Source organism: Oncorhynchus keta, chromosome 13 (assembly GCF_023373465.1).
Source record: "Oncorhynchus keta strain PuntledgeMale-10-30-2019 chromosome 13, Oket_V2, whole genome shotgun sequence".
Lineage (NCBI taxonomy): Eukaryota > Metazoa > Chordata > Actinopteri > Salmoniformes > Salmonidae > Oncorhynchus > Oncorhynchus keta.
Window position 1 is genome coordinate 30,986,632 of NC_068433.1, and position 115,205 is coordinate 31,101,836.

The window sequence follows — 115,205 nt, forward strand, 5'->3', positions numbered from 1 at the left end:
GAGCTTTGTTATTTAACTGTGGGTTTTGACTGACATTCTGCTACGAACCATCATGATATTTCATAGTTCATGCAGACTGATTTTTCCAATATCAGGATATCAATAGCAGGGGTTGAGGACCACAAACAGTGTTTTGGGTTCAGTTGGTTGCCTTCTGCCTTCTGCTCTAGTAGTTTGATCCACACTACCACTGTAGACTTATTATCGTTAAAAACCCTCAAATTAATTTAGGGCAGGCAAAGTGACATTGAATTCTGTTTTTCTGGTCCCAGATCTGTTGAACTGTTTTGCCAACTCTTATGGTCATTGTTACATTTAGCATCACAGTGACCATAGGAGTTGGCAAGACAGAAGAAACAGATCTGGGACCAGGCTAGGAATTCACTTCTCCTTATGGTAAATCATGTGGTTGACAGTGAACTTTAACTATCTTACACCTTGGACCTGAGAGAGCCTGAGAAAGACTCTTTGAAGTCATTGATTAATCTCTGTAGGTCAGTCACACTGTCAGTCAGTCAAAATGTCACCAGACTAGTGATATGGTAGGCTCCAAAATAGCCCTCAGTTAATAAAGAAATAGGAAGTAAAGCAAAATTGAGGATAAAGTATTAGTACTATACTGGTCAGCATATTGACATTATTTCTGAGAGTTTCTAGTTGCTTTTTGTCTCTAACTATGGCAAATCTTAACCTAAACATTTGACCTACCTTTGGATGTTATATAATAGGCTATAATTGTGTGATGATGAAGTTAATTACCTCAGCATGGTGTTTTAAAATGCAATGTTCTTGTTTTATTATTGAGTCACCTGAGTATCTCTGTCACCACTTTCCTACAAAACATTAACTAGAGAAGAATTGCTCATACTCAGCTTGTCATAGACTATAATGGAGATTTAGAGACAGATATTGATTGATGCGAGTGTATTATAACGAATTGTATTTTAAAGTACTCAATGTCCATCGCAAAGGAGCAGATTGACACACACACGCTCACACACACTATGGGTCTTGGTCAACATAGTGCACTATACTGTATAAAGAATAGGGTGCCATTTTAGATGTATCATATTGTTGTAGCGTCGCCCATGCTGCTGGCCATGGTTGAGGGGCCGGACAGGCTTCCTGCCTACATGTTGTTGTATCATATTGTGTTCCTGTCACGTTGTGTTCCAGCTCTACCCATGTTGCTGGCCATCGTGGAGGGGCCCGACAGGCACCCTGCAGACGAGGGGTCTCAGGAAGTGCTGCGGGGGAAACTCTGCCTCCTGGAGGCCGACAGCGCGGAGGTCAACGCTCTCTTTACGGTATGACCCTCTTCGTTCAACCTTTATGTATCCAAGTAAGTCTTGTTGAGGCAATATGTACAGCTAAACCGCATTCGCTATGATACTGTTCTCAGTCACACCCCACTTGGTCAACATGCTTTGTCACAGCTTTTGTGGAATTATCGCAAGTGTGTAAAGATAGATTGAATGGAAGGAATGCCTTATGTATGGTGGTGCCATTTTTGCAGATTTGTTATAACCTGCTTTTCTGCTACATAGACTTCCAGTCATTGTGCTAACACTAGTTAGCATTGGCTTGCAAAACTACCTCTAACGTCCTTCATACTGGACCCAGAGACATAAAAATAGTATCCACGAGTTAATCTGATTCTGGGGAAGTAGATATATTTCCCAAATCCCAAAGTATCCCTTTAGATGGTTTTGTTATCAGTTTGTGATTGTTCACATTGAATACCAATACGTATCTTACTCACAGATGACATTGCTTCATATTGACCAAACAGGTTTAATTGACTCAACATCTCATGTACAACCTCTCCTCTGTTCTCCTCTCCTGTTCTTAAGGAACTCTCTGCCAGGCTGGTCACCATCAACAGTGAAGAAAACGTTATATTCGTCGCATTCAAAACATTCGAAGAGATATGGAAGTTCACCACATATTACACAATGGGTATGTCTTATAAACACACAGATAAGGGAAACTACAGAACAACCTACTCTGTTTGTATGGGATTAGAGGAAACTTGGCCACAGTGCTTCTACATCTGCATTCCTTGCTGTGTGGGGTTTTAGGCTGGGTTTCCGTATAGCACTTTGTGACCTCTGCTGATGAATTTGATTAATTAGATGTTCAAGTCAAATGTGTTATATTTTCTTTGAACATGAAAGTACTAGCTACATAATTTCTTAACAAATACTAAGTAAATACCACCTGGAATAGGACTTTAAATGACAGTTTCCTCACTAATTTGACCTGTTGAACTCTGTTGTCCAGGCTTCCTAGGCCAGTGTATGGAGAACCTGTTGCTGGACCAGGACTTCTGGCTGACCTTTGACCTATTGCGCTCTAACTTCTGACTTCTGTTCCCCAGGCTTTCTGGGTCAGTGCATGGAGAACCTGCTCCTAGACCAGGATTTCTGGTTGAGCTCTATGGACCAGAAGAACGTGGGCATAGAGATCTCTATCCAAGAGGACACTCTCAACCTAATGTACAAAGGCATTCTCATGCAAGAGGGTAACTCTCTAACTCTCAACTCATTCCTAAAATGTTGCTGTTAATTTTAACATGAAGATATCTGACTGACAGCTTTTTTCTATGTTTGCAATGTGCATTGTTGTTGACCAACTCAGTGGCCTTATGGTTAGAGTGTCCGACCTAAGATTGGAAGGTTGGGACTTCAATCCCTCGTCCAATCATGCCAAATCCTCAAAAACAAATCTTCTAGTGTTATAAGATGGTACAGTTATCCCAACTAGCGTATAACGTTCTGAAAACCATATGTTTCTGAGAGCGTGGTTGTCCTATGGTTATTTTCCATACAACCTTCCCACAATGTTCTGGGAATGGTGCAGGATACCCAGCTGAGGACCATATGTTTCTTAGGTGGGAATTTCAGTACTTATGCATAACGTTTTCTACAGGTTTCCTCAAAGTCATGTTCTCAGAACGTTCAGAGGAAGTTAAGAAACAATATTCTTCTGTTGGAATTTCAATACTTCAGCATCATGTTTTCTGAAGGTTTTCCTCGTGTCTCTATTTAAAGTCATGTTCTCAGAATGTTCAGAGAATGTTAAGAAACAACGTTCTTTTGTTGGAATGTCAGTACTTCAGCATAACGTTTTTTTGCAGTTTTCCTCATGGTTCTATTTAAACTCATGTTCTCAGAACATTAAGAAAACTTTCCATAAAAAACACAAGAAAATATTAGTAATGTTCAGAGGACGTTCTAAGAATGTTATTTGAAAACAGATATATTTCATTCCCCGCATCAACAAAACTCGGGGGGGGGGGGTATTGTTTGTGTGTGCGTTGTGGGATAATGTTTGTGTGTGCTTATGTGCGCTACGTATTGCACATTCGTTGATTATTTGTTGTTTTGAAGTTTCACTGTAATAAATATGTGGAACTCTACTCACGCTGCGCCTTGGTCCGATTATTTATATAACGATCGTGACAACCAGTCAGGAAACATATGACTTTGTTCCCAGAACCAATGGGACACCAAAAACGTACATTCCCACAACTTCCATGGAACAAAATTTGCTAGCTGTGATTTTATCAGATATTAGGTACAATGTTATACATTCCTAGAAGCCCTTCAAATAAAATATTACCAAATCTCTTCCCCTCTCTTAGGTTCCTTCTTCGCCAGCTGCAGTTCCACCCAGATGTTTGACAGCTCCACCTCTGGTAGTGACCTCTACCTGGAGCAGGGGGACATAGCCCTGTTCGAGCCCCCGTTCTTGGGGTCGGGGTGGACTGTACTGTCCCTGGGGGATGGGGCCCGGGGGACCAAGCCCAAACCAGCCCTGGAGCCCGTCATACCCTTCCACCAGTCAGTAAAATATATAATTTCACCATATAATTTCACCACTGTTAATATTCTGCAATATAAATATATATACAGTACCAGTCAAAAGTTTAGACACATCTACTCATTCAAAGATTTTTCAATATTTTTACTATTTTATACATTGTAGAATTAATAGTGAAGACATCAAAACTATGAAATAACACATGGAATCATGTAGTAACCAAAACAGCACTAAATAAATCAAGATATATTTTAGATTCTTCAAAGTAGCCACCCCTCTGCCTTGATGACTGTGTAAAATCTAAAATATATTTTAAATGGTTTAACACTTGATTCCATAGGTGTTATTTCATCATTGTTTTGATGTCTTCACTATTATTCTACAATGTAGAACATAGTAAAAACAAAGAAAAACCCTTGAATGAGTAGGTGTGTTCAAACTTTTGACTGGTACAGTATTAATGAATAGTTTATTTCCAAAATGTTATATCCACCAATTCTTCACGTTGTGTTTTTTCATCAGAAATGATTTCTTATGGGTATCTGTGTAAAATATGACTGTTCTCAGATGTCTTAAAATGTGTTTCTTTGCAAAACAATACAGTTGAAGTTGGAAGTTTACATACACTTAGGTTGGAATCATTAAAACTTGCTTTTCAACCACTCCACAAATTTCTTGTTAAAAAACTATAGTTTTGGTAAGTCGGTTAGGACATCTACTTTGTGCATGACACAAGTAATTTTTCCAACAATTGTTTAAGAACATATTATTTCACTTATTATTCACAGTATCACAATTCCAGTGGTCAGAAGTTTACATACACTAAGTTTACTGTGCCTTTAAACAGCTTGGAAAATTCCAGAAAATAATGTCATAGCTTTATATGCTTCTGATAGGCTAATTGACATAATTTGAGTCAATTGGAGGTGTACCTGTATTTCAAGGCCAACCTTCAAACTCAGAAAATCAAAAGAAATCAGCCAAGACCTTTGAAAGAAATGGTAGACCTTCACAAGTCTGGTTCGTCCTTGGGAGCAATTACCAAACTCCCGAAGGTACCACGTTCATCTGTACAAACAATAGTACGCAAGTATAAACACCATGGGACCACGCAGCCGTCATAACGCTCAGGAAGAAAATGCGTTGTTTCCAAGAGATGAACGTACTTTGTGTGAAAAGTGCAAATCAATCCCAGAACAACAGCAAAGGACCTTGTAAAGGTGCTGGAGGAAACATGTACAAAAGTATCTATATCCACAGTAAAACGAGTCCAATATCAACATAACTTGCACACAAGTACACCAAACAGACGGTCACAATAATTAATCCCGCACAAGGAACCATGCGGGCCAGCTGACTAATAAAGCCTTACACTAACTACCTAACTCAAAACAGGTGCACTCAATAAACACATAAGGAGGGGGAGGAAATAATCAGTGGCAGCTAGTAGGCCGGCGACGACGACCGCTGAGCGCCACCCGAACGGGAAGGGGAGTGTCCTTCGGTCGGAGTCGTGACAGTACCCCCCCTTGACGCGTGGCTCCTACAGCGCGCCGACACCGGCCTCGAGTTCGACCCGGAGGATGAGGCGCAGGGCGATCCGGATGGAGGCGATGGAACTCCCTCAACATTGACGGATCCAAAATGTCCCTGGTGGGTACCCAGCACCTCTCCTCCGGACCGTACCCCTCCCAGTCCACGAGGTACAGAAGGCCCCTCACCCGTCTCGAGTCCAGAATGGCCTGTATCGTATACGCCGGGGACCCCTCGATGTCCAGAGGGGGAGGAGGGACCTCCAGCACCTCACCGTCCTGTAGGAGACCAGCTACCACCGGCCTGAGGAGAGACACATGAAACGAGGGGTTAATACGATAATAGGAAGGGAGTTGTAATCGATAACACACCTCGTTTATTCTCCTCAGGACTTTGAACGGTCCGAAACACTGCAGCCCAAGCTTCCGGCAGGGAACGCGGAGGGGCAGGTTTCGGGTCGAGAGCCAGACCCTGTCCCCTGGTACAAACACGGGGGCCTCACTGCGGTGGCGGTCAGCACCACTTTTCTGCCGTCCACTAGCCTGTTGAAGGGATTCCTGGACGGCCCTCCAGATTTCTTTGGAGCGCTGCACCCATTCTTCCACCGCAGGAGCCTCGGCCACGGTGCCAGGACCGGCTGGTACCCCAACACACACTGAAAGGGGGACACATTAGTAGAGGAGTGGCGTAATGAGTTCTGGGCCATTTCAGCCCAGGGGATGTATCACGCCCACTCCCCTGGCCGGTCCTGGCAGTACGACCGCAGAAACCTACCCACCTCCTGGTTTACTCTCTCCACCTGCCCATTACTTTCGGGGTGATAACCGGAGGTCAGGCTGACCGAGACCCCCAGACGCTCCATGAATGCCCTCCATACTCGGGACGTGAACAGGGGGCCCCGATCAGAAACGATGTCCTCCGGCACCCCGTAGTGCCGGAAGGCGTGGGTGAATAATGCCTCCGCAGTCTGTAGGGCTGTTGGGATACCGGGCAACGGGAGTAGACGGCAGGACTTAGAGAACGGATCCACAATCACCAGAACCGTGGTGTTGCCCTGAGACTGGGGAAGGTCGGTCAGGAAATCTACGGATAGATGTGACCATGGCTGTTGTGGAACGGGGAGGGGTTGTAACTTCCCTCTAGGAAGGTGCCTAGGAGCCTTACTCTGGGCGCATACCGAACAGGAGGAGACATAAACCTTAACGTCCCTAGGTAAGGTAGGCCACCAATACCTCCCCCGAAGGCTCCCCACTGTCCTCCTCACCCCAGGGTGACCCGAGGAGGGTAGGACGTGAGCCCACCGAATCAGTTGATCCCGAACACCAAGCGGCACGGACCTCCGCCCCGCCGGACACTGAGGAGGCGCGGGTTCAGCCCGTAATGCCCGCTCGATGTCCGAGTCCACCTCCCATACCACCGGTGCCATCAGCTTTGAGGTCGGAAGGATGGGAGTAGGTTCGGTGGACCTATCCTCTGTGTCGTAAAGGCGGGACAGTGCATCCGCCATCACGTTCTGGGAGCCCGGTCTATATGATAAAGTGAACCGGAATCGAGTGAAAAACATGGCCCACCTTGCCTGCCGCGGGTTCAGTCTCCGAGCTGCCCGAATACACTCCAGATTTTGGTGGTCGATCCAGATGAGAACGGGGTGCTTAGCCCCCTCAAGCCAGTGTCTCCACACCTTCAGAGCCCTGACCACCGCTAACAACTCCCGGTCCCCCACATCATAGTTACGCTCCGCTGGGCTGAGCTTACTCAAGAAGAAAGCGCAGGGGCGGAGTTTTGTTGGCGTTGTGATAGCACGGCACCCACCCCAGCCTCGGACGCGTCCACCTCCACTATGAATGCTAGAGAGGGGTCCGGATGCGCCAACACGGGTGCATCCGTGAACAGCGCCTTCAACTTGTTGAAAGCTCTGTCCGCCTCTGCTGACCACCGCAAACGCACCGGGCCCCCCTTTAGCAGTGAGGTAATTGGAGCCGCTATCTGGCCAAAACCCCGGATAAACCTCCGGTAGTAGTTGGCAAAACCCAAAAACCGCTGCACCTCTTTTACCGTGGTTGGAGTCGGCCAATTACGTGCGGCCTTATTGCGGTCACCCTCCATCTCCACCCCCGAGGTGGAAATGCGATAACCTAGAAAGGAGACGGCTCTTTTGGAGAACACACACTTCTCAGCCTTGAAGTATAGGTCATGCTCCAGCAGTCTACCAAGCACCTTGCATACCAGAGACACATGCGCGGCATGAGTGGCTGAGTAGATCAGAATGTCATCGATATAAACAACCACTCCCTGCCCGTGCAGGTCCCTGAGAATATCGTCTACAAAGGATTGAAAAATGTCTGGAGCATTTTTTAACCCATACGGCATGACGCAGTACTCATAGTGGCCCGATGTGGTATTAAATGCGGTTTTCCACTCGTCTCCCTTCCGAATACGCACCAGGCTATACGTGCTCCTGAGATCCAATTTTGTGAAGAACTGCACTCCCTGAAAGGATTCCACTGCCGTAGCAATGAGAGGTAGTGGGTAGCTGAACCCCACTGTGATGGCATTTATACCTCTATAATCAATACACGGACGCAATCCTCCCTCCTTTTTCTTCACAAAAAAGAAACGGGTGAAATGGAGGACCGAATGTACCCCTGTCCCAGAGACTCCGTGATATATGTCTCCATAGCCAACGTCTCCTCTTGGGACAATGGGTACACGTGACTCTTGGGAAGCGCAGTGTTTACCTGGAGATCTATCGCACAATCCCTTCCCGGAACGATGTGGTGGTAATTTAGTCGCCTTCTTTTTACTAAAAGCGATTGCCAAATCGGCATACTCGGGGGGAATGCACACTGTGGGACCCTGGTCTGGACTTTCCACCGAGGTGGCACTGACGGAAACTCGCCGTTCCGATCCGATGGAGAACGGTGGTGTGATGTAGAACCCTCTCTTCCATCGATGGGAGGGGAGTGGCTGTTGCTCCTGCTGACTCCATTCCAGTGGTGCGGGATTCTGTCACCGTCTGAGTGTAGTGGGTGAGGAGTCAGGCGCAGGAAGCAGAGAGTTCAGGGGAGTGCTATTTTAATGCACAGAGAAACGGCGAACATAAGCCAACCCTCATGAAAACACAGCGTGTAAAGAACAAACAAATGACCCAAACAGGGGGACTTAAACTGTCCAGAAAAAACCCACAAAATGGGAAAACACAAAACCCATAGACGTGCACCCAAGTATACCAAACAGACGGTCACAATAATTAATCCCGCACGAGGAACCATGCTGGCCGGCTGACTAATAAAGCCTTACACTAACTACCTAACTCAAAACAGGTGCACTCAATAAACACATAAGGAGGGCGAGGAAATAATCAGTGGCAGCTAGTAGGCCGGCGACGACGACCGCCGAGCGCCACCCGAACGGGAAGGGGAGTGTCCTTCGGTCGAAGTCCTGACAATATCGACATAACCAGAAAGGCCGCTCAGCAAGGAAGAAGCCACTGCTCCAAAACCGCCATAAAAAAGCCAGACTACGGTTTGTAACTGCACATGGGGACAAAGATTGTACTTTTGGAGAAATGTCCTCTGGTCTGATGAAACAAAAATATAACTGTTTGGCCATAATGACCATTGTTATGTTTGGAGGAAAAAGGGGGAGGCTTGCAAGCCAAAGAACTCCATCCCAACCGTGAAGCACGGGGATGGCAGCATCATGTTGTGGGGGTGCTTTGCTGCAGGAGGGACTGGTGCACTTCACAAAATAGATGGCATCATGAGGGTGGAAATTTATGTGGATATATTGAAGCAACATCTCAAGACATCAGTCAAGAAGTTAAAGCTTGGTCACAAATGGGTCTTCCAAATGGACAATGACCCCAAGCATACTTCCAAAGTTGTGGCAAAATTGCTTAAGAACAACAAAGTCAAGGTATTGGAGTGGCCATCACAAAGCCCTGACCTCAATCCCATAGAAGATTTCTGGGCAGAACTGAAAAACGTGTTCGAGCAAGGAGGCCTACAAACCTGACTCAGTTACTCCAGCTCTGTCAGGAGGATTGGGCCAAAATTCACCCAACTTATTGTGGGAAGCTTGTGGAAGGCTACCCGAAACGTTTGACCCAAGTTAAACAATTTAAAGGCAATGCTACCAAATACTAATTGAGTGTATGCAAACTTCTGTTGGGAATGTGATGATAGAAATAAAAGCTGAAATAAATCATTCTCTCTACTATTATTCGGACATTTCACATTCCTAAAATAAAGTGGTGATCCTAACTGACCTAAGACAGGGAATTTGTACTAGGATTAAATGTCAGGAATTGTGAAAACTGAGTTTAAATGTATTTGGCTAAGGTGTATGTAAACTTCTGACTTCAACTGTATATATCCATTGTATAGCTGGAATAGAATGCTCGTATCCTTTACATTTGACTGTGATATGTGGTTGTCTCACCTAGATATTTTAAGATGAATGCACTAACAATAAGTCACTCTGGTCACTCGAGTGGCGCAGCAGACTAAGGCACTGCATCTCAGTGTTACAGATGTCACTACAGACCCTCGTTCAATTCCAGGCTGTATCACAACCGGCCGTTATTAGGAGTCCCATAGGGTGGCACACAATTGGACCAGCGTTGTCCGGGTTAGGGTCATTGTAAATAAGAATTTTGACTTGCCTACTTAATAGAAGAAATAAGAACACTTGCTAAAGTGTTAAATGTAAATGTTTTAAATACAGATCTCATATTACTTAATTTAATTCAGTGGGGACTGCTGAGGGGAGGATGTCTCATACTAATGGCTGAAACGTAGCCAATGGAATGGCATCAAATACATGGAAACCACGTGTTTGATGTATTTGATACCATTCCACCTATGCCGCTCCGGCGATTACCATGAGCCCATCCTCCCCAATTCAGGTGCCACCAACCTCCTGTAATTTAATTCTTTAAAAAATATATTGCATTTTTTTTTTTGATGTGACATTTGTACAGTTCTTTATAAAATAAAAAGTGAATTGTTACATTTGACTGTGTTAAACCGAGAAGCACTGCTTATTTCTCTAGGAGGGAGGCGGATATGTACTATTTTAAAAATATATTTGTTTATGTCTTTCTGAAATGAAACCATCGTGATTGTTTAAAATCTAATACATGTCTGTCATTGAACAACCTAATGCCATGATTAGATTAGATAGATAGATTAGCTAGGAAAAAAACACACCAATATCGTTCATACATTTATTAAACAATAAAAGCTCATTTACCAACATTTCTGAAAATTGATATATAGCATTTTGGAAATAAACTTGACATTGTTTCCCTCCTTAAAGATGGTTCTTGAAATCCTGTGCGGAGAACATCTTAGTTGGTAGTGGCAAGCCAGCATGTGACTTCCTCTGCCAGTTTGGTAAGCTGTTCATATTCCATCACTGTACAGATTTCTACACAGTAAATCAATGTAATCTAGTTCTGTAGTATTCTTCATTGACTTCCCAGTCTCCCACCTGTAGGATAATTTCCTAGACATACCTTAGTTCTAAGGTCTCCTCCGTCCGGTCTCTTTCCCATAGAATTTGAATTATTAATTCCATCCTTCCCTCTCTGTATCCTCCTCTCCCCATACTAGCCACAGGCTCCTGCATTGCCACTGTGGAGTATGACGCAGGAGGACCAGATGAGCTGAGCCTGGAGCAGGGTGATCACATCCTCATTGTGGGCCTGTTGGTGTCTTGCTTCGATTGGTTCACTGGCAGGCTGGAGAGGACAGGAGAGGTGGGACTGGTGATGACAACACTGGTCAAGCCAGCTGATGATACCCTTTGTGAGTAAGTGTATCTCCCTGAGTTCTATCAATCGATCATTCAATCAATCAGCCGATATCCTTTGTAAGTGTATCCTTCTGATGAGTTATATTTTGATGAACTGCATCATGATGTTTCCCTGCAACTATGCAGCTCTATGATATCGGCCATTCTAGTGTATGCAGTAAATATACATAGACTTTGGACAATGCTTTCAGGGCCATGGTGAATTAGATGTTCAAACACACATAGAAGGTCCTCGCGTTCCTTTTAAAAAGTGTTATTATTCTACCTTTTTTTGCTTCATCAATCCCTTTTTAGGTCGGCGGACATATTCCTAGACCAAGAAGAAAGGTTCTTTTTTAACCTGAAAGAAGAGCAGATCAAAGAAGAAACGATTGCCTTGCTGAAGAAAATCTCCCAGAATGATGTTGGATCCGTCTACAAACTTGGTGAGACAGAAATGGAGAAATGTGCAAGCGCATTTTGTTCGTGATGAACAGCTCTCTACGACTGCCATACTGTGAAAAGACGGTTCGTTTTGATATTGATTCATGAATTATCCCTTTTATTCCAGATCTGATTGATCAACCAGATTCTCCAAAGGAACCAACTCAAAGTAGGTGTATTTATTGTTTGCTTTGTACAATTAGCACAGTTGGGACGGTTGGGTTTGAGTATTATATTGTTTTTCTTCTCAACATAAAACAATATTCAAATAATGAACTTATTCTGGCTCCACCCACATGTCCACCATATCATAAATAGTCATCTTCATCTAATGTCTTACAGATGGTTCCCAAGGAAACATGGACGCTCACCAACAAGCAGAACTGAAGAGGAAGATAGAAGAGATTCTACAAGAAAGGAAGGAGAAAGTGCCTTGTGCGACTGTGATGACAAACGGAACTCTGGAGGACCACAGTGTGTCCTCTAAGACTACATTACCCAGTGGGCCTCACTTCACTGTCCACCCAGTAGAGGAAGGCACCATCACCAACCAAGAGAAACTCCTTCCTCTTCTATCCTTTCTGGGCGGCTCTGACTACAAGCCAGATTTTGGCACCCTCTACGGACATACCCCAGAACTGCTCCTTGCCACTTTCAACGGCCACTCGGATGACATTGACGAATTGGTGGCATACTTAGGCATAGCCAGGGAAACGGCCAGAAAGAAGCGTCTCCATTGGTCGCAGAGCCGCCTCTGTTTGCTTTTGGGGAAACTCTGCGCGGGAAGTTCAAAATTCTCCCAAGCTCGAGTCTACTTCGAGGAGGCCCTCAGCATCCCTCGAGATGGATTCACGGACATGCTAATGCTAGCTAACATCTACGTAAACCTAGCTGTGATCTATCTCATGCAAAAAAACACAGAGAAGTACTTTGCTTTGTCAGAGCGGATTGCTGCATTGCTTATGGGTATCCCTGACTGCGTCTCTACTGTAGAAAAAGACTCTGAAGTTCTCAAGTTCATCCTGAAGAAAGCGGTTCTCGCTCATAACAAGATGGCTGAAGCACGTGCTTGTTTCCTTCTAGCAAAGCTCCACTGGAGGCGAGGCGAGGGGGCGGACGCTGTCCCCTTCTTGGAGAGACTTCTAGTTCTCTCGGCAGAGCCAGCAGGTGTCCGGAGCGTCAGGCCCAGCCACGGCTACCTGAGTCTGGGGAGACTGTACAACCAGCTCTCCCTCCCCCATCTCTGTGTCAGCTCAGCCAGGAGAGCCACAATGCATCCGTCCGCTAGGCTAGCCGATTGTCTGAATGGAATGGGGCTAGTGCTGGAGAACACTGCCAGACTCTATGGGATCCGGAAGCAGGAAGACACCATTCCAGCTCAAGTGGCTCTGTATCTGACCCGGTCGCTCTCTTTCACTGGGGAATTAGCTGGAGTCGGTGGCAATGGTGACAACACTCTAAGCCAGGCACTAACACTCTGTCTATCCCAACTGTTTCAGAAACACGGGAAACTAGGACACGCGGTGCGCTCCATGCACACTCTCATAGACGATCATTGCGGGCCGTCATCATCATCGGGCGCCACTAGCAGCCCTGAACGCATCAGCGCCCTCGTGTGGCTAGCATGGCTGCACATCTGTGACAGCCAACCGGAGGTATCACTAGATGTTCTAGACTCAGTGCTGGCCTCCATGCCAGAACACTGCACTACTCCACAGGAAGGTCTGATCTCGTTGCTGTTTTTCTTACGTTTATATCTGCTGTATGTTTGTACCCTGGCTGTTTGTCAAATTTCCCAATTGAAAAAATTAAGATTGATGAATTTAATCATTAAGGATTGGTCCACAACATGAGGGGTGTGGCCCTTCGATGCACGGGAGACCTGCGGAGGGCGGCTGAAAGCTACCAGGCGGCCATTTATGTGTGTGAGGAGTTTGAGGACAGGTAATGATCATTCTTGTGTGTTTTAAATTTGTACATTGTATCAAATAGATCATCATTCACTGCTATTGATACTATATAATGTTTCCTTATTGTGAAATAAACCCTTCTCTCAGGGCCAACTGGGCGGTCGCGCAGGCTAACCTGGGGTTGCTGAGTCTGAAGGCTGGGGCTAAGGTAGGGTTGTAAAATGTTTTGGTTTTGCAACTTCTTCTTGTCTTTTACATTCGACATGGTTTGTTTTACCATCGGGGAACACTTTGAAAATACACGTTTTAATTGATGTTTTCTGGTGATATCCTCTAGGATCAAATCCACATCTTGCTAGATGTACACATAACAAAAATATAAACACAACATGTAAAGTGTTGGTCCCGTTTCATGAGCTGAAATAAAAGATCCCAGAATTTTTCCTTTTCAAAGATAATCCATCCACCTGACAGGTGTGGCATATTAAGAAGCTTATTAAACAGCATGATTGTTACACAGGTGCACCTTGTGTTGGGGACATAAAAAGTGTACTGTAAAATTTGCATGGATGTTTCAAGTTTTGAGGCAGCGTACAATTAGCATGCTGACAGCAGGAATATCCACCAGAGCTTTTACCAGAAAATTGAATGTAAATTTTTCTGCCATAAGCCAACTTCAACGTTGTTTTAGAGAACCTGGCAGTACCTCCAACCGGCCTCACAACCACAGACCACATTTATGGAGTTGTGTGGGTGAGCGGTTTTCTGATGTCAACGTTGTGAACAGAGTGCCGTGGTTGTGGGGTTATGGTATGGGCAGGCAGGCAGGAAGGCAAAAGCTACAGACAACTAACACAACTGCATTTTATCAATGGCAATTTGAATGCACAGAGATACCATGACGAGATCCTGAGGCCCATTGTCGTCCCATTCATCCACCGCCATCACCTCATGTTTCAGCATGATAATGCATGGCCCCGTGTCACAAGGATCTGTACACGAATCCTGGAAGCTGAAAATGTCCCTGAAAATGTCCCAGTTCTTCCATGGCCTGCATACTCACCAGACATGTCACCCATTGAGCATGTTTGGGATGCTCTGGATTGAGGTTTTACGACAGTGTTCCATTTCTCACCAATATCCAGAGCCATTGAAGAGGAGTGGGACAACATTCCATAGGCCAAAATCAACAGCCTGATCAACTCTATGCAAAGGAGATGTGTTGTGCTGAAGGAGGCAAATGGTGGTCACACCAGATACTGACTGGTATTCTGATCCATGCCCCTACCTTTTTATATAAAGGTATCTGTGACCAACAGATGCATATCTGTATTCCCAGTCATGTTATATATTAGGGCCGAATAAATGTATTTCAATTGATTGAATTCATTATATGAACTGTAACTCAGTAAAATCTTTGAAATTGTGGCATGTTGCGTTCATATTTTTGTTTAGTATACAGTGGGGAGAACAAATATTAGATGCACTGCCGATTTTGCAGGTTTTCCTACTTACAAAGCATGTAGAGGTCTGTAATTTTTATCATAGGTACACTTCAACTGTAAGAGATGGATTCTAAAACAAAAATCCAGAAAATCACATTGTATGATTTTTAGGTAATTAATTAGCATTTTATTGAATGACATAAGTATTTGTGATACATCAGAAAAGCAGAACTTAATATTTGGTACAGAAACCTTTGTTTGCAATTACAGAGATCATACGTTTCCTGTAGTTCTTGACCAGGTTTGCACACACTGCAGCAGGGATTTTGGCCCACTCCTCCATACAGAACTACTACAGATCCTTCAGGTTTCGGGGCTGTCACTGGGCAATACAGACTTTCAGCTCCCTCCAAAGATTTTCTATTGGGGTCAGGTCTGGAGACTGGCTAGACCACTCCAGGACCTTGAGATGCTTCGTACCCAGCCACTCCTTAGTTGGCCTGGCTGTGTGTTTCGGGTCGTTGTCATGCTGGAAGACCCAGCCACGACCCATATTCAATGCTCTTACTGAGAGAAGGAGGTTGTTGGCCAAGATCTCGCGATACATGGCCCCATCCATCCTCCCCTCAGTATGGTGCAGTCGTCCTGTCCCCTTTGCAGAAAAGCATCCCCAAAGACTGATGTTTCCACCTCCATGCTTCAGGGTTGGGATGGTGTTCTTGGGGTTGTACTCATCCTTCTTCTTCCTCCAAACACGGCGAGTAGAGTTTAGACCAAAAATCTCTTTTTTTTTCTCATCAGACCACATGACCTTCTCCCATTCCTCCTCTGGATCATCCAGATGGTCATTGGCAGACTTCAGACGGGCCTGGACATGCGCTGGCTTGAGCAGGGGGACCTTGCATGCGCTGCAGGATTTTAATCCATGACGGCGTAATGTGTTACTAATGGTTTTCTTTGAGACTGTGGTCCCACCTCTCTTCAGGTCATTGACCAGGTCCTGCCGTGTAGTTCTGGGCTGATCCCTCACCTTCCTCATGATCATTGATACCCTACAAGGTGAGATCCTGCATGGATCCCCAGACCGAGGGTGATTGACCGTCATCTTGAACTTCTTCCATTTTCTAATAATTGCGCCAACATTTGTTGCCTTCTCACCAAGCTGCTTGCCTATTGTCCTGTAGCCCATCCCAGCCTTGTGCAGGTCTACAATTTTATCCCTGATGTCCTTACACAGCTCTCTGGTCTTGGCCATTGTGGAGAGGTTGGAGTCTGTTTGATTGAGTGTGTGGACAGGTCTTTTATACAGGTAACGAGTTCAAACAGGTGCAGTTAATACAGGTAATGAGTGGAGAACAGGAGGGTTTCTTAAAGAAAAACTAACAGGTCTGTGAGAGCCGGAATTCGTACTGGTTGGTAGGTGATCAAATACTTATGTCATGCAATAAAATGCAAATTAATTAATTAAAAATAATACAATGTGATTTTCTGGATTTTTGTTTTAGATTCCGTCTCTCACAATTGAAGTGTACCTATGGTCAAAATTACAGACCTCTACATGCTTTGTGAGTAGGAAAACCTGCAAAATCGACAGTGTATCAAATACTTGTTCTCCCCACTGTATATATTATTTCACCCAAAATAAAATTCAAGGGTCTGGCGGAGAGGCATCTCACGGAAGCCGTGGAGCTGTTCTCAGAGCTGAGTGGAGAGGAGCATGAGGTGAACTTTATAACAGTGCTGCTGGAGCTGGGACAACACTGTGTGAACCAGAGATTCCTGGAAAGAGGGAAGATCTACTTTGAGTGGGCTCTGCTGATGGCCATTAAGTCAAACCATTTAGACAGTAAGTGTTTTTACTGCTTACCTCCTTTTCTCAGTGTAAGTGTGTTACGCATAGAAATGGTCAACTTACACACACACACACACACACACGTGAAATTAATTCCACATAGAAGATTCCTGATTCATCATTTCATCCCCAAATATGTTTTGAGTCCGTATCCATTAACCACTCGAGCTTAGCAGGCTAACAGTCCTGTGGCCTGCAGGAGAGGATTGAATCACTTTTGGTCACATATACACTGAGTGTACAAAACATTATGAACACCTGCTCTTTCCATGACATAGACTGACCAGGTGAATCCAAGTGAAAGCTATGATGCCTTATTAAATCCGTGTAGCGGAAGGGGAGGAGACAGGTTAAAGAAGGCAATTGAGACAAGTGTGCCACTCAGAGGGTGAATGGGCAAGACAACATATTTAAGTGCCTTTGAACGGGGTATGGTAGTGTGTGCCAGGCGCTCCGGTTTGTGTCAATAACTGCAACGCTACTGGGTTTTTCAAGGACAACAGTTCCCCTTGTGTATAAAGAATGGTCCACCGCCCAAATGACATCCAGCCAACTTGTCTTTGTCAGGGTATAATGACAAACACTGCAGATCAAAGTCTACGTTGAGACCGAAGGGAGCAAGGGTATTTAAATTAAATGTAAAAACATTTTTAAATCTAACTTTTATTTAACTTTCCCAGCAGAGATCCACACAGCCTCTCTCGTTTTAACAATACATTTTTGAGGTCACCCCCTCTCCTAGGGAGGGTGACATGTTCAATGCCGATATAATGTCGGGACGAAATCGAGTAGTAGTTAGAATGCAAGAATGCTTTTTTGCGAGACTGTCCTTGAAAAAGGTCATGTATCGATGTGTTTTGAATTTCCCAGTGGCAGTATTAATCTGACCATTGCTGTTGAAATCTGATAGTTTTTGGCAAATTCTTTTGTTTCAACAGAATTGGCTGAAGGGGAAACTGTTTTTCTTGGGAAGCGGACAACTATCAGCCCTCAAAAAAACTGTCTCGATCAGTAGGTTTCCTGTAAATATCAGTGTATAGAACGTTATCCCCACACAAAATCGGAAGATCAAGGGAACTGATTTGTGTGTCAGATTGCATAGTAAATCTCAGGTGCCCAGAACAAGAGTTAAGAAAAGCATGGAATGCCTAGGGCTGTTGTGCATCACTCCACCATACAACAAAAATATCATCAATGTACCGTTTCCAAATAATAATGTTGAGCAAGAAAACATTTTTGAGAGGATTGAAAATGTACTGTTTCTCCATGAAACCCACATACAAATTAGCATAGTTAGGGTCACGTTGCAAAAGAAATGTTCCATGGCTTCAATTACCGCCCTCGTGTGGAATATTTGTGTATAACGACTCAAAATCAAAAGAAACAAAGTATTATCGGTGAGAGGGAGAGGATCAATAGGTTCAATAATAGAGATCATACTGCTGGTGTCCTTTACAAAGGAGGTGAGCTGTTCTGCGAGTGGTCTAATAAAATAAAAAAATCAACAAAAGTTGATAAAGGCGCCGTTACTGAGTCCATGTCCTCTACAATAGGGCGCCCTGGAGGTTTTGTAACATTCTTGTGTAATTTCGGCAAATTATAGAAAGTGATTTTAGGGTGTTGAATAAGACAAAAAGTCGTGTTCTTTTTTTGTGATTTGACTAGAACTTAATTATCCAAGCATTGGAGTCAACATGGCCAGCATCCCTGTGGAACACTTTCCACACCTTGTAGAATCCATGCACAAACAAACTGAGGCTGTTCTGAGGGCAAAACGGGATGCAACTCAATAGTAGGAAGGTATTCCTAATGTTTTGTACACTCCGTGTATATACTGTTGCTATGTTGTCCTGACTCTATCCATCCATGTTATGTGTGTCTCAGGTCAGTTAAGTGCGACGCGGCGTCTGTGCCACCTGTACGGAGCTGTATGTTCTGACGAAGCTCAGTGCATAATCTACAACGAACATCAGCTTGCCATACTGGCGACCCGGGGAGACAGGGGACAGGAGGGGGAGGTGCTGGAGACCATCAGCCAGCTATACCTCAGTCTGGGGACAGAGAGGTGTGTGTGGAGTGGGCAGGGGTGTGTGTGTGTGTGAGATGTGTGTATGTCTGTCGGTCTCTAGTTGGCAGCAAATTATAACATTTCTGCCCCTTCCTTTCTATCTTCGTGTCCAGGGCTAGGCGGTCGGCTCTGGACTACACCAAGCGTAGCCTGGGTATCTTCATCGACCTGGGCCGGAAGGAAAAGGAGGCATATGCCTGGCTGCAGGCTGGGAAGATATACCAAATGCTGGGCCAAACCGAACTGGTGGACCTCTATGTACAGGTCAGAACCTATTCTACTGTATTTTATTCTATTATACAGAGCAGACAGCATTGACTCAGAGTTACATTGACTTATTGATTCTTGTATTCCTCGCAGGTGGCCCAAGATGTGGGCCTGAGTACAGGAGACACACACTTTATCCTACAGCTGCTGGAGGCAGCAGGGGATGTCTTCTTCAACCTCAACCAGGAGAGAGAGAAGGCTGTCTGCTTCTATAGGGTACACACACATGCTGCTTATATGGGGTAGGACAGAGGGTGTGTGTGGGTGCATGCATGCATGCATCCATGCATGTGTATGTCTACATGTGTGTGTGTGTGACCTAATGTCTTTGTGTGTGTACATGTACAGAACCAGTCAAAAGTTTGGACACACCTACTCATTCCAGGGTTTTTCTTTATTTTTACTATTTTCTACATTGCAGGATAATAGTGAAGACATCAAAACTATGAAATAATACATGGAATCATATAGTAACCAAGAAACTGTTAAACAAATCCAAATAGATTTTATATTTGAGATTCTTCAAAGTAGCCACCCTTTGCATTAATGACAGCTTTGCACACTCTTGGCATTCTCTCAACCAGCTTCATGAGGAATGCTTTTCCAACATACACATCTCAACATAGTTCTGATGTCTTCACTATTATTCTACAATGTAGAAAATAGTACAAATAAAGAAAACCCTTGAATGAATGGGTGTGTCCAAACTTTTGACTGGTACTGTAGGTGATCTCACCTGTGTGTGTATCCATGTGTGCCTCCAGGACCGTGCCCTGCCCATCGCTGTGAGGACCAGCAGTACAGAGGCCAGACTAAGGCTGTCTAACAAGCTGGTGGAGCTGCTACTGCAACTGAAGCTGTATGGAGAGGCCGTGGAGTACGCCCAGGCCGCCCTGGACATCAGTGTTACATTGGGTAGGACACAACAGAGCCAGTGTATTCTAGCTATGGCCACCAGATGTCAGACTTAGGTTGAATCCCAAATCACCCCTTTCTCCTTCCCCTAGCCCCTCTGCCCTCCATTTGCGAGTTGACGCACGCCGCCACCATATGCACAAGTGTCCCAAAGTTGAGGGTGTGAAAATTATGGAGGATGTAGGGCCTAATTAGTCCTGAAATAGCGCCATGCCTTATGGGATTCCACTATTTTTGAGTTTATCGCAATTTCACACAAAAGAATGGAGAGGCGTGTCTAATTATATACCATGTGTATTTTTGTATGTCTGATTTCGAGACTTGACACATACAAGATGAAAACCTCCCAAATTAAATGTTTAACTGTTACTGAGGTTTATATCTTGTAAAATGACAGGGGGATTTGTTCATTTGAATTTCATGCTTGTTTTATTATTCAAAAAATTGGAACATAAATGGCATCATTCAGGTAATGAGTGTTTCCCAAAGTTGTTGGGTTTATTGTTCCCCCCTTGCCCCTTTCTGGAAGTCAACCTCAGTTTTGTCAACAACACGTGACAACCTTCTGAGCGAGTTGGTAAGGTCGAGGGGGTAGTGTGAGATTCTTACTTGTATTTCCCTAGAGAAATTTGCATTTACAATTAGCAGATCCTCTTATCCACAGCAATCTACATGAATGCATTCAATTAAGTTTGGTAGAATAAAACGGACAAATAGCCATTATCAGCAGGGAAGAAGAAACAAGTGCAAACGCCATAGCCTGGTTATAGCTCATTTATTAAAGAAATACTAATGAAATGATGGTTGTCTATCTTGAAATAGGAAATCGTCTAAATGAGCGAGTGGCCTTCCACCGGCTGGCCACCCTGTACCACTGTCTGGGTCAGTTTGAACTGGCTGAACACTACTACCTGAAGACCCTCTCCCTCTGCCCCACGCCCCTGGAGTTTGATGAGGAAACCCTGTACTACGTACGAGTCTATCAGACGCTAGGGGACATTATCTTCTATGACCTGAAGGTAAAATGATCTGAAAACAATGGAAGTTATACATGGACAGTTTTTTGCATTTTAGGTTTGAAATGCACTATTGAAAAGAAATACAAATGGTTTTGATTTTAAAACTGATGGTTGACAAGAGTACATGAGAGTTGTTGAAGTCAATTCCACCTTAAGTTACAGTCAATACAGGATTTGAATTGCACTCCTTTGGAGTAATTCCATGTCATAATGGAGTTGACCCCAACCCTGAAAAACATAGAGGATCCAAGAAGATGCATGAATTTGCATTTCATTGTGTTCCTATTCTCCCACTCATAAGACTGCTTGACTCACATGGACCCGAAACAGCATTAACGATTCCTCCACTGACCCCATCCAATCTCACCGCTAAACCCTGACCCATAACCTTTCACCTTTGACCTTTAGGACCCCTACGATGCCGCGGGGTACTACCACCTGGCGCTGGCAGCAGCCATGGACCTCGGCAACAAGAAGTCCCAGCTCCAGCTTTGCACACGATTGGCTACGATCTACCACAACTTTCTGGTTGACCGGGAGCTCTCACTCTTCTTCTACCAGAAAGCGCGAGCGTTCGCCTCAGACCTCAATGTACGCCGCATCAACCTCTCGCCCGACCAGAACTTCAGTAGTATGTCACAGTACAAGTCCAATACGGTTAGCACTCAGGAACCAACAATTAAGTAACCACCAAACCACCATCTTGGTTTGGAGTTTGGCAGAAGAATGGAGAGTTTAAGGTATCAGAGGAAATTGTGCCAAGTGGATGTCGTATGGTTTGAAGAAGTATACATACACACATTTTTAAACTGTTGAGATGTGTTGATGTGATTTTGCCAATTAGGGTTCTGTGCCGTACTGAACAATTTCACTTATAGAATCATATAGCAATATCTAGAATTGTCTTCAGTTGAAGGCCTGAAATTAGATGAAGTCATGGTAAAAGTAATGAATCGTGAAAGACATACAGTATCAGTCAAATGTTTGGACACCCTTACTCATTCAAGGGTTTTTCTTTATTTTTACTATATTATACATTGTGGAATAATAGTGAAGACATCAGAACTATGAAATAACACATATGGAATCATGTAGTAACCGAAAAAGCGTTAAACAAATCAAAATATATTTTAGATTCTTCAAAGTAGCCACCATTTGCCTTGATGACAGCTTTACACACTCTCAACCAGCTTCACCAGGAATGATTTTTCTTGAAGGAGTTCCAACATATACTGAGCACTTGTTGGCTGCTTTTCCTTCACTCTGCAGTCCAACTCATCCCAAACTATCTCAATTGGGTTGATGTCGGGTGATTGTGGTGGCCTGGTCATCTGATGCAGCACTCCATCACTCTCCTTGGTCAAATAGCCCTTACACAGCCTGGAGGTGTGTTGTATCATTGTCCTGTTGAAAAAAAAATTATAGTCCCACTAAGTGCAAACCAGATGGGTTGGCGTATTGCTGCAGAATGCTGTGGTAGCCATGCTGGTTAAGTGTGCCTTGAATTCTAAATACATCATGACAGTCACCAGAAAAACATCTCCATACCATCACGCCTTCTCCTCCATGCTTCACGGTGGGAGCCACACATATGGAGAGCATCCGTTTACCTACTCTGCGTCTCACAAAGACACAGCAGTTCGAACCAAAAATGAGACCAAAGGACAGATTTCTACCGGTCTAATGTACATTGCTCGTGTTTCTTGGCCCAAGCAGTATTCTCCTTATTGGTGTGTCCTTTAGTAGTGGTTTCTTTTGCAGCAATTCGACCATGAAGGCCTGATTCACGCAGTCTTCTCTGTACAGTTGATGTTGAGAACTCGGGCTGTTTGGGCTGCAATTTCTGAGGATGATAACTCTAATGAACATATCTTCTGCAGCAGAGGTAACTCAAGGTTTTCCTTTCCTGTGGTGGTCCTCTTGGGAGCCAGTTTCATTATAGCGCTTGATGGTTTTTGTGAATACACTTGAAGAAACTTTCAAAGTACTTGAAATGTTCTATATTGACTGACCTTCATGTCTTAAAGTAATGATGGAGTGTCATAACATGGACTTGGTATTTTACCAAATAGGGCTATATTCTGTATACCACCTCTACCTTGTCACAGCACAATTGATGGGCTCAAACGCATTAAGGAAAGAAATTCCACAAATGAACTTTTTACAAGGCACACCTGCATTCCAGGTGACTACCTCGTGAAGCTGTTTGAGAGAATGCCAAGAGTGTGCAAAGCTGTCATCAAGGCAAAGGGTGGCTACTTTGAAGAATCTCAAATATAAAATATATTTTGATTGGTTTAACACTTTTTTGGTTACTACATGATTCCATATGGGCTATGTCATAGTTTTGATGTCTTCACTATTATTCTGTAATGTAGAAAATAGTAAAAAATGAAGAAAAACCCTTGAATGAGAAGGTGTGTCCAAACTTTTGACTGGTACTGTATATGTAATAAAAGTAATATAAGAGAAGATAACGGGAGTATGGAGGTCCAGTTGTTAAAGGTTATAGTGGCGTGAATGTCTTTGTGAGAGTAAAAACAATATGGACTGCACACCTGGATCCCTATTCACAAATAGTGCTAAATCTTTGAGCAGTGGTGAGGGTGCTTCGGTAAATACAAGCCAGATGGAACGCTTCTCTGGCTTCTCCAGATGGTGTAGAAAATAAGAGAGAAAGACATGGAAATGGAGAGGGGAGAGAAAGAGACCGTAATCTGTCAGTAAACTCACTTCAAAGACACACTTCAAAGACCTCAAATTAACAACATGCTGAATTGGAATTATGTAAACAAAATATGCCTTGAAAACATGACTACTAAAATGTGGTTACAGGCAAAGAGAAAGAACAATGCTGCGTCTTTCTTTTCTGTCGTGAGTGGCATATTCAGTACAGCAATATCACAACTTCTGCAAAATACCATATTTTAATCCTAAAAAGAACACATCTAAAGTATGCTTAGGAATCTTCAAAATATCACCAAGCACTGCTTCCCCTATTCAGGGGCTTCAAACGAATCACCTTTCGGCGAATTGTTTTGAATCCAAAATAGGTGACCTAGCAGCGCGTCCCCTGGCCTGAAAGGGTATCGAAGAGGTAGGTGAGAAGCATACTTCATGAGCAGTAACTGAAAAACAACTGGCATTTGGAAAGTTTGAGGTGAGGGAGAAAGTGTGGTGGAACAAGTATTGTTAGAATTGTTAAGTATCATGCTAGCGTTAGCTGGATCGAATGATCCTTTAGCAAGCCAGAGAAATGTTGAGCAACATTAGCCAATTGAACTGATCAAATAATTGTTTTTATGGTGTGAAAATTAGCTGGCTAATAAAGTCAGACAACGTTACATCAGATGAGCTAACGTTAGTAACCTAACCAATTCGTTATACGACTCCTTGCCGATCCCCAAGTTATCTTCGAGTTAGTTGCTTACTGGACCCTGGCAATCTGTGTGAAATGTTAACTAGATTACAAACTAACTACAATATGTGAACTAATGTTTTCCCTCTACCAACCAGTATGTGGTTAATTTTCAGAATGAGAGAATTGGGTGAAAATGAGGCGTTGCTTGTTAAACAGTTAAATGGGTCTGCAGCTGGGGACTGGCTTAAGATGGATGCCACTATATAGAGGTGAAAGGAACACCACACACACTACCTCGTTCTCACTTGTTCAATGCAGATACAAAGGGGGTATGCCAGGTGTACTCTCTGCCTGAAAGAGATCAATTATGCCAACAAATTGTATCATTCTCTGCTGACCCTCTGCTGGCACATTGCAGAACAGATGTCCTCAGGCAGAAAGTGTACAATGTAATGATATGCAGTGTAGACCAAAGATATTGCTTTTGTTGTGTTGAACTTGACAGTATCACTTGTGAGTGGGTGAGGGGGGATTATTCAATGTTTGACTCGGTGAATGTTATTTTTGCACACCTGTAGCCTTGTGCACTTCAATGATCTATGTCTACTCTCATTCAGAGGGGTTGGGTTAAATGCAGAAGACACATTTCAGTTGAATGCATTGAGTTGTACAACTGACTAGGTATCCCCCTTTCCCTACTATAGTGGCCACTATAATTGAGCAAAAATAGAATGCCTGTTCGTTTCATTCTATTTCTACTTAAGCTAGCTCCCGAATGGTGCAGTGGTCTAAGGCACTGCATCTCAGTGCTAGAGTCACTACAGTCACCCTGGTTCAACTCCAGGCTTTATCACATCCAGCCATGTTTGGGAGTCTCATCGGGTGGCGCACAATTGGCCCAGTGTTGTCCAGGGTTTGGCCGGTGTAGGTCGCCATTGTAAATAAGAATTTGTTCTGAGCACACTTGCCTAGTTAAATAAAAAAATCATGTTTTTTCCCCCAAGTGTAATATTTAGATGTGTGTGGTCACAAGCGTTCTATTATAAAGGCTGTCATGGCTAACTGCAATATTAGTGTATTGTTTTTTCCTCAAGACTTGAGTGTCATTTGCAGTAAAGTCTAGGCAACAAATACCATTGGATTGCTTTCTTTACATTTTTTAGCTGTGAGTCGGGTTCACATTAACCACTTTATTTTACACACCGAGACTGATCATGTAGATCATATTCTTTGTTGTTTAATTATTTAAAACCTGTATTTGATCTTGCAGGGATTTTTTTTGCATGTTTCATTGCAAAACAAAAGTGTCACCTGTTTTGGGACGTCACCAGTTTGCATCCTTGCCCATTAACGGCCAGCACAATGGATATACGTGACTGGAACAAGGGGTCCAGTGTTTCCGAAAAGTGCCAGGAGTGATTGACATTGAGTTTTCAAATTAACATACCCACTATGGGCCGTGGTTTAAAGTAATGCACTATACAGGGGATAGGGTGCTATTTGGGATGCGTCCCATATGACTTGGTGGACACCCTCACTTATCTACCATGACAAACATTTATTAGCTCTAACCATGTTATGCCCATTCCCCTTAGAGAGAGAACAAGAGAACAAGAGAGAGAGGGAGAAAGAAAGAAGTATGTGCTAAAAACAGAACCACATCTACCATTATGCCGGTACTGGCTGGTCATCTTAAATTGTCCTTAAAAGGGGTACTTATAAAAACATGGTACTATACAGTATGTGTCCTAAATGGCACATAGGGCCCATAAGGCTCAAAAGTAGTCTGCTATATAGGGAATAGGGTGCCATTTGGGACGTAACCCATGCACTCATTCACATCCAGACTGAGGAATGGATTACTTAATGTTTTGAAAAGGGAAAAATAGAATGTGTCAGATTAGTCACTAGCTCATTTACATCAATATTTCGACACTTTTTTGGGCCCCCATGTATAATATTGTCCAGGTTGTGTTGCTACTGACAACACCGTTAATTTCCAAGTCATGCATCTCAAGGTATGATGACAACGTTCATGCTAGATATGGTAAAGAGTAGACCGTAGAGTTATGCGTGGTCAAGAGGGTCCAACGCTCCGCCTCCTGGGGTCGCGTTTTTATTGTCAACGACCTCCTACTTTGCGGAGCTACTTTGGCTTAGTTTATTAATTCGACGATTTTAAAAACAAGCACACATAAAACTTGAAAAAGACAAATAAAATAATCGAAGATAACACACAATACAGTCTGGGATTTATTTCCATTGTTGTCCTCTTGTGACATGGTGGTTGGTTAAAATCACTTGCGCTTTGGAGGGGCAGAGCCAGACCAGACGCAACGAATGATATTGGATCTTTAAAAAACTGAAAAAACAAAAGGCACCGCACTGCTGTGCTGAGACTCATTGGGGTTCATTGCAAATATAGCGCCAGCCAGTGCATCGGTTAGACGCACAATAACGGCATATTTGGGATCAGTTTCCACTCCTTTGGGATAATGTTTCCCATTTAATCTGGATCAACCACGGGCGGCTGCATATGAGTTGAAAACTTTTCCGTTTTAAGAAAATCCCGGATGTCTGCCCTGCAAGCGTAATTGTATCTCGACAGTCTTGTGAAAGAGATGCGTAAAAGTGTGGAGTGTTGCTCGTTGTTCAATCTTCCCAAATGACCGGCGACCGTTTTACCACGAACATGACTGTGTAAACTAACATTATTTGTTATTATTTTATAGTTTTTATTTTCTCATATCTCCACTGCACTTGATCGCAAACGATGCAGGTCCTACTGTTTGCTACGGTTCTTTACTATATCGTGAACTTCGTCGGGGCTGAGCCCAACCCAAAATGCTCGGAGCGGTGCGACGTGAGCACTTGCCCCAGCCCTAGCTGCGCGATGGGGTACGTTCCAGACCGATGCAACTGCTGCCTGGTTTGCGCCCAGGGAGAAAGCGATCCATGCGGGCGCAAAGATGACCTACCCTGCGGTGATGGACTCGAATGCAAGCACCCGGCCGGAAAGCGGCTAGCCAAGGGCTTTTGTCAGTGCAAATTGGGTCACAAAGTTTGCGGCAGTGACGGCGTTACCTACGGGAACGTGTGTCAGCTGAAGGCGCAGAGTAGGAAGGCTCTGCAGCAGGGGCTGCCTGCCATCACCTCCGTCCAGAAGGGACCATGCGAAATCAACAATAACAAAGGTAAGTCATTTGTGTCTAAAAAGAAAACAACAATAACAGTTGCAACATACAGGTATACTGTAGCTCAACATTAATCAGTAACAGCATAAATGTATGGGCTGCAAACACTGTTGCACTTCATGCAATAGACATGGATGGATAATGTAATAGATGTTTATATATAGTGCACTACTTTTTTGGGGGGCTCAATGCACTATATAGGGAATAGGGTGCCATTTGAGACATAAATATAGTCTAGGCTAGAGGAATATAATTAGCAACCCCTAAACACCTCCTTTGTCAAAAGGGGAAGACAGCAGACTGTCTGGGTCATTAAAGTTAAACCCTACAACTTTGCCCCTAGACACTGACCTGAGGCCAGGTTTGTGTTTCTCCAAATCATTTAGTTTAAGATTGGGGGAGCGAAACGGATCACCATCATTATTCTCAGCCAGACTCCCTATAGATTACAGTCTCACACGATGAAACTAATGACCAGCCACTGAATGACTGAGTTCACTTGTCAGAATGTAATGTTTGTTTTCCTGTCTATTTTTTTTATCAGGCTTTCCTGTGTTCTTTTTTTCTCCTAATACCCAGCAAAAACAAAAGCGTTTAGTGTGAAAAAACAGAAAAAATAACAAAATTATGATTGTTATCCTATGTGCATTGTAGTGGCCATTAGGTAAAATAAACATGACAGTAAATGGGGACAGTAGACACAAAACATAGTTGGCACATCCTGATGTCCACTACAGAGGACATTTATTGTTGTTATTTAGCTCTTATATAATGCTAGCACATTTGGTTCCTTAGAAGTGGCTTCAATGTAAGTTTTTGGTTTCCCGTTGGTTCTGGTAAAATGTTTTTAAAAATGAATGTTCTGAGAAGTGAAAATGTATCTCGCTCTGGGCATGTTAATTTTAGGTTGTAGGGAGGTTCTGAGAACGTTTTACTATGGTTCCCTGAATGTTTTCCTGGGAGGTTTTATTAACATTCTGAGAACTACAATTATGTTATTTGAATGTAATTACATAACATTCTAAATGTAAAGGTCATTTGGAGGTTTTTGAATAACTTCCTTAAAACTTTCACTGAATGTGTCAATAAGACTTTTAATAAGACTGCTAGCTTAGGTTAACTGTTTTGAACTTCAAGCACAGATATCATGCAAACACATTTATTTTTTACTGTGTCATGGCATCAGTGAGATTCAAACACTATTATATTCTGTTCTCTATCCATGGAATTAGTCTACTGCACCACCAGGATGGAGCTAGTATGCCATGGTTTATTTTAAACTTATACAAAGCTGTTCATTTTAGTCTTTTCAAACAGAACCCATTTCAAAGGAAATGTTAAGATCAGGTGCGGCTAGTTAGTGGGTGCGGCCAACACACCTGAACACACTTAACAAGATAAGAGGTTAGAGAGAATTCTGTTGACGCTGAGAACGGAATGTATATGTTTTTAAATAACATTCTTAGAACGTTTTTTGAATGTTACTAATGTTTTCTTGTGTTTTTTTTGGATGGAAAGTTTTCTTAAAATGTTCAGAGAACACGACTTTAAATATAACATCAAGGAAACCTGCAGAAAACGCTATGCTGAAGTACTGATATTCCCACAGAAGAACGTTGTTTCTTAATGTTCTCTGAATGTTCTGAGAACATTACTTTAAATAGAACCATAAGGAAACCTGTAGGAAACGTTATGCTGAAGTATTGAAATTCACACAGAGAACATAACCAATGTCAAAGCAGTTTTGAAAACGTTCCTAGAACATTACCAAAAAAATTAAATAATGTAACTATTTTTGAACTTTTATGAAGTGTTCCGTTATAAAGTAATAAAATACCAAGAAAATAGCGTTATTTTGTCAAGTTAAGAGACCATTCCCAGAATGACCATTCTGAGAATGTTGGGGGAAGTTTGAATGCAATACAACGATAGGACAACAACGCTCTCACCAAGCCCTAAGAAACACATGGTTGTCAGAACGTTATGTGCTAGCTGGGACTGCTCAGTAACCTCACCAAACTATTCCTGAGATATTTACATATAGAAAAAATCTGAATATCAAACTCACAAATATGATAATTACACAATTATACACACTTACCATAAAATTGCTGGGTCTCAGGAGGTTATAGGCATTTCCTGGCCAAAGGTGGCAGTTGCCTTGGTTTCCATTCAGAACGTTTTCATAATGCCACTTCATAATGCCCAAGAAGCCGGTGTTTTGTAGGATATATTGGCACGGATGTTGCAAACCTTATATGATATGATACACACTACTGTTCAAAAGTTTGGGCTCACTTAGAAATGTCCTTGTTTTTGAAAGAAACTCCGGGATGCTGGCCTTCTAGGCAAAGTTCCTTTGTCCAGTGTCTGTGTTCTTTTGCCCATCTTAGTCTTTTATTTTTATTGGCCAGTCTGAGATATGGCTTTTTCTTTGCAACTCTGCCAAGAAAGCCAGCATTCCGGAGTTGCCTCTTCACTGTTGACGTTGAGACTGGTGTTTTACCCATACTATTTAATGAAGCTGCCAGTTGAGGACTTGTGAGGTGTCTGTTTCTCAAACTAGACACTCTAATGTACTTGTTCTCTTGCTCAGTTGTGCACCGGGGCTTCCCACTCCTCTTTCTATTCTGGTTAGGGCCAGTTTGCGCTATTCTGTGAAGAGAGTAGTACACAGCGTTGCACGAGATCTTCAGTTTCTTGGCCATTTCTCGCATGGAATAGCCTTAATTTCTCAGAACAGGAATAGACTGACAAATTTCAGAAGAAAGGTCTTTGTTTCTAGCCATTTTGAGCCTGTAACCGAACTCACTAATGCTGATGCTCCAGATACTCAACTAGTCTAAGAAAGCCCATTTTTATTTCTTATTTAATCAGAACAATAATTGTCAGGTGTGCTAACATAATTGCAAAAGGGTTTTCTAATGATCAATTAGGCTTTTAAAAGGATAAACTTGGATTAGCTAACACAACGTGCCATTGGAACGTAGAAGTGATAGATGCCGATAATGGGCCTTTTTACGCCTATGTAAATATTCCATAAAAAATCTGCCGTTTCCAGCTACAATAGTCATTTACAACATTAACAATGTCTACACCCTATTTCTGATCAATTTGATGTTATTTTGATGTGCTTTTCTTTCAACAACAAGGACATTTCTAAGTGACCCCAAACTTTGGAACGGTAGTGAATATGTGTATGACATTAGCATATGATGATATGGTATTATTCAGTCGAATACTATACCAACATATGAACCCATTTAACTTACAACGTGTATTTGCACACAAGGCATTGAGTTATTCCAGCTGGAATGCAATTTTAACTCATCAGCATTCAGGATTAGACCCACCCTTTGTTTAAAAGAATGTACCACCATAGAGATTCTATTAAATTACTAGAGGGGATATGTCATCAACTCAAAGTTCCATAATGGGGCAAAAATGGCAGCCATTTCGGTCAGAGAGAAATCCAAAACCAGTTTAAATTAAATTAATGGCAGTATAGGCATACGTAATGCATTCCTTGCTTTTACTTTTGCAGGAAAATAAAAGTTAGGCAGGCATGTGATGTCTTAGAAATTGTGTAATGGAATTATAGTCAACCTAAAATATTGTCATATCATTATAAATAGAGTTTATACAGGTTTTATACCAATTTTCTGTATAAATAGATAATAATAAATAATAAGATATAGTTTCTCGTACACCGAATTCATTGAAAGATAGGCCTTTCAAATTGGGCAATTATTTGACCTGACCCAAATAATACTTTCTCACTAATGAGGGAAACAGAATTGGATTGTAATGTGTGGCATAGACATCACTGTTTACCTAAGGATACTTAGGAAGCACGAAGGCCTATGAAAAATTATGGCATATCCGATTTGATCACAAGAGGGCTTAATGGTGTGAGGTACTTTTAAAGCATGTAGCATACTTGGGTTCAACTACTATTTGAAATCATGTTGACTGTGCAATTGGGCTTGATTGAGTTTACCTGGTGCAATGGAACCAATAGATGTGTTTGAAAAATTGAAAGACCCATGACCCAAGATTGAAAGACCCATGTCTGCTCATATGACTGAGTACATGGAGTTTGTAAGAAGAGGGATAAGGATGACTGACTGATGAGATTTCTGCACCTAATCTGATCTGCTCGTTGGTCGAAATCATCCATGAGCCAATTAGAATGAAGGGCTTTGTAGAGAACTCACACATAAAGATTTGTGATTGGTGGCATTTTATCTGAATTTTTCCAATAATTGGCCAATTACTTAAGTTTCCTTTAACTAAACGGATCATTGCCAGTGCTGCATTACAGTGTGGGATTGTTGAGTTAGGAGTAGAGATATCTATAAGTAGTACTAGGAGAGGAGTACTGTTTCCATGTTGTTTTTACTTCTCAGATCTCACGTACTTTTCACTTGCCTCATGTCTCAGTCTATATGGCTATGTTTAAACAGGCTGGCCAATTCTGATCTTTTTCCACTAATGGATATTTTGATCAGCCATAATAATTGGGCAAAAGAATTACTCACTCTTACTTCAGTCAAATACTATATCATCATATGAACCCATTCAACGTACAACATGTATTCCAACACAAGTCATCCTTGAGTTATTTCAGATAGGCCTACTACCACTTTAGACTAAACCTAAAATGATCTTGTCATTATCATTAGGATGGGCTGGCCTTCAGGCTAATGACATGTTTAGTATCTTCAAACTGTTCTTCGATCAAAAAACACATTTTCCAGAGTCATCTCAAAGCTTTTTGGCCACCACTCAGGATAATAGTAGCCTGTAGTCCCAAACAAAACAGCACAAACAAATCTGGGAGCAGGCTAGAATAATGGCCTAGTTGGGTTTTTCCATGGTTACTGTCAAGATTGTGCCATCCACTGGTTTGGTTTTCTAATGCTTGATTAACCAACTGAAGAGGGCCAATTTGTAGCCGAGTGCTGAAATATGCTCTTCTGAGATTCCCCTTTGCTTGCATGTTTAATTCTACACTCCCTTACCCAACAATTTACAATTGGTTAGGAGGATGACCATAGCCAAATATTTGATTAGCAAATGGATAGGATGTGTTGGGAATAGTTCTAAAATGTAGAGCCAGATGTAGAGCCATGTGGTCTAAAATGTAGAGCCACGTAGAGTCTAAAATGTAGAGCCATGTAGAGTCTAAAATGTAGAGCCAGATGTAGAGCCATGTAGAGTCTAAAATGTAGAGACAGGAGTTTTTCCCTGACCATGTGACCTGACTAAGAAAAACTCTGGACCATAGTTATAGAAAGTTTTTCCCGAGCAGGTCATCTGTGCAGGAAAAACTCCTGGCCCTGCTAACACTGCATGAGATGAATAGGAGTAACTGAATGGACATCATGCTTTTCATATTTAGGTCACTAGTACACTGCCAGCTAGTTCCAGGACAGGGTGTGTTGTTTGTCTGCTCTCTAAAATCAGCTGTGTAACCTGATTGTTTATACGAGCCAAGGCGATCATACGCACGCACACATGCATGCACATACACGCACACACACATAGCCAAGGCAGTCTAGTCACAGGAAACCACGGCCAGCTGAGGAGAACAAACGCCAGCCAGCGGAGCAGACCGCCATGTGCTGGAAATAACCGACCGTAATTAACATTAGTTTACTGCAGCACGCCACACACACAAGCACACACACTCACGCACAGGCCACTAAAGGCTTTTTCATGGCCCTGAAGGAGCACAGCCCGGTGAAACTACCCAGCTGTTTTTATACCAAATTACTGAGGTTTCATGTAGGAAGGGGTGGAGTATAGAAAACAAATATTGAAGGGTATTGCAAAGGAAGTTCACCTAAGAACCTGTACTCGTCAGACTAAAGAAAATATGTGTTATTGCTATTTTAATGTTGTTGCTGTTCTTGTGGCTATTTTTAAAGTCAAGTTTTTACTGACCACTTGATCAAACCTGAAAACACTCCTTGCCCTGGGGGTGGCAGGGTAGCCTAGTGGTTAGAGCATTGGACTAGTAACCAAAAGGTTGCAAGTTCAAATCCCCGAGCTGACAAGGTACAAAATCTGTCGTTCTGCCCCTGAACAGGCAGTTAACCCACTGTTCCTAGGCCGTCATTGAAAATAAGAATTTGTTCTTAACTGACTTGCCTAGTAAAATAAAGGTAAAATAAAAATAAAATACTTTGTGACCACTTTTAAGCAGTGCATTTAATAAAAGCGTTACACAACATTATTAAGGCTCATACATGCTTATAACAAGTTATACATCATTATATGTGGATGGTTTAAGTGAAGCGTTTCCAATATATTATTTTCCTGCACATAAGGTGGCAGGTAACATGTTAAGAAGCGATCGTACTATTGCTGGAGAGGTGAGAGTGTAGAGCAGTGACTGTGTTATATTATTAACATGAGTAATTCTTCCCGCTAGTATAGGTACTTCACACCCCACCAGTCCCAGGTACAAGTTTAACTTCATCGCTGACGTGGTTGAGAAGATTGCGCCGGCTGTTGTCCACATTGAACTTTTCCTCAGGTACGGTGTGTTTGTGTAGGCAGACTCACGCACAATCTTATGTCGTACTACAGTGTGTGTTGTGTCTGTAAAGTATGTGTAATGATGGTTGAACCAAAATAATCATTTTTATCACATATAACTAACAGGTAGTAACTTCACAACAGTGTAGATGTTATGTAATCTCTCATCATAAGCAATAAACACAAAACCCATCACAGTAAACTCTTGTATTGTTGTTGTTCTATCTTGACCTCTTTTGAGCTCTATATTGACCTCTTGACCCCCAGGCACCCTCTGTTCGGCCGGAATGTCCCTCTGTCCAGTGGGTCAGGCTTTGTGATGTCAGACACAGGTTTGATAGTGACCAACGCCCATGTAGTCTCCAGCACCAGGCCTGTGTCGGGCCGTCAGCAGCTCAAGGTCCAGATGCACAACGGTGACGTCTACGAAGCGACCATCAAGGACATCGATAAGAAGTCAGACATCGCCACCATCAAAGTCAACCCACTGGTGAGAGGAATGTGTCTCGGGATTGGGGTCAATTTCGTTTCAATTCCAGTCCATTCAGGAAGTACACTGAAATTCCTAATCCAATTGGACTTGAAAGGTTGTTTACTTTCTGAATTAGATATTGCGTAAGAGTCCGACAAAAGACATGCTGCTTTTTTTTTGTTTTAGGCGTGTTCTTATGCATAGGCCTATTGTCAGATCTCTAGACCTATTGTTCATTGTACTGAGACATATGCGACAACTTCTTGTTGTTTGTGGTCAGAGGAAGACTGACGCTGAATTTTTTCAAATGGAACCGTCCAAATACTATGTTCTGGTTCACATAATAGCTGTATTGTATTCTACAATAAGAAGGTCTTACTGTTAAAAACAGGGGGAATAGGAACAAAGAAACAACAAAGAAAAGAAAAAACCCAGGGCGAATTCCTGTACGTTAATGAGATGAATAGCTATTTGATGGATGTCATGAATGTCTGAGGTCACAAATAGTTATGACTGATGTCATATCCTGTTTGTGATAGGATTAATCAGGCGTGGTGAAACACAGGTCAATTCAATTCACCCCTGGGTTTAAGCTGAAGGTTTTAGGCCCAGGTGCATAGATTATGACACGGACCCTACCACTTTAGGGATAAGTAGGGGGATTTTAAGATGGGCCAGTCAACCATATTACGTAAGTGTTCAATCAACGAAAGCCCCTAAAGTCTCCAAAACAATGGATCTGCCTACCGAGAGAAAGACAGGGAAACGCGTGAGCAGTGAGAAAGACCTCAAAGAATTCCTACACAGCCCGGTCCCTCTCTCTTTAACTCTATTTCTGAATCTCACATCACGATATGAGTCAGAAACATGTATTCTAGTGTCAAAATGTACTGCAAAGTTTAAAAAGGATAATTAATATACAAATATTGAAAGCATTTAATGAGACAACTAAAAGAGGCACCCAAATTACCCCCCTTTAACGCTTCTCTCCATCACCCCTCTCATTCTATCCCCTTCCTCCCTCTCAGAAAAAGCTCCCGGTGCTGTTGCTAGGCCACTCGGCCGACCTTAGACCTGGTGAGTTTGTGGTTGCCATTGGCAGCCCCTTCGCTCTCCAGAACACGGTTACCACAGGGATCGTGAGCACTGCACAGAGAGACGGGAAGGAGCTGGGCATCAGAGACTCTGACATGGACTATATACAGACGGACGCCATCATCAACGTGAGACAATCAATTCTATTCAATTTAGCTTAACTTTATTTAAAGGGCAATTATAGCAGACTTCACTTACAACCAACTCAAAAGGCTGTCTAGCTGTCAGACAACTACATACACATCCCATTGATTGACTGAATAATTGATTGATTTATTGTTTTTGATATTTTCTCAGTATGGAAATTCAGGCGGACCTCTAGTTAACTTGGTAAGTGTTATGTCGGGCCCCCAACACTTTTTCACGATCTTCACTGTGATTGATATTGAGTAGAGGCAGTAGTGAGACAGCCATAGAGCTTTTTTAAATACACCAGTATGAAAGTATCCCAAGATGGCCATCTTTTTGGTCACGTTACCAGGATGTTAATGTCTATTGTAGTGTTCTATTTAATTCAATGGAGCCAGCCCTGTTCTAAAACCCTAATAACCTGTCACCCTGTATTGTCTGCCATCAGGACGGGGAGGTGATCGGTATCAGTTGTGATCCAGTTCCTATTCGTAACACTCTGTTAAGTTGTTTGTCTGACTGCCACCAGGACGGGGAGGTGATTGGCATCAACACTCTGAAAGTGGCTGCTGGGATCTCCTTCGCCATCCCTTCTGATAGGATCACACGCTTCCTCAAGGAATCAATGGACAAGCAGAGCAAAGGTAGGCCCGCACCTCCCCTCTGATAGGACAACACACTTCCTCAACGAATCAATGGACAAGCAGAGCAAAGGTAACTATGTCTGAGATAGCCAGACAGCTATTAGCTACTGGTATGATCACATTATAATTCAACAAAGGCAAATAATGTATTATTATGTATGTTAAAGGCAAATTATTGTTTTTTTCTTTTAAAGAAGTGAGATCATTGAAGAAACGGTTCATTGGAATAAGGATGCTCACCATCAACCCAGCGTAAGTCTTCTGCAAGAATGACACTGTGCAATACTACACTTACCAATAATAGTGTGTTAAACCAAGACAGACGTTTCTAATTCGTCTTGTGTAGGCTGGTTGAGGAGCTGAAGCAGCAGAACCCAGACTTCCCTGATGTCTCTAGTGGGATCTACGTCCATGAAGTGGTGCCTCACTCTCCTGCACAGAAGTAGGTGGCCTCAGTCAAAGCTACCATACACTGTGCAAATAGCATAGTTTCCCTGAGAAGGGTCAATGTGACTTTGTATGGAAATTTAGCATGGACTATTTCATTACATCTCTTGGTTTTCTTAAAGAAGTAATTTATCACTCTCTTTCATACTTTGAATATCTTTACCCACGTGTCTCTCTTTGCACTATAGCCTTCCTCATCTCAAAATAATGTGTTTTTACCCTCATCCTCCTTTCTACACACAGAGGTGGTATCCGAGACGGTGACATCATCGTGAAGCTGAACGGCCGTCCTCTGCTGACCACAGCTGATCTACAAGGGGCGCTCACGGAGGAGACAGCCCTGCTGCTGGAGGTCAGGAGGGGCAACGACGACCTGCTCTTCAACATCCAGCCTGATGTCATTATGCAGTAACTCAGTAAACATGAAGACATTGACCAGGAGTACTGTACTCAAGATATATTTCTATCGGACCATTCTGTAAACGTTAGAACGTCACTCATGAACATGCTCCCAGCTGTTCAACATCGAGCCAGGCGACGTCTTCATGCAGTAATCACAGCAACCGTGGTGTGGAACCCGTGAGACTGAAAAAGTATACTGACCAAACAAAACAAAAACTCTGGTTGAGAGCCCTATACACTGATAAAGCTGCCCCTATAGTCACTGACCTAAGATCAGTTTGTATTTGTTTTGGGAGGGTAAAACTGATCCTAACTCGGTGCCTAAAGGGTGACTTTTAACTACTCCGAGCCATGGGGAGAACGCTCAACAAACAAGTCAAGAAACCGAAAACTGTGTTTGTTGGAACCTTGATCTGGAAACAACAGAGACTGACTGACCCTTGCTTGGTAAATCCAGCCAGAAAAGTCTCTGGGGTCTGGATGCATTTAGGACTGAATGTTGGAACGCCCAGTGAAATGAAACACTTGATTTTTAGTATTGTTGTATTTGTGTTTTGTATCATCTGTCTTTGTCAAAGCATACCAGCTGTTTTTTGAGACTCACTTACTCCCAATGCAACTGATCATTGGTAAGACAAGTTTAGCATGTAGTTTAATTCAAAGATTTGTCCATCGTTTACACTGCTTTTATGGCCTTTTTTAAAAATCTGTTGAACAGAACTTATTTCTGTACATGCGAGTACAGTAGCTATGTGTCCAATGCTTTCCGTTTGAAACCATTCCATAATCAACTGTTAATGTTGTGTTTGGGTCAGTTATACTTTGAAAGAAAGACCAGAATTTGGTCAGGAATGTTCAGTTGGAAGACCACATTTTTTATTCAACTGGTAAAATGTAAGCAAATGTCTGTTTGAATCTCACTGTTACTGGATTCTTGATGTCTTCTACTATAACCGACCCATTGGGAACACTTTACATGAATGTCCTAAGGGTTTATAAAGGGTTTGTAAAGGTGCTATAAGCAGTTTTATAAACACTTTACAACATTGACCTGTGCTTATAGCATGAATAAATCAATTCCCTTTACAGTCAGTTACTTATATCTTAATCATCATGACTTAAGAACAGATTGAATGTTTACAAATCTGGATTCCTTTACCAACAGGCTATGTCAATGGGAGTCATTGTTTTAGTTTTTGCTACTTTTTATAATGTGTATAAAATCAAATAAATTGCTGTGTAGGACGTTCTTGCATTAGATGCAGTGAGACGTGTGTGTGCGTACATGCGTGTGTGGGTGGGATTCCTTTGACAACATTCTGCTGTACTTGGACATGGTTGACGAGGAAGTTAGGAATGTTTACTGCTGCAGGCTGTAAGGAGCTTAGCCTTGTTTAAGTACAATCAGGTTATTGTGGCTGCGCTATATATATATATAGCAGCCAGATATATATATATATAGACAAACAGACAGACAGACAGACAGACAGACAGACAGACAGACAGACAGACAGACAGACAGACAGACAGACAGACAGACAAGGGGGCATACTTTTCCATCCTCCACCAGCACAATCGGTCATCGGGTAAGGTGAAGATGTATTTATGTTAAGTTAAGGGTCCTAAAAATAGTCGTACACTTTTACTTGTCTTGTCACAGGTCATAAATGTATGTCTAATGTCCTAGGAGGATGTCTGAAAGGAAACTGGGAGAGTTTCATACACCATTCACTTCCATGGTAGACTTGACCCATATTCTGGTCGGCCAGAGAGTCTGCGTATTGTTGGCTAATCTCCTTAATGCAGCTACTACTAATTTAGCTCTGTATACAAACGTGACATGTTGCTATGGCAGAAAGAAAATTCAAACAAAGATTTAATTGCAACTCATATCTAAGTGGGTGCTCGTGCTGGCCCCTTTTTTCCCCCATTTCTGATGTGATGGATCGTTCGCTCCAAGGACCCTTTGATTTATTTACTTAAGAGGATGAGTTGAGCATGTTGGAAATCTTGCGACTAGCTCGGAAAGACAGTACCGTGCAGTATCAGAGTCCTCACTGCTGCTCGATCATCCTATTTTACCAACTTAATTGAGGGAAATAAGAACAATCCAAAATGTATTTTTGATACTGTCGCAATGCTAACGAAAAAGCAGCATTCCCCAAGAGAGGATGGCTTTCACTTCAGCAGTAATAAATTCATGAATATCTTTGAGGAAAAGATCATGATCATTAGAAAGCAAATTACGGACTCCTATTTAAATCTGCGTATTCCTCCAAAGCTCAGTTGTCCTCAGTCTGCACAACTCTGCCAGGACCTAGGATCAAGGGAGACACTCAAGTGTTTTAGTACTATATCTCTTAACACGATGATGAAAATAATCATGGCCTCTAAACCTTCAAGCTTCATACCTATCATACCCACCCTATTCCAACTAAACTACTGAAAGAGCTGCTTCCTGTGCTTGGCCCTCCTATGTTGAACATAATGAACGGCTCTCTATCCACTGGATGTGTACCAAACTCACTAAAAGTGGCAGTAATAAAGCCTCTCTTGAAAAAGCCAAACCTTGACCCAGAAAATATAAAAAACTATCGGCCTATATCGAATTTCCCATTCCTCTCAAAAAAAATGTAAAAGCTGTTGCACGGCAACTCACTGCCTTCCTGAAGACAAACAATGTATGCGAAACACTTCAGTCTGGTTTTAGACCCCATCATAGCACTGAGACTGCACTTGTGAAGGTGGTAAATTACCTTTTAATGGCGTCAGACCGAGGCTCTGCATCTGTCCTCGTGCTCCTAGACCTTAGTGCGGCTTTTGATACCATCGATCACATCATTCTTTTGGAGAGATTGGAAACCCAAATTGAAAGAAAGATATCAGTTTGTCCTCTGACAAGTCACTGTAAATGTCGGTGTTCCTCAAGGTTCAGTTTTAGGACCACTATTGTTTTCACTAAATATTTGACTTCTTGGTGATGTCATTCGGAAACACAATGTTAACTTTCACTGCTATGTGGATGACACACAGCTGTACATTTCGATGAAACATGGTGAAGCCCAAAATTGCCCTAACTAGAAGCCTGTGTTTCAGACATAAGGAAGTGGATGGCTGCAAAAGTTCTACTTTTAAACTCAGACAAAACAGAGATGCTTGTTCTAGGTCCCAAGAAACAAAGAGATGTTCTGTTGAATCTGACAATTAATCTTGATGGTTGTTCAGTCGTCTCAAATAAAACGGTGAAGGACCTCTGCATTACTCTGGACCCTGATCTCTCTTTTGACGAACATATCAAGACTGTTTCAAGGACAAAGCTTTTTTCCATCTACGTAACATTGCAAAAATCAGAAACTTTCTGTCCAAAAATGATGCAGAAAAATTAATCCATGCTTTTATCACTTCTAGGTTAGACCACTGCAATGCTCTACTTTCCAGCTACCCGGATAAAGCACTAAATAAACTTCAGTTAGTGCTAAACTTGGCTGCTAGAATCTCGACTAGAACCAAAAAAAAAATGATCATATTACTCCAGTGCTAGCCTCTCTACACTGGCTTCCTGTTAAGGCAAGGGTTGATTTCAAGGTTTTACTGCTAACATACAAAGAATTACATGGGCTTGCTCATGCCTATCTTTCCGATTTGGTCCTGCCACACATACCTACACGTACGCTACGGTCACAAGACGCAGGCCTCCTAACTGTCCCTATAATTTCTAAGCAAACAGCTGGAGGCAGGGCTTTCTCCTATAGAGCTCAATTTTTATGGAATGGTCTGCCTACCCATGTGAGAGACGCAGACTCAGTCTCAACCTTTAAGTCTTTATTGAAGACTCATCTCTTCAGTAGGTCCTATGATTGAGTGTAGTATGGCCCAGGAGTGAGAAGGTGAATGGAAAGGCACTGGAGCAACGAACTGCCCTTGCTGTCTCTGCCTCTAACCCTGCCTCTGACCCTATTACAGGGGCTGAGTCACTGGCTTACTGGTGCTCTTCCATGCCGTCCCTAGGAGGGGTGTGTCACTTGAGTGGGTTGAGTCACTGACGTGATCTTCCTGTCTGGGTTTTGCCCTCCCCCATTGGGTTGTGCCGTGGCGGAGATCTTTGTGGGCTATACTCGGCTTTGTCTCAGGATGGTAAGTTGGTGGATGAAGATATCCCTCTAGTGGTGTGGGGGCTGTGCTTTGGCAAAGTGGGTGGGGTTATATCCTGCCTGTTTGGCCCTGTCCGGGGGTATCGTCGAGATGGGGCCACAGTGTCTCCCAACCCCTCCCGTCTCAGCCTCCAGTATTTATGCTGCAGTAGTTTATGTGTCGGGGGGCTAGGGTCAGTATGTTATATCTGGAGTATTTCTCCTGTCTTATCCAGTGTCCATTGTGAATTTAGGTATTCTCTCTCTCTCTCTCTCTCTCTCTCTCTCTCTCTCTCTCTCTCTCTCTCTCTCTCTCTCTCTCTCTTCTTGCCTTTCTAGGGAGTTTTTCCTAGCCACCGTGCTTCAACACCTGCATTGTTTGCTGTTTGGGGTTTTAGGCTGGGTTTCTGTACAGCACTTTGAGATATCAGCTGATGTAAGAAGGGCTTTATAAATACATTTGATTTTATTCTCTCCCTGTACCCGGTGAATAGGGCTATACTTGTAACTGCAGATCTATTGTTTATGAAGTATAACAACCTTATTGGGTGTGCCTCGACTAATAGTCTTGCCAGTGTGAAATCTCTCTTGGATCACATAAAACAATAACATTCTTTTGGACTGGGTTCAGTTTTCCCCCATCAATATTGACTATATGACTTAGGTCATGGTTTATCCATCTTGCTCAAGCATAACCCTCCCGAAACACTTTATGAATATTATCATCACAATAGGGTGCTGACTTTCACCTCAACTTCACACTTAACCCAATGAGTAACCAATCACCATTTGGAACTTGGAACAGATCCCTCAAGGCGTAAGGAACAGCCAAGGAACACATTTGGTTTAAAGCTTTGTGATTCCAGAAACGATTTCTTGGTAAAAGGTATTAAAAAGAAACTCAATCTATTCTCCATCCTGCTTTAGTTTGAGTCTCTCAAACAAAGAGAAGAAACCAGGGGCCATATGTATCAAGCGTCTCAGAGTAGAATAGCTGATATGGAATCAGGTCCCTCCTGTCCAAATAATCTAATTTATTATAACCTAAAATGCCAAACTGATTCAACATTAGCATTCCTATGGTTTCTCAATACAGGTCCTTATTCCAGAGGTTGAAACATTGAAGAAAGTCCAGATAGAAATACATCATGTTGAACAGATAATATTCTTTGTCAGAGAGCATAATCTATCATGTCTGCTCTATAAATTACATTTCTATCTGCAACACTAACGTTTCAGCCTTGTGAACACATTGGAAGATTTACTCAGACATACAGGAGATTTGTTGGTGGTTAAGACAACGAGATATGGGTGATTCTACAGAAGTGGTGCAAATTACAGTCCCACGCAAAAAAACTATGGAGAAAAAAACAACAGTTATGTCTCCAATCTTAAGACATTTACTTACATCATGACATGTTCTAATTCAATCCAAAGTAATAACAAACATCTTGTTAAATTAATACAGTACGGGGCCTCCCGGGTGGCGCAGTGGGTTCTGGGTTCGCGCCCAGGCTCTGTCGTAACCGGCCGCGACCGGGAGGTCCGTGAGGCGACGCACAATTGGCCTAGCATCGTCCGGGTTAGGGAGGGTTTGGCCGGTAGGGAAATCCTTGTCTCATCACACACCAGCGACTCCTGTGGTGGGCCGGGCGCAGTGCACGCTAACCAAGGTTGCCAGGTGCACAGTGTTTCCTCTGACACATTGGTGCGGCTGGCTTCCGGCGCTGTGATGGCACTGTGTTAAGAAGCAGTGCGGCTTGGTTGGGTTGTGTATCGGAGGACGCATGACTTTCAACCTTCGTCTCTCTCCCGAGCCTGTACGGGAGTTGTAGCGATGAGACAAGATAGTAGCTACTAAAACAATTGGATACCACGAAATTGGGGAGAAAAAGGGGTAAAATAAAAAAAATAAAAAATTCAATTTAAAAAATGAATACAGTACAAAGTCATTGTTTGTACAGTTATTTCTATTGAGAGGTTGCTGTCCCAAACCCTGACTCCTAAACTTCATGTTTGAAAATAAAGCAATTCATGATTTGTCATTTTTTAACACAATTGTAACATCTTGAGTCGTACTATTATTACATTATTATGATTTTTAAAAAATGTAACCTTCATTTAACTCGACAGGTCAATTTACAATGACAGCCTACCGGGGAACAGTGGGTTAATAATTAAAATTCCTCAAACATAGAAGTATTATACACCATTTTAAAGACAAACTTCTTGTAAGTCCAACCACAGTGTCCGATTTTAAAAAGGCTTTACTACGAAAGCACACCAAACGATTATGTTAGGTCAGCGCCTAGTCACAGAAAACCATACAGCCATTTTCCAGCCAAGGAGAGGGCTCACAAAAGTCAGAAATAGCGATTAAATTAATCACTAACCTTTGATGATCTTCATCAGATGGCACTCATAGGACTTCATGTTACACAATACATGTATGTTTTGTTCGATAAAGATCATATTTATATCCAAAAATCTCAGTTTACATTGGCTCGTTATGTTCAGAAATGCATTGTCTTAAACAAACATCCGGTGAAAGTGCAGAGAGCCACATCAAATTACAGAAATACTCATCATAAACATTGATCTAAGATACAAGTGTTTAACATACATTTAAAGATAAACTTCTCCTTAATGCAACTGCTGTGTCAGATTTCAAAAGGCTTTACGGCGAAAGCACACTTTGCGATTATGTTAGGTCAGCACCTAGCCACAGAACACCATACAGCCATTTTCCTTCCAAGGAGAGGTGTTACAAAAGTCAGAAATAGATTTCAAATTAATCACTTACCTTTGATGATCTTCATCTGATGGCACTCTCAGGTCTCCATGTTAGACAACAAATGTTCGTTTTGTTCGATAAAGTCCATCATTTATGTCCAAACACCTCCTTTTTGTTCGCGCATTTAGCCCAGTAATCCAAAATGCACACAGCGCAAGCACAAAGTCTAGACGAAAAGTAAAAAAAGTTATATTACAGTTTGTAGAAACATGTCAAACAATGTATAGAATCAATCTTTAGGATGTTTTTATAATAAACCTTCAATAATATTCCAACCGGACAATTCCTTTGTCTTTAGAAATGAAAAGGAACAGAGCTCATGCTCACGGCCGTGCGCGTGACCAAACAAAAGGCTTTCAACCAGACCACTGGTTCAAACAGCTCTTATTCGCTCCCCTTTCATAGTAGAAGCCTGAAATAACATTCTAAAAAAGACTGTTGACATCTAGTGGAAGCCTTAGCAAGTGCAATCTGACCCCATAGACACTGTATATTCGATAGGCAATGACTTAAAAACTACCAATCTCAAATTTCCCACTTCTTGGTTGGATTTTTCTCAGATTTTCACCTGCCATAAGAGTTATGTTATACTCACAGACATCATTCAAACAGTTTTAGAAACTTCATAGTGTTTTCTACCCTAATCTACTAATAATATGCATATCCTAGCCTCTGGGCCTGAGTAGCAGGTAGTTTACTCTGGGCATGCTTTTCATCCGGATGTGAAAATACTGCCCCCTACACCAGTGAGGTTAAGCTACAACCCTACAAATACCACCAGGTGATGGAATTGCACCCCTCTCCAGCATGGTCATATGATGAGTAGTCTGTCTGAAAACATTTTGGAGAGAATTAGGGAGCAAGTTGATAAATCTTCATCTTTTTAAGAAGTATCACTTCTGACCGAACATATGTCAAGAAATATTGTATGGTTTTGGGGAAAAAAATAAAGAAAAAAATAAAATAACATTTGTTGTCGATTAAAATAACATCAATTGATCAGAAATACAGGGTAGACATTGTTAATGTCGTAAATGACTATTGTAGCTGGAAATTGAAGATTTTTTATGGAATATCTACATAGGCGTACAGAGACCCATTATCAGCAGCTATCACTCCTGTGTTCCAATGGCACGTTGTGTTAGCTAATCCAAGTTTATCATTTTAAAAGGCTAATTGATCATTTGAAAACCCTTTTGCAATTATGTTAGCACAGCTGAAAACTGTTGTTCTGATTAAAGAAGCAATACAACTGGCCTTCTTTAGACTAGTTGAGTGTCTGGAGCATCAAGCATTTGTGGGTTTGAGTACAGGCTCAAAATGGCCAAAAACATAGAACTTTCTTCTGAAACTCGTCAGTCTATTCTTGTTCTGAGAAATGAGGGCTATTCCATGCGAGAAATTGCCAAGAAACTGAAGATCTCGTACAACCCTGTGTACTACTCCCTTCACAGAACAGCGCAAACGGGCTCTAAACAGAATAGAAAGAGGAGTGGGCTTTTCTTTAAAAAACAAGTACATTTCTAAATGACCCCAAACTTTTGAACGATACTATTTGCTGGGATGTACATAGCTATGGAGATCATTTAAAGTTCAAAATATGTCAAAATTGTACAAATTGAAATGGTCACAACCGGAACAATTGACACAGTAGAGATATAGAGATCCATTTAAAAGTCACATGCTCCATGCTCTACTAACTGAGCTACAGAGGACCACCATATACAGTTGAAGTTGGAAGTTTACATACACCTGAGCCAAATACATTTAAACTTCGTTTTTCACAATTCCTGACATTTAATCATAGTAAAAATGCCCTGTATTAGGTCAGTTAGGATCACCAGTTTATTTTAAGAATGTGAAATGTCAGAATAAGACGAGAGAGAATTATTTATTTAAGCTTTTATTTCTTTCATCACATTCCCAGTGGGTCAGAAGTTTACATACACTCAATTACTATTTGGCATTGCCTTTAAATTGTTTAACTTGGTTCAAACGTTTCGGGTAGCCTTCCACAAGCTTCCCACAATAAGTTTGCCCATTCCTCCTGACAGAGCTGGTTTAACTGAGTCAGGTTTGTAAGGCCTCCTTGCTCACACAAGCTTTTTCAGTTCTGCCCACAAATTTCCAATAGGTTTGAGGTCAGGGCTTTGTGATGGCCACTCCAATACCTTGACTTTGTTGTCCTAAGCCATTTTGCCACAACTTTGGAAGTATGCCTGGGGTCATTGTTCATTTGGAAGACCCATTTGCGACCAAGCTTTAACCTCCTGACTGATGTCTTGAGATGTTGCTTCAATATAGCCACATAATTTCCCTTCCTCAGGAAGCCATCTATTTTGTGAAGTGCACCAGTCCCTCCTGCAGCAAAGCAACCCCCCCCCCACATGATGCTGTTGTGCTTCTAGGTTGGGATGGTGTTCTTTGGCTTGCAAGCCTCCCCCTTTTTCCTCCAAACATAACGATGGTCATTATGGCCAAACAGTTCTATTTTTGTTTCATCAGACCAGAGGACATTTCTGTTTAAAGGCACAGTCAACTTAGTGTATGTAAACTTCTGACGCACTGGAATTGTGATACAGTGAATTATCAGTGAAATAATCTCTGTAAAGAATTGTTGGAAAAATTACTTGTGTCATGCACAACGTACATGTCCTAACCAACTTGCCAAAACTATAGTTTGTTAACAAGAAATTTGTGGAGTGGTTTAAAAACAAGTTTTAATGACTCCAACTTCAGTGTATGTAAACTTCCGACTTTAACTGTAGGTAGTGGACAAGTGCACACTTCCGGAAAAAGTGTTGAGTCTTGAATTAGATACATAGCCACCAGGGGGGCTCCAACCCTCCAAGAGCCCAAACATCTATTTGTCCAAAACATACAGTAGATATCTATAATGTGCTATACTGTACGGTATGGCACTGTACTGTAATGTACTGTACTCTCCTGTACTGTACACAAGTTTACTCTACTTGAGTTTCTTACAATTAAAGAAAGGGCCCATGGACTCTTAATCTAGTTGCATTGGTCTTGAGATCATTCAACCACATTAATTCCGTCTTTAACTTGTCATGGTCTCAACTCACTGGGTCTGGATATTGGGACCAATGTCCTGGTATAAATCTTGGTCTTGGCTCCAGGATATTTCCTTAGTCTTTGGTTTACAAACCATAGACAACCCAATTTGAAGAAGACAATGCTCTCTGATCATTGGCTGATCACTCCCAACCCATAGGAATCCCCATCCAGTTCACTACTTTTAAATGGTGGAAGCCCTCAATTGCAATGTCCATGCTAAAACTGGTTATATCCACGATGAGTCCTCCATTTATCTCTTATTTTGCCTAAATAAAGATCGGTTAAGTGATCATCTAAACATCTAACAACATCATTCATTAAATGCATGCAAGTAATTCAATCAATCAGATTCATACAGCCAACATTAAACATTTTACAGAGAACAATAGAGATTATATTTCTCTAAATTCAATGTAAAGGTTTTGAAAATCAGATTAAAAATCATGTTTTTGATATTTTGTTCATTTGGTATGCAAATATATATTTGTTAATGAATCTGTAGTAGAAGGTTAATCAAAATTATAACTACTGTGAATGGTTCTCTCTTTACTGCAACTTGTTGATCAATTACATTAATTAAATTACATAAATTACAGTGGGGTGGTATGTAATCTGGTATGCAAATACAAACAAAGGGTGTGAGTAATATATATATATATATATATATCTACCTAACATATCCTGAAATTTTGGGAAAAATTGGATACCCCCAACTTGCCCCACTTCTGTAAAAGTACCCATAGAGGCCATGGTAATACTAGCCTTTCAGCCCAGTTCCTATAAGTCTTGGCACAGAGCGAGGCCGCCGGATTCCAGTTTCCCAGCCCCAACCTCAAACCCCAGTCTGTGTGGGTAACTGATGAATCCAATATGGACGTTGGAGCCATGTGATTTAGTGTATTGCTCCGCCATGGATATATAATAAAGTATTACAGAAGCATTCCTAAACCCCAGATATTAGATTTCCAGACTGTGTCGAAGGAAAGCTAGTTTTCAGATGGTTCGATCATGGTTTTTGCAACATCGACTTTGTATGTTTGAGTCTCGCATGGGAGTACCTTTCATGAACTTGAACTTAGTATAACTTATGGGCAATGCCAAGATAAGGAGGATGGTGTCACAACTTTATAGCATCAATGATTATATATACTGAATCTATGAACTTAGATACAATATACTTAAACTACAACTTGAACCTAATCTGAGTAACTACCATAATAGGAGTTTGACAGATTGTAAAACACTGTTTTTCTCCATCCTGAGAATCTCCACGATGACAGAAACAAAATAGAATCAGATAACAACCATACTGTTGACTTTGGCTCACCGAACCACAGATATATCTAATAAATGTATCACTTCACTTCTCATTTCACAGTCCGCCCAATGAATGATAATCCTCTGCATTCTAAACTGCCATCTTTTATGACTCAGAAGGAAAATTGGCAGAAAACTTCATTTACATTTGAGTTAAAATGCAAGCTAGCTAATATGGGGTGGGAAAATCAGTGAAGTCAGTGGAACATTTCCAAAGGGAATCATAAAGCGTGCATTTGGGAGAGGAGAGTTGAGGCCCACATAAGAAGGCTTGCATCTCCTGTGCAATTGGTCTTGGTTTGGCTCTCTTTCTTGTAACCCTAAGTGTGTGTGTGTGCTTGCGTGCGTGTGTCTCATCTCTGTCAGCTCTAATTTTAAAGCCAACGTACAATTTAGTGTTCACGAAATAAATGCTGGAAAGGACTGATACTATAAATGGTGAAGTGCTTTTACTATAGTGTACACAGGCTTAATTCGCTGGTGTCACTTTAAAAATATGCGTTGATAGATTCTGCCTCTCTCATAGAAGGACATGGTCCTAACGCTAGAGATACAGATTGACTAATGTTTAGATTTCTCCTTAAACTGACCTATGAAAGTGTGAGTGTTTTGCAATTGTGGTTAAAGGGAAAATAGATATAAAAGTCATGTCAACATCTACCTTAGGAAATGGAAATGCAACAGAGTTGAGAAACCAACATGCAAGCGGTGAAACTAACCGACAACAAACTCTCACTGGTGCTTTCAAGACAACTGGGAACCTGGTGGAAAAAAGTAGGTCAAATCATGGCCATTGATCCAAGAGAGTTAAACAGGAACAGGAAATTGTGGGTATAATGAGAGGAAGTATAACTTCTGTGATGCTGGAAGAGGTTCAATTTTTGGTGCTTTCAAGACAACTGGGAACTTGGGGAAAAAAGTAGGTCAAAACATGGCATCATTGATCTTTAGGTCGGAAAGTCAGAACTTTAGAAAGATGCCAGAGTTTTCGACTTGTAATTACAAACTTCTTTCCCCAGTCAGAGCCTGTTTTTTTTTCCCGTGTTACCAGTTATTTTGAACACAGCAAACGTGGAGGTATAAGACCACAAGGCCAGAAGATGATTGGAGATCTTCTGAGGGTATTAGATGGTTGTTTATGTGTGTTTGTATTCTAGCTAGACGAAAGTGAATGGGGAAGGAGTCAATCCTTTCCTGTTTGTATGCCAATTCAGTACTCAATTTGAGTAGTTCACACACAGACGTCACCATAAAATGTATTCCCAAGTTCATATCCAAGACTTTCTTTAGTTCTATGGCTGTGTTTAGACAGGCAGCGCAAAGATTTTTTCGTTTGACCAATCACATTAGATTTAGTCCACATCAGATATTTTTTCAGAGCTGATCTGATTGGTCAAAAGACGTAGCTGAACGTAGCTCAAGTAGCCTCAATCAAGCCTTTCCCTTCAGATTGAATGTGAGATTGTGGATTTTGGCAATGCACAATGCTCTAAGTAATGTAAGTGGATGTATCATCAAGTAATGTAAGATACTTTCTGGCATACAAATATGGTTCAGTAGGACATGCATCAGAAATAAGGCCTTTTATGGGTAATGTCTAGTTCTCCGAAGTTGGATGACAGTTTTGTGTGGATCCCATGCAGTGAGTATCCATTTTTCTTCTTCAGTCTCTCTCTCTTTCTCCCTCTCTCTAGACACAGCTGGTGCCTCCATTCCATCTCTGTTTCAGACCACGTGTTTGAAAAGGAGTGTCTCAAACCCAAACCACTGGTGCAGTCTCACAACAATATATAGCTCTACCTCAGAATTCACCTCTGCTCAGCACACCCCCTTTATTCTGATTAGAATTCACCTTTATCCTTTGCAGCTGTGAGCTTCAAACCCTGTGAAACAGTTAATAATGTTAGCTATAAGAAAATACATTCATATCTAGGCTAATGTATGTTTAGTATGCTCTAAGTTGAGTTGAAGCTTTAAATATTGCTGACAATACAGTAATAGACACAGCGAGACAGTTTGGATTGAGTTATAGTCTTCTGTTCTAAATTAATTGCAATGAACTTGTCCTTCCAGAAAACAAACAGCTAGAATTTGGCCTCCTAGAATCTCCTGGGGTTCTAGAATGAATGTCTGGAATGTAACGCATAGAGGCGCAGTCAGTGAACCTAGAGAAAGTTTGAGACAGAGAGGGAAGGAGAGAAAGATGGAGTGATGGAAGAGCAGACATTGAAGGAAAGGGAGAGAGAGGGTAGGAGAGATGGTACAGATATGGAAAATGAGTGCGGAAAAGAGACAAAGAAGAAAGGAGAGGAAAATAAAGAGTGATGGCAGAACAGACAGACATTTTAAGGGAGGGAGGGTGGGAGGGAGGAAAGGAGGGAGGAAAGGAAAGAATGAGTGAATGTACAGACAGAAAGGAGGGAGACAGGAGAAAAAACATAGCTGTCCTAGACAACCCAACCACATGTATCGCTGAAGATCTAATGCTGTGGTCAAGCCTGGAGAATTGTAGCAACAAGAACCCATCCAAACACACATTCACTATATATACAAAAGTATGTGGACACCCCTTCAAATGAGTGGATTCGACTATTTCAGGTCTGGGCTAGGCCCTTATTTCCAGTGAAGGGAAATTTTAACTCTACAGTATACAATGACACTCTAGGCAATTCTGTGCTTCCAACTTTGTGCCAATATTTTGGGGAAAGCCCTTTCCTGTTTCAGCATCACAATGCCCCCGTGCACAAAGCGAGGTCCATACAGAAATGGTTTGTGGAAGGACTTAACTGGCCTGCACAGAGTCCTGACCTTAACCCCATTGAACACCTTTGGGATGTATTGGAACGCCGACTGCGAGCCAAGCCTAATCGTCCAACATCAGTGCCCGACCTCACTAATGCTCTTGTGGCTGAATGGAAGCAAGTCCCCACAGCAATGTTCCTATGTCTAGTGGAAAGTCTTCCCAGAAGAGTGGAAGCTGTTGTAGCTGCAAAGGGGGGCAACTCCATATTAATGCCCATGATTTTAGAATGAAATGCTCAACGAGTACATACTTTTGGTCATATAGTGTATTTAGGTGCCAATGGTCATCTACAGGGAAGACAAGTGTCTACACTGTTTGCACTGCCAATAACTTTAATTCATTGGTCCTGTCTATCCTTAAACAGGAAATAATGAATTTCTACAAGTCATCTATCTTGGATTCACCAGTTGTTGTTTGTAGGTCAGAAGTAGTTCAATTGGTCTCCAAGAAATGAATTACATAAGTCTACGTGCAATTCATGATGTTGACATTTTACTTTCGACATGAACAAGCTGCTCGCTAACATTGGGTGCAATCGCAAATTCACTCTGGCGATTTACTCCGATTTCAGTGTGCCAGAGTGCAGAACAACTGCTGAATTGATACTGAACAAAAATAGGAACGCAACATGTTAAGTTTTGGTCCCATGTTTCATGAGCTGAAATAAAAGATCCCAGGAATGTTCCATAAGCACAAAAAGCGTATTTCTCTAACATTTTGGGCAGAAATTTGTTTACATCCCGTTGACCATTTCTATTTTGCCAAGATAATCAACCCATCTGACAGGTGTGGCATATCAAGAAGCTGATTAAACATCATGATCATTACACAGGTTCACCTTGTACAGGGGACAATAAAAATGATCAAAGACTCCAGCCACCCTAGTCATCGACTGTTCTCTCTGCTACCACACGGCAAGCGGTACCGGAGCCCCAAGTCTAGGTCCAAGAGGCTTCTAAACAGCTTCTACCCCAAGCCATAAGACTCCTGAACATCTAGTCAAAACGCTACCCAGAGTATTTGTATTGCCCCCCTCATCCCCTCTTTACACCACTGCTACTCTCTGTTGTCATCTATGCATAGTCACTTTAATAACTCTACGTACATGTACATACTGCCCTCGCACATTGACTCTGTATCGCTACCCCCCTGTATATACAGCGGCTTGCGAAAGTATTCACCCCTCTTGGAATTTTTCCTATTTTGTTGCCTTACAACCTGGAATTAAAATATATTTCTTTGGAGGTTTGTATCATTTGATTTACACAACATGCCTAGCACTTTGAAAATGCTAAATATTTTTTTGTGTGAAATAAGCCACCTTTTGCAGCAATTACAGCTGCAAGTCTATTGGGGTATGTCTCTATAAGCTTGGCACAGCTAGCCACTGGGAATTTTGCCCATTCATCAAGGCAAAACTGCTCCAGCCCCTTCAAGTTGGATGGATTCTGCTGGGGTACAGCAATATTTTAGTCATAGCACAGATTCTCAAATGGATTGAGTTCTGGACTTTGACTAGGCTATTCCAAGACATTTAAATGTTTCCCCTTAAACCACTTGAGTGTTGCTTTAGCAGCATGCTTAGGGTCATTATCCTGCTGTAAGGTGTCAGTCCCAGTCTCAAATCTCTGGAAGACTGAAACAGGTATCCCTCAAGAATTTCCCTGTATTTAGCGCCATCCATCGTTCCGTCAATCCATGCTTCACTGTGGGGATGTTGTTCTCGGGGTGATGAGGTGTTGGGTTTGCGCCAGACATAGCGTTTTCCTTGATGCCTAAAAAGCTCAATTTTAGCCTCATCTGACCAGAGTACCTTCTTCCATATTTTTGGGGAGTCTCGCATAGGCCTTTTGGCGAACACCAAACATGTTTGCTTATTTTTTTCTTTAAGCAATGGCGTTTTTCTGGCCACTCTTCCGTAAAGCCCAGCTCTGTGGAGTGTACGGCTTAAAGTGGTCCTATGGACAGATACTCCAATCTCCGCTGTGGAACATTGCAGCTCCTTCAGGGTTATCTTTGGTCTCTTTGTTGCCTCTCTGATTAATGCCCCCCTTGCATTGGTCCCTGAGTTTTGGTTGGTGGCCCTCTCTTGGCAGGTTTGTTGTGCTGCCATATACTTTCAATGTTCTAATAATGAATTTTAATGGTGCTCTCTGGGATGTTCAAAGTTTCTGATATTTTTTTATAACCCAACCCTGATCTGTACTTCTCCACAACTTTGTCCCTGACCTGTTTGGAGAGCTCCTTGATCTTCATGGTGCCACTTGCTTGGTGGTGCTCGAATCCCCGAGCTGACAAGGTAAAAATCTGTAGTTCTGCCCCTGAACAAGGCAGTTAACCCACTGTTCCTAGGCCGTCATTGAAAATAAGAATTTGTTCTTAACTGACTTGCCTAGTTAAATAAAGATTTTTTTAAATGTGTGACTATTTCGTGTATGTCCATTACATGAAATCCAAATATAAATCCATGTAAATTACAGGTTGTAATAAAACAAAATAGGAAAAACGCCAAGGGGGGTGAATAATGTTGCAAGGCACTGTGACATGAAAACATCTTAATCAGCTCTGCTGGGTTGAGTAAAATGGTCATAGTAAGGTGGTCTCTCATTTCTTTGGGAATTATCTAGCAAGCTAGCCAACTTTAGCCAGTTAGCTTTGGTGCTTGACTCCCATTGTGAGTCCAGAACGCTCGGATCAACCGTACTCCTTGGCCAGAGCTTCCAGTGTGAGCTCTGAACGCGCTGAGAGCAAACATCTGATCAGCACATCTGACAACTATCTGAATTTCCGAACGCCCAGGGCGCACTCTGGCACTCCAGAATTAATTTACGAACACAACACACGCTAAGTAAGTAAGTAGCCTTGAGACGGAATGACTTACAGGAGCAGAAGCCTATCTCCTGTTTCTTTAGCTTGAGGCAGCTTGATGTACAAGTACACCCCCTGGATAGGATGCTCGTCTATCGCAGTACCTTACCCCAAGTCTATATTCCTTAATGCTGAGTGCCAAGCAGATGTATCTGATACCATTTTTTGTCTTTGGTATGACTGGTGCCGGTGACCTCTGGCAGTCTCTATGGGGGAGCCACAGGGTTCAATTCTCGGGCCGAGTATTTTCTCTGTATACATCAATGATGTCACTCTTGCTGCTGGTGTTTTTCTGATCCACCTCTATGCAGACGACACCATTCCGTATACTTCTGGCCCTTCTTTGGACACTGTTTACAAACCTCCAGACGAGCTTCAATGCCATACAACTCTCCTTCCGTGGCCTCCAACTGTTCTTAAATGCAAGTAAAACTAAATGCATGCTCTTCAACCAATCGCTGCCCACACCTGCCATCCGTCTAGCATCACTACTCTGGATGGTTCTGACTTAGAATATGTGGACAACTACAAATACCTAGGTGCCTGGTTAGACTGTAAACTCTCCTTCCAGACTCACATTAAGCATCTCCAATCCAAAGTTCAATGTAGAATCGGCTTCCTATTTCGCAACAAAGCATCCTTCACTCATGCTGCCAAACATACCCTCGTAAAACTGACTATCCTACTGATCCTTGACTTCAGCGATGTCATTTACTAAATAGCCTCCAACACTCTACTCAGCAAATTTGGATGCAGTCTATCACAGTGCCATCCATTTTGTCTCCAAAGCCCCATATACTACCCACCACTGCAACCTGTATGCTCTCGTTGGCTGGCACTCGCTTCATATTCGTCGCCAAACCCAATGGCTCCAGGTCATCTATAACTCTTTGCCAGGTAAAGCCCTGCCTTATCTCAACTCACTGGGCACCATAGCAGCTCCAGCAGGTATATTTCACTGGTCACCCCCAAAGCCAATTCCTCCTTTGGCCGTCTTTCTTTCCAGTTCTCTGCTGCCAATGACTGGAACGAATTGCAAAAATCACTGAAGCTGGAGACTTATATCTCCCTCACTAACTTTAAGCATCAGCTGTCAGAGCAGCTTACTGATCATTGCACCTATACATAGCCCACCTGCAAATAGTCCACCCAACTACCTCATCCCCATATTGTTATTTATTTTTAAGCTCCTTTGTACCCCAATATCTCTACTTGCACATTCATCTCCTGCACATCTATCACTCCAGTGTTTAATTGCTAAATTGTAATTATTTCACCACTATGGCCTATTTATTGCCTTACCTCCCTAATCTTACTTCACTTGCACGCATATAGACTTTTCTATTGTGCTATAAGTCCATGCTAGGTAAAGCTCCGCCTTATCTCAGTTCACTGGTCACGATGGCAACACCCATCCGTAGCACGCGCTCCAGCAGGTGTATCTCACTGATCATCCCTAAAGCCAACACCTCATTTGGCCGCCTTTCGTTCCAGTACTCTGCTGCCTGTGACTGGAACGAATTGCAAAAATCGCTGAAGTTGGAGACTTTTATCTCCCTCACCAACTTCAAACATCAGCTATCCGAGCAGCTAACCGATCGCTGCAGCTGTACATAGTCTATAGGTAAATAGCTCACCCTTTTCACCTACCTCATTCCCATACTGTTTTTATACTGTTTTTATTTATTTACTTTTCTGCTCTTTTGCACACCAATATCTCTACCTGTACATGCCCATCTGATCATTTATCACTCCAGTGTTAATCTGCAAAACTGTATTATTCGCCTACCTCCTCATGCCTTTTGCACACATTGTATATAGACTGCCCATTTTTTTCTACTGTGTTATTGACTTGCTAATTGTTTACTCCATGTGTAACTCTGTGTTGTCTGTTCACACTGCTATGCTTTATCTTGGCCAGGTCGCAGTTGCAAATGAGAACTTGTTCTCAACTAGCCTACCTGGTTAAATAAAGGTGAAATAAAAATAAAATAAAAATTGACTGTACGTTTGTTTATTCCATGTGTAACTCTGTTGTTTCTGTCGCACTGCTTTGCTTTATCTTGGCCAGGTCACAGTTGTAAATGACAACTTGTTCTCAACTGGCCTACTTAGTTAAATAAAGGTGGAATAAAGGTGAAACATTTTTTATAATAATTGGGGCGGCAGGTAGCCTAGGGGTTAGAGGGTTGGGCCGTTCTGCCCCAAGACAAGGTAGTTAACCCACTGTTCCCCGGTAGGCCTTCATTGTAAATATGAATGTGCTCTTAATTGACTTGCCAAGTTAAATAAAGGTTCAATTAAAAAAAAATCCTTCCAATAATCAAGCTCCCATCCTTCCAATTTCAGGGCAGACTCTCTAACCACCAGGTTACTGACATTAAACATTGACAGATTTGGGACAAATCTCACTGAATCTATTGTGAACTATTGTGTAAGGAATAAGGCCAAAGTCAAGTGTTTAGACCAGGGATCTCCAACAGTAGCTCGACAAGCAATTCTTGAAGTACATGCAATTGCCAAGTGTTCAACCGCAAACTGCCATAAACAAATATCAGACACCGCAAGCTCCCAGCTACTATCTAATCAACGCAACATTGACATTATCCCACATTTCCAGCAATATTGCCCATCTGTCTGTGGTGCGTGCGTTTGTCTCACACGGGGTGCAGCCAGCCAGTTGATGTGTTAATCGTCTTGTGGGTTGACATAAATACTTTCCCCTTAAACCTTCTCAATGATATCTGCAAAATAGGCAAACTTGGCAGAAGTAAATCATGAGCAAGTATATCATATGTATCTGTTATTTGGAAACTTTTCCCTGAGATGAGCAGCAGCAATATGAAACATTCCTCACTCTTTTTGTGCAATTAAAGGGCCAGATTCGCAATTAAAGGAGAATTACACAAAAATATATAAATGTGTTCGTTTTCTTCCAGACCTACAAGAAAAGGGTCTCCTGATGTGATTTAAGCATGGATTCAGAACCTTCAATGTTGATGTTTCTCTATAAACAATACAAAAAATTTGAGTGAAAAACAAAAAAAAATCTAAAACCAACTAAAATAAAACTGAGAAAACATCATCTGGGGAAAAAACAACTACACTGACATTATAGGGCCCCCTTAGAGTTGTTTATTAACAATTACTTTACCAAGTATTTTGACAGAAAACAGTGCACTACTTTCTCTTGTACACTAAGGACGTGGAGGAATGAGTAGCTCACAACATCACACTCATGCTAGAAAAGGTTGGAGACTGACTAACCCTTTTCTCAATGGTGCTCTGGTATTATATACATACTTACACGGCAATCTCCGAAACACACTATAAATACCCCTTATCTGATTTGAAAGTTTGAAATACACTAAGAAACAGCAACATAAACATGTAGGATCAATTCTTTCCCAGATTAAGTGAATGTTACACACACAACAACTGGGACAAAATATGTCATCCACATCCTTATGTAAACTTAATTTGAAGGGCCAGAGTTCGGAGGACAAGGGTTGTAGTGTGGAATAATGAACATTTATTTCCCAGACGACGTACATGCGTGTGTATGCTTGCGTGTGTTGTGTGCATGTGTCGCCAGGCTAACTACACTAACAACACAAAACTGTGGAAATCTTTGATGTTTTCAAACTTTGTTCAGACCCATAGATGGATGAACTAAACATTGGTCGCCCTTCTTAAGACAGAGCCAAATGTAGAATTCTGTGACTAGATTGCCTCCATAGGAAAACAATATCAGGACATTTTTAGCTTAGATAGTGTGTTGATAACTGATCTTTTGGGTTTTCTAACTTGGTTCGGACCCATAGATGGATGAACCTCGACCGGTCCCTCAAGAATACATAGCTAATTTTAGAAGCCAGCGGTGCCCCTAGCTATATTTAAAACCATGTCTATTTATATGACCAAATCCCCTGCTTAAAGAAACAATATTTGGATATTTTGGGAGGTTAGTGAGTTTATAAGGATGTAATCTGATTTTGATTGGAATGAATGTTGGATGCCCAACGTAGAGCTCAACTGATAGGTATGAGAAAATACGAGAATATAAAAGGACTAACAATATTAAATGTTATGTGATCGTAAAAAAACACTAATGTGACCCACTGGAGTTAAAATTAGATCCCTGCATGGGCATGAATTTTAAGCCCGAGACCTACCAATGCCCGCGACCTTCAGGCCCTACACTACCCAGGCCCGACTGTTTCTGACAAATTGAAGGCTCGGCCCTGCCCTGCCCGAAATATCAGAAATAACTTCCTCGTTAGTGAAGTCCATTAGCTGCTCATCTCTGTCTCGCGCCTGCATGCGCTCTGCTCACGTCGGGTCTGGGTCTGTGAGTATCCATAGCAACGGCTCTGCTTGGGCTGCGCTGCTCAATGACGAGACATGAGAGAGCAGTTAGCTAGCTACTTTTCATCACTTTAAACTCCAACAACTCAAGGAGCATTATTATTTTTTGTGAAAAAAAATGTCCTGTCTAACCTGATGTAGGCCCCATCGGGCTCGGATAGCAGAGCTCTAGTTCAAATACGAGTGTTAGCCAGCTGAGCTAAAACCTTTTAGCTTGGGGAGCGAAAAGGCTTTGGGAGCTAACAAGTCAGCAGGTCTCAGACAAGGCTACTACTTATCAAGCATGCATGGTTACTTGAGCTGAGAATATCAAATTAGTTTTTGATTGACTGAAATAATAATCCATCAATGCAATTCATGTATATGTATTAGTAGAAATATTGTATTTATTTTACAAACCCTTTATTCAGTCATTATTTTACTAAATGTGCACAATTTATTACATTTATATATTACCACATTATTATATGTGTGGTAAGTATATACGTGGCCTCATTGCATCATTTGGCAATCAAAATAAGCTCTATTTCACAAATATCACATTACATGAATTTATAGTTACATTAATTACACCGTTACATTAATTATACAAAACAGACATCCTTATGTAGTGTTAGATACATAATTATATCAAGAAGCTGGCATCAAATCTATTGAAACGTGTTAACAAATGTACTTGAACATAATCTATTCTCTTTAGAGTGCTTCCAATCATAGGCACTGATTCCAACAATTACCAAACATAGTTGATTATCATTCTTTACCGTATTCAGAGGAAGACAGTGGTTTATAATTGCATTGCCTCTACACTCATTAAAAAGGCCCAATATGTCATTCATTTCATATCTGATAATACAAAGGTCATATTTCAATGTGAGGAGAAGGAGATTAATCTAATCTGAAGGCTTCTTCTTGTTGTCTTCTCGGCTGATGAAACTGGGTGGTGTAACTGGGGAACAGAGGACTCTAGAACCGTGATCTACAAACCTACAGTTTGGGTCGGAGGGAACCCACCACAGGCTTGTCTGAGGTGAACTCTGCCCACCAGGACGGGCGCTCTAGAACCTTGTTCCCCTGCATCACCGTGGACCACAGGTTCTTATAGAGCTGGAACACAGGAAAACAACACCATCAAGAATTGATAGGACGAAGTGTTATGTGTGTCTATGACAACATTTCAAACGGTTTAGATTGATGATTTGTTCTTTTTTAGTAACATGCTGGAATCCTAGTGGCGGTTTGCTGTGTGTAATTGGGGCAAGTAACTTGAAGAACTGTTGGCATTACAAGCAAAATTATGAAAGGTCAAAATCAACTAATCTTAAATCATGCATTACTCACAATAATATTATTTTGACCTTTATTTAACTAGTATGTATGGGCAAAGAATGTCTTTCAAAGGGAAATGACGAAAAATGCCAAAGCCTATTGTTAATCCCCTCGCGTCTATCCAATATTGATCACTAACAAACCGGACATACTTAATGTCACAACAACCACAAAAACCACCTTTCACATACAGAAACAGTACAAAGCATTATGTTTATAGCGGTGTTAAACTAGGTTTGTTATGAACTGAAATGTTTCTGAGAAGAGCTGGTTGAGTAAAGCTGACTAGAGACAATATTTATAAAAACACTGAGGTTTATGATTGAGATGTTGCACACAGACACACGTTTCCAATGTGGTGATTTGAAATAGGTGATACTGTATACAGTATCTCGATAAGACAGCCACAGCTGGGCTAGTATGTCCGTGTCCCAAATGACACCCTATTCCCTACACTGGAGGGCACCCCTGGTCAAATGTGGTGCACTATAAAAGGGAATAGGGTACCATTTGGGTCACAACATAGGAGTTATATTATACTGGGAAAAAAATGCAACATGCAACAACTTCAAAGATTTTACTGACTTAAATTAATTGTAAGGAACTCAGTCCATTTAAATAAAATGAGGCCCTGATCTATGGATTTCGCATGACTGGAAATACAGATATGCATCTGTTGGTCAGACCTTAAAAAAAATAAAAAAAATAAATAGGTAGGGGCGTGGATCAGAAAACCAGTCCATATCTGGTATGACCACCATTTGCCTCGTGCAGTGCGACACATCTCCTTCATAAAGAGTTGATCAGGCTGTTGATTATAGCCTTTGAAATGTTGTCCCACTCCTCTTCAATGGCTGTGCGAAGTTGCTGGATATTGGCGGGAACTAGAATACGATGTAGTACATGTCGATCCAGAGCAACCCAAACATGCTCAATGGGTGACATGTCTGGTGAGTATGCAGGCCATGGAAGAACTGGGACATTTTCAGTTTCAAGGAATTGTGTACAGATCCTTGTGACATGGGGCTGTGCATTATCATGCTGAAACATGAGGTGATGGTAGCAGATGAATGGCACAACGATGGGCCTCAGGATCTCGTCATGGTATCTCTGTGCATTCAAATTGCCAAAGATAAAAATGCAATTGTGTTCGTTGTCCGTAGCTTATGCCTGCACATACCATAACTCCACTGGCACTCTGTTCACCCACACGACGCAATACACGTGGTCTGTGGTTGTGAGGCCGGTTGGACATACTGCCAAATTCTCTAAAACAACGTTGGAGGCGGCTTACTGTAGAGAAATTTACATAAAATTATTTGGAAACAGCTCTGGTGGACATTCCTGCAGTCCGCATGCCAATTGCACGCTCCCTCAAAACTTGAGACATCTGTGGCATTTTGTTGTGTGACAATACTGCACATTTTAGAGTTGCCTTTTATTGTCCCCGGCACAAGGCACACCTGTGTTATGATCATCCAGTTCAAACAGCTTCTTGATATGCCACACCCATCAGGTAGATAATCATGGCAAAGGAGAAATACTCCCTAACAGGGATGTAACCAAATTTGTGCACACAAATTGAGAGAAATAAGCTTTTTGTGCATATGGAACATTTCGTGGATCATTTTTCGGCCCATGAAACCAACACTTTACATGTTGCTTTTATATTTATGTCTAGTGTTTTCAACACAGGAGTGAGAAGAAGCATTAAGTCTTATCTAATCTCTATGATTTACTGACCTCAACAGGGGGTTAGAGACAGACCACACTAATGATTACAATGTTATGTTAATAATTTATATTGTTATAAGGCCTTTATGACAAGTCAAGTATCCAGACACTAATATTGTATGTGCTCAGGGTATTGTCATCACAAAGCATTATGGTCCATTTGTTCAGTATATTTAAGGTACATTTGACCCCCCATCTTCTAGCTATAGATATACATATAGTACTGTATATCATTGTATATTCCCCTCAATGCTTCCAACCCCATTCTATAAGAATTTCTAGGAAGTTCTAGAAATCCCCTGTGCTTCTGGGCTCAATCTCCAGCACTGTGTTTCCCTGGCAACACCTCAGGCAGGGTGTTGATTGGACATTGCATGACTTATGTAATTTTAAATGGTCCAGTCACTCACACAATGTTTGCAGGGTGATGGCACCCTATTCCCTCTATAGTGCACTGGGCCCTGGAAAAAAATATTGCACTATAAAAAGAGAATAGAGTTCCATTTGTGACACAGGCACGAAATCGCTGACCTCACCGGTATAGTATTAGTTAGTACTTCTTGGCCCACACTTGATATGGGTTTGGGTGGGTGTTGTCATGGTGATCTACCTCGCTCCACATTTGTTATGAGTCTCTGGATCGTGTTAAGCTAAATGTCAATGTAATTTAAAAATTATCTGTTTCTATCTAATATACAGTCAACCAAATACACTACATCAGTGGTTCCCAATCTTTTTATAGTCCAGTACCCCTTCAAACATTCAACCACCAGCTGCGCACGCCCTATAGCACCAGGGTCAGCGCACTCTCCAATGTTTTTATTTTCTTCCATCATTGTAAGCCTTCCACAAACACACACTATACAACACATTTATTAAACATAAGAATGAGTGTGGGTTTTGTCACAATTGGCTCGTGGGAAGTGACAAAGAGCTCTTATAGGACCAGGGCTCAAATAATAATATTATCATTTTGCTCTTTATTTATTTAGCCATCTTACATATAAAAACGTATTTGTTCGTCAAAAATGGTGACTAACTCACCACAGGTTAATGAGAAAGGTGTGCTTGAAAGGATGCACATAACTCTGCAATGTTGGGTTGTATTGGAGAGTCTCAGTCTTAAATAATTTCCCACACACAGTCTGTGCCTGTATTTAGTTTTCATGCTAGTGAGGGCCGAGAATCCACTCTCACATAGGTACGTGGTTGCAAAGGGCGTCAGTGTCTTAACAGCATGATTTGCCAAGGCAAGAAACTGAGTGCAGCCCTATCCAGAAATCTGGCATTAAATAAAATTTCCTCAGAAACGCTTGTTGCAATTTTGATGAGGCTCTCTTGTTCAGATATTGGTATGTGGACTGGAGGCAGGGCATGAAAGGGATAAGGAATCCAGTTGTTCATGTCGCCCGTTTAGGGAAAGTACCTGTGTAATTGCTCACTCAGGTGCTTCTCTGTATCACATTTCTCTAAAAACAAGTCTCTCACCGTTGCCGCCTGCTATAGACCACCCTCTGCCCCCAGCTGTGCGCTGGACACCATATGTGAACTGATTGCCCCCCATCTATCTTCAGAGCTCGTGCTGCTAGGCGACCTAAACTGGAACATGCTTAACACCCCAGCCATCCTACAATCTAAACTTGATGCCCTCAATCTCACACAAATTATCAATGAACCTACCAGGTACCTCCCCAAAGCCTTAAACACGGGCACCCTCATAGATATCATCCTAACCAACTTCCCTCTAAATACACCTCTGCTGTCTTCACCCAAGATCTCAGCGATCACTGCCTCATTGCCTGCATCCGTAATGGATCAGCGGTCAAACGACCTCCACTCATCACTGTAAAACGCTCCCTGAAACACTTCAGCGAGCAGGCCTTTCTAATCGACCTGGCCGGAGTATCCTGGAAGGATATTGATCTCATCCCGTCAGTAGAGGATGCCTGGATATTTTTTGTAAAATGCCTTCCTAACCATCTTAAATAAACATGCCCCATTCAAGAAATTTAGAACCAGGAACAGATATTGCCCGTGGTTCTCCCCAGACCTGACTGCCCTTAACCAACACAAAAACATCCTATGGCTTTCTGCATTAGCATCGAACAGCCACCGTGATATGCAGTTGTTCAGGGAAGCTAGAAACCATTATACACAGGCAGTTAGAAAAGCCCAGGCTAGCTTTTTCAAGCAGAAATTTGCTTCCTGCAACACTAACTCAAAAAAGTTCTGGGACACTAAAGTCCATGGAGAATAAGAACACCTCCTCCCAGCTGCCCACTGCACTGAAGATAGGAAACACTGTCACCACTGATAAATCCACCATAATTGAGAATTTCAATAAGCATTTTTCTACGACTGGCCATGCTTTCCACTGGCTACTCCTACCCCGGTCAACAACACTGCACCCCCAACAGCAACTCGCCCAAGCCTTCCCCATTTCTCCTTCTCCCAAATCAGTTCAGCTGATGTTCTGAAAGAGCTGCAAAATCTGAACCCCTACAAATCAGCCGGGCTAGACAATCTGGACCCTTTCTTTCTAAAATTATCTGCCGAAATTGTTGCCACCCCTATTACTAGCCTGTTCAACCTCTCTTTCGTGTCGTCTGAGATTCCCAAAGATTGGAAAGCAGCTGCGGTCATCCCCCTCTTCAAAGGGGGGGACACTCTTGACCCAAACTGCTACAGACCTATATCTATCCTACCATGCCTTTCTAAGGTCTTCGAAAGCCAAGTCAACAAACAGATTACCGACCATTTCGAATCTCACGATACCTTCTCTGCTATGCAATCTGGTTTCAGAGCTGGTCATGGGTGCACCTCAGCCACGCTCAAGGTCCTAAACGATATTTTAACCGCCATCGATAAGAAACATTACTGTGCAGCCGTATTCATTGATCTGGCCAAGGCTTTCGACTCTGTCAATCACCACATCCTCATCGGCAGACTCGACAGCCTTGGTTTCTCAAATGATTGCCTCGCCTGGTTCACCAACTACTTCTCTGATAGAGTTCAATGTGTCAAATCAGAGGGTCTGCTGTCCGGACCTCTGGCAGTCTATGGGGGTGCCACAGGGTTCAATTCTTGGACCGACTCTCTTCTCTGTATACATCAATGAGGTCGCTCTTGCTGCTGGTGAGTCTCTGATCCACCTCTACGCAGACGACACCATTCTATATACTTCTGGCCCTTCTTTGGACACTGTTAACAACCCTCCAGGCAAGCTTCAATGCCATACAACTCTCCTTCCGTGGCCTCCAATTGCTCTTAAATACAAGTAAAACTAAATGCATGCTCTTCAACCGATCGCTACCTGCACCTACCCGCCTGTCCAACATCACTACTCTGACTTAGAATACGTGGACAACTACAAATACTTAGGTGTCTGGTTAGACTGTAAACTCTCCTTCCAGACCCATATCAAACATCTCCAATCCAAAGTTAAATCTAGAATTGGCTTCCTATTTCGCAACAAAGCATCCTTCACTCATGCTGCCAAACATACCCTTGTAAAACTGACCATCCTACCAATCCTCGACTTTGGCGATGTCATTTACAAAATAGCCTCCAATACCCTAATTGGATGCAGTCTATCACAGTGCAATCTGTTTTTTCACCAAAGCCCCATATACTACCCACCATTGCGACCTGTACGCTCTCGTTGGCTGGCCCTCGCTTCATACTCGTCGCCAAACCCACTGGCTCCATGTCATCTACAAGACCCTGCTAGGTAAAGTCCCCCCTTATCTCAGCTCGCTGGTCACCATAGCATCTCCCACCTGTAGCACACGCTCCAGCAGGTATATCTCTCTAGTCACCCCCAAAACCAATTCTTTCTTTGGCTGCCTCTCCTTCCAGTTCTCTGCTGCCAATGACTGGAACGAACTACAAAAATCTCTGAAACTGGAAACACTCATCTCCCTCACTAGCTTTAAGCACCAACTGTCAGAGCAGCTCAGATTACTGCACCTGTACATAGCCCACCTATAATTTAGCCCAAACAACTACCTCTTTCCCAACTGTATTTAATTAATTTTGCTCCTTTGCACCCCATTATTTTTATTTCTACTTTGCACATTCTTCCATTGCAAAACTACCATTCCAGTGTTTTACTTGCTATATTGTATTTACTTTGCCACCATGGCCTTTTTTGCCTTTACCTCCCTTCTCACCTCATTTGCTCACATTGTATATAGACTTGTTTATACTGTATTATTGACTGTATGTTTGTTTTACTCCATGTGTAACTCTGTGTCGTTGTATCTGTCGAACTGCTTTGCTTTATCTAGGTCGCAATTGTAAATGAGAACTTGTTCTCAACTTGCCTACCTGGTTAAATAAAGGTGAAAAAAAAAATATATATATTTTTTGACATTGTCCGTAAGGTTGAGTTCATTTGCACACAAAAAAAAAATCATACAATGCTGGAAAGCCTGTGTGTTGTCCTTGTTAATGCTGACAGAAAAGAGCTCCAATTTCTTAATCATAGCCTCAATTTTGTCCAGCACATTGAATATAGTTGCGAAGAGTCCCTGTAATCCTAGATTCAGATCATTCAGGTGAGAAAAAAAATCATCACCCAGATAGGCCAGTCGTGTGAGAAACTCATCATCATGCAAGCGGTCAGACAAGTGAAAATTATGGTCAGTAAAGAAAAGCTTCATAAAGTTGTCTCTCAATTAAAATGAAAAAAAGTGTCAATACTTTGCCCCTTGATAACCAGCACGTATGTTGTAAAAGCATTACATGGTCGCTGAGCCATATCATTGCATAATGCAGAAAAAAAACAGAGCTCAGGGGCCTTGCTTTAACAAAGTTAACCATTTTCACTGTAGTGTCCATCTCCTCTTTCAGGCATTCCCTTTGGCAGCAAAATCAAGTCAAATTGTATTGGTCACACACACATGGTTAGCAGATGTTATCGCGAGTGTAGTGAAATGCATATGCTTCTAGATCCGACAGTGCAGCAGTAATAGGTAATATCTAGCAATTCCACAACAAAACTTAAAACACCATCTAGTAAAGGAATGGGATGAGAATATATAAGTCTAAAATATATGGATGAGCAGTGACAGAGCTGGAAAGATGCAATAGATAGTGAAGGATACAGTATATACACATATGAGATGAGTAATGCGAGATACGTAAATATTCTTTAAGTGGCATTATTTAAGTGACGAGTGTTCCATTTATTAAAGTGGCCAATGATATCAAGTCTATAGGTAGGTAGCTGCCTCTCTGTGCTACTGGTGGCTGTTTAACAATCTGATGGCTTTGAGATAGATTGAAAAACAGCTTCTATCTGTCCCAGCTTTGGTGCACCTGTACTGATCTCACTTCTGGATGGTGAACAGGTAGTGGCTCGGGTGGTTATTGTCTTTGATCTTTTTTGCCTTCCTGTGACATCGGGTGTTTTAGGAGTCCTGGAGGGAAGGTTTGACCCCGGTGATGCGTTGTGCAGACTGCACCACCCTCTGGAGAGCCCATCGGTTGTGAGCGGTGCAGTTGCCGTACCAAGCGGTGATACAGCCCAACAGGGTGCTCTCAATTGTGCACCTGTAAAGATTAGTGAGGGTTTTCGGTGACAAGTCACATTTTTTTCAGCCTCCTGAGGTTGAAGAGGCGCTGTTGCTGGATGAGTCAACAGAACCTCTCGGTGGATGCTGCAGTGTACCAAGCGGCGTAGGGAGCAACTAATTGCATGCGCGTTACCACTCCACTATGTCTCCCGGTCGTGGCTTTTGCTCCATCAGTACAGAAACCAACAGATTGACCACCAAAGTCCATTTGGTATCACAAAGCTGTCCAGTACTTTAAAAATATCATCTCATGTTGTCCTGGTTTCCAGAAGAGGATATCTTCCTTAATTGACCCTCCATAAAAGTATGGAGACATATACCAGCTGTGCAAGGCACGACACGTCTGTTGACTCATCCAGCTGTAACGCATATAATTCACTGGCTTGTATTTGAAGCAGTAATTATTTCAAAACTTCTCCTGCCATGTCACTGATGCGTTGTGAAACAGTGGTGTTTGATGAGGACATTGTCTGTCCAGCTTTTTTGGCCTTTTCCCCCAGCACTGTCCCAGCCATATCTGCGGCAGCAGGAAGAATTAAGTCCTCCGCAATAGTATGGGGCCTGCCTGTCCTAGCCACTCGGTAGCTCACCATATGCTTCTAGGCGCTTCTTATTAATGGTATCTGTTGCTTTTATATTTGTTGTCACGTTTAGTTTCTAAATGTCTGTGTGAAGGTTTCCCGCGAGAAAGTAACGGTTAACGTGATTGGATGTTAATTATTTGACTAGGCTACCTGTATTTGACATTGTGCTGTGATTTCGCTGAACACTAGATGGTTTCATTGTATTTTTTGGCAGTGAAACGAGGCTACTCAGGGCGAGGAAAAACCCCCTCACCCAAGTGTTTAGCCCCATTGGAAAATAACATGTACGGTTAAAAAAAATGAATAAAAATAAATAAGTGAATCACATTTTTATTTGGCGTACACTCGATGGCATTGCGTACCCCAGTTTGGGAATACCTGCACTACATGACCAAAAGTATGTGGACACCTGCTCATTTCAAAATCATGGGCATTATTAAGGAGTTGGTCCCCCCTTGCTGCTATAACAGCCTCCATTCATCTGGGAATGCTTTCCACTAGATGTTTCGAACATTGCTGCAGGAACTTGCTTCCACTCAGCCACAAGAGCATGAGTGCGGTCGGGCACTGATGTTGGGCGATTAGGCCTGGCTCGCAGTCGGCATTCCAATTAATCCCAAAGGTGTTCGATGGGGTTGAGTTCAGAGCTCTGTGCAGGCCAGTCAAGTTCTTCCACACCGATCTCAACAAACCATTTCTGTATGGACCTCACTTTGTGGACGAGGGCATTGTCATACTGAAGCAGGAAAGGGCCTTCTCCAAACTGTTGCCACAAAGTTGGAAACACAGAATCGTCTAGAAGGTCAATGTATGTTGTCGCGTTTAGATTTCCTTTCACTGAAACTAAGGGGCCTAGCCCGAACCATGAAAAATAGCCTCAGACCATTATTCCTCCTCCACGTAACTTTAACAGTTGGAACTATGGATTGGGGCAGGTAGCGTTCTCTTGGCATCATCGAAACACAGATTATTCCGTCGGACTGCCAGATGGTGAAGCGTGATTCGTCACTCCAGAGAACGCAATTCCACTGTCCAGAATCCAATGGCGGTGAGCTTTACACCACTCCAGCCGATGCTTGGCATTGCACATGGTGATCTTAGGCTTGTGCGCGGCTGCTTGACCATGGAAGCTCCCGCCGAAAAGTTATTGTGCCGACGTTGCGTCCAGAGGCCGTTTGGAACTTGGTACTGAGTGTTGCAACCGAGGACAGATGATTTTAACGCGCTGCGCGTTTCAGCACTCGGGGGTCCCGTTCGGTGAGCTTGTGTGGCTTACCACTTCGCGGCTGAGCCATTGTTGCTCCTAGCCATTTCCACTTCACAGTAACAGCACTTACAGTTGTCTGGAGCAGTTCTAGAAGGGCAGAAATGTTACAAACTGACTTGTTGGAAAAGTGGCATCCTATGACGGTGCCACGTTGAAAGTCACTGAGCTCTTCAGTAAGGACATTCTACTGCCAATGTTTCTCTATTGAGATTGCATGGCTGGGTGCTCGGATTTATACACCTGTCAGCAACGGGTGTGTCTGAAATAGCCAAATCCACTAATCTGAAGGAGTGTCCACACACTTTTGCGTATATAAAGCTAAATGTCAAAAATCTAAATGTTTCTTATACAGCACACAGCCAGGGAGCAGAGAGGTTCAGACTCACACCATTGCGTGAGGTTGGAAGGAAATGCCATTGCTTCAGCGACACCATAAAACAACCCTAATTCGGTTAAACGTCTGCTCTGAAACTTGCACCTGTGAACATGCATTAATAGCAACATCAACATTTTATAGCAATGCTACTAGCAAAAGCAGGTAAGACAAACACTATTCTTGCTACTACCAGTACTACCATTACTAATACTACTACTACCACCAGCACTACTACCACAGAACTCCATCTCATGCTTCTGTGACTGTTCTGTCGTTCTACTATTAGTGTCACTATTAAATAACAATGATAAATATATTGATTAATGATCTATTTAGATTTGCTTACAATTGTACAGATTTATTCTACTACTCAGCTCAGCTAGGAAGGCATGTTTATCCCACTCTCTCCAGGTCCAGTATTGTGTGTGCGTGTGTGTACTGTCTGCCAATGAAAGCAGCTGTGAGTCTTCACAGAGTGAAAACAAAGCATCCATTTTCTGAGCCCAGAAAGACAAGGGGAGCATTTGAAAGCCAGACTCCTAACAAAACAGATGACACACACAGTTAAAGGTCATACACACACACTGCGACATCGTGCCTCCTTAGTAATGCATTATCCTGGCGGACACACCCACACACACACCGTCCCTCCCCAACCTCACTCCTGGCTGACACACTTGGGCCTGTATGTTTATAGGTTTGGGTCAGTGTGTTTACTGGAAGATGACAGCAGCCTCTGGAACTCTCCTCTTGCTCTATTCCAGTAAAAAAGTGTTCCATCCTTTAAAAGTAGGTTAATAGCAGAACACTCTGTAGACCTTTTGTTGTTTGGACCATTGTGATGGTCTATGTGGAAACTCAGTGTCTCAAACATTGTTGTTGTGTCTCCACAGACTCTTCAAACACAAGAGCACTGTCTGAGTGCATGGATGAATAGGTTACTAGCATTACTCAAACAGACATGATTTGATCAATGGATAAGTATTAAGCCTAGTGTTATTCATTATCCAAACAGCCATTAAACTAGGGTAAATGAGTAAGACCAGACAAGTGTGTGTGTGTGTGTGTGTGTGTGTGTGTGTGTGTGTGTGTAATGCTTTGTTCCTGCAAGTTAAGCAGCTATAGGTCCACAATCTCATTCAGCTGCTCTGTTTCTATTCTAACCTTTCATATTTCCATTTTTGTTTCTGTATAGTGAATTGTGACGGTGTCTAAAATGTACTTTAAAATGCACCGGATCAGGATTAGATAGGACTCTGGCGCTGACACATTTCACATGTCGCTCTTGTCTTACCTCCCCGTCCGCATTGCCAATGGGTGAGTTGAGGATGAAGTCAGAAGGGGCAATGGCGTCCACCAAAGCTATGGCCTCGTCCTTCAGCTGTTAGAGGGAGAGAAGGAGAGAGGGACTAATGGGAAGAATGGAGGGAGAGACAGAAAGAGTATACACACAGACAAACACAGTGATGGTTCTCTAAAGAGAGCACACTGCAAGCCAATAAACACCTATGAGGTCATCCCCCTCAGTCCTCCAAACATATGAATAAAATCATCACTTTAACTCAAGACCACATTACATTTAATGGGGTATTTAGGCCAATCTCATTTGTTTATGCATGTTAGGCTTGGGCAATATTCTGTTTATTCCGTAAACACTGGGGTATTTCTAGATACCAACAGTATGATTTTCAATACCGTTTAAATTAAAATAGATTTTTAACTGTATTAAACATACATGCCCAAGTGTATACCTAGGTATGGTACAGAAACGGTATGAAAATCTGGATACCGCCCAACCCTAGTTTATATGAGAACTGACCTGAGAGCAGAGGGTGAGGATGGCCTGCTGGATCCAATCAGCTGGCTCCCAACCAGAGAAATAACCCCCTGGAGGAACACAACAACACACAGAATATAATACATAATCAGATGTGCTTAACTCTCACAAGGATACAGTCTTTGGGAGATGTTGACTTTGGGAGATGTATGAATCAAGTGTTGATCTAGGATCAGGCCTATCTGGTCCATGTTATCTTATTCATTATTATGTAAAAGGATACACTGATCCTAGATCAGACCCTATATGAATATGGGGAAGTCAAACTTGAATGAGAAAGACGGCCAGCACTCAAATGAACCTGACCCTGGTACAGCGTGGCCATGTGGTTGCTGAGGGTCCACAGGCCGTAGAGGGCACAGAGCTGTTTAAGAACTGGTCTGAGACCAGCCGGTGTGTCCTCATCATGGGTCTGGTCGTGGAACCTCTGCACCACGGTGTGCTCTATGTACACGATGGACAAGGAACGGCAGTAGAACACCTGGATATGCACAGACACACACGTACGCAAACACAGAGAGCGCAATGTTTGGAAATGTAAAAAGCTACTTGTACTAACACTGTAGGAATGACAAAAAGTGACAAGTTATACTAATTAAACATACATACGCATAGAGAGAGAGCAAGAGAAAAAAAACAGTGTTACTAGACTCCAATTTCCAAACACTGCAGGTTTGAGAGTGAACCAAACACACACAAACCCCAATCCACTACACCCCCCTCGAGTTATCATAACCCCCATTCTCAGTCCTGGAATTAAATTGTGTGTCTGTGCCTCCCCCTGTTTGCCCTTGACTGGGTGATGCCCACCCTTCCTGTTCCATGTCGGCAGAGAGAACACAGATCCTCTCCCACGCCTCTGAACTCCTCTACCGCTCTGCCAAGGTCGCTGTGTTTGCTTAATTTCTGCCTACATCTTTCACAGACTGAGCAAATAGTATTTGAATGAGCATGATTGAGCATGATTGCTTGCCTGCACAGCAGAACCAAAGGAACTGACGGAAAAGTCCCAAAAGTGCAAACTCCAACCCATCTGGCACTCTCAAACCAGGCTCAAGCAAAGGCTCAACTATTTGAACCCAGGTGTGGGTATGAGATCTCTCTCTGGCTGTACCTCCTCTGTGGACTCTCCCCCCTTCCTTCCATTAGGTCAGTCAGTCCATATGTCCCTCTTTTGCAATGGGTGAAGTAATCATCAGTAATGGACAAATATTTTAGAAAAATACTAAAAACACTGACACTTAATAGACCGAATATGAAAACAAACTTCCTTTGGTCATAATGTGGCACCATAGTGGAGTTCAAACTTGTTTTGGTCATACACTCCAGAAAAAATGGGTTATTGAGAATTTCTTTGAAGTGCGCAATGGTTCAATGTAACACTATTTCTACTCCAATAACCTTTTTCTTGGAGAGGGTTCTTCGCTGTCTGAATGGTTGCAAAGGACCCTTTTTCTAGCCGCAGTGGGTTCGGTTCCTATGGGTTTTTTTATTGCAGGCAATCATGAATTAGCCTACCATATTGGTATGAAGTAGTCTTATCAGACATTAACCATGCAATAACTGGAGCCAGCCAGCAACATATGAAATATGTCAAAACACATTCTGATAGATCTGATAAACGAATTTGTTATTAGGCAAGTGTGCGTTGACACTATAGCCGTCTTTAGCTAATCCTTGTTCTAAGCCAACCGGATACAGGGTTCGGGTTAGGACAACACCACAGCCATACACGCTGAGCCAACTGGCCTAGGGAAGCTGCCAAAGCAAACGCTCACTCTTCACACACTAGAGCTGGGCGATATGGACAAAAATCCATATCAAGATAAATTCACTGAATTATCACGATAACAATACATTTAAAGATTTAATTTGCAGCAGTTTATTTTTTTTGTATTACCCTTACAACTATTTTTCATTTTGTAGCTATCAATTCTCACAATAAAAAAAAAATAATAAATTTAAAAAATCACCCATATTAGCAAGCTTACTTCATTTCAAACTTCACATTTCTCTAGTAGAGCCCTATAGGCTATTTTATAGTAATTAACAATAACATCAAAATGTTCATGACAAGTGGTTGGTGTCGATAATTGTCGGTTTATCCTCCCAGCTCTAAAGAGCACACGCACGCGCATCATTTAAAGAAGAGAGAAGATAAGAGGCAGAGAAGAGACATGATAAGACAGAAAATACTCTGGTCTTCTTTCTTTCTCTCGCTCTCCCCCTCCTCACTCTCTCGGAGTGTCAGTGGTAACAGATGTCTTCCTGACTTCAGCACATTCCTAATGTTGGTTCCATGAGAAACTCCAGCAGTCTCATCAGTGTTCTGTTCCATCAATCTCATCTACTCTAAACTTCCTCTCCTACAGTCACACGTGGAGTATCAAAGACTTTCCAGAGGAGAAAAAGGACTGCACTCTGTCATCTTTTTGGGATAGTTTCCCAAATTGAAAACCTGTGTGCATGAAACCCAATTTCCGTGTATATTTCCCATTGACATGCGTGCGTGATTGAAAACCTTTTGGGCCTATAAACTGATACTGAATACAGCTCAACTGACTTTGCATTGTACGAAACAAGCACATGCACACGCAAAAGACCCTCGATTTCGTAATGACACGCGCTCAATGGAAGGCTAAACCTGTCAAACTCCGTAAGGATGCATGCTCGACTGAAGATGTGTTGATATTTACATTATTACACACTACCGTAGCTGCATCTTTACAGTCTTAACATTGCTCAAAACCATCTGTTTTGTGTTATTATGTCATAGAACCATTAGATAATTCAGAGTGCAGTGCTGTGGGGTCATGTTGTGATGGGGTGTGTTCTTCTCGGACATCCTGTATTGTGACTGCAACAGTATCTACTGGAATGTGGGAGCCTTGCCTTCATGGACTATGTGGGGAGGAGAGAGTTGATGGAGCTGAAATATATTCACTAAGCCGCCACGTTAAATATTATATTATAAACCACTAAAAATACCCAAATGATCAGGAGAGATCATTGGACTAAGCCTTGTGGTCCTTCTGTAGCTCAGTTGGTAGAGCACGGCGCTTGTAACGCCAGGGTAGTGGGTTCGATTCCCGGGACCACCCATACGTAGAATGTATGCACACATGACTGTAAGTCGCTTTGGATAAAAGCGTCTGCTAAATGGCATATATTATTATTATTATAGTTGATACGTGACTGTATAACCAGGTTTCCATCCAATGCTTTTATGCAAGTGGAGTACATTTCATGACAGGTTGATGGAAACAGCAAATTTGTCGGTAAACTTTCCAAATGTTGACAAAACAATACGCTAGACAAGGTGGGATCTTTTTGTGTTTGTACAATTATTTATGCGATAAATGGTGGTGGAAATGGCTTTATGTGCAAATATTGATATAATAACCATCATATCGAAATTTGAAGTCACGCGATTACACATTGTGTGGTCGTCCCACTACGACTCGAGAAAGAATGCAGTTTATAAGGCTACAGATGAAATAAGTTACGATGATCTTCAAAGGGTGGTGAAATTGCACGGTGATGAGCTTGACGCTCCTTTCCAATAAATATTGAGGGTCTTATTCTGGTGAAGTGATGATTGATGCGTGGCTTATCTCGCTCTTGTCCATAACAATGTCATCATGTAGGCTAGCCAACCCGCACTGTATCTGCAAGCTGTTAGCTAGAGCGGGGGTTTTCAAACTTTTCTTGCCCAGGGACCCCCACCCAGGCGACCCAAAATGTTGCCATTATAAAGGTAATTTTTTACAATAAAAAAATATATATATATGTATTGAGCTGAGATAAAATGTTGCAGTTTTGAAGCTAATTTCCAGCAATTTTACACAGTTTGGCATAGAGTTGAGAGACACATTTTTTGTTTTAAAAGGTAATTTCCTGCAATTCAATGCATTTTTCCATGGCGAATGAGAATCCGAGAATTGAATTGTGGCACCCCCATAGAGACTGCCAGAGGTCCGGACAACAGGCCCTCCGATTTGACACACTGAACTCTGTCTGAGAAATAAATATATATATTAGTTCAATATATTTTCTGCATACGTTCTGTTTTTTTTGTCATTTAAGTTGACAAACTGTTTTTCCATCCTAAAAATGACCACAGCGTGCCTAAGAATTTTCTATACAGAAAAAAAAATCCTGTAATTAGCTCAGATTACTGTCATTTCCTCTATATTAAAGCAATAGTTCAATATTTTGGCATTGAAGCCCTTTATCTACTTCCCAGAGTCGGATGAACAGGAAAAGCTAGCATGCTGCTGTTCCTGTAGAGTTCCAGTCACTGCGCTATTGCTAGTTAGCATTGGCTCGTGAAACTACCTATAACTTCTTTCAAAACGGATGCAGAGACATAAAAATGGTATACACGATAGTATTCTGTTACAGCTAGCGATATTCATAAAATAATTTGTCCCCCAAAAATTCTATAATAACTTTGCGGATCCCCTGCAGTACCGCCACAGACCCCTAGTGGGGTGTGGACTACAGTTTGAAAACCCCTGGGCTACAGCGCATGTGCCAAGACCAAACTGGGCACATTTGCTATATATCGCAACAGTTTTTGTGACAAAACCATGGGTAGAGTTGAATGCAATGGAAACCCATTTAAAAAAATAAATACATTTTATTCGGTACATGGGAATTTAACCGCAAAAGTTATTTTTATGTGCACTACGTCATGACGCACAGCCTTTCATCCGCAACAAGTCAATTTGATGGAAACCTCTCTGGTGGGAAAATGCAATTTTTTTTTGAATATTTACATGAAAATCTTTCGCCAATTGGATGGAAACCTAGCTAATGACTGTTCTAGAAGCACTTGGTTGGTACACGTGCCTGTAGAGAAGCAGATAGCCCAGAACTACAGTATCTTATGAGGACCTTTCAGCTTCTGAAATGCAATGACATCAATGTAAAAACAGCTGTATAAATGTTAAAATAAAATCATGAAAGTGATGATGGAGATGAAAGTGGAGGACCAGTAGTTTAGTGTTTTATCTGACCTTACTCAGTCCCCTCCTGTTGTGTGTCTGTGTGTACTATTTACCTGGCTGTTGTTGCGGGCCTCAAAGTCAGCCTTGCCAGAAGCCTTTTCCTTAGTCACTCTCCTCTCGCTCTCTCTCAGTAGGAAACACACCAGCCATTTATACGCTGCCAATGGCACTGAGGTGGAAAGAGAGACAAGGAAATATGTTAGGCTTCAGATCATAAAAACACAGATGTCAACCGCTAATATTATTTATTCCGTTATTTTATATACAATATTAAATAATGGAAGACATGAGTAAGCTTTCTAGTGTTAAAAACAGATTTCAACAGGGAATATTTACAATATGAGCGTATTAAAAAGGAAACGAGTTTGACTTCAGAGATTATCAGGTAATATTTCAAATATGAATTTATGGAAGAGTATCAAGAAAGATTTGCAATGCATAGGGTATCAATTCAACTTTTTGTTCTCTATCATAATACACTTAATCTTCTAGCAAGTCATGGAACAGCTCTCGGACAACCCTGTCATAGTCTGTTAGAAATCAAAAAGTCAGATCACATAGAAGAAGTAGTGAGGGACTAACCTGAATCCTTCTGACCATGATAACACTGTTTTATTGGGCTAGCTTTATAAGGAGTGGGGGTTGAGCGAGTGAAGGTATGTGTGTGTGAGTTGTTTTTACAGCTTCTAGGGCCAAGGAATGCAAAGGAGTGTGTAACATGATGATGAATAACAACAAACATATGATCCTGCAATGATTATTAGGAGAATATGAGAAGCTTTATGGTTGTAAGGTTTGGAGACGCAGGAACACACACTAACCAGAGACATTGAGAACATTGAAGGGTCAGAGAAGGAAATAATTATAACAGGAGAATATTGGGGATAGGGCTGTCCCAGAAAAAAATATATATATATTTGTCGACCAATCGATTAAACCTGTATTTTCCATATATTGACACAGCAGATGTGTTTTTAATCAAATCAACTATATTCACTGAGCTTGTCTGATGCTTTAAGCACATTGTTTGATTAAATAATTAAGACACACAAATGACTAGAGGGAGTCCGACCAGCAATTTGATTTGATCGTGCCTGCCGGGCTCAGACTTGCTGAGCTGTGTTATTTTTTTATTTTTTTTTTAAACAGACAGCAGAGTGACTGTGCTTAGCACCGGTCAGAACGGTTGAATAACAATTTACCAGTCGGATCTAGTCGTCCCCCCCCCCCAAAGTTCCCAGTTGTTTTGAACATGGCATTGTAACTATGGTACCTCAGGATCGCCAGGCCAGACCGCCCTTTCCAGGGGGTTTATTTTTATTCAGCATATAAACTTCTCCTGTGTTTGCCCCCCATGTATTGATAAATCCCCCATCATAGTAATATTTCCTGCATCATATCCCCCCACGATAACTTCCCCCATTTCTACCCCCCCATGGACTTGAAACCCCCTCACAAATGAAATGAACCCCCACACAAACCCCCCTGAAATGGTTTCATCCCTGTTTAGTGTTTGTGCTACAGTTGGAATTTGGGTCGATTTTCTAGGAGGTGATAACATTTGATTTGCTTTGTAATTTGTCAAAAAACGGTAAACGACTTGTCAAGTCATGTGCTCCGGTTCTTGTATACACTAACGCGTACATCGAAGAGTTGTAATATGCCGAAAATTGGCCAAACTAAGTTAATATTTCAGGCAATGGACGCAGCAATGTTTGACTTTGTTTATTTGCGTCTTAAAGTGAATGGCATTCTGAGATTAGGGACTTTTTTCTCGTCATACATAGACGAACATGCCTGACACCATGAACAATTTAGCTGCTGTTAGCTTAGTTGACACGTATCTCTTTTCTAAACAATTTTACATTTCTCCCTAGTGCTCACCAGAGATGGGGTACATTGTAAACAGTCTAGCTGTTTGTTCACTAACTTGCGTTTTTTTTGTTTTGTTATTTTAGACAGGTTTGTGGAATGAGTTTGGCTGTGGATGTATTCTGTGTGATGTTTGGATGATAAAGTTCGCATTTATCTTTTACAATAAAAGGTGAACTTTAGGGATACAGTTGTGAAGTCCTTTATTTACCATCAGTAAAAAACATTGTTTAGATGCTTTTCAGACAACGCTGTTTAGACACGTTTGTTGCGTCATACTTCTGTTGCTACTGTTCATCACAAATGTAATTGCACTAGAATTGTATTTATATATATTAATACCTGTGTTCTGTTTTGTATGATGTGACAATGTAAATTGTTGATTTGTATTTTGAATAATAAATGGGGAATAAAAATCAAATGTAACGGTACGCTGCAAGGACCATTCAACAAGGATCACAAATATGTGATCGTATATGTGTTAAAGGGTTCAAATATATATTTCCCAGGGCACTGACAGGCATGTTTGGAAAAACGCATATTTTCCTGATGTTGAAATCAGACTCATTTTTTGGTTCTGAATGAAGTTTAAAATAAGTCATTTATATAAGTCTATTTTTGGACCAAATCAAGGCTGGTCTAGGCCGAACCAAATCTGAACCAAACATAACGTCTACGATTGGTTCAGATTTGGTATGAACCAGACCAAAAACCATCGTCTGTGGTTGTGGAAATCAAGGCCAGTCCGGAACGGCACCGAAAAAAAGACGTCCAAACGGCATCGGTCCGTGATTACTAAGGTGTAGCCTACAGTGTTGATTGAAATACAATTTTATGAATGCCCTTCTATGTGGTAAGCCTACCATTTGTAACACACACAAAAAAAAAATTGGCTCGTGCGTACTAGAGTGTAGCCTACCATGCCCATCCATGTGGTAGGCCCACCGTTTGTAAAAACAGGCCATTGCATTGGCTTTATTAGTCCTGATTCCTGTAACGTATCAATTTTGCTATTTACACTTTGAATATTAGCTGGCCAACATTATCAGGAGTTATCGCGAGACTATTTGCAATGTGTTTACACAGCGGGAAATGCTTAAGTATTTTATTTTTCACTATGATCATCTTGTCAATAAATCGGCGGATGTAAACTTGAAACCAATGTTCACGACAATGGGTTGAAACTCCTGGACAACAATTGTGATTGTCCATTCCATATTGTCCAGACTACTTTGACCTTTGACCTGTCTGTCCTGTTTTAGGATATGTTGCTTTGATAACATGACAGCTCATTTTTTATTTGATTGAGCGCCATTTAGGTTAGGCTATTTGATCGGAGAAACCTGCATGATGTAAAAAGTGTCCGGTCTCATTACATTGTCACACATTTTATCTCCAGCCTGTAGGTTACAGAAAGGCCACATACGCTATCTGCTACATGATTTATAGGATTTTTTTTTTTTTGGGACTGAACATCGGTGGAGCGCTGCAGAGTTGCTTTTGTCAAACAGCACCCTGGAGAGATGCGCTGAGAATGGACTAGAAAAATATTTTGGCCCCTGCCTTTCAAAGTGGGCACTGCTTATCAAAGGGCGACATCAGCTCTCACCTAAAAAAAAAAAAACATATGCCCCGGGATGAGAGAAATTGCCATTGGTTTTTGGGCAGAATTATGTAAGGTTTTGTGTGTTGTTGTTGGTGCGTTTTGGTCAGTTTAGCTCAGAGAATGCCTTCCTAATTAAATTTCTGCCATAGGCGGCAGCCTAATCCTGCCTAAAGAGCGGGCAGACCGTGCCTATAGCATATCATGAACACATCAATAAACTGGTTATAACAAACTCTGAACACCATAACACATGTGACAGCAAAATGGAGGACGTGACAAATACACTCGAAAGGGGGAATATTTACAGGTTGCTCAGGAGGTAAAAAATAAAGTCAGATGTGTGGAATAAATGTGACTAGTTGTGGAAAATACTGGAGATCAAGAAAAATAAGGTAAGGAGCAAGCGCTCTGTGCATATTGTGTGTGCCAAACAGGTAGGTGCTGTATAGATTACAATATAATTTCTCTGACCATTTGGAACAATGTAAACAACACAAAACAAAGTATAAGCACACCAGAGAGTCTGTTGTAATGGTATTTTTTGTTAACCCTTTATTACATCAAAGGCTAAAAACAGTTGCATTCATTCTTGAATGAAATTTCCTGAAATGCAACGGGTTCTTTATTGTTTAAGCCAATTATTCAAGGCTCACTTTATTTTAAAACTAAAATGCCTGACTTCATTTCAAATCATGAGTGACTACTGTGCTGTGTGACCTAATTAAGTTTCCTCTCTCGTCACTTTTCTCAGACAATAAGGCACAAGGGCTGTTTTCACATAGCAACATGGTCTCGAAAAAGACGGCAATTCAACAGCGCAGTGTTTCAGAACCGTGGACAGCGACCACTACCCAAGGAGGGAGAAAGCACATTTGTTTTAAATATTATTTTTATTAGTGTCGTATATGGTTATATTACATAAGAACAATTTCAGTGGCACGTCATGGATTGATGGACTGCCATCCCCACGCACTCCACAATGGATCAGTCCACTCAGCACGAATCAGACAGGTGTCAACGTCTGCTAAATGACTTAAATGTAAATGTAATATTACATTTTTCTTTGTCACTGCTCGACTACAGAAACTTTGGTTAACCAACAGCCTACAATCAACCAGTCGACTAAATGGCGTCAGCCCTAATTGGGGAGCTTTAGAGTTTAAGATTTAGTGTTCAGATGATGTTAGTTTACAGGAACCTTCATTTTTCAAGTTTAACATAATTCACTTTTGAAGGAGTAAAAATATCAAAAAGGTGGCGAGAAAATAAGAACAAAAGTTGGTCATCAACGTGATGAGAATGAGATACTCCTTTAGGGAGCACTGTGGTGGTGCCGTTGTCGGGCAACTGCATTCGAACGGCACATCCCATCATAACAGGACGAGATGACCATCTCTATAACAATGACAGTAAGTCACCAGCATGCGTTAACAACCAACTCAGTTAACACAGACAGTGTTGGACGCAACTGAAGCACGTGTCTTGAACGTTACTCCACCTACTCCTTCTTATGAGACAGACGCATTTGCTTGGCCTTCACTCTGGCAACACAAACAGTACGATGGTGACAGACAGCGACCCGGTACACAAAATGGCCACCTTTATTTTCCCCCTTTCTCGTTCCAATTCAGCCAATTAGCTGGCAGAGTAGACCTCGGTCGCTCGTAGACCAGCAGCACCCTCTGTGGTATATGTGAATAAATGGACCAGATGTTTTGCAGATGTGTGTGTATATATGTATATGTGTGCCATATGAGGAAAGAGGCTTTAACCAAGGTTCACATTATCTGTTCCCCCTCTTAGACTGAGGCTGTCTGGACGGCTTTTACCTCTGAAGGGCATTCATTCAGTCACACAGCAGCATGCAATAAACAGCTGAAGCCGGTGTGTGTGTGCACGTATCTGTGTTTGATTCAACACGTTCTATTTGCGTTGGTTTAGATTGCTTTTTTGAATTTAGATCATTTGGTTCCAGCCCTCTATAATTAAAGTTATGGTTGAGCTATATTACAATAGAAAATATGGGGATTTTGTGACTGCTTCAAACAGGCACTTCCAGGGGCAGCTTGCCCTGGTGGAGGAACGGGGGTCCTTCAGAGGGTCAGTATGGCTTCGCTTGCCTTCTACCAGATGTGACAACTGGAAAGTGGGTGTTATCTCTGGCATCATGACAAATAGCTTTCCAGTACAGCGCTTTCCAGTAGTATAACAACACTGGGCATGTTACATAACTGACTGGCCATGGCAATTTCTGCACGGAGCAGAGTAGTGACTAGAGAGAGTTGTGTGTGTTGTTACCTGCAGAGTCCATGCACTCCTCCACCGACGTTGCCGTGAACCTGGTCTCCAGAATGCTGTCAAAGTCTTCCAGGAAGTTGACAGACTCTAGTGGAGACTCAATCCTCACTCCATCTACAACGAACAAATAAAAGTTTATAAGACATTTATAAGCAGCTTATGGCGACACAATCCTCACTCCATCTACAAAAACAGCAACAAAACCAGCACATAAAACAGTGAGTTAAACAGTTAACATTACAATCTCATGCGTAAATCGAAATATTTCAATGGCACACAAATAATGTGCTCAGTGTCTTTAGGATTTCACAGTTACTCTGAAACTGATATGTAATGATATACAAAGCAGTTCCATAATGGTTTATAAAGCATTTAGAAGCAGACCATGAAAGAAAGTGTTCCTGGTGTTAATACTAACCTTGTTGTTTGGCGTGTAGTTGGCTGAGGAGGTAGTTGCTGGTCTGCTGCAGGAGCACGTTGTTGTCTCCCTCATATGTACAGTTAGGGTCGTTGTCATCCCTGAGGCTCCCCAGACGATTCACTACAAGGGAGTCAACATTCAGCATCATTATTAGGAGACAGATTTGATGTGGATTAGGGTTGTGGTTGAGGCAAGGGTTGAATTGGGATGTGGACATGAAGTTAGGGTTGAGGCTGGGGTTAGGGTTGAACTAGGATGTGGACATGAAGTTAGGGTTGAGGCTGGGTTTAGGGTTGAAGCAGGATGGGGACATGAAGATAGGGTTGTGGTTGGAGCTAGGGTTTTATTATTATATTATTATGTGCGTGACTTACTGGCCAGGTATCCGTGTCCTCCGCAGGCCTCACGGCACTCTTGGATACCCCTCTGAGCCGTCCAGGACCCCAGGGGCTTACTGGAGCAGGAAATGGCATGGATCTCTCTGCCCAGCTCCGCCTAGTTAAAACACATACCACACAGAACTAACTATGGGTGTTTGTGTGTCTTTTTCGCTCTCTCCTCTCTCGCCATCTCGGTCCCCCCCTCCTCCCTTACCTGTCTGTCGCTTTTGTCCTTCATCATCATACCGATCTGGAACTCCACAAAGTTCCCAAAGATGGATTTAGAGAAGTAGTCCAGAGCGTACACGGCCGCCAGGTAAGGGATCAGACGCCATTGCTGCAACCAGACAAAGGGATACCGAGTCAGTTGCACAATTGAATACATTCAACCGAAATGTGCCTTCCGCATTTAACCCAACACATCTGAATAAGAGAGGTGTGGATGCTGCCTTAATCAATGTTACTGGCGCCCAGGGAGCAGTTATTGTTGGGTGTTAATTGCTTTTGCTCAAGAACGGCAGATTTTTCCACCTTGTTGACTGGAGGATTCGAACCAGCGACCTTTCCGTTACTGGCCCAATGCTCTTAACCACAAGGCTAACTGCCTACAACAGGGTACCTTTAAAAAACAAAATAACTTTAGCTTTCTTAATAAATCAGAACATCTAAACGCATGTATTTTTAGTTGTTGAGTAAATCTTTCTAAAAAAAGTTATTTCTGGATATTTAGGCAAATTAGCTGGCTAACTCATTGATCCTGCTTTGTAGCATACCCCACTGGGGTCCACAGAAAACATATTTAACCTTAAATGGAATGATTTTTAGGGACACATATCCTCAGGAATGTCTCTGGAAAAATGGGGGGGGAAACTCCTAGCTTATACCTATGTCCACCAACCTAACCTAACCAACTGAAAGGTCCATAACTGTACATTACCTGGAGCTGGTACTCTATGACAGGAATCTCCTGGTCGTCTTTAGGTCCAAACTGGTGTCGGGTGGCAGAAAAACGGATAGCTACAGTCATGGCTAGCTTCAGGTTGACCACAGCCATTCTGGAGATGGAGACTCTGCCCCCCGACAGGGCACCCAGGGAAGCCCCGAAACGCTTGTTAGGGTCCTGGGGGCCAGAGAGAGGAGGGAGGGATTAACGTTGAGTATTAGAATATTAACATTCAGTTTTTCTATAGTTTCATAGTTTATTTCTGGGAGCCCTTAAATAAACTTTGAAAAATAAGGCTTATGCAAGAGCGTAAAACTCTAAGTATTCACTTCAAATCTGATTCTGGAAGGAAATCCCACTCAAAGACTAAATCAAATTATTAACTCCCCTTACATTTCTCATGTGTACAGAAGCATTTTCCAACCCTTCCCTCACCCTTTCTTTCTCACGCCTTCTTCCTTTCAGCTCATAATGACCAATTAAACCAGCAGTAAAAAGGTACCAATTTTGACCAGCATGCAGGGCCTTGCTGGGGATCCAATCCGAACTCCTGTATTATACTTAAATGCTGATTCTATACTACTGAGCCGTTTACTTTAAGTTTGTATTCTTATCTTTTATTATGTGTTATTGTTGTTGCCTTGTCGAGAAGGAACATGCAAGTAAGCATTCCGTTGAACAATGTGAACCATGCGTATCCCATACATATGACTAATAAAACTTGAAACTGCAACAAACCACAGAACAATTAAGGCCTACCTCCTCCCCGAGTCATTATTTGTTTCCTCAGACCAAATTGTTTTCTCAGAAGCCTCCTCAGACCAAGTTGTGTCCTCAGAAGCCTCCTCAGACCAAGTTGTTTCCTCAGAAGCCTCCTCAGACCAAGTTGTTTCCTCAGAAGCCTCCTCAGACCAAGTTGTTTCCTCAGAAGCCTCCTCAGACCAAGTTGTTTCCTCAGAAGCCTCCTCAGACCAAGTTGTTTCCTCAGAAGCCTCCTCAGACCAAGTTGTTTCCTCAGAAGCCTCCTCAGACCAAGTTGTTTCCTCAGAAGCCTCCTCAGACAAAGTTGTTTCCTCAGAAGCCTCCTCAGACCAAGTTCCCATCATTCAAGAGAACCCAGAGAGCCCTGGTATTTTCTTTTGACATGTTTGTCTAAACCATCCATGTTTGTGTGTGTGCGTTCACATGTGTCTCGTCAAACCCACCATGTTTGTTTGGAACAAAAACAGATTAAAGAGTCGTGGCTGTCTGAAGACTACGAACCAGAATGTTATATATATATATATATATATATGTTTTAATTTGACATCCCATCACTGTCACGACTGAGTAGAGTCCAGCCAAGTTATTTAGAAGGTTGGAGTTGGAATCCGGACTAGAACTTTACAACGCCAAACTATTTTTCTCTGAGCCGGAGAAGAACAGAATATATATATTTGATCATAGTCGTACTCGTAGTTTGTTGTAAAAATGTGATTTCTACTTCCTTCCTTATATATTTTTCCCAGAGAGGAACAAAAGCTATTCATGCGTGTGTGTGTTTCCTCACCTTAAAAGGTGTGACGTAGTGTCCTTCAGGGGTGACATCACCGGTCTTATTCAGCATATTCTCCCGAGGGATTCGGACATTGTGAAACACCGCAAACCTGGTACGGGAAACAAAAGGCTCAGACTTTTGTGCAGGTCTATCTTAGGAATACATTTCAAATCATAGTTAGCGTGGTGATGTATACAGTACAGCCCAGTTCTATGCACGGGTACTGTAGAAATCATGCATACCCTGGAAGAGAATATTAAAACATTCATTAAAAAGAACATTCTCATGGTTGAAACGTCTGTTCCATAGGACATTGTGGAAGTTCTAGAGTAATTTAAAGTAGGATTCAACTGCCCTCTGGTGGTATTGCGAAGTGAATATTACTCTCTCTTCCGTAAAATTATTACTGGTGCTCATTTTGACTGAATGCCATAGAATGCAGTGGTGTGATGAGGAGAAATGCATCATCACAATAAAACATATGGTATTGAACTTACCCATTGTCCAGTCCGTTCTGGCCGAGCTTCTTGCCCATATCTCCAACAATTACTCCTGGCATCGCCAGCAGAGTCTTGGGATCTCTGACCTGTCAAACACATTCTTTTAGGTTACAATATCAATTTCACCAGCAAAGATAGTAGAAGCATGGTTTAGTTTTAAAATGTAAGATTTGTTTTTGGAAAATCATAAAAGGATTGCTAACTCCGAGGACACAAAGTAGTACATGTATGCAAAAGGTTCATTTAAATAAGCTCCCTGTACCTGAACTATGAAGGAGTGCAGGCCGTGACAGGCTCCGTCGGGGGTGTAGAGCTGGGCGAACACCACAGCGTGTGTAGCCGTCTTCCCCAGGTTCCCCACCCAGAACTTGGCAGCCTCAACATCAAGGGAATGGATCACAAACTCCTGAAAGAGAGAGTTCACTTGAGTATAGTGTATTCTTAGTACAGGCCAACGATCATAATGTGTGTGTGTATATATATATATATATATATATATACAGCTGTAATCGCAGCAAAAGGTGGCGCTACAAAGTATTAACTTAACTCATTTTGCACGCCCAATTTTTCAGTTTTTGATTTGTTAAAAAAGTTTGAAATATCCAATAAATGTCGTTCCACTTCATGATTGTGTCCCACTTGTTGTTGATTCTTCACAAAAAAATACAGTTTTATATCTTTATGTTTGAAGCCTGAAATGTGGCAAAAGGTCGCAAAGTTCAAGGGGGCCGAATACTTTCGCAAGGCACTGTATATATATATATATATATATATAGGTTTATTTGATTGTGTATACATACACAGCTAAAAGCTGAATTGCAAGATACAAACAAAAGGCATTAAAATAAAAAAGGAGACAGATGAAATAACTCAATATTCCGTATAGAATACGGTTCTAATGGAGTCAGAGGCCACCTGTGTGCTTGGATCATACTTGGCTGTGGTCCTCATAGCTCTGGTATTGCTGCCATGGCTCAGCTCTGTCAATGCAAAGCATCCAAATGTCTGTGGACAGTCAAACAACAACAGGTGCAGCTTAGGACGTGGGACACCACAACAGTTACATTGTATTTCAACAGCTTTGTGTGACTGGGAAACATGTTTTTTGAAATAGAGAAATTGTTTGTTGTATAATTAAAAAATTATATTAAATAACCATTTGTGTAAGAAGTAGTATTTTTAGTTACAGCATTCTAATGAGAGTCTATGCATAGCTAGCAGCAAAGAGCATATTTACATAACACACTGAAAGGCAATAACCTGCCACTATAAAGAACAATGAAATCACTTTTAAGATGCGTTTACATTGAATCCAATACATTTGAAAGGGAGATATCAATTCATGTGAATGCTGACTGTTTGTTTACCATCATGTCCTCTGTATCCTGCACAAACTGGCTGTGTCTCTGGGATCCGGAGTTGGCCACAGTCGCACCAAACATCTGAAACAGAGCATGCATAATGTCATACTGTACAAGAGGTTCAACAACATGCATATGACTAAAGGTCAAGGCTAAGAGGCAATAAGAGGCAATATATAGACTTGTATGGGAGGTCATCAAAGTGAGTGTGTTAACTCACTTTCACAGTCCCCAAATCCAGTACAAATTCAGTATTATATTATATAGAGCCATTAATGCATGGAACTTTACTCCATATTGCTCAAATGAACAACAGCAAACCTGTTTTTTTTAAACAGGTAAAGCAGCACCTCATGGCGCAACGTCTCTCCCTATTTGACCTAGATAGTTTGTGTGTATTGATATGTAGGCTACGTGTGCCTTAAAAAAAATGATGTAGTTCTGTCCTTGAGCTGTTCTTGACATAATACAGAACATTAATAGACATGTTTTATGTTTTGTGTGGACCCCAGGAATAAACCAAATAAAACACCAAAACTTAGGGTCGTAACTACTGACAACCCTCACCCCTTTGTTGAGGAAGTACTTGGCGCCCAATGACCAATCGTACATGCCCAGACAGTCATTGAACACTACCGTCCTCCACGGGTTCGCCATGATGCCATCGCGTGTCAAGAAGTCATACCGGAACAGCTGTTTACACCGTCTGAAAGTGACCTCACGCATCCTCTCCGTTGACATGTCCTCGCCGGACTGCCGGGCGAAGATAGGGTCATTCTCCAACATCCGGAACACGTGTTGCTGTGGAATTGTGGGAGAAAATATTATAAAGTGTAAGATATTCCTCTAAGAATAGGTCTAACAGTCTGTTTCCTTTGTCAGATTTTCTTTACATAGCCCAGAGCTTTCTATTTGCAAATAGAAGGCTCTGACATGGCCTACCCTTAATGCTCATTACAAAGCCTACCTTAAATGCTAGCATGTCCTCTCCCTCAAGGAACATAACCATCTCTTTCCAGTTGAAGGATGCTTTCTTCCTGTATATGTCCAGAGGTCCACGAGGGAAGTCAGGCAGACCCATCTCCATCTTGTCACTCCGGTTGTACTTAGCCTTGGTGTAGCTGTGGACACTCATAATATTATGTAAGGCACTTTAATGAAAAGAACAAGATGATTAGCTAGCTGGATAACATTATTAAGAACCTGCAGAGAGAGAGAGAGCACGCAATGGCAGTGGAGGACACGTGTTGTGTCGTTCAAAAGTCCCTTCCAGACAATCAACTATGTAGAGCAAGGGTCAATTTCTGACAAAACCCTGCATGACATCACGTAGACTTGCTCTACCAGCAAATAGCTGTCACCCTCATAATATTAATTGTCACAATCACCTAGACTACATCAACGTGCCATTTTGTTGACACCAACAGGCAAATAAACAAAAAAACTTTCATAATAGAACACTGCTCACTGAGAACTCACCGCGTGTCATAATTTCACGGCTTCCACTGCGTATAATGTATATTTTCTATTATGCAGCACATCCATAGCTTATATAACAAATTTTTTCTAAATTCATGAGAAGCAAAATCTTAGAAAATGCCGAAAATGTGCTACTCTTACCTGCACCTTACCCTGCACCGCTTAAGATAGGTCATAAATGACGCGATGCAGTGCGACGGGTTTCGTGTGTTCGAGAGGGTTTTTAGCATAAATTCGCTTTGCCTCACTGTTTCTTCCTTTGCACCTCTTATCGACTATCAAACATTTATTTCAATAGTTGTATTTGAATGTGAAATGAAAATAAAAATAAACAAATAAATATGTATTACTGCCATCTCTTTCTGTTTAAAGCGATGTTATTTTCTTGAAACCGGAAGTCCGGAAAGGGATCGATGTTAGCTGGGGGGGAGTGGTGGTGACGATTGCTTTACTACATCAGTGTCTGCTTCATTGAATGAGGTTTAACAGAAAAGTCGCGTCTGTTTTGGTCCCAAAAATAATTTAAAACACTACGCAAACGTTTAACTGTATATAAGAAGCACATTTGCACTAAACTGCAGTTTAACGGTGAGTGCGGGGTTGCATTTTACTTGAGACAAAAACGATAGGCGACCGGCAGTTTATGTTGCTATTTAGCTGATGTTAGCTTGCGAAGTAGCTAGCTAGCTATATCCTTGTTAAGTAGCTAGCATCGTTTTTCGCTTAATTGGTTACTAATGCATTGCTTATACAATGTGCATGCCAAACTGTAAAATAGTTTTGATAGTTTAAAGTTAGTTAAACTTCGGTCCTGTTGAAGCAAGCTAAACATGTTTCATCGCTATCCCATGAACGTTAGCTAGTTATCAGCTGCTAACGTTAGCTGCAAACGACAGCTATCAACTGCATAGTTAACTAGCATCCTTGCCAGCGCCTGTGAGCAACATTGAATACGTTATGACATATCATTCACTTTTCTGCATCGTCAATAATTATCTTTTGTTTCCAGTTCACAGGTTTCTTAAATAAAGTGCAGCCTGCTAGCTCGCAGCTGAATGTTACAATTAATGACTACCAAAATGAATGGCGTTCGCAAGGCACAGGATGTAAATGCATCAATGCACGCTATGTTGAAATTTAGAAGCGTTGAGCTGCTTACAATAATTGGGCTAACCGGAAAGTAATGTACTAGTTTTATGCCCTAATGAGTTGCAGAAACCAACGTGGTTACAGTCATGCTTGCAGAATTCTATGCACTTGCTTTGCATGTTGTATATTTGCTTATTATTGTAGTGTCCTACCTACTGAAAAACATTGGAGGTGCATCATGTGACATTTGTCTCTAATTTCTCCACCTTACTCATTCCCCAGGCGACGAGCTGGCGCAGGTCGTGGGGTGCCCGTGGACCATGAGGGACAGTGGAAGCAGCCTAGCACAGAACCGTTGGCAGGGGCAGCTGGGCCTAGCTGTGGGCCAGGAGGACAGTGGGGATGGAGGTGGTGGTATAGCAATCTCCGGGGGTCACCTGGAGATGGACCCCACCTCAACCCACCAGATTCCCAGCCCCATGCCCCTAAAGCTGGGCCAGAAGGAAAGGGTGGCCTGGGAGGCCGAGGAGATGGAGGGGGAAAACGATGAGGAAGATTTTGAAGATGAGGGCTGGGATGATGATGAGGAAGGACAGATGGCTGAGGAGGAAGGAGAGGAGGCTGAGGTCGTATGGGAGGTCCCACACATGGTCCCCACCACATCCCTACAAGAGCAGAATCATCATCACCAGCTGCAATCACCACTGGATGACCATGACAACAACCAGGCCGAACCTGAAGCCAGGGACTTTTCCAGTGTCCCTATCCAGTCCAGGCTCAACGGGCTCAGGCAGAGCAGGCTGAGGCGCTGGAGGAAGCTCCACTCTCATGAAGGTCTACGGCTCCGTCTCACTCAGCATTGGAAGACCTGGCGTCACCGGGCACAGTGGGTGGGCACCCTGGGGCACAGGAGGGCTAGGAGTTGGCGTCGGTATAGTTTCTATTCCAACCGCCAGAGGACGGGAGTGGACCCGGTTCTGAGCAGCCCACTGTCAGATGACGAGCGGCTCGGTGGGTCTGAAAGAGGTGAGATGATCCCATGGAAGGTGTATCTGACAAACTGAAGACTCTGTGTTCTAAAGGGCTGTTGATATGATCAAAACAACTGCGAGTGTACACTCAAGTCTCTATTTTTTGCTGGCAAACAGAATTCTTATTTAATATACCGACTGTTGGCAAAATTGGAACGCTTGTGTTGGCACTGGGCTAATATGTTTCAATGACTGACTATGCATCTCAAAAGGTATCACCATTTTTATATAAACTATACTATAATTATCTCACTATTCACTTACTAGACCTTTGTCGTCCCTGCAGATAACCGGTTGAATGGTTACTCAGGAGACTACCAGTCCAGTCAGATGGGTGGTCTGGTGGAGAGTGGAAGGGAACCAGAGGCCTCATCGTACTCCATTGTCAGAGAGAAACCTGTGGAGGCCACTCTCACTGAGGAACACATGAGCTGTGTGCATGGTAAACTGAAACATACTATTTTGCTTCGGAAAATGACCTTTTCTAGTTTAAATTATGTAATTAAGTAACTCAGGGATTTCCTGCTATTGAAATAATTGGGCAGGGGGCCTCCCGAGTGGTGCAGTGGTGTAAGGCAGTGCTAGAGGCGTCACTACAGACCTTGGTTTGATCCCGGGCTGTCACAACCGTCCGTGATCGGGAGACTCATAGGGCGGCTCACAATTGGCCCAACGTTGTTAGAGTAGGGTTTGGCCGGGGGGGGCTTTACATGTTTCATCGTGCTTTAGCGACTCCTTGTTCTGTGCGCCTTCGCCTCCCGAGCCCATTGGGAAGTTGCAGCGACGAGATTGAAATTGCTACATTGTATAGAATTGACCTCAATGGGTCTAATGATGAACTTAGCCTTAAGATGCTTTTGGGAAACGGGGCCCAGTTCAAGTAAGAAATTAAGCTTGTTCTTTTCTCAAATCATTGTGCTGGGGTATGAAGTAGTTGAGGTAATATGTACATGTTAGTATGGTTTAGCTTTACACATCTGCTACCAACAGGATATGAATATAGGACTGACCTTGGCTGCTCAAGGTCACAGAATCCTCTACAGTCAGTGTGATTCCATATTACTCTCCCAACATTCTGTATTGTTTCCCGTTGTCTCAGGGATCCTGGATGACTCCCTCCAGAAGTACGGCAGTCTGATCCCCATCCACGCTGACGACGTGGTGGAGAAATTAAAAGACATCTTCAACGACAACTTCTCACAGCCTCACAGGTCTGAGACGTGTACACACACACATATGTATATATGTGTGTATATATATATATATATATATGTGTGTGTTCACGTTCACACACACAGGCAGATGTGCGAACACGCACAGACATGCAAAGCAATACACGCTCAGGTGCACATTCTCACACAGTGCCCACACATACAGTACAAACACAGATGAATCATAATGTCTTGTAGAGAGCAACACCAACACAGCCTAATATTTATACAATCTGATATCCCTGATGTCTGCCTAATGTGAGGTTCCGTTTTAAATGTGAGGTTCCTTTTAAATCTTTGCAAAGGCCAGGTGGAATGTAAAACCAAGTCTATCTGTCCTGGAGAGTAGTTCCTTCTAGCTTCTACGCAGCACTCTAATTTCAGACATAGAATTAGAATCATTCTAATTGCCGGAGTGAATTGGAACAAAAGGGAATGGAAACCACCCACATGATCAAACCACCCACATGTTATTAGTATCACCCACATGTTATTAGTATCACCCAGGTTCTGAGTATGTTCATGGAAATGAGTCTTTGAGTCTCACAAATGTTACAAATTGAAGATCGTGATGTAAACCATCTGTGATGGAAACCCCTGTTCATCACCAGGGCTTGGGAACCAAAGGGAAGAGAACTGAATGAAACTAGTATGGACAAGTTGGACTCTCCAATAAGAAAAGCTTGTTTTTGCTATGTTGTGCCCTAATGAATATGACCCGGCTGTTGCCCCATGTAAAGTTTTAACGAGAAACAAATGTTTATGGTTCAAGTAATCCTTGACTAATAGTTCCATCTGATATTTCCCAAAAAGACAAGGTGGTATTATGCAGAAAGGCTTTTGTAAAAGTTCCATAAAGCTCATCTCATGTTTTCATTTCCAACAGGAAAGTAGCGGTCCAACACCTAATCCAGTCCTACCAGAGGTCGTCCGGCACGGCCATGGTGCGAGGGTTCCGTGTCAACTACAAGCGTCATGTCCTCACCATGGATGACTTAAGCACGTTGTATGGACAGAATTGGCTCAATGACCAAGTGGGTGGGACCCTTTACTAACACTTTTGTAGTTTGTCAAATGAACGTCTATGTAAGCGTGTATTTTTTTAATGGGCTTGTGATGTTACAATTGTACATCTTTATATACCATGTCAGCCTTGTTTTTTAACTCCATTCATATGACTCCCCTCACTCATAGGCGCAGTGTATTCTAGAAATTACCTAAATATTTTTTAATCAGCACTTTCAGTGAGCGATGAACTCGAGTGGCACCAACTGATAAACAAACCTGAAAGTGTTTATTTTTTATTTTTATATACACTAAGTTGACTGTGCCTTTAAACGGCTTGTAAAATTCCATAAAATTATGTCATGGCTTTAGAAGCTTCTGATAAGCTAATTGACATAATTTGAGTCAATTGGAGGTGTACCTGTGGATGTATTTCAAGGCCTACCTTCAAACTTGATGCCTCTTTGCTTGACATCCATGGAAAAATCAAAAGAAATCAGCCAAGACCTCAGAAAATAAGTTGTGGACCTCCACAAGTCTGGTTCTTCCTTGGGAGTAATTTCCAAACTCCTGAAGGTACCATGTGTACTATTGTTTATACAGATAAACAAGTGTAAACACCATGAGACCAGGCAGCCGTCATCCCGCTCAAGAAGGAGACTCATTCTGTCTCCAAGAAATGAACGTACTTTGAATGTGTCCTATATAGACATAACGTCAAATGCTGCTCAGCCACTGCTCCAAAACCGCCATAAAAAGCCAGACTACGGTTTGAAACTGCACATGGGGACATGGACTGTGTGTGTATGTATGTGGGTGCGGCAGGTAGCCTAGTGGTTAGAGCGTTGGACGAGTGACCAAAAGGTTGCAAGATCGAATCTCCAAACTGACCGGGTAAAATTCTGTCGTTCTGCCCCTGAACAAGGTACTGTTCCTAGGCTGTCATTGAAGATAAGAATTTGTTCTTAACTGACTTGCCTGGTTAAATAAAGGTAAAATAATTAAACAATTAATGTTCTGACTTAAATGGCTGTCTCGCAATGATCAACAACCAAATTGACAGAGCTTTGAGAATTTAAAGAATAATTGGCAAATATCTAAATAAATAAAAAATACTATTCTTCCACTTTGACACTAGAGTATTTTATGTAGATTACAAAAAGTTAAATCCATTTGAATCCCAGTTTGTAGCAACAAAGGGTATAATTACTTTCTGAGGGCACTGTAAAATGCCTGTGCCTAGATGTCCTTTTTATCTCCTGTACTTAGTTTTTTGTTTATGCATGCATCCATGTGTATATATATCTAATGTATTATAGATGACGCCGAAGGAAATGTTTGACCATTTTGTAATCTGTATTATGTATAGTCAATTATTGTATTATTGTGGAGCCACACTAATACATTTTTCACATGCTGTAAGGCCACATACATGCTCGGGTCTTGGATTCTAACTTGATATTTGCTCATGTAAAATGGTGGCGGAGAAGAAGGCAGAGGTTTTATGTGCCCCATCCGATTGTTTTTGCATTTGCTTTGTTTGTAACTTATTTCTTTACTTTGTACATAATGTTGCCGCTACTGTCTCTTATGACTGAAAATAACTTCTGGACATCAGGACTGCGATTACTCACCACGGACGTGCATAATCCTGTTTTCCCTTTTAAAGAGTCTGACGAGCCCGACGTGAACGATATACGGCTTTATCGGGAATAGGCCCAGATTTGCGTGAAGTGGAGGCAGAGATGAAGGGGCCGGAAGGCGGGCTGCCTTCTGAGAATTTGTGGGTGATTGAATAAACCACCAATTCCTTCATTCTGCTAGCAAACGTCCAATCTTTGGACAATAAAATAGATGATATACGCTGAAGATTAAACTACCAACTACCAGTTCAAAACTGTAATATATTATGCTTCACGGAGTCATGGCTGAACGACGACACTCAACATACAGGTGGCTGGTTATACGTTGCAGCGTCGTCTGGTAAGACAAGGCAGCGAACTATTCATTTTTTGTAACTAACAGCTAGTGCACGATATCTAAGGAAGTCTCGAGCTATTGCTCGTCTGAGGTAGAGTGTCCCATAAGTTTTAGACCACACCATCTACCTAGAGAATTCTAATCTGTATTTTTCATAGCTGTTTACATACCTCAGTCAGAGGCTGGCACTAAGACCGCATTGAATGAGATGTATTACGCCATAAGAAAACGCTCACGCAGAGTTGGCACTCCAAGTAGCCAGGGACTTTAATGCAGGGAAACTTAAATCCGTTTTACTACATTTCTACCAGCATTTTAAATGTGCAACCAGAGGGGAAAAAAACTCTGGGCCACCTTTACTCCACACACAGAGATGCATACAAAGCTCTCCCTCGCCCTCCATTTGGAAAATCTGAGCCCCTTATCACTTTTGCCTTATGGCAAGTTGCCACATTATCCTCAAATAGGCATTGTTCGTCAAACTGTTCCTGGATTGTTGGGAGAAGTTGCTCTCAGAGGATGTGTTTGTACCATTCTTTATTCGTGGCTGTGTTCTTTGGCAAAATTGTGAGTGAGCCCAGTCCCTTGGCTGAGAAGCAACCCCATACATTAATGGTCTCTGGATGCTTTACTGTTGGCATTGACACAGGACTGATGGTAGCGCTCACCTTGTCTTCTCCGGACAAGCTTTTTTCCTGATGCCCCAAACAATCGAAAAGGGAATTCATCAGAGAAAATGACTTTACCCCAGTCCTCAGCAGTCTAATCGCTGTACCTTCTGCAGAATATCAGTCTGTCCCTGATTGTTTTCCTGGAGAGAAGTGTCTTCTTTGCTGCCCTTCTTGACACCAGGCCATCCTCCAAAAGTATTTGCCTCACTGTGCGTGCAGATCCACTCACACCTGCCTGCTGCCATTCCTGAGCAAGCTCTGTACTGGTGGTGCCCCGATCCCGCAGCTGAATCAACTTTAGGAGATGGTCCTGGCGCTTGCTGAACTTTCTTGGGCGCCCTGAAGCCGCCTTCACAACAATTGAACCGCTCTCCTTGAAGTTCTTGATGATCCGATAAATGGTTGATTTAGGTGCAATCTTAATGGCAGCAATATCCTTGCCTGTGAAGCACTTTTTGTGCAAAGCAATGATGACAGCACGTATTTCCTTGCAGGAAACCATGGTTGACAGAGGAAGAACAATGATTCCAAGCACCACCCTTCTTTTGAAGCTTCCAGTCTGTTATTCGAACTCAATCAGCATGACAGAGTGATCTCCAGCTTTGTCCTCGTCCACACTCACACCTGTGTTAAACGAGAGAATCACTGACATGATGTCAGCTGGTCCTTTTTGTGGTAGGGATGAAATGCAGTGGAAATGTTTTGGGGGATTCAGTTGATTTGCATGGAGAGAGAGACTTAGCAATTAATTGCTATTCATCTGATCACTCTTCATAACATTCTGGAGTATATGCAAATTTCCATCATACAAACTGAGGCAGCAGAATTTGTAAATGTATATTTGTGTCATTCTCAACTTTTAGCCACAACTGTATATAGTCTCGCTAATGTTATTTTACTGCTGCTCTAATTACTTTTATTTCTTATTCTGATCTGTATTTTTTTTACATACTGCATTGTTGGTTAGAGGCTCATAAGTAAGCGTTTCACTGTAAGGTTGTATTCGGCGCATGTGACTAAGATTTAGATTTGTAACCAGAATTTCTGCATACATTTAGCATTTTCTGCATTGAAATATTGCACGACTTACCCACAAATACAATGTTGCATATGTCTAGTTAAGATTGAGCCCTGTATGCAAATATATGTTACTTTTGAACAGATTAAAAGCAGGGCATTGTTTATTCAATGTCTCTTCTTTAGGTCATGAACATGTATGGTGACCTTGTGATGGACTCGGTGTCCGAGAAGGTAGGAATAATTTTAAATGTATAATACAACATACTTCCACTATATACTACTTCAACAAAATCCATAATATTTGTCTTGAATACAGTACAGTGGCAAGAAAAAGTATGAACCCTTTGGAATTACCTGTGTTTCTGCAGAAATGTCTTATATAACTTGATCTGATCTTCATCTAAGTCACAACAATAGACACAGTCTGCTTAAACTAATAACACAAACAATTATATGTTTTCATGTCTTTATTGAACACTGTGTAAACATTCAAAGTGAAGGGGGGGGGGAGTGTGAACCCTTAGATTTAATAACCGGTTCACCCTCCTTTTGGCAGCAGTAACCTCAACCAAATTTTTTTCTGTAGTTGCTGATCAGACCTGCACAACGGTCATGAGGAATTTTGGACCATTCCTCTGAACAAAACTGTTCCAGTTCAGCAATTGTCTTGATGTCTGTTCAGAACTGCCCTCTTGAGGTCATGCCACAGCATCTCAATCGGGTTGAGGTCAGGACTCTGACTGGGCCACTCCAGAAGGCATATTTTCTTCTGTTGAAGCCATTCTGTTGTAGATTTACTTCTGTGTTTTCGGTCGTTGTCCTTTTGCATCACCCAACTTCTGTTGGGCTTCAATTGGCAGATATCCTAACATTCCCCTACAAAATGTCTTGATAAACTTGGGAATTCATTTTTCCGTCGACGATAACAAGCTGTCCAGGTCCTGAGGCAGCAAAGCAGCCCCAAACCATGACGCTCCCTCCAACGTGCTTTATAGTTGGGATGGGGTTTTGATGTTGGTATGCTCTGCCTTTTTTTTCTCCACACATAGTGTTGTGTGTTCCTTCCAAACAACTCAACTGTAGTTTCATCTGTCCACAGAATATTTTGCCAGTTGCGCTGTGGAACATCCAGGTGCTCTTTTACGAACTTCAGACGTGCAGCAATGTTTTTTTTTGGACAGCAGTGGCTTCTTCCGTGGTGTCCTCCCATGAAAATTATTCTAGTTTTTAATGTTTTACATATCGTAGACTCGTTAGATGTTGGCATGTTCCAGATATTTCTGTAAGTCTTTAGCTGACACTAGGATTCTACTTAACCTCATTGAGCATTCTGCGCTGTTGCAGTCATCTTTGCAGGACAGCAACTCCTAGGGATAGTAGCAACAGTGCTACTGATGTTCATCAATCCACAGTTTCAGATACTTTTGTAACCCTTTCCAGCTTTATGCAAGTCAACAAGTGGTAATCTTAGGTCTTCTGAGATATTTTGATCAAAACATGGTTCACATCTGGCAATGCTTCTTGTGAATAGCAAACTCAAATTTTGTGATGTTTTTTTTTGTTATAGGGCAGGGCAGCTCTAACCAACATCTCCAATCTCGTCTCATTGATTAAACTCCAGGTTAGCTGACTCCTGACTCCAATTAGTTTTTGGAGAAGTCATTAGCCGAGGGGTTCACATACTTTTTCTAACCTACACTGAATGTTTTAATTTATGTATTCAATATACAAATATTCAATTTGTATGTTGTTACTTTAAGCACACTGTTTGTCTATTGTTGTGACTTAGATGATCAAATGTTATGACCAATTTATGCAGAATACCAGGTAATTCCAAAGGGTTCACATACTTTTTCTTGCTACTATATATTCAGTGAAGGAGAACATCTGTAGCATCTGATGTCTTTTTTTTCTCCTTCTCTCTCAGGTTCACTTCTTCAACAGTTTCTTCTACGACAAGTTGAGGACGAAAGGCTACGATGGAGTCAAACGATGGACAAAGAATGTAAGCAACCATAAAGATATTTGTTATCAAATAGTTTTTTTTTGTTGCGTTGTCCTCAATATACCCGCTTTGCATTATCCTTTCTCAATCAAGCAATAGTGTTGTCAGTTTATTTGCATTCTAACTAAATATGCAACAAATTGTGAACCAATTGACATTTGTGCACCTGTCAAGAATACAATGAGGGGGGGAAATCTGTTACGCATAGAGACCTGGGCCTTAAACCACCAACGCCTGAACATGTTCCTACCTCTTCCCTCCCAGGTGGACATCTTCAAGAAGGATCTCCTCCTGATCCCTATCCACCTGGAGGTCCACTGGTCCCTGGTCAGCGTAGACATCCCCCGTAGGGCAATCACCTACTTCGACTCCCAACGCACTCTCAACCGACGCTGCCCAAAGGTGAGACAGCCATCTTTCAAATGCATATTTAACCTTAATTTAACCCGGTAGTCCAGTTACGGTCAGAACACTTCTTTCCCAAGTGAGACCTGACCATGGGTCACGCAGATAAATTTTGCTTGCTAAAATCTGAGTGAACGTTCTGTTTTGTGCCATACCTTTTTTCTTCTCTGACATGTAACCTCTGTTAAAAAAAAAAATAATAATAATAATAATAATATTTAAAAAATGTCCCTTTTTCAGGACCCTGTCTTTCAAAGACAATTTGTAAAAATCGAAATAACTTCACAGATCTTCATTGTAAAGCGTTTAAACATGGTTTCCCATGCTTGTTCAATGAACCATAAACAGTTAACGACCGTTCCACAGGTGCATGTTCATTAAGACAACTAACAGCATACAGACGGTAGGCAATTAAGGTCACAGTTATGAAAACTTAGGACACTATAAAGAGGCCTTTCTACTGACTGAAAAACACCAAAAGAAAGATGCCCTGCGCATCTGTGTGTGCCTTAGGCATGCTGCAAGGAGGCATGAGGACTGCAGATGTGTCCAGGGCAATAAATTGCGATGTCCATACTGTGAGACGCCTAAGACAGCGAGACAGGACGGACAGCTGATCGTCCTCGCAGTGGCAGACCACGTGTAACAACACCTGCACAGGATCAGTACATCCAAACATCACACCTGCGGGACAGGTACAGGATGGCAACCACTTCTGGCCGAGTTACACCAGGAATGCACAATCCCTCCATCAGTGCTCAGACTGTCCGCAATAGGCTGAGAGAGGCTGGACTGAGGGCTTGTAGGCCTGTTGTAAGGCAGGTCCTCACTAGACATCACCGGCAAGAACGTCGCCTTTGTGCACAAACACACCGTCGCTGGACCAGACAGGACTGGCAAAAAGTGCTCTTCACTGACGTCGCAGTTTTGCCTCACCGGGGGTGATGGTCTGATTCGTATTTATCATCGACGGAATGAGCGTTACACAGAGGCCTGTACTCTGGAGCGCGATCGATTTGGGAGGTGGAGGGTCCGTCATGGTCTGGGGCGGTGTGTCACAGCATCATTGGACTGAGCTTGTTGTCATTGCAGTCAATGTCAACACTGTGCGTTTACAAGAAAGACATCCTCCTCCCTCATGTGGTACCCTTCCTGCAGGCTCATCCTGACATGACCCTCCAGCATGACAATGCCACCACGCACATAACGAGCAATATGGTTGATTTCCTGCAAGACAGGAATGTCAGTGTTCTGCCATGGCCGGCGAAGAGCCCGGATCACAATCCCATTGAGCACGTCTGGGACCTGTTGGATCGGAGAGTGAGGACTAGGGAAATTGCAGGTGCCTTGGTGGATGAGTGGGGTAACATCTCACAGCAAGAACTGGCAAATCTGCTGCTGTTGTCCATAAGGAGGAGATGCACTGCAGTACTTAATGCAGGCCACACCAGATACTGACTGTTACTTTTGATTTTGACCCCCCTTTGTTCAGGGACATGCTATTTCATTTCTGTGAGTCACATGTCTGTGGAACTTACAACTCAACTTACAACTCTCAGTTGTTGAATCTTGTTATATTCATACAAGTATTTACACATGTTAAGTTTGCTGAAAATAAATGCAATTGACAGTGAGGATGTTTCTTTTTTTTCTGAGTTTATTTGGGATGTTGTGGCATCTTGATTTCTATTTGTTACAGCACCTGATTTGTTTAATCTTGTTCAGAGTGGTCTGTTTGGGTGTTTATTTGGTCGTCTTTGAAATTAAGCGAAATTCGCTCTTTTGTTTTCCACCTCCTCAGCATATTGCAAAGTATCTGCAGGCGGAGGCTGTCAAGAAAGACCAGAGAGATTTCCTTACAGGGTGGAAAGGCTATTTCAAAATGGTGAGTCGGTTTGTCTTCAGTTCTGATTCGTAGTGTAACAACAATTGCTTCACATGAATTAACAACCAATGTTATTTGTTTGACATTGGTGATGGTATTTTCTGAGTGCATTTACTGTTTGTGTTTCAGAATGTGGGCCGTCAGAACAATGACAGTGACTGTGGGGCGTTTGTTCTTCAGGTAGGTCCAAGTCCTGATTTTAGAATCAGAGAGCCATGGTCCATAGCTGTTCTTGTACTACACACTTGTGTGCTGAATTCTAAATCAAGCCAAGTCCTTACTCCCAAGACCTTGTCACTCGTTTAGATTTAGGATTGGATAGCTTTAATATTGTAACTGCTTAACATTGCCCTCTGAATGGGGATGTAGAGCAATTTGGTGCTAGAGGGCCTGGATGTTGCTTTCGGGGCCTTTGTGTCCAACACTAGGGGTAAGCATGATTTCTAACCTGTCGGTGTTCCTTCCAGTACTGCAAGACTCTAGCCCTGGGTCAGCCGTTCAGCTTCGGCCAGCAGGACATGCCCAAACTGAGGAGACTCATGTACAAAGAACTCTGTCACTGCAAGCTCTCGCTGTGACACCACGCCCTTTGAGGATTTTTAAAAATGAAGTGGGGGATTCTGAGGAAGCGAGGGATGGTTATAATGACCTATTCTAAACTAGCTAGTGACTGAAAGAAAGGAAACAACTTTTCAAAGGAATCATTTTTGTCCTCTTGACGACATTGATATCCAGAGACTTTACAACTACAAGTGGACTTTTTATCTTTTCGACCCCTGTTATCTGTCCCCTCTTTTTTTTTTTTTTCTTCTCCCATGGCCCTAGTTTTAATTTAATTTTGAGGTTTGTTACCTTGTGATTGACAGAGGCCAAGTCTTCGATTATATCCCAAAAGGCACACTATTTCCATATGTAGTGCACTACTTTTGATCATGGCTCCTGGACAAATGCAGTACACTATATAGGTAATAGGGTTCTATTTCGGATGCAAACCAAGTCTACTTTACTCTGGTGGTGAAATGGACTTATCACCTTACTGGTGCAGGAACCCCCCAAACGGACAGAGAATAACAACCAATCTTCACTTATGTTCTGTTTAAAAAAAATCTTTGTCAGTAAAAAACATGTTGCTATGCTTATTGTACATGGTGTTTTTTGGAGGGCAGTGATGTTTTTTTATTTTGATTTAAAATAATAACAATCTTACTATGTCCTGTTGGAGTCATTGGTTGGACCATGTTGGCTATAAACAACCTTGATTCCCAAATGGCATTCTATGCCCTTTTATAGTACACTACTTTGACCATAAGGTTCTGGTCAAAAATAGTGCACTATATAAGGAATGGGGTGACATTTGGCACGCATTTATGGTATTACATTTTCCCCTCTAACTAAAAGAGACATTGTTGATGGGTTTGTTTTGTTTTTATATTGTTTTTCGAGCAGACGTTTGATGGAACATAATTGATTGTTTTTATACCTTTTTAAAAAAAAAAAAAGCATTTATGGTTGATCAGAATAAACAAGTCCATGGCAAGGAACAGAAATGAAAGTTGAAATTCTTTCATGCTTTGTATAATGTATTTATTAGCTAGTGTGAATAGAGGAAGAGGATGATTTCTCTAGTACTGTGGTGTGGCATCTAGATGTTCTGGGTTGTGTGCGGGTTTGTTTGTCTGTCTGGGTGATCCTATCTAAAAAAGACAAAGCTATTCATGCATACCTAAATGACACTAAATATATTTCAAGATTTTGCTGGAGCAGTGTAATAGCAGCAAAAGTTTGCTTCCTGCTGGTAGTGGCCAAGTGCTAGCTTCTAGTATTTACACATGGATGTGGAAGGTAAGATTGCTCATACTGACTTCTATAGTTCCAGTCATTCTAATTCTAACACAGTGTGGTTTGCTTTTTGAACCAATATTAGAGGGTAAGGTAGAGTGGAGGTTGTCAGTCACATCTTTTTTATGGCGCGAGTTACCAAAGCAGACAATGTTAGTCATTAGGTAAGTTTTATCTCCTTTACTAAAAATAGAGGGTAGTCTAGGTAGGTGGAGATGCTGTAAATGACTCATGTTCTTCCAAAAAAGTTCAGGGTACAAGTACAACGTGTTCATTGCAACACAGCAGGAGATATGTCATCTAATTATTACTGTAATTTGCGAAATTTCTATTTTTAATATGTTCATCTAACTAGGTATGACTGTTAATAAGGACAAATTCTTATTTACAATAATGGCCAAACCCGGATGACGCTGGGCCAATTGTGCCCTGCTCTATGGGACACAGCCTGGATTCTAACCAGGGACTATAGTAACGCCTCTTCCACTGAGATGCAGTGCCTTGACCGCTGCGCCACTCGAGAGCCCAATGGAGTGACGTATAGACTTGCAGGGGGTGGCTCTGGTGATATGTGGTGCTAAATGAGCTGTTCCTGCATCGGTTTCAGAAATCTCATTCTAGAAAGTAGAAGTTTTTAACATGATCACGCTGATCTAATATCAGTGTTCGAGCGCATTCAACGTTGCAAAGGAAATACCCAATGAAAACTGACTTCGAGCGTGCTTTTGCCCAATAGTTACATGCGATGGGAGGGTTATGTATTATATCCCGCCTACTGTAATGTAAATAAACGCGAGTAAGCTGCCAATCACTTTATAATGACGTATGAGTTAGCCAATGATATATCAAAATGGGTGGAGTCAGAGTTGATTGATAAGGCACTGCTGCAATGAAATCTCTCGTTTGCTCAACACGTAGACGTATATATAAGGTTTCTGCCACATTCTCTTCCTTTGTGATAATGTCGGCTGAATATGAAGACAGGTACAGTAAGGAACGCACATTTTTGGAACTGTATAGCGTACAATTCATCAAATTTCAAAGAAAAAATATGTATTATCGTAACGCATACTATTTGATAATGTATTCGACGTTTAAAGTGTTAATGTTGAACCTATTTGACTTGTTAGATATCTGGCTAGCCTGTATGCTAACGTTATATGTAGTTCGGTTACGTTAACTATGTGTAAAGGTCCCTCAACTCGGCCTTTTTTAGGTAACGAGTTACTCGTAATATATAACCAACATCGATCGACAGCATTTTATTTTCTGTTGTGAAAGCGTACGAATTAATATTTATTTATTTATGTTTGGAAAAACGTAGCCAATTTTCAGTACGATATGCTGCGGTGCCGGCTTGTCGGCAAGCACGTGAGTGACGAACTTGATTTGAGCCTAGTTTAGCCTAGGCCTTTCAAGAATAGGCGTAACCGTTGTGGCTTCTTTGTGTTGTAATGTGAATTTAGTGAGCCTCCCTTTTGAAAATACGTCGATATATTTATTAATCGAAAGATCCTGGGCAGGTCCATCAGGATGGCTCGAGCAAACGGCGGGGGGTGGAAATGTCACGCACATGGTCGTAGTTACCGGCGTGACAATGGCAGGCCTTATTGTCCTGCTATTGCTATTTTTTTTGACGTATTTGTCACATCCCAAGTGGATAGGTATCGTGTTTAAAGAATGTTCGCGATTTGTTGACTTAATTTTGATCTGGTTGCCAATTCACTCGGCGTGATCGACATTGGGCCTAGTTTGCTAACTAGCAGGCGAATGCTTAACATGTAGATTACCAGCGCATGTAAACCATAATTCTTTTCAGGATTACTTTCAATTGTAATATTACGTTAAGTCAGTTTTTGAACATCTAGGTAATTTTAAACACGTATTTTACACGTTCGATCGTCGTTTACGCATGCTGCTAGCCGTCACTGGATTTCGGGCCTTGTTAAACGACCATCTTGAAATATCTGAAAAAGAAATGGCCGCCTTTCGACCATGGGCGTTTTTCCGGGAAATGCCTCCCTCCCACTCTACGTGTTCTACTCTACACAATCTCCATTGTGCAATTCGTCTGTAAATTCGTCTGTTTAGCAATACTTACTAAACTGTTACGAAACGGTTAACTGACTTTATTGTAATCCTTTTCTAGTAGAAATTACGTCTCCACCAGAAACAATTTCTCACTTGAACAGTATCGCCTGTCCAGTGTAGCCTATAAGTAACGATATTTGTCTTCAAGCTTAAAGGCAGCTTTACGTTTTAAAATGTGTAGGATTCTTTGCTGTTGTCCCTTGTGGAATTTACTAATGTCATATTTAAAAAAAAAAAAAAAATAATAATAATAATAATAAAAAAAAACATATTTTTCAGACCTCCCAGAGATAATGGCCCTGAGGGCATGGAGCCAGATGGGATCATTGAGGTGAGTAAAATGCTTCACTGTTACAGCTGCTGAATTGGATGAAAATGAAAAGCGATTCAATAGCACCAATTCCAACTTGATGTGTTTTTATCAGCTTAATTCGCTGCTAAAACAGTAGGTTGTCAAGTTGCACTGGATAAGTGTATGGTCATGTTTATATTTTACTTTCTACAGAGCAACTGGAATGAGATCGTGGACAGTTTTGATGAGATGAACTTGGGCGAGAAGCTGCTCAGGGGAATCTATGCCTATGGTTTTGAAAAACCCTCTGCTATCCAGCAGAGGGCTATCCTCCCTTGTATCAAGGGTGAGTATTCAACCAGACTCACACTTCAGATGGTTGCGTCTAAATGTTATTAACCTTATGAGGGAGTTCAACTCTTAAAAAAGCATGAACTTGTCACCTTAAAGACCTTAACATTCACTTAGCTAAGAGAGCTAAAGTCACTACTTCTGCTTTCCTTAAATCCCCCTGTCAACTGGGCAAGGCGGTGTCCTCTAATGGCACTGAGTCTTATATCTGCCAGGGGAAGAGCGAATGAGACCATGTTCATCCCAGTCAACTCTGTTCAGTGGGGAATAGGCTGGTTCATGCTATGGGCACAGATGTAACGGCCAGTCAAATGTAGTGCATTTTTACTTTAATTTACTGAGAATTTAACTCTGAAAAACTTGTAGTGGGTGGTTTGTTATACTTAAATGTGTATGCTTGTTAGCTGACGTGCTAGTAAAAGGCATGTGTTCAAGTCATTGCGAAATAGCTGTGGCGTTAATGGTATAGTAAATGCAAACCGGGGGGGGGGGGTATATAGTATGCCACATTTTTTTATATAAAGAGCTGACTATCTCCCATCCTGCCTGTTCCCAGGTTATGATGTGATTGCACAGGCTCAGTCTGGTACTGGGAAGACTGCCACCTTCGCCATTTCCATTCTGCAGCAGATTGACATGGAGCTGAAGGGCACCCAAGCCCTGGTTCTGGCCCCCACCAGAGAGCTGGCTCAGCAGGTTTGTCCTGGGGGAATGGGGTTGTTACTTGACAGAAATGTAACTAGATTACACCATAAGTAATGTCACACTATTCTAAACTCGTTGCCTCCTGTGTGTGGTAACCTAATGTTCCCTGTCAACTGGGCAAGGCGGTGTTCTCTAGTGGCACTGAATCTTATATCTGCCAGGGGAAGAGAGAATGAGTCCATATTCATCCCAGTCAACTCTGTTCAGTGAGGAATAGGCTGGTTCATGCTATGGGCACAGATCTATAACACCTGTACATTGTAACAGTTTGTATAGTGTATAACAGAAATGTACTGGCCAAACTTGACATGTACCACAAAGGCCAAAGATTTTTCCTTCTAATGGGCTACACATGCTTCACAATACTCCAATGCCAGATTAATTGGGAATTAAATAACCTTGTCACTTAAACTGACATTCTTTCAAACCAATACCAACTGTTATTCTAGTTGCACCTCTGACACAAACATCACCGATCAGAACTCAAAACGATACCCCCTTTATCTAATACTTTTTATTTATTTTTTTCTCTCCTTCCTCAATAGATCCAGAAGGTGATCCTGGCCCTGGGTGACTACATGGGAGCCTCCTGCCATGCCTGTATAGGAGGGACCAATGTCCGTAACGAGGTTACCAAGCTCCAGGCAGAGGCCCCTCACATAGTGGTGGGGACCCCTGGCCGCGTGTTCGATATGTTGAACCGCAAATACCTGGGTACGTGCTGGGCTAGTTGTTGGCCAAACGTTTAATTGACAATCAATGGTTGAAGTTACACTTAGAGTGAGGCTTTAAAATATTTTATTTTGTGTGTGCTCAATTATCAGATGTGGTTTGTACAGTTTGATTTGGTGTTTTATACATTTGAGTGACCAGGTGTGGTTATAGAGCTGTATAGTGATGAAATCCATGCGTGTCAACTGACTCTGGAACCCCCTGAGTGTTCTAGTTCTGCCTGTCAGCGTTCTGTTGGCTGGTGTGTTCTGAACCTCAGGGCTCTGGAACTCGTGATCAGATTCCACACTGGCTGAATACAGCACTCAATGACTCTGCACTTTTTGTTGTGAAGTAGTCGGGGGGAATTAATTTGGGATTTCATCCATCTAATATTGCTAGTGGTGATCTTACCATTAAAGATGGAATTAAACTATTTGTGTATGCATGTTTAATTAGTTCTTGTTGCATCACTACGCCTTCCCTCCATCCAGCCTCCAAGAACATCAAGATGTTTGTGCTGGATGAGGCAGATGAGATGTTGAGTCGAGGGTTCAAGGACCAGATCTACGAGATCTTCCAGAAGCTCCCCACCAGCACGCAGGTACGTCAATCTGAGTAGTGCAGACTTTAGCTTGAGACATTTGACAGATGTGTCTGTCGTTGACATTACTAGAAACATTTGTCATGGTTAATTGCTTAAGGGAAGTATGAACTTGATGCAGTGGCGTTACACTGAAACTGTCCCACTCCCTATAGTATGGGGGGGACCAGAGATAACTCTCCTCCCAGCTTGTGTGCTGTGTCTGGAATGAAGGTCTTTGGTAGAGAATCTAGATTCTGCTCTCCACAGTGACTGGGCTCTCTGTCCCTCCTCACGACTTAATAGCAGTTTACAACTTATTCACTTGCTTCACAGCTGTCAGTTTACAACAAGTCACCACACTCAACCATACCTGTCACTCGTGTGATAGAGGTTGGCATTGCCTCTTCCCTGAGGTTGAACTGTTGTAGACTGTTCGTGGTAATGTTGATTGACTTCAACATGTCTAACCTCTGTGGTTGACCATTGCTCTCTCTAAAACTGCACCCTATTCCCTTTAGTGACTAAAATTAGTGCTCAATTTGGGGAATTGGATGCTACCAGGTAGTAGCTAGTGGAAGTAAGTAATGTATCATCTGTTGTTAATTCTATATAATGGCCTTTAACCTCTAACCCCTCCAGGTGGTGCTGCTGTCTGCCACCATGCCCCAGGATGTGCTGGAGGTCACCAAGAAGTTCATGCGTGAACCCATCCGCATCCTGGTCAAGAAGGAGGAGCTCACCCTGGAGGGTATCCGCCAGTTCTACATCAACGTTGAGAAAGAGGTGAGGGTTGCCCTTAGGCACAGATCTAGGATCAGTTTAAGGTGGGATTGTTATTTATTTAGAAGTAGACCTTAGGTGAGTTTAGAGTAAGGCTTGGTTTGACTTTAATACTTATTTTCGATGATGGCCTAGTAACAGTGGGTTAACTGCGTTCAGGAGTAGAATGACACATTTTTTTATCTTGCCAGCTCTGGGTTTCGGTTACTTTTACTGAACCAAGGGTACAAAAGCCCCACTTAAGTAGCATGTCATCAGCAGCTCATCACAGAACCATGGGCATGGTGTAAACTCCCACGGTCAACATTAAGACTTATCTTGCCAGTAAGGTAAAGACTGTTTTATTAAACTTGTGCTTGTCAACTGATCCCAGAGTCCCCTGGGGCTCCCTGGGGCCTGGGTTGGCCTTCTGTCAGCTGGTTGTTACTGGGCCCCAGGGCTCTGGGGGCATGATCTGACTGTTTCCCTGAAGACACACCCCTCTGTTGGACAAATGCCCTGCAGTGGTTATTGACTCTTGGGCATTAGTTTTGATGATTTATAACTTCTCATGAGACTTGCAGTGATTAAAGGCTAAGTTGGCTTGCAGACTAAGGTAAAAAAGTGAAGATGTGTAACTTGAAAGTGAGAACTTTGGAGAGGGTTCACTCATAATGACCCAGCACATCTTCCCAAACTCCTTAATGTGCATGAATATGTGTTTGCCTAACTGGTGCATCAACGCTATATTCCATTGCTTTGTCATCCCCCAATCTGTTCCTCTGTCTCACCTGTTAGGAGTGGAAGCTGGACACCCTGTGTGACCTTTACGAAACCCTGACCATTACCCAGGCTGTGATCTTCATAAACACCAGGAGGAAGGTGGACTGGCTCACTGAGAAGATGCACGCCAGGGACTTCACAGTCTCTGCTCTGGTAAGAGACAATAAACTTGAATGTCTGTGGCCTTGAACTGCTCTGGGTAAGAGGCTGAGGCTTTAACCTCTTGCTCCTACCTGACACGCAGTCGTCCCATCTAGACATCTGGAGATGCAGATGCGCTACGCTAAATGCTAATAGTACTAGTTAAAACTCAAACGTTCATTAAAATACACATGCAGGGTTTTGAATTAAAGCTACACTCGTTGTGAATCCAGGCAACAAGTCAGATTTTTAAAATGCTTTTCGGCGAAAGCATGAGAAGCTATTATCTGATAGCATGTAACACCTCATAAGACCCGCAGGGGACGTAAACAAGATAATTAGCATAGTCGTCACTACACAAACCGCACAAATAAAATATAAAACATTCATTACCTTTGACCATCTTCTTTGTTGGCACTCCTAGATGTCCCATAAAAATTGATCATGAGGTGATGTATATTCTATATGGGGTACGTCTGGAAATAATGTCCGGGTAAATCTCAACCAAAATATCTGGTCGGAGACCTGAACAAATGGCTTGTCTCTTCTTCGTTTGACCAAGAAACAAAGCCTAGGCAAATGACAAGACTGTTGCCATCGTGTGGAAGCTGTAGGTATTGCAACCTCTGCCCCATTTAATGTGGTTCACCTTTAACAATGGGTTGAAGTGGCAGATGGTTATATTTTTCCATTTTCAGTGATCAGATTTTCCTGCACTTTTCGATGAAACGCACGTTCTTTTAGTCACAGCTGTGATTTAACCAGTTTTATGAACGTCTTGAGTGTTTTCTATCCACACATACTAATCATATGCATATACTATATTCCTGGCATGAGCAGCAGGGCGCTGAAATGTTGTGTGATTTTTAACAGAATGTTCGAACAAGTAGGGGGTAGTAGTAACAGGTTAAAGAAGTTGGATCATTGCATGTATGAACACTTCTCTTGAAGTGAACTTGGGCTACAGCCTTGGTTTGAGAATTTATCTTGTCGTTCTCTGTATGTTCTTACTAGACCTGGTGGTATATTGGCTTTTATTTTTAATCATCCCTGTAACTGAACTATGGCTTTTTGTAGGTCATTGTAAATCATATTTAAATAAACATTTCACTTGCCTAGTGTCAAGTTGACTAAATGCTGCTCTGTCATGAGTCATTTTAGACTCCCTAGGGCTTCGAGTTTCTTGTTCAGTGTTAAAATTCTAAGAATAGTGTCCTAACAACTCTGATCTGATTTTAAATAACATAGCTATGTCAATGTGAGGCTGTCCCATAGAAATGGCACGACACCTTTTTATACATCTATGCTCTGCCCTAATCTCCCCTGTCAACTGGGCAAGGCAGTGTCCTCTAATGGCACTGAGTCTTATATCTGCCAGGGGAAGAGAGAATGAGTCCATATTCATCCCAGTCAACTCTGTTCAGTGAGGAATAGGCTGGTTCATGCTATGGGCACAGTATTTGCATGTTGTGTAGTGGTTTAATGTTACATCAAGCACAACTCCTGTAATCATGCAGTAATATTTTCTTCAATGTCCAAGTCTAGAATCTCATAGCCATAATTGTTGTGGATTCATATCACCTGTATCTACCTGAAGTCTTTCAGCGAAACATAGTAATGGCTTACCATTGACCCTAAACTCCACTTTACTTTTATACTTGTTAGATATAACTATGCTGTAGGAGCTAGGAGCCCAAGCATTTAGCTACACCCACATGCCTATTAAGATGTGTGTTATTTCCTCTTCCAGCATGGAGACATGGACCAGAAGGAGAGAGACCTGATCATGAGGGAGTTCCGCTCAGGCTCCAGTAGAGTTCTTATCACCACTGACCTGCTGGTAGGTCACTTCCTGCAATGACATCGAGCTCAAGAAGTTTCCATGCGATGGTGTCTCTCTGTAATGGTTCCCCACCCACTTCCTGTTAATTTAAGTCCAGAGATAACTCTCCTCCCAGTTTGTGTGCTGTGTCTGGAATGAAGGTCTCTGGTAGAGAATCTAGAATCTGCTCTCCACAGTGACTGGGCTCACAGTCCCTACTCACAACTTATTAGCAGTTTACAACCTTGTGCTGATATAACTTTCTTTCCTTGCTGTTGACTGATTCAAAATAGCAAATATTGCACAATAAATGTTTCCAGTGCTACATATCCCTCTAGTCTAGATGGTATTGCTCAACAGTTTAATTAGTTGGCATGATCCTCCATTTCCGTAGAATAGTTTGGCTTTCTCCGATCTCTATAAAGTACAGTATTTTACAGAGCTTGATTTTCAACCTTTGTACATCAGTATTACTGACTGTTCTATCGTTGGCCACCTGGGCCTATTTGTACTGTGACCTGTGTCCCAAATGCCATCAGTTTGTCTTTAGTCACCTTTTAACCTGGGACTGACTGTCCCCCATCTCTTTCCTTGTCCCCCAGGCCAGAGGTATTGATGTCCAGCAGGTGTCACTGGTCATCAACTATGACCTGCCCACCAACCGGGAGAACTACATCCACAGGTGATACTAATACTATGACTCCCAGCATAAAGTGTTAGACTTATTGTCCTTTGTGGAAATATGTCTGACTTCATGTGGTTGACGTTAAAGCAAATGACATTGATACCAGGTCAGCCATGTGTTTGACATGCTAAACTATGGCTGTATAATGATGAAATCCATGCGTGTCAACTGACTCTGGAACCCCCTGGGTGTTCTAGTTCCGCCTGTCAGCGTTCTGTTGGCTGGCGTGTTCTAAACCTCAGGGCTCTGGAACTCATGATCAGATTCCACACTGGCTGAATACAGCGTTATGTAGTTTGATACTAGTTGGTTGAAATTGCGAATCCTTTCAGTGTTTTCGTCGGGTTTCATTCAATAGTTTCACAAGATTTAAGTAACGAATTGGGGGGGTTAATTGCATGAACCTATAGCTCTTTTCCAGTGGTGCAAAGCACTTAACATTCAATGAAGGGTCATATCGACCTGCCACAGTTGATTTGAACTGCATGTCACCTTAGATGGAACCTAATGTCCAACCTAACCTCTGCTTCCTCTGTCAGGATTGGCCGAGGTGGTCGTTTCGGTCGTAAGGGCGTTGCCATCAACATGGTGACTGAGGAGGACAAGCGTACGCTGCGGGACATCGAGACGTTCTACAACACCACCGTCGAGGAGATGCCAATGAACGTGGCTGACCTCATCTAGTTTTCTACATTCTAGAGGATTTCGTTCAGCCCCAGGTCCCCCCCTCCTATCTCCGTCCCAACCTCCCACTTCATCAAACACTGAACAAAAACGTCCCCCTGCCCCTTTAAATGAGGTTCCTTGGTCCCTACCACCTTTACCTGGGATACAATTAGATTCCTCCCCTGCAATCTGATCCAGTTTCACCATGATTCTGATCCTTGACCTAGTATTCTAACCCAGCTCAATTTCTCTTAACTGTGGGGCGGTCTTTATGGCCCATTCCTTTAGTCTGCGGTTAAGCTTATTTGAGTCCTACCTAACCCCTCCCATTGTCTTTCCAAAGTCAAAAATGTGTTCTGTTTTGATGGGTTTGTTTGTTTTTAAGCTCAACTCCCTGACATGATGGGGGCAATCTCGCTACTCAGACTGAAGTTTAGAATTGATAATGGTTGTTAAAGAAGAACTCTTATAGTTAGAGGCCACATCATTCATTACTATAATGGCTTCTCTGCCCCCTCTCAACCCTGTCCTGACTATCCAAGTTATGGTTATGATATATCCACTCTATCCCCAATGGTGCAATTTAGTGGCATTTGTGTATGGGGGGGTGTGACTTGCTTTTATGCTGACTCTGGCTGTCTGATTCTGCACCATACCCTATAATGCACAGTAGGCAATAGGGTGCCATTTTGGATGCACCGTTCTTACTATTGTAAAGTGTATCATTGATCTACAGTCAGTGGGTGTTTTGAGTTCTTCAGTAAGTGTGCAACAAAACTATACCATGGATTTTTTGGTCTTGGAGATGTTATTACATTACCATTTGCCAGAATACAGATTCTAAAGATGACAATGTGTACTGAAATTGGTATCCAACCCTATTCTCTCTGGGTATTTAAAGGTTCGTTTAAGGGGCTTCAACAAATTAAAAAAAAATGTATAGAAAAAAAGCTGAAAAAAAACATGCAATCATGAATGAGTATGAAATGTTTTCCTCTTGATGTCCGAGCTCTCTGCTGTGCTATTCTCTTGTTTATATTTCTGCTTTATCCTGTATAGTCCCAAGTTGTGAGGTAGCATTATTTTTTGTTTGAAACCTGTTGCTTATTGGTGGGGCTGCATGGGAACTGACTGCTCACTGCAGAATAGGTTATGGAGGGGATTTACAATCCATACCCTGTTTTGAACTGTCACAAGAACCCTGCTGTGGGAGTTTTGAAGGACAGGTTTTTTTTATTTTTTTTTCAAGAGTTATCTGATTTGAAAGGGTGGTGTCACTTTTGTAACCTACCTCACCAAACTGTTGGTCTTTACACGTAAAGGACCAAACTACAAATGATTGAGTATATAGAGATTAATATTATAACATGTTTTTTGTTTTTTTGAACAGCTAAAAAAAATATGGGCTGTCATTGGGTGGGTTGTCAGGGATGTGGGGATTTATTGATTTGTCAGTGCTATTTTTAAAATGTGATTATGAAAATTAACCTTTTTTGAGACAGAGGCCATGTATCAACTTTTCTACATTGGGTTCTGTATAGTATTTATTTTAATGGTCTTAAATAAAAGGTGTTTCTCCTTTTTAACAAGTTAACCATGGTTCAAGTTGCATTCATATCCACTTCCTCACGTTGAGGTCATAACAAACAGCCTTGTTTGGTATATTAAGTTTTACTTTAAAGTGGTGATGGTGGGTTACAATGTGCATTCATATCTAATTTCAGACATTTAGGTTAACCTTAATATCCAAAGCATCCATTTAAAGCAAATACTGAGACCTATCAACTTCTCCCAGATTCAGATTAATTAGTGGGAAGCTTTCCTTCAGTCCAGTATGAAGCTAGTTTTGTGAGCTGGTGCTAATGCTCAATCCTGACTGACTTTGTACTGGACACAAATTATATCAACTAGTTATTCCTACTCAAAGTAGATCATGGGCCTCATTGTCAATCGCTTTAATTGCTAGGCTTTTTGAGTGACTGTGGGTTACAAACAGGTACTTGACATTTTCCACCTTAAGATCCCATTGTGGTTCAAGCGCATTCATATCCACCTTCACATCGGGGCAGTTGAATGATTTATGGACAAGTACACCTAATCAAAGTGAGACTTCCTAAAGAGTAAAGGTATGTAATTGGTGTATGCGAGATGGAAATTTGTCTTGTGCTTTTATCCATGCAACCTGCTTTACACGCACATTTGGTTGGACAGGCTGGCACAAAATATGCCATTTTATAGGGGTAAAGTTCCATGCTCAAGGGAATGGCAGTTTTTGGTGGGTTACAAAATGGTACTGTTTTAAAATCGCCACCAGGGGGCAACAACCTAGTCGGATTACCGAACTTTAAAACTACTTTGAACTAATTGTATCTGTCTTCTGAATAGGCCACTGCGATTCTGCCTTAACTCTGGTGGTACTATCCTGTTCCGAAAGGTCAGACAAGGCTAACTACAATTTAACGTTTTGAATTTAGTAAATAGGAAGGTCAAACGAGGCTGACTAAAACATGGCAACTTTAAGGAAGTAGATATTTTTCAATTTGCTCGTGTCTAGTGATTACACTTCTGTTATATGATCTAAACAGCATAAATCATTCACTTTATTGCTACATTCCTGTGATACCTACATGGT

At 42.0% G+C, this 115,205-nt stretch overlaps 5 protein-coding genes and 3 non-coding genes across 12 annotated transcripts in view; 7 read left to right on the forward strand and 1 right to left on the reverse strand.

The window, feature by feature from the left end:
* Positions 1–22,148, forward strand: part of LOC118392181 (SH3 domain and tetratricopeptide repeat-containing protein 1) — a 26,743-nt gene extending 4,595 nt beyond the window's left edge. Inside the window, exons 3-20 of the mRNA XM_035783896.2 lie at positions 1,177–1,307; positions 1,854–1,959; positions 2,381–2,524; positions 3,647–3,845; positions 10,681–10,757; positions 10,977–11,175; positions 11,473–11,603; positions 11,729–11,770; positions 11,944–13,323; positions 13,437–13,545; positions 13,659–13,719; positions 16,610–16,802; positions 18,693–18,873; positions 18,990–19,140; positions 19,237–19,359; positions 19,908–20,058; positions 20,881–21,077; positions 21,486–22,148. Of these exons, the coding sequence (XP_035639789.1) occupies positions 1,177–1,307; positions 1,854–1,959; positions 2,381–2,524; positions 3,647–3,845; positions 10,681–10,757; positions 10,977–11,175; positions 11,473–11,603; positions 11,729–11,770; positions 11,944–13,323; positions 13,437–13,545; positions 13,659–13,719; positions 16,610–16,802; positions 18,693–18,873; positions 18,990–19,140; positions 19,237–19,359; positions 19,908–20,058; positions 20,881–21,077; positions 21,486–21,764 (3,854 nt within the window). The 3' untranslated portion in view covers positions 21,765–22,148. The remainder of the gene's footprint in view (positions 1–1,176; positions 1,308–1,853; positions 1,960–2,380; positions 2,525–3,646; positions 3,846–10,680; positions 10,758–10,976; positions 11,176–11,472; positions 11,604–11,728; positions 11,771–11,943; positions 13,324–13,436; positions 13,546–13,658; positions 13,720–16,609; positions 16,803–18,692; positions 18,874–18,989; positions 19,141–19,236; positions 19,360–19,907; positions 20,059–20,880; positions 21,078–21,485) is intronic.
* A 4,551-nt stretch (positions 22,149–26,699) lies between these two features.
* On the forward strand, positions 26,700–38,612 carry LOC118392182 (serine protease HTRA3). Of its 3 annotated transcripts, none has more exons than XM_035783897.2 (9): positions 26,714–27,632; positions 34,077–34,176; positions 34,446–34,668; positions 35,679–35,873; positions 36,043–36,075; positions 36,323–36,518; positions 36,713–36,770; positions 36,865–36,960; positions 37,209–38,612. In XM_035783897.2, exons 1-9 carry the CDS (start codon positions 27,212–27,214, stop codon positions 37,375–37,377), a joined length of 1,491 nt encoding a protein of 496 aa, XP_035639790.1. In that variant the 5' UTR covers positions 26,714–27,211; the 3' UTR covers positions 37,378–38,612. The 3 variants fall into 3 exon arrangements, 2 of the variants coding, with proteins under 2 accessions (XP_035639790.1, XP_035639791.1); XM_035783898.2 differs by having other exon boundaries at positions 26,729–27,632; positions 36,404–36,518; XR_004827318.2 differs by lacking the exon at positions 37,209–38,612 and having other exon boundaries at positions 26,700–27,632; positions 36,323–36,588; positions 36,865–36,956.
* A 20,473-nt stretch (positions 38,613–59,085) lies between these two features.
* Positions 59,086–89,218, reverse strand: acox3 (acyl-CoA oxidase 3, pristanoyl). 3 transcript variants are annotated; one of them, XM_035783900.2, is made up of 18 exons: positions 88,982–89,218; positions 88,329–88,482; positions 87,929–88,162; positions 87,368–87,442; positions 86,916–87,005; positions 86,263–86,406; positions 85,998–86,086; positions 85,513–85,609; positions 83,958–84,140; positions 83,235–83,357; positions 83,015–83,135; positions 82,638–82,760; positions 82,220–82,333; positions 76,497–76,612; positions 71,738–71,912; positions 71,414–71,481; positions 70,889–70,975; positions 59,086–59,832 (listed from the first exon to the last, which is right to left on the reverse strand). In XM_035783900.2, the coding sequence occupies exons 1-18, from the start codon at positions 89,068–89,070 to the stop codon at positions 59,713–59,715; spliced, it is 2,202 nt and encodes a 733-aa protein (XP_035639793.1). In that variant the 5' UTR covers positions 89,071–89,218; the 3' UTR covers positions 59,086–59,712. The 3 variants fall into 3 exon arrangements, with proteins under 3 accessions (XP_035639793.1, XP_035639792.1, XP_035639794.1); XM_035783899.2 differs by having other exon boundaries at positions 88,329–88,491; XM_035783901.2 differs by having other exon boundaries at positions 88,841–88,987.
* A 43-nt stretch (positions 89,219–89,261) lies between these two features.
* On the forward strand, positions 89,262–102,683 carry LOC118392185 (sentrin-specific protease 3-like). The gene is made up of 11 exons (XM_035783902.2): positions 89,262–89,428; positions 90,212–90,955; positions 91,247–91,402; positions 92,060–92,171; positions 93,058–93,205; positions 97,031–97,078; positions 98,775–98,852; positions 99,117–99,254; positions 101,059–101,142; positions 101,272–101,322; positions 101,610–102,683. Exons 2-11 carry the CDS (start codon positions 90,250–90,252, stop codon positions 101,718–101,720), a joined length of 1,632 nt encoding a protein of 543 aa, XP_035639795.1. The 5' UTR covers positions 89,262–89,428; positions 90,212–90,249; the 3' UTR covers positions 101,721–102,683.
* Positions 102,684–103,857: 1,174 nt separating this feature from the next.
* LOC118392186 (eukaryotic initiation factor 4A-I-like) lies at positions 103,858–114,167 on the forward strand. The gene is made up of 11 exons (XM_035783903.2): positions 103,858–103,965; positions 105,352–105,403; positions 105,578–105,710; positions 106,272–106,411; positions 106,966–107,134; positions 107,626–107,735; positions 108,357–108,500; positions 109,275–109,412; positions 111,151–111,240; positions 111,825–111,904; positions 112,447–114,167. Exons 1-11 carry the CDS (start codon positions 103,871–103,873, stop codon positions 112,589–112,591), a joined length of 1,296 nt encoding a protein of 431 aa, XP_035639796.1. The 5' UTR covers positions 103,858–103,870; the 3' UTR covers positions 112,592–114,167.
* LOC118392801 (small nucleolar RNA SNORD10) lies at positions 107,310–107,452 on the forward strand. Its single transcript, XR_004827444.1, has one exon. It is a non-coding gene; the product is annotated as a small nucleolar RNA SNORD10 (small nucleolar RNA).
* On the forward strand, positions 108,836–108,971 carry LOC118392802 (small nucleolar RNA SNORD10). Its single transcript, XR_004827445.1, has one exon. It is a non-coding gene; the product is annotated as a small nucleolar RNA SNORD10 (small nucleolar RNA).
* On the forward strand, positions 112,048–112,190 carry LOC118392800 (small nucleolar RNA SNORD10). The gene has a single exon (XR_004827443.1). It is a non-coding gene; the product is annotated as a small nucleolar RNA SNORD10 (small nucleolar RNA).
* Positions 114,168–115,205: the final 1,038 nt, after the last annotated feature.

Excerpts from the sequence above, each read along its gene's own strand:
- LOC118392186 (XM_035783903.2), top strand. The coding sequence starts at position 103,871 with ATGAAATCTCTCGTTTGCTCAACACGTAGACGTATATATAAGGTTTCT. Across the intron at positions 103,966-105,351 it reads TCGGCTGAATATGAAGACAG|ACCTCCCAGAGATAATGGCC; the intron begins GTACAGTAAGGA and ends CATATTTTTCAG. Across the intron at positions 106,412-106,965 it reads CCAGAGAGCTGGCTCAGCAG|ATCCAGAAGGTGATCCTGGC; the intron begins GTTTGTCCTGGG and ends CTTCCTCAATAG.
- acox3 (XM_035783899.2), bottom strand. The coding sequence starts at position 89,070 with ATGCTAAAAACCCTCTCGAACACACGAAACCCGTCGCACTGCATCGCG. Across the intron at positions 82,334-82,637 it reads ACTACACGCCAAACAACAAG|ATGGAGTGAGGATTGAGTCT; the intron begins GTTAGTATTAAC and ends TGTTCGTTGTAG. Across the intron at positions 71,482-71,737 it reads CATGGCCACGCTGTACCAGG|GGGGTTATTTCTCTGGTTGG; the intron begins GTCAGGTTCATT and ends GTGTTCCTCCAG.
- LOC118392185 (XM_035783902.2), top strand. The coding sequence starts at position 90,250 with ATGAGGGACAGTGGAAGCAGCCTAGCACAGAACCGTTGGCAGGGGCAG. Across the intron at positions 99,255-101,058 it reads TCAACCGACGCTGCCCAAAG|CATATTGCAAAGTATCTGCA; the intron begins GTGAGACAGCCA and ends CCACCTCCTCAG. Across the intron at positions 101,143-101,271 it reads GGAAAGGCTATTTCAAAATG|AATGTGGGCCGTCAGAACAA; the intron begins GTGAGTCGGTTT and ends TTTGTGTTTCAG.
- LOC118392182 (XM_035783897.2), top strand. The coding sequence starts at position 27,212 with ATGCAGGTCCTACTGTTTGCTACGGTTCTTTACTATATCGTGAACTTC. Across the intron at positions 36,519-36,712 it reads AATGGACAAGCAGAGCAAAG|AAGTGAGATCATTGAAGAAA; the intron begins GTAGGCCCGCAC and ends TTTCTTTTAAAG. Across the intron at positions 36,961-37,208 it reads CCTCACTCTCCTGCACAGAA|AGGTGGTATCCGAGACGGTG; the intron begins GTAGGTGGCCTC and ends TTCTACACACAG.